The 144,179-nt window shown below is 44.3% G+C and overlaps 5 protein-coding genes across 5 annotated transcripts; 3 read left to right on the plus strand and 2 right to left on the minus strand.

The window, feature by feature from the left end:
- Nucleotides 1-8,496: 8,496 nt before the first annotated feature.
- slc17a9a (solute carrier family 17 member 9a) lies at nucleotides 8,497-60,393 on the minus strand (the record flags this gene model as incomplete). Its single annotated transcript, XM_084333885.1, has 12 exons — nucleotides 8,497-9,518; nucleotides 10,761-10,790; nucleotides 17,248-17,303; nucleotides 20,239-20,354; nucleotides 30,091-30,125; nucleotides 30,338-30,425; nucleotides 31,678-31,774; nucleotides 32,139-32,235; nucleotides 32,974-33,098; nucleotides 34,038-34,137; nucleotides 57,290-57,429; nucleotides 60,221-60,393. The coding sequence occupies 12 exons, from the start codon at nucleotides 60,391-60,393 to the stop codon at nucleotides 9,349-9,351; spliced, it is 1,227 nt and encodes a 408-aa protein (XP_084190011.1). The 3' UTR covers nucleotides 8,497-9,348.
- Nucleotides 60,394-65,344: 4,951 nt separating this feature from the next.
- LOC311243492 (glucose-induced degradation protein 8-B homolog) lies at nucleotides 65,345-76,619 on the minus strand. Its single transcript, XM_084332728.1, has 5 exons — nucleotides 76,472-76,619; nucleotides 76,007-76,137; nucleotides 74,452-74,648; nucleotides 69,618-69,815; nucleotides 65,345-67,019 (listed from the first exon to the last, which is right to left on the minus strand). Exons 2-5 carry the CDS (start codon nucleotides 76,125-76,127, stop codon nucleotides 66,846-66,848), a joined length of 690 nt encoding a protein of 229 aa, XP_084188854.1. The 5' UTR covers nucleotides 76,128-76,137; nucleotides 76,472-76,619; the 3' UTR covers nucleotides 65,345-66,845.
- A 16,399-nt stretch (nucleotides 76,620-93,018) lies between these two features.
- Nucleotides 93,019-98,804, plus strand: dnajc5aa (DnaJ (Hsp40) homolog, subfamily C, member 5aa). The gene is made up of 5 exons (XM_084332599.1): nucleotides 93,019-93,128; nucleotides 94,259-94,391; nucleotides 94,646-94,859; nucleotides 96,799-96,970; nucleotides 98,682-98,804. The coding sequence occupies exons 2-5, from the start codon at nucleotides 94,279-94,281 to the stop codon at nucleotides 98,789-98,791; spliced, it is 609 nt and encodes a 202-aa protein (XP_084188725.1). The 5' UTR covers nucleotides 93,019-93,128; nucleotides 94,259-94,278; the 3' UTR covers nucleotides 98,792-98,804.
- Nucleotides 98,805-105,717: 6,913 nt separating this feature from the next.
- LOC311244156 (tumor protein D54-like) lies at nucleotides 105,718-120,424 on the plus strand (the record flags this gene model as incomplete). Its single annotated transcript, XM_084333564.1, has 8 exons — nucleotides 105,718-105,813; nucleotides 105,944-106,092; nucleotides 106,942-106,989; nucleotides 108,616-108,717; nucleotides 116,697-116,723; nucleotides 117,483-117,509; nucleotides 117,729-117,777; nucleotides 120,332-120,424. 8 exons carry the CDS (start codon nucleotides 105,718-105,720, stop codon nucleotides 120,422-120,424), a joined length of 591 nt encoding a protein of 196 aa, XP_084189690.1.
- A 93-nt stretch (nucleotides 120,425-120,517) lies between these two features.
- On the plus strand, nucleotides 120,518-127,115 carry LOC311244157 (uncharacterized protein; the record flags this gene model as incomplete). The annotated part of the gene is made up of 6 exons (XM_084333565.1): nucleotides 120,518-120,556; nucleotides 123,401-123,582; nucleotides 125,842-125,939; nucleotides 126,316-126,393; nucleotides 126,497-126,587; nucleotides 126,733-127,115. The coding sequence occupies 6 exons, from the start codon at nucleotides 120,518-120,520 to the stop codon at nucleotides 126,797-126,799; spliced, it is 555 nt and encodes a 184-aa protein (XP_084189691.1). The 3' UTR covers nucleotides 126,800-127,115.
- Between the last annotated feature and the right edge of the window lie 17,064 nt (nucleotides 127,116-144,179).

Genomic DNA, 144,179 nt, shown 5'->3' on the forward strand with positions numbered 1-144,179 from the left:
CCTTAACATTTCTTTCCTGCAATAGTGTCAATGAAATTTTTAATATTTGCTATACTGTACCTCAAGTGTGTCAGTGAGAGATTCAGGGAAAAGATGTTGTCTAGAGATCACGTGCTCTCAAAAGATCCTCCCTCTCTTTTAGGATTTATTTTTTGGGATGCAAATGCAAACATACTGTTTTTTTTTTTTTTTTTTTTTTTTTTTAGGTTCTTATCTAAACGAGAGAGAAAAAAGATTACTTTGTTGTCTTGTTTTTCTTTATTTTAAAGCACACGGTAGCTGTTACTTTTTATGTGTTCCCCGCCATTCCAACAAGGATCTCTGTTTATGTAATAATAATAATAATTCTGGGGACAATGTAGCATGTACTGCTTTTTTTTAAATCAAGCCAGGCCTGTCACTCGTTTTCTTTTCTTTTTATTCCTTGTTCTTTCTTAACATAATTAAAACGTCAATATTTTCATCGCTATAACCCTTCCACTTCATCCTCAAGAAGATTTAAGCTTTAATGTACTGGCAACGCTAACTGAGAACGCCTCAAAAAATGTTTAACCTTAAAAAAAGATTAATGTTACTGATTTATTGTCAAGTGTATGAAAAACCCAGAGAATAGTCTATATGGTATCTGTGTGTGACTTTTTCTTTTTGGACCTGCTTGCTGTACTGTGTGTGTCTGTATGCGAGAGTGAAAGACAAAAAGAGGGAGTATGAGGATTATTGAGGAATCAAGATTTATATAATGGTATCGGAAATGATTCATGAGAATATAGGAAATAAAAAAGTTTAAGTCACCCCTGAATTAAATATGCATTGTATCAAAGGTCACTATCACATTCTTAGATTTCATCATGGTCATTATTAAAGGTATACTTATCTGTTGTTTGTTGGGGGTTTTATTTTTATTATTAGTTCGGCTAGAACACTTTATTATACAGAGTTGTTTTTTGTGTCGATAATTAAACCCTTGCACTGAAGAACCATATAAGTCCGTTTTGGACAGCCCATGTATTTGCAGTTGTGAAGTTATTCTAAACCACTTGAGTGTAAATGTGATGCATCACTAGAAACGACTCAACCTCGTCAGTCTTTAACTATGAATGAACACTTAAATAATACATTTTGAAAACATTGTTCCTCTGAAAACCTAAAGGTGCCGTAAGTATTTTCTGGTAAAAGAATATCTCTACATTCCGAGTGTTTGGTCAGTAACTCATGCTTTGCAGTAAACAGTCATCACTGATATAGAGTGTTTGGTCAGTAACATGGGTCTCCCAGTCCCTCATGCTCTGCAGTAAACAAAATGTGTTTTCTGGAATCCAGTTCCTACTTTATTCAGGAGAAAACTCACTGCAAAAATTGTCTTGACAAAAATGAGAAATTAAAACAAGTTCTAAACAAATATGTGCTTGAAACCAGTGCATTAAGCAAATTTGGGTTGGCAAGATTACCTCGTGGAGAAGAAAAAAATAATATATAGTTCTCTCCTGATTGGATGATGTGCGAATGGGATACCAGGAAAGGTATTTTCAGTTTACTGCAGAGGACTGGGAGACCATGTTACTGACCAAACACATGATCAGTGATGGCTGTCGGAACACAACATAGCTACAACCCTTACACTACCACTAGCCTTAAATGGTTAGCACTTATTTAAACCAACAAAAAATCTTTAAAACAGACATGGTTCTTGATCTGAGGTACCCAATTCTGGAACCGCATGAACCTCATAATGTATTGACTCTGCTCTGTCATCGCTGGGCCCTGCAGTATGTATTTACATTCAGATCAATACTAAACTGTCAAGCCTGGTTATCAACGAGAGCGCTGCCCTCCATGTGCCCAGAGAGCACCCTCTGCTTGTGTCCTAGTCAGAGCTACCGTGAAATTAGGCTTCTCGCCCACTAACTATAGTCCATGGCTGCTAGGACTGAGTTTAGAGACTGAAATTAATGCAATTGCTTGCTCATCTAGGGGCCCCAATTCCTGCTTATAGTGCAGTGTGTGTCACCTGCAGATGGAATTCCAGTCCAGGGCGGATACAGCCAATAGACTTCGACATGTCCCTCTTGATCCATGCTCAACCAAGGGGAATGATATTGTAATAGGGCAGAAAAAAGGTGATGTGATAACAATGAACCTTAGTTATCAGCCACCTACCCTACTTGATATCGCTCCTTGGATCAGCCCAGTTATATGGGGACAGACAGGTAGCGCCCGGCAGGGGATGATGATGCCTCAGCCCCATGCAATTGGGTTATTTAAAAATATAACGTTTATCCGACAGCCTAGTTTCTAGTCTGTAGACACAACGCCTAAGGATGTGATGACAAACTCTTTTCCACCGTTATTTAATAATTTTTTTATTCAAACAAAATATTATATAAATATATACAGTACAGCTTTTTATTGTTTTTTTTTACTTAGGCTGCAATAAAATGCCTTCAGGGACGATGCTGCTTTGTTCCCATCAACGCATGCAATTAGTTGAACATGTTATAGTCATTACATTTCGCAAGACAGTTTGAGGATATGTCGCGTGAGAGATTCCCCTCTTGGCATTCACCGCGTGCCTTAATTGTATTGCTATTAAATCAAGGTCCGCCGTGAACACGAGGAGAGGAACCCTGATCCCTGCAGCTTGCGGGCCCAGCCTGGGACGGAATGATGGTGCCGGTCTTCTTTGCTATATGAAAAAGTGCTCAAAATCACTGCAATATGCCTATGCATAATATGATTGGTTACTCAAGTATTTTTTAAATTGAAACTATGACCTGTCCTAGAGAATTAAGTAATTTAGCATAAAATTAGCTTTGATGAGAAGACAATTTCCCAGAGCTTTTCTAATGCCCGGAGAACTGGGACCATCATGCAGAAATGTCCCATTTGATGCAGGCCTAGTAGGCTACTACCGTCCAAAATAAATGCACATACAGTAGGATCAGGACCTTGGCAAAAAGAAAAGGGAGGGGGAAAAGAGACACAATTCGTTTGTCTTTCTATGCAATTGCATGATGCAAGTGAAGATCCTCTTTTGCGCAACAAATAACGCTATAATTCTCCAGTTTCTCGAATCCTGTATGAACAAGAGCAGCACGCACTGCTCTACGAAACAACATCTAATGCTAGTGTAAAGCTGCCCCTCTTCAAATGGTATATAAGCCCTAACTGCCCTTTGTTATAAAGATAATCCATACAGTCGAAACAATGCATTTCATGCAGGCATCAGTGTCTTTCCAGTCGACGGGAGGGAGGCAGGCCTGTCGTCCAGTCCGGTCGTGTGCCAAGAGAGAGAGCTGATTCAATCAAATTAAGCCTGTCGCTGCGTTTACGCCGTTTATTGTATGCATTGGCATCAAGTTTATCGCGCTTGATGACCAATGCTCCTCTATTCTCCCGATAACAAGGTTTTCCCTGAAGCGATAGCAGCCTATCCAGATTTGCGTCTTGCATTTATGCTCCCATCTTCATAGACTGCATTGAGCGAATGCCGCTGACGTCACGAACCGGGTCAATTTTCCGCCATCAAACGCTCCCGGGAGCTTTTGATGGCGGTGGAAAATGTACCCGGTTCGTGACGAAAATGGTCTTGGCTTATGTGGTGAACATTTAGTAGTAGTAATGTGAATCTGTTTGTCTGCACTGTTTCACACGCACCTATATATATCAGAGTGGGGGGAAAGCGTTTAGAATACGTGCGCTGTCCGCGGTGCTGAAATTGGGCGCGCGGGTGAATCCATCCCTTATAGCCTACGAAAGGGTATTATGGCATTTTCAGTTTTACATGACACCGGCCATGGTATAAATCATTTACAATGGTAGTACCATACCAGAGTTATGTACCACCATGGTATTATCCTATTTCATCCGTGATACTGATGGTAATACTAATATCATGGTCTTTCCATCCTATTTTGGTCACTAGTAGTAGTACCATGTATCAATACTAATGAATTTTAGTAAGGGATGCAGAATTGTGCAGCCTTTGGGTTTTCACTCACTAAAATACACATTTAAGCCTCAACTTGAGGAACCGGCCACAGGGAAATTCCTAAATTGACTAGACATGCACCCTTTACAACCAACCAAACTGATTACCACGGAAAATAATTTAGGAATAACGTTGGTGTTAGCCTATCTGTAAAAGTGTCTGCTAGAGTCATTCCCCCATGTTGGTGTTACACCAGGTCACAATGCTAGCTCTAGTGGTGACCATGTTGGTGTTACACAGGTCACAATGCTAGCTCTAGTGGTGACCATGTTGGTGTTACACAGGTCACAATGCTAGCTCTAGTGGTGACCATGTTGGTGTTACACCAGGTCACAGTGCTAGCTCTAGTGGTGACCATGTTGGTGTTACACCAGGTCACAATGCTAGCTCTAGTGGTGACCATGTTGGTGTTACACCAGGTCACAATGCTAGCTCTAGTGGTGACCATGTTGGTGTTACACAGGTCAGGTCACAATGCTAGCTCTAGTGTGACCATGTTGGTGTTACACAGGTCACAATGCTAGCTCTAGTAGTGACCATGTTGGTGTTACACCAGGTCACAATGCTAGCTCTAGTGTGACCATGTTGGTGTTACACCAGGTCACAATGCTAGCTCTAGTGTGACCATGTTGGTGTTACACAGGTCACAGTGCTAGCTCTAGTGGTGACCATGTTGGTGTTACACAGGTCACAGTGCTAGCTCTAGTGTGGTGACCATGTTGGTGTTACACCAGGACAGGTCACAATGCTAGCTCTATAGCTCTATATTGTGCCTTTGTCACTCCCCCAAATCAGACAATCCCCATGTTTTGTATCTATATTGGTGTTTCAGCACCAATAGCCAATAGAAAGGATGCAATTTAGTGTCAGTTATTCAGTTATTTATTCATTAGTCATCTTTTTACAATTCATGATTGTATCCCCACTAAACTCCAACCCATGCATCAGACCAAAACAAAACATGTAAACAAAGTGCAATACCAAGTGGGACTCTTTTGCCTAGAGGTCGCTGTTGACAATCTGGTCTGATGACATTATAGATTCTACCTTTAACCCTTTCACTTTCACCTTGAATGGCCCTTCTAAGGTTTCTCTCCTCCACACTGCCTGTGGAGCTTTTTTCCCTATTGTTAGGTTTTAGTGAGTTTTTCCTTACCTTCGCGTGGGGTATGTCTGGGAGTGCTTGCATTCTTTCATTTATTTGCATTCATCTAAAAATGTTTGGACCTTATGGTGTTCTTGTTCTGTTCTTGACTTATTGTTATGTTTTCTTCTTGACTTGTTTAAAGAAGACCTGTACGGCCCATGGGGACATTAACGTGTGTTGTCGGGCCCTATAAATAAATTTGATTTGATTTGATCACTGCTGCACTACCAAACGGTTAACCCTTTCACTGCGACAATACACAGGTTAACCCTTTCACTGCCACACAACAGCAGGTTAACCCTTTCACTGCCACACTACAGAAGGTTAACCCTTTACTATCACCCTACCGACGGTAACCGTGAAAGTAAAGGGTTAACCTTCTGTAGTGTTTCAAGTTTCTTTATTAGTTGTCATACAGAAGTACAGAATACTTTTATATAAAATGCTTCTTTCTGTTTTGCTCCAGAGATTGTGCTAGATAAAAATAGATAAGTATAAAATAAGTATAGTAAGTATAAAATAGAAGTCAAGTACGTATACAAAAGTGTTCAATATATACATATGATATATACAATGTACAATGCAGATTGTTACATAGTGTTATTGTCATTTAGCATTCTGATGGCCTGAGGATAGAAGCTTCTTCTGAGTCTCTCTGTACTTGCCATGAGACTCCGGTATCGCTTGCCTGACCGCAGCAGTTCAAAGAGGCAGTTGTTTGGGTGGCTGGAGTCTTTGATTATTCTCTTAGCCCAGGGGTGTCAAACTCATTTTCACAGAGGGCCACATCAGCATTATGGTTGCCCTCAAAGGGCCAAAGACCGTATAAATGTTAATGTAATGTAAAATAAATGTAGCTACTCATTTACATATTGTTAAACATGTTGTTTCTGTATTTATTACTTATTCAAGTTATACATATTGCATATGCATTTGCATAGATGTAAAAATATATATTAGCTTATGTTATTTTAACAAATAATTTTAGTTTATCAGAACCCCATATTACTCCATCAATCAATGATCAAACCATTCAAGTAAATAACAAAGAAGAATATCATCAAATACAAGCTATGACATTAAGTTTGTTCAAAACCTTTTTGTCACAGTCAAGAGGGGCAGAACTAACAACTGTGAGCTGCAAAGAACGCGTGGGACAGATGTAGCAGATGTTACAAAAACAAATGGCTGCACACAACCTTGCAGAGGCCATACATCCAACTAATGGAAGATAGTTTAATTAACTTTAAATGGGTACAGTACAGTACAGCTCAATACACACAATTGTTAAGGGGATGCAGACCAGAGAAAGACTTTCGACTTGTTTACATCAGGGTCCCCCATTTTCAATTCGTAATGAAATTGCTATTATGTATCTGCATGAACACACAACTGTAACTGTACTCAAAAATAACAAAATAAGGGTTGTCTCAGTTCACAACTATATTGGTCAAGTTTTGGGTGGGACTTGTTTGCGTCCCTACAGCTTCTTATTCAATTGAGCGAGATGCTCGGTTATGTCACACAGCCAGCTTGCATCTGACAGTTCAGACAATATTTCTTCAACCCTTTGTTACCTATTCCGCCTGGATCTTTTTTGTATTTTGGGCTGTAAAATTGTCAAAGAATGTCTGAGGAGTAAGTGCTTTTGGCTTTTTTCCTTTGTTACTTCATCAATACCTCAGATGTTCAACACACATGTATGTGTAAGAATGTGTAATATAAGGCTGTCAAAGCTTTATTAACGCATTAACCCACAATTATTTTAACGCCGCTATTTTTTAACCCAAGATTAATGTACATTTTTATTTTTATTTTTTACCAGAGCTCTTGGGGGGCCACATCAAATGACGTGGCGGGCCGCATTTGGCCCGCGGGCCATGAGTTTGACACCTAGCCTTACCCATGCAGCGCTTGTTGTAAATGTCTTGGAGAGTGGGAAGCCCACCTCCAATTGTGCGTTCGGCTGAACGGGCTACTCTCTGTAGTCTGCTACGGTCTTGTGCGGTGCTATTCCCAAACCAGGAGGTGATATTTCCAGTCAGGATGCTCTCTATTGTGCACGAGTAGAAGTTCTTAAGGATCTTCTGACTGACTTGGAACTTCCTTAGGCGCCTAAGGAAGTAGAGGCGTTGCCGTGCCTCCTTGATAACACTGTCAATGTGTGTGGTCCATGTCAAGTCCTCGGATATGTGGACTCCGAGGTACTTAAAACTGTTCACTCTCTCGACCGGTGCCCCGTCGATGCTGAGGGGGCTGTAGTCCCTGACCCCCGACTTCCTAAAGTCCACAATCATCTCTTTTGTTTTGCTGACGTTCAGGGAGAGGCAGTTCTCCTGACACCACTGTGACAGAAAGGGTTAAAGTCTTACAAAAATGTAGTTTCTTTGAATTTGAGCTTTTTTACCATGTCCCTCAATGTTGATGCATTTTGGATATGTGTATTCCCTATTAGCATTTGCAAAGAAACCTCACCTTTGCATGTTTAAAATAATTATTTAGAAATAGATGTCAAGCACCAAGGCAACTCTTGCTCCCTGCCCCGATAACCTGTTGGCATAAATTAGCTGTTGAATAAAGGCTTTTAAACTTTTACCATGAAGAGGAGCCTTAGTCCAACCTGTTAAACTGTAGGGTGCTGTTCTCATCAATACAGACCGTATTAATTAATGTTGTGTTTCTTTTTTAAATGTAGCCAAGAGTAAAGACCCTACCCCTATCAAAACAGCAGTCAATGTGTATATTTTCAGCACTACGTTTGTTTACCGATATTTTATTTATTATTTCGAAAATAAGAGTTTATCTGAATAATGTGAAGTCTCTGTGCATTGCATCGGAAAAAACGTGAGGAAATGACTAAATCCAGATTCAACACTGCCACTGGAAAGAGGACATTTGGCCCTATCCATAGATGTATGACTTGGCCATAATAAGATCATTTATAGGTCTGCTATTCTATATTCAAATAAATTATAATTCAAATAGCATGTGTCCGGATGGCAGAATTCAGTACTGTATCTACAAGTTCAAGTTTCTTTATTATTTGTCATACAGAAATACAGAATACTTTGCATGAAATGTTTCTTTCTGTTTCGCTCCTGAGAGTGTGCTAGATAATAATAAGATAGTATAAATAAATATAATAAGTAAAACATAGAAAGTCAAGAAGTCAAGTAAACACAAGTGTAAACAACAATTGTTCAGTATACCTGTCATAATCACAGCACGGGCCTACTTCACTCCCCCTCCTTTTCCCCTCACGTCCTCCACACGCTCCTCTTCATCCCCCTCTCTATCCACTGCGCACTCCTCATCATCCTCTCTTTCTTCAGTCACCCCTTCCTTCACCCTCATTCACCCAGCTGTATTCCATCCCCCTAATTCACACACGGGCAAACACCCCACTCTCCCCAGCTGCACCCTATCCTCCCCTGATGAGGGGACTATATCTGCACCTCGACGCTGACCAGAAGCTGTCGTGGTATTAATTACACTACTGTGTCGTCAGCAAATTTGATGATTGTGTTGTTGTTCCGCTGTGCCACACAGTCAAATACTTCTGTTTAATCATCTTCCCTTTATTCATTTGCTTAGATTTTAGATATTTTGTACACTTGGTCTCAAGAAGGTGCTGAATGAGCTCAGTGAGCGAAATCTGATCATGGTGTTATTCACTGTCAAAGATGCAAAGAAAAATTATAATTTATATTCTCCTTTGTTTCATTACGATTTACTCAAGCAGACACAATATTTCTTACACTGGGAATACATTTCCTGAGGTCCATAGATGTTCCTAGATACCAGGAACATGCAAATTGACCTTGTAGAAGTGGATCAATCTTCCATTTACTTGGGCATGTACTTTTAGGCGGATTTTCAGAAAATAGGGCTGCAGCTTTTAACACTTTTTAATAAAGCCTCTATCCCTTCCCCTGGCAGCATCTTCTTCACTTGTCATGGAAATCCACAGAGGCACTTTTTCTCCACCTTTTTTCTAAACTACTTACTAACTTTCAATAAAAAAAATTCTAAAATGTGTACATGATATTGACAAATGTAATTTCCCATGAGCCAGACATGTCCTTGTTATGACAGAACAGTAAACAACTGGGAAATGTACACTTTCAAAATGTCCAGAGGCGGTTCAAAGGGTAACAATAGTCTCTTGGGCCGCGAGTCAGAGCCTGACCGCCCAGGTGAAGGTCAGCCGGGGTCAAGGGTGAGTCACTCTGCTGTAATCCTCCAGGTCCACGCGGCTGGCACCTCCAAACACAAGGTAACAGCCGAGGCCCGTGACATTGACCGCGGTGACGACGACGAACACTGCGGGCCACGACGAGGTGACCTCTATCAGGTAGCCAGAGAGAGAGACCAACACCAGTCCTGTGCAACACACACACACAAGGGACATTATTGATTTGTTATTATTAGTCCCGATGATAAAAGATAAAGATGAGAAGTTAGTGATGTTAGTGTAGGTGCTCCTTGCTGTACATTTCATATGAAATAGAATAGAATATAATCAAATATTTATTTTCCATGGGAACCTCAAGTGTAGAAACCAGCACACACAAAAAGAAATCAGTACATTTCAGAAATTAGTTAATGTAAGAATAATTATCAATTTGGGAGTGGAAATAGTTCTCACAGTCAGTGGCGGTGTTTTAGTTATTTTGCTCCTTATCCCCATTTGTCTATTGTGCCAATGTATATTTAAAAAAAAAAAATCTAACCCTAACTAACCGTACTGTCATGCACTTGTCCTAATAAACTAACCTACACTGTAGCACTCAACACTTTGATGAACATTGTTGCTCAGCTGATAGAGTTGTGCCCTTCCTGATGGCTTGTCGTACAGAACTTGTAAGTCGCTTTGGATAAAAGCATCAGCTAAATGACTAAATGTAAATGTAAATGTAAATGTATATTTTACACAAGATTAACAAGCATTAAAGTGGCAATCCTTAAAATCAAAATTTTTGGCGACATCTATTGGTGATACATGGTCATTGCTGTTTTGCACTGTATTGACTTGCTTTCCACCTTGAAGATCTTCTATTGATTCCAAACAAACTGCTGTTGCTGCTGGTGATGTAAAACACATCACTTCCTGTGTGACAGATGATTTCCCCGGGGATGTCTTACCAGACACCAGTGTTTAGAACAGCCAAGAACAGCAAATCGTTAGCCTCATACAATAATTGCCTAGGTAATTCTTTGGCCAAATTGAGATTTCTGGCTAACTGTAATCTCCTCACACTGCTGCATCGCCCTGGTGCCTATGTCCTCAGCCAATCAAAACGCGTGTTACATTAAAAAAAATCCTAATCTGCCTAACTCACTCGTGTGATTTGTGCCTTTTAACGTTATATACACAGATGGCGATCGCATGACTTAGGCAAGTATAACAACTGCCTTAGTGTATTGACATGTATGTATGTATGAGGAAAAAATGCCTAAGTCACGACATATTTAGTTTAAAAGTCGCCTTATTTTGTTGTGTTTTTGTATTTTTGTATTTTAATATAATATTATTGTGTTGTATCAGTTGGTGATCGAGAGTGGCTAAATAGACAGTTATATATATGAAAATGTTCAAGATTATTCCTTTAAAATGATACATACCCATGAAAGCACCACACATATTCATGAAACCTGTATGAAAAAGATACACATTTGTTACATATATGTCAAAATGATTGAACCTTTGCAGAATGACAGCCAGCTGTGCCTGTATTAAATAGTTCAGATTTACTACTTACAAATTATGTTGTTGAACAGTAGGGTCCTTTCTCAGCACAATCCATGCTGTTCCTCATACTAGCTCTGGTTAGTTAGTAGTGGGTTAAAGTTAGTGGGGTCAAGCTCCTGTCTGACTGTATTTCAGTTGTCTTCAGTCGACTTGTAGAAACAGGAACTTGACCCCATTCACTTTGCATTGGTTTATGGCTTTGGATCGTGCTGAGAAAGGATTATATCGACCAATTAGTAATTAGTAGATCATCATTAGTAAGTAGTAGATCATTAGTAAGTAGGTAAATGTTTAAAAAGATCAGAACTATCCCTTTAACCCTTTCACTACTACACTATAGAGGGTTAACCCATTTCACTACCACACTGCAAAGGGTTAACCCTTTCACTACCACACTACATACGGTTAACCTTTCACTACCACGCTACAGAAGGTTAACCTTTCACTACCACGCTACAGAAGGTTAACCCTTTCACTACCACTACAGAAGGTTAACCTTCCACTATCACACTACAGAAGGTTAACTTTTCCCTACCACACTACAGAAGGTTAACCTTTCACTACCACTATGACAAGGAAAGATGAAATTACCTACCTGGGTTCCATCCTAGAGGCTAATCTTTCCTGTGACAAAATGGCATCCAATGTAATAAAAAAAGTCAACCAACGAACTCGATTCTTGTACCGGATCTCCTCTCTGGTAAACAAGAATACCCTGAAGACTTTGGCAGGAGCACTCATTCAAGGGTACTACAACTATGCGTGCACCTCATGGTACCAAAGCACCTCAAAGGCGCTAAAAACAAAATTACAAACATCTCAAAACAAACTGGTCAGACTACTGCTTGACCTTACTCCTAGAACCCACCTCACCCCTGCCCACTTTGACAACCTAGGATGGCATAGAGTAGACGACAGAGTACAGCAACTTGCAATGGGCCTGGTCTACAAGATACACTACGCGACCAAGGTACCCATGTACATGTCAAAATACTTCCCAAAGGTCAGTGAATACCACGATCACAACACCAGAGGGAGCTCCACAAATCATGTTAAACCCAGATTCGGCTCAAACAAGGGACTAAACACGTTTAGCAATTATGCCACATCAATGTGGAACGCCCTACCCAAAGCTGTAAAGGAATGTGAATCACTACCCACTTTCAAAAGCACTCTCAAAGAACACCTACGGGAGACTGCAATTCGAAACTGGCCCCTACAAATGTCCTAACCCAGTTGTACAGTAAATAACCAAGTATGGCTTTGTCAGTATTCCAATGTACAGTGTACAGTGTCCCCCCCCCCTACCCAACCCCCCCCCCCCCCCCCACCTCCAATGTACAGCCCCCACCCACCCACCCAACCCCACCCCAACCACCCAACCTCCCCCAATGTACAGTTTCTACGTCAAATGTATATACACTCTTTTTCTGGACACTTTTTGTATCACAAACAGTACTGTATTTGCAAATCTGATATGTCATAAATGTATAGATGTAGCAGTACTGTCTATCTGTATGTCATGTATGTCATATATGTTATGATGAATTGAAAATGGGGGACCCTGATGTAAACAAGACGAAAGTCTTTCTCTGGTCTGCATCCCCTTAACAATTGTATGTATTGAGCTGTACTGTACTGTACCCATTCGGCAATCTGTTAATAAACTTTTCAATCAATCAATCAATCAAAGAAGATTAACCTTTCACTACCACACTACAGAAGGTTAACCTTTCACTACCACAATACAGGTTAACCTTTCCCTACCACACTACAGAAGGTTAACCTTTCACTATCACGCTACAGAAGGTTAACCTTTCCCTACCACACTACAGAAGGTTAACCTTTCCCTAGGCTACCACACTACAGAAGGTTCTGCATCATAGTGGCTCTCGCTCGGCGTCACTCATGCACTGTCCTCGCACACGTGCACGCGCACTGAATAAAATTCCACAATGTACCTTTATCCCAGTATTCGTCTGACCACACCCCTCGTTAGCTTACCTTCATAAGCAGGTGTGTGGTCATCTGCTCTCCTCCTTCTCGCTTTCACCACAAGGAAGTGCCTGGTAGATCCCCACTTGACGTGTTGTTAGTTGAAAAGAGTTGAGACGTGTTTACATTGTGCTTAGTTTTTTCTTCTCTCATAACTATTCAAAAAGAAAAAGCTAAGTCATAATGTCTACTTCGGAGAGTAGACCCACTCTTCACCAGCGGTTCTCCATTCCCGCCTCTGTCGTGCGTGCTGGTGCGGGGCTGCTGCCACTTCGTGGTTGCCGACCCAGCCCAGGAGACAGCCGATGGATAGTTTGCCTCTCCGAGGAGCCGATGCATAGGTGCCGTCGCCCCGGCGGTGGCCTGATCTCGACTCTGGTTCCTCTGGTTCCAGGGAATCGTCCGTTGTTGAGCGGCCGGTTCTTTTGGTTCCGGAGGATTTGCGACGCAAGCTTTTCGTGTCTGCTCGTTCACGTCGCAAGATGGTGGCCTGCAGACGTGAACGGCCTGGGTTTGGGGAATTGCTGGAGACCAGCGAGGATGCGTCGGTCTCTGCATGTCCGATGGAAACTGAGGATTTCATGGAAGAGTCGGACGGATTCTTGTTTGAAGGCCCTGTGGAGGCGAGTATCCCTCCCGTCCAGGAAACACCGGAGGGGGGAGAAATGCCTCCTTGGGGCGCCTTGTTCGAGGATGTCGGGGGAACCACCTCGGCCTCTTCGGCAGGATGCCCTGCTATCAGCCGCATCAGACTGTGGCTCCTCAACCGGTCGAAGCCTGCTGCATGTGAGGGATGCGGGTTCGGTGGAGGAAAGTCAGCAGGGGGAACTGCGGGCTTTGTTTCCCGAGCTCATGGCGGTAGCTGCCGCTGCAAACGGCGTGCCGCTGCCGCAGCCATTGCCTGCTCCTGCCCCCGATGATCTCATAGGTCATCTCTGGCAGCGTCGCCCGGTGAGAGGGGTGGACGTTGTCTACCCATTTTTCCCCTCAATGGGGGCCTATGTTCGTCGGGGCCAGGCGGTGTCTCACATCATGGGACTTACTCCCGCCTACGTACCAGTTACGCGGGTGTCGGGGTTGGTCAAAGGTATGAGAGAGGGTGTGCCACGGCTTGATAGGCCGATGGCCGCTCTCCTCTGTCCGGATGTGGTGTGGGAGCCATTATGCAAGCCGGTTCTCCATGGAAGATCGGCTAGGCGATTGGCATATTGGGGTGACCAGTCATTTATCGCTGGTACACAGTCGCTGGCTGCGGCTTCTAACATCGCGCAGCTGGCTAGATTTGTATCGGGGATAATGACGGGCGGCACGGGTCTGACCGAGGTAAAATGCGATCAGATCACCCAGGCGGCAGGAGCTGTCCTGCATCTTACCCAGGTGCAGGCCATAGCCTCGGGGAAGATGCGCGCCCTGGCCACCCTGACCCAGCGCCACCTTTGGCTGGAGCAGGCTCGAGTGCCAGAGAAGAAGAGAGCCCCTCTTCTGACGGCCGACCTCTCCAATGCTGGATTATTCGGGAAGGCCCTGCAGCTGATGACCTCAACGTGCAGAGAAATGGCTGAGGAGCGGTCCGTGCTCCAGCCCCATTTTCCGCCTCCCGTTCTTGCCGGTGGAGTCAGAAGGCTTCCACGACGTCGAGCTCCCTCCGCCGTGCCTACCACTGCCTCCGCCGCCACTGCTGGCTCCTCCAAGAAGGCCAGGAGGAGAGACGGCGATTTTGCTGCCGCCGGTCCATCCACGACCGGAGGAGACGGTAGGGAACGACGTGACCAGGAGCCGATCCACTACCGTCCCTCCGGGGCTTCTCGGGGTGGCAAAACTCGAGCGGCTCGAGGCGGCAGACGCCGCTAAAGTGACTTTCCCCCTGTGGTCCCCTCTACACCCTCCCCGGCCCCCTCATGATTTTGTGCCGTAAAAATAAATAAAAAGTTCCCTAAAAGGGGACTATATTATTGGCCAAACAGTCCTGACACGACTCCTATTACAAACAGGAGTCGTGTACAGGGTTTCCCCCCGTCATAGCATATACATTGCTATGTTGACGGCTTCCGTGAGTTAAGATCTTTACGTAAGGTTTGTGGTGTTAAAGTGTCGGGTTAGAGCGTAGGGCTTACGGGTCTGCTACGCTCGATTTTATGTGTAAACTTGAGTCAGTTGGTCACGTGACTCACAGTTGACATGTCTTTTTCATAACTACGACTCATGTGGGAAGGCTTCTGGGAAGTTCGGTCTATACTCTTTGACAAAAGGAGTGACTGGATGTAAAAATGTAAACAGTTTTTACTCCCAGTTGTGCAGTTTGGGCTTATACTGTTGATGCTTCTTCTTTATTATTATGAAGAGTTGGAGTTGGTTGCATCTCACCCCTCTTGTCGTTCCCCTGGGCACCTTGGGGATTCAATGAAAGGTCTAAATAGCCTATTTATTGATGTGGATATACCCGACGCACACATAGTGCTAGTTCGGGATGTTCTGTTGGACATTAAGCAACTGACTGGCTGCTTGGGGTTAAAACTGCGTTTTTATAAGGCAACTGGGATGGGGGTTTTCCTCTTCCGACGACCTGTGTGGTTGTCGACGGATTCTCGTTCATATTGGGGGATGATGACGGAATGGATCTGAACATACGTAGAAGGGTTTCACGCCCTGGGGGTGGGCCGCCGGGCGCGGTTCGCAACGAACGTCTGGGTGGCGCCTTCTTTTCATGTTTAAGATCAACACGCATGTCTGCCCCTTCTCCTGGAGTTGGCAGGTCGGCGTGGTTAGGGCACGGGACTGGTTCTGGTCACGCTGGTCCGGATCAGTTGCACCCGTTGTCCGCCGGGGATGCAGATCTGCTGTTCTGGTACCCTGAGGGACTTGGGCTTTTTTCAGGGGGAAAAATGCCTGGTCGGTCCGGGTGTCACAGGGTTAAGCGCTATGGAGCCCTTGTTGGGTACATTGTATTCTACACTGTCGTAATGGCTTACGGCCGTGCCAACCTGTACACGCCCGATCTCGTCAGATCTCGGCCGCCATGCAGGTTGGTCTTGGTTAGTACTTGGTTGGGTGACCGCCTGGGAATACCAAGTACGGGGTGCTTGGGGTTGGTTCTCCATTTCTTTCGCTCTTCTCCAGGCTCGGGTTAACAGCCTGTTGCCTGGTTTTTTCCCCGGTGCGCTGCCTGCTTCCGTGGTAAGCCTTGTTATTACGGCCGTGCTGACTGCCTGTACTACAGGGTCAGTATGCCAGGCGGTGTACTATTGGGGGGACAGGGCCTGCTCGGCTGAGGGGCCTTTGTCCGAATACGCTGGCGATGTGGGGGGCGGGGTCACTAGGTGCCCACCTGGTGGGGTCTTGATGCTGGCATCATGGACTTCTCCGGGCCCCCGTTCCAGGGGGTCCAGTCCCTTTGGTGGGTCTGGGCCTTCCTTTCGCGCTCCGCTGCTACGGCCTTGCCACGGGGTTGGGTTTGCCCTTGACCCCGTGATTCTGGGGGCAGTAACGAGGTTGTTCCCTCCGTTCGTTCCCGGGTGGCATGCGGGTTGTGCGTGTGTGTAGTCGTGGGGTCAGGCCACGGTCTGCTCACCCTGTGCGTTGAGTTGCTTGAGTGCCTCTTCGCACGGTCGGGTCCGTCGCCCTCCCGGGAACCTCCAATAGGGGGGGTGCCCTCCATTAGGGGGGGTCGGGGGGGCTCGGCCCTCCCTGTTCTGATGGTTGTGGGGGGCCTTCAGCGGGGTGTATTTGTCGGCCGGTGGCTCTCGCTCGGCCTCCCTTGTGCATGAGTGACGCCGAGCGAGAGCCACTATGATGCAGAACGTTAGGTTATGAATATAACCAAGTTCTGTTAATAGTGGTGACGCTCGGCGTCCGACGCCGCTGCAGCCCTTGATCTCACCTTGTGGTGAAAGCTTGGGAAGGAGGAGAGCAGATGACCACACACCTGCTTATGAAGGTAAGCAAACGAGAGGTGTGGTCAGATGAATACTGGGATAAAGGTACATTGTGGAATTTTATTCAGTGCGCGTGCACGTGTGCGAGGACAGTGCATGAGTGACGCCGAGCGTCACCACTATTAACAGAACTTGGTTATATTCATAACCTAACGTTAACCTTTCACTATCACACTACAGAAGGTTAACCTTTCACTACCACACTACAGAAGATTAACCCTTCACTACCACACTACAGAAGATTAACCCTTCACTACCACACTACAGAAGGTTAACCCTTCACTACCACACTACAGAAGGTTCACTACCACACTAAGGAAGGTTCACTACCACACTACAGATGGTTAACACTTCACTACCACACTACAGAAGGTTAACCTTCTGTAGTGTGGTAGTGAAAGGGTTAAGGAAACATTGCAGGTTCGAGTCTCACCATATAGGGCTCCAGCACATGACGGGGCAAGATCCTGTACATTCACAGACACACCACTGACACACACATAGGGATGATAAAGTTATAGTTATTGAACCTCATTACATCCTAATACACCCACTAGAGGCCTTGCACGGAATGTTTGTGTTGTTGTCTTTCTTCCAACATGGCTGCCTGTAACTATTGGTAACCATTTTCGAAAGAAAATGCCTAATTTCTATGCAGTGCAGAGTAGAATAAACAATAGAAAGCCATTATATTACGGTTCCACTGTGACTTGTTAACAATGTCCAGTAATACATTTCTATTTTCTTTTCTATATAGTTCTCACACTGAGCAATCACTGTTTTGCACATAGCAACCATCGTCTCTACCAACGTGGAGGAAAAATTGGCATTCTAAACATTCTGTGAAAGGCCTCTATTATAATATGTTCAGCTCTAAATTAATGCACACAAAATGGATGACACATTAAACTATAGATGATTGAATTAAGATTGATTTAAGTGTAACACTAAACAGAACTGGTTGGATGTGTTGGTTTAAGGTACGTTAATGAATGCTCTCTTTCCATTGGCCACGTTGTGGACACATGGCTAACTCTGACTCTGGTGGAGTTGGTGGTGAGTTCTTGGGCCTCGTCCACACTGCAAGCCTTAGTGCTCACTTCTGGTTCATTGCGCAGGTCCGATATCTTTAGTTTGAACCCTTTCACTACCACACGACAAAGGGTTAACCCTTTCACAACCACACTACAGAAGGTTAATCCTTTCACTAAAATATATATATAAATATATAATATATATATATATATATATATATATATATATATATATATATATATATATATTATAGGCAAAAATAGGCAAAAATAAGCTTGTGCTTCAGCCTATTCCTTTTTTGGGTCATTGAGTTTGGATTTTGTGTGTGAGCTTACTTTGAATATGTACATTTGTGTGTTTTTGATTTGTCTGTAAACAAAGACCGAAAATAAACTATTAATTCATTCATTCACTACCACACTACAGAAACCGTCTGTAGTGTGGTAGTGAAGGGGTTAACCTTCTGCAGTGTGGTCAGGTAGTGAAAGGGTTAAATGTGGTTACGCCCATGAACTGACCCGCGTGTGCAGATTAACAATAAAGAAGATGGATGTAAAAAATAATTGTGACGAATGTCAATCTAGACTAGTGACGCAAAAGTCACATGAAAGTCGCATGACTATTCAGTCTTGTTCAGGTTGCATTGCAAAGAAATCTGACCTGTATCTGATTTAGGACCACATATTATGAAAGTGGCCCAAATCAGATTTGAAAAGATCAGATTCCATGTGATGTGTGCTGTTCACACTGTCATGAAAATAACAGATCTGAGTCACATAATGAGCAAAGAAATCAGATTCGGGCCACTGTCGCCTGCAGTGTGAACGTGGCCTTATAAAAAGTGGCTGCCAAGACCAAGTTGACAGGTCAGACGTTGTAGATTAAACTGATTAATCAAGGCTAATTAATCAGTGTCCGATTTGTTGCAGTGGTTATCAATTCTGGGTGTGTATTTTTGAAAACGACAACAGTTGGAGGATGGCTCCCTCTGGTGGCTCCTTGCATGTCAACTCCTTGCGCCATACGATTGATAATAACGTAATTTTCACAGGGCGACGGCTGAAATCCAGACTTCAGTAATATAATGCCCTATTGCTATTTTTAACATTTTCTATTTAGCTATTTTCGACATTTGTACATGTGATTGTAAAAGTGAGTTACAATTGGATATTTAGCATTTGAGCATTTAGCTTTTTTTGATTATATATTAGATTAGATTTAGACTATTGGATTATTAGATTATATATTACATATTTAGCATTCTAGAATTTAGTTTTTTTAGAATATATATTAGATTCGATTTAGATTATTAGATTATATATTGTAACTATATTTATTTTAGGGCAAAATACCTGAGAGGGCATACATACCCTCATCTCGCACCTTGTTGCCCATATGCGCATGTCCAGAGTTAATTATATTGTATATTGTTTACACTACCTTTTTATTAAATTTTCATTTTTACTTCTCCACTGTACTATAATTCTGGACCTGTACCTGTATGTCTTCCTGGGCCTGTACCCCCCCTCCCCCCTCCCCCATGCTGCTATGATACCGAATTTACCCAAGGGGATCAATAAAGGAATACCTTATCTTATTATCTTATCTTGCTGCAACAACATTATTATGTTATCAACTTACATTTTGAATTAGCTGTTAAATTAGTTGCGTGTATGAACAAATGTTATATGTTATGATATAATTATTAATTATGTTGCACGGTCACAATGGAAGACTCCAGGAAGAATAGCTACAGCAATGCTGTAGCTTTAGCTAATTTGGGATCCTAATAAACGAAAACGAAACATAACGAAACAAACCGAAACAAAACGAAATGAAACAAAACTAAACGAAATGAAACAAAACAAAAACAATTATAAATAAATTAAATTAAACTAAACAAAAAATTTACAATTTGTTGTTAAAAACAATATTGATTGGGCCGTCTTAGACCAGAAGAATAACATGACATGGATCCATGGATTCTAGTAAGGCTAAGACCACTTATCGATTTATCAATAATTGTGGCGTCACTTATCGATATTTTTTTCTTTAAAAAAATAATATATATACTATTATTTAACGTTAGTTTGTGTGTGTGATAATAATATATATATTTATTTTTAATAATCTTTTTAAAATATATATTCTTTAATTTATAATAGATATTTATCGATAATTTTGTCCCGATTTATCAATTCTTCTAAATGGCATACCGTTGCAGCCTTGGATTCTAGCCAGTAGGTTACATGGAGCAGGGGATCAAGGAGAACAGGTCCAGGCAGGATTTGATTCTAGGTCAATGGAAGTATGTATAGTTCCAGATGGATGAGAATGAAACCAGTGCAACGTCACCTATAGGCACATAGTGCACATCTTACTGACGCACCTGGTGCTGAAGGTACCCAACCCCATCGAGGCAGATATGCATGTCAGAGCCAGGCGGTATGAGGTGGGTTTACACAAGAACAGGAGAAATACACTCGATCCACCCATGGCAAAGAGCTGAGGATGGGGAGAGAGGGAGAGAAAGAGAGTAACATCTGGAAATATATAACAGTAACACTCATATACACATATTTGCCATCTTCCCCAGAGTCCATTTTGGAGTATTTGGGGAAGTTGTATTACTTAACTTTAGAGGAGCTAGGCTAGCTGCTCCCTACTGCTTCCAGTCCTTGTGCTAAGCTAGGCTAGCTGCTCTCTACTCCAGTCATTGTGCTAAGCTAGGCTAGCTGCTCCCATTGTGAGGATTTGCCTGTCCCTGGACCTTTTTTCCCTGTCTACTCTCCTCAACAGCCCCCACCCTTGCGAGGACTTTTCCCTGTCTCCTACTCTTCACCAGCCCCCACCCTTGCGAGGACTTTTCCCTGTCTCCTACTCTTCACCAGCCCCCACCTTTGGACATTCTTGTTCCTCTACCTTCACGCACCTGTTGGGAGTTTGCGATCAGCTCGGGAGAGTACTTAGGTTGCAGACTCCCCTCCAGTCCTGGTCGGGTCGTTCTGTGTTCTGTTCTGTGTTCTGTACGTCGGTTCTGTACGCTGTACGCGTCTGTACGCTGTACGCTTCTGTACGCTGGTTCTGTACGTTACCATCTACTGCCGTTTCCTGGAGTGGGACATCGTCTTCGCTCTCTATACTTCCACGGGAGGATCCCTTTGTTCTCACTCCAGACGTCGTGCCATCTTGTTGCTACCATCACCTGCCGCGTCTCCGGCGTGAGACGATGTGCCAGCCATCACCACCTGTCGCCGTGTGCCTGGAGTGGGACACCGCCTTCGCTCTCTAATTCTCTACGGGAGGACTCCAGTGTTCCCACTCCAGACGTCAAGCCGGTTCGCCATCGCTCCCTATTCCACGGGGGGATGGCGTGTTCTCCCTCGGACCCCGGCTCGCCATCGCTCCCTATTCCACGGGGGGATGGCGTGTTCTCCCTCGGACCCCGGCTCGCCATCGCTCCCTATTCCACGGGGGGATGGCGTGTTCTCGCCCCGGTCCCCTGGGACCCCCTTTGTTCTGCGCTGCCCGTCTGCAGCATCCGAGGAGGAGGAGGAGGATTCCTTTCTGAGCAGCAGAGCCCTACTCGGTGTAGGGACGGAAGAGGATCCCCGTGCCGGCCTCCGCCGTCGGACCCCTGTCCCCGTGCCCGGCCTCCGCCGTCGGGCCCCTGTCCCGGTGCCCGGCCTCCGCCGTTGGATTCCTGTCCCCGTCCCCAGCCCCTCTCTCCGGGCCTCTGTCCCTGTCTCTAGCCCGCCTCTCCGGGCCTCTGTCCCTGTCCCCCTCTCCAGTGCCCCTGGTCCCTTAGCCTGTTCGCCCGTTAAAGGCACAGTGCCGCAGTTTTCAGATTTCATGGACTCTAGTGTTTTTTGTGTTCTCCCTTAAAGGGACTGTGCTGCTTTTTGTTATATAATAAATATTGCCCTGTTTTGGCTTACTCTTGTGTTGTGCGATTGGGGTCGGTTTCAAACCATAACACCCATACTGCTTCCAGTCCTTGTGTTAAGCTAGGCTAGCTGCTCCCTACTCCTTCCAGTATTTGTGTTAAGATAGACTAGCTGCTCCCTACTGCTTCCAGTCTTTGCGTTAAGATAGACTAGCTGCTCCCTACTGCTTCCAGTCTTTGCGCTAAGCTAGACTAGCTGCTCCCTACTGCTTCCAGTCTTTGCGCTAAGCTAGGCTAGCTGCTCCCGACCCTACTGGTTCCAGTCTTTGCGCTAAGATAGACTAGCTGATCCCTACTGCTTCCAGTCTTTGTGCTAAAATAGACTAGCTGCTCCCTACTGGTTCCAGTCTTTGCGCTAAAATAGACTAGCTGCTCCCTACTAGTTCCAGTCTTTGCGCTAAGAAAGATAGATTAGCTGCTCCCCACTGGTTCCAGTCTTTGCGCTAAGAAAGATAGACTAGCTGCTCCCCACTGGTTCCAGTCTTTGTGCTAAGAAAGATAGACTAGCTGCTCCCTACTAGTTCCAGTATTTGCGCTAAGAAAGATAGACTAGCTGCTCCCTACTGCCTCTAGTCCTTGTGTTAAGCTAGGCTAGCTGCTCCGTACTGCCTCTAGTCCTTGTGTTAAGCTAGGCTAGCTGCTCCGTACTGCCTCCAGTCCTTGTGCTAAGCTAGGCTAGCTGCTCCATGCTACTGCTTCCAGTCCTTGTGTTAAGCTAAACTAGCTGCTCCCTACTACCTCCAGTCCTTGTGCTAAGCTAGGCTAGCTGCTCCCTACTGCTTCCAGTCCTTGTGTTAAGCTAAACTAGCTGCTCCCTACTGCCTCCAGTCCTTGCGTTAAGCTAGGCTAGCTACTCCCTACTGTTTCCAGTCCTTGTGCTAAGCTAGGCTAGCTGCTCCCTACTGCTTCCAGTCCTTGTGCTAAGCTAGACTAGCTGCTCCCTACTGCTTCCAGTCCTTGTGTTAAGCTAGGCTAGGTGCTCCCTACTGCTTCCAGTCCTTGCGTTAAGCTAAGATAGGCTAGCTGCTCCCTACTGCTTCCAGTCCTTGCGTTAAGCTAAGCTAGCTGCTCTGTACTGTCTCCAGTCCTTGCGTTAAGCTAAGCTAGGCTAGCTGCTCCCTACTGCTTCCAGTCCTTGCGTTAAGCTAAGCTAGGCTAGCTGCTCCCTACTGCTTCCAGTCCTTGAGTTAAGCTAAACTCGGCTAGCTGCTCCCTACTGCTTCCAGTCCTTGCGTTAAGCTAGGCTAGCATGCACCTGGACCTCTCTCTGGGGCTACTGGACACACAGAGATGAAATTGATGTCAACCCTCTTGTCTTACTCTGGAGAAGATGGCAAATAAGTTTAGTTCCCAAAATGTTGAACTGCTCCTTTAACAAAGCTATTCCTGGAAATGTAGAAACATCTACACAGGCATACCTACAGAGAAGGGAACAACGATGTGATATGTCTGTACTATATTAGGGTGTTGTCACGTAATTGCATGTTTGGCACAGCTCCGAGCATAACCAGCTAGTCTAGATATACCTCTTTGGTATACTTTCATGATTTGAACCAACCACTGAATATGGTGTTATAGATCGTATAGCTTTACGCTCTGCTCTATTGGAACTATCCCTTTATCCACTCTAATAATGAATAACTTTCTCCACATGCACACACCTATTTACCTCCGCCTGGCCACACCCACATCCGCTCCTATATAAGCAGGGTCGTGGCCACACAATCAGCTCCTTCCCTACTTTCACCACCGAAAGTGTCTGTATACACCACTTTAAGTTTAGTGCCAAAGTAGTTTGTTGGAGAGGAGCTACGTTGACATTGTAGCTTTGTTTTTTCTCTCTCGCTATTTTTCGAAAAAACAAAGAGATAATGTTTTCACCGTCGGAGGGTCTAGACGACTACAACGCTACCCTCCACCAGCGCTTCACTATCGCGGCGTCCTCTGTGCGTCGTGGGGCATCTCTGGTTCCATGGTCGTGGCAGGCAGGTGCGCCTGGGTGGCGCCCGGAGGAGAGTGTGCTTCGCAGAGGGGCCGCTGAGCTCCCATCTCCTGTGAGGTGGCAGAGTTCCGGCCCTGGTTCCCCCGCCAGAGGGCAGTCGGCCGATAGGCAGACAGTTCCTCTGGTGGCCGGGGATTTGCGTCGCAGACTCTTCGCCTCGGCTCGCTCTCGTCGTAAGACGGCGAGCATCGGGGGTGAACGGCCTGGTGGTAGTGTTGTGCTGGAGCCGAGCGAGAGTTCTCTCGCCTCTTCTCCATATCCGATGGAGACTGAGGATTACATGGAGGGGGCGGGGGCTCTCTTGTTCGAAGGCCCAGTGGAGACATGTCACTCTCCCCATCAGGGAGTGGCAGGGAGTGCTACGTGGGGACCCTCGCTACCTGGGGACCCTCGTACTCTGGGACTGGGTTAAAACCTCCACCCCGGAGACGAGATGCCCAGCTATCTGCCGTGTCGGACGATGGCGCCCAGTGCAGCCTCCCGTACACGAGGGATGCGAGTGACGTGGAAGAAGGTATGCAAGGGGAGTTGCTTGCCTTGTTCCCCGAGCTCATGGCGGCTGCCGCAGCCTCCAATGGCGTGGGGTTGCCGCAGCCACTGCCGGCACCTGTTCCCGATGACATGATAGGTCATCTCTGGCAATGTCATCCTGTGAGAGAGACAGGCGTTGTCTGTCCATTCTTCCCAGCAATGGAGGCTTACGTGGCGCGGGGACAGGTAATATCCTGCATCGTTGGCCTTACCCCCGCCTACGTGCCAGTCACACGGGTGGTGGGTTTGGTCAAGGGGCTAAGGGACGGGGTGCCTCGACTTGATAGCCCGATGGCATCCATCCTTTGCCCCGAGATGGTGTGGGAGCCATTAAGAAAGCCAGTTCCCCAGGGGAAGTCGGCTAGGCAGTTGGCTTCATGGAGTGACCAGGTGTACATCGCCTCGACACAGAGCCTGGATGCAACCTCCAACATTGCGCAGGGCAAACAGCGTTCTGCACGCGGCAGGCGACACTAGTGACTCCCCTGTTTGCCCCCCCCCCCCCCCGCCCAAAAATATGATTTTGTTATTAAATAAAGGGTCCCTCCTGGTGAGGGACTGTTTTTTGTTACAAAACGTGTGTTTATTCACTATATATTTGGGGATACGATGTAAACCCTCAACTACTGTTGGGGTTGTGTTCTTGCTTAGGAAGTGGGGCAGTTTTCTCTGAAAATAGTTTTTTGGTCGCTATTATGTATGAGCTTAGCAAGGCCTGTAGCTAGCACTTGGTCGAGGACTTATGTCTTCTCTCGTCATAAAAGACGGCGTCAGACCAGGCTGCAGAAACAAATTAGTGGGGGGGCATAAAATGTTCTCGGGGGGGGCACAATGGTTTTTCAACACAGGTTCCCTTTTATACGTTTCAGCTGGGACAGCGGCACTGTGGCTTGCTTGGCGCTGCCCACGGTGCTGAACTAAACAGCAGAGAGGCAATTGAAAAATCTAATTTCTCTCTATCTTAAGAACTTTCACTTATACAAAAACAGACTGAACGGATATATATAACAGACCTGCTGGGGCAGCGGACTGAGAGCAGGGGACACAAACAGGCTGGATAAGATGGTCAAGAAGGCCAGTAGCGTGGTTGGGGTGGAGCTGGACTCTAGCGAGGGTGGCGGAGAGGAGGAACCTTGCTAAGCTCCAGGCCATCAGGGAAAACCCCTCCCACCCACTATATACAGACTTGGCTGACAGGAGGAGCATGTTATAGGCTCACACTACCTAAATGCAGCACTGAACGGCACAGGAAGTCCTTCATTCCGACAGCCATCAGACTATACAATGCATCACTGTGCCTCACTGCATCACTGAGCACAGAGTGACAGTTACCATCTTCCTGGACTCTTACTTTTTAAACAGCACTGTGCAATATTACACCTGTAGACTTCAGTATATTTTTACTGTATTTATTTACTGTATATTTTATTCTATTTTTATTCTATTTCATTTTATTCTATTCTTAGGCCATTTGTTTTGTTATTCTTATTTGTGACTTGTTCTGTCTAAATGTTTAATGTTGAGTGCTTTGCAGTGTCAAATTTCCCTCAGGATAATACATTTCTATTCTATTCTATTCTATATCTTTGAAAAGTCTCCATTTATTCAACACTTCTGAATTCACTGACAAACTGAACTGAACTGACAAAAATAAGGTGCATAAAAAAGCAAACAAAATTCCTCCACAGGCTACTCACCATCATAAGTATAGAGAGGCAAGCGGTGTTTGGGGACAGAGTGAAATCTTCTTAAAACACTGCCCCTCCACTCATTCCTGAACTTTTTTGTTAAGTCCTTCTCAAATGCCAACTGAATTAAATTGGCCTTAGTTGCGCCGATGAAGCATACTAATTATATGAATTGAAAATGGGGGACCCTGACGGAAACAAGACAAACATCTTTTTCAGGTCTGCATCCCCTTAACAATTGTATGTATTGAGCCGTACTGTATTGTACCCATTCTGCAATCTGTTAAATAAAGTTTTCATTCATTCATGTTCTGTAAAGACGTTCTTGAGGGTAGAAAACAAATTCTCACAGAGTGCCGTGCTAGCTTCAGTAGTGTTGTTGTTGACATCAGTGCCCACTAGGGCTGTCCCCGACTAAGGATTTGGATAGTTGACTTTGATAAAAAAAAAAAAAGAGAAGATTTACCAGGGTGGGCCGCCCATGGCGCCGGGAATGGACGCGTGTAGCTTATTCCCAGCGGAAGAGTGCGTCGCGTGCTTCCGCGTTTTCTCTGATTGGCCATGACGCCCATGTGACCGCGGCAGCGCGAGAGAGCTGCAGCGCGGAAATAGGCCGCTGGGAATAAGCTATAGGCGGAATGGACGGCGTTCTTTTTGCAGTAGTAAGAGTGAACTTTTTCCTTTTTTATTGTATGAAGGGGGTTGTGTGTGTTCATGTTCTACGTTTAAGTAAACGTGGCATTGAGTCCACAACTGGGTTGAGTGTTAGCCTGCAGAAGTGGTTACATAGCTATTGTACCAAGGTCCTTTGGACCCTCTCTTTAAATCTGTTGTTTTTTCTTTACTTTAGGGTAAAGGTATAAAAATGCAGGTGGCAAGTTTTCGCACATGAGCCTAAGCCTTGTATAAAAGCCCATTTCTTACACAAACGAGTTTATCGTCTGTGGCTGGTGTGCAGAATGTAAAGTTATTACCCTAACAGGTATATGCGCTTTCATGTAGCGCGCTAACAACTGGTGTCATGGCGCTGCTTTGTTGTTGCATCGTATCAGGGGTGAGGGGTCATATGGGGTGAACTGATAAACCCCTCCCCCCTTTACTGATTGGCCAGGGGGTTGGGCCTCCTGTCCGTCAGTCTCCCTGTCGGGCTGTGGGGTCAGCGCGTCACAGGGAGGGGGAAGGGGGGGTGGGTTCCCTGGTCCCACTCCATATTAGGATGGGTGGGTCACGGGATTTCCCCGGCCATGGAATACGTCACTAGGCGCGTTTTCTATTGGCCATGAGACATCTGTGAGTTTTTCAGGCTCTGTGCTGCGGACCGCTGTCATTGTCAAAGTTGGATGATGCGATGCATTTGAAAACTGTTTGTTTTCTGCTCTGCTCTCTATTAAAGTGTGTATTGGGCCTTTGGTCACTTGGCCCAATTATTATGTTTTTCAATTGTTACTCACGTAGAGGTCTCTCTGGGGGATTTTCTGTCTTCCCCTCTTGTGTAAAGAGCAGAATTGACAGGGTTTACCCTCAGACGCGTCATATGAGACCCGTATCTGTGTCTTATTGACCGGCTTCCTACTGCTCGTCCCAGACAGCATGGAGGGAACGTTGTCTGGTGTTTCTTATTAGAATTCACCATTGATGTGTTTTGGGTTCTCAACATGCATATAGCGCTGGCCCTGGGTGCTTTCAATGTGGAACCACGTTATGGGATGGCGCGCTTTGGTTGCCCAATTCATAGAAACAGCGTTTTTTATGCGGGTGGCTGGGAAGGAGATTTTATCTCTACCGAGCACCAGTGCACTAGGTTAGACTCGACGGCTCACGTACATCTCCGGGGGGAGATGACGGAGTAGATCAATACATTGGCGGAGGGGTCTCACACCCATGAGGTGGGCCACCAGGAGCAGTGCATTCGTGTACTGACCGTCTTGGTGGCGCCCTCTGTGATGTTTTGGATCGACACGTGTACCTACCCCCCTTTTAGGACTGGGGATGGCGGCATGACTAGGACACAGGACTGGTTCTGGTCGCGCCGGACCAGGTCAGTTAACCCGTTGTCCGCCGGGGCGCAGATCTGCTGTTCTGGTACCCCGAAGGACTTTGTGCTTTTCCGGGGGGAAAATGCCGGGTCGGCCCGGGCGTCGCGGGGATTGATGTCGTGGATGTGTGTGTCATGTGTATGCTACTACAAGTTGCCCTTAACAGTGAAGTGCTTGGTCCATACTGTGTTGTACCTTGCGCTGTGTTAGGGGGCCTGGTCCTTCTCCATTTGTTTCACCCATCCCTCCCCCTGCTGGGCGGGGATGGGAGGGGGCTGTCGAGGAGGTTGCTGTCAACCCCTCTAGGCATCCCTGTGTAGGTCCCGGTCCGCCAGGCCCAGGTCCGAACTCGTTCTCGTCGACCTGTTGGCCTGGGTTAACTCTTTGAAAACTGAAACACTTGTACTGCTTGTATAGCCTGTGTATACGTGCAGTTATGTTTCTGAGTTTTCTTGGTGGGTTAAGGGAACAACCGCCTCCTGTTAAACTAAACATAGGGGGGTGGTTGGTTCTCCAGTGTGTTGGTAGCAGAGTCGACTCTCGGGTTGAGGCCGCGCTTGACCCCGTCCGCCTGAGAGTATGCCCCCGCATCTTTCATGACGTCTGCCAATTGTGTCAGCCTCTTCTTTGAACCTCGACCCTGCTGGATTGGGGGGTCGGGTTTGTGGAGGTTATGACATGGTGCACAGCATACCGAACACCCCCTCCGCCAGGATACTGTTCTCGCAGTAGACCCTTTAGGCGACTGTCTAGTCCGCAGTGCTTCAGGCACGGGTCGAGTTCTGCTCTTGGGGCCTGTTGCCTGGATTGAGGGATCAACCTCCTTGGGGGTTGTCTCCCCGGCACGCCGACTGGCCCCGCAGTGTTGTGGGGGGGTAGCCTCTTGAAGAGTGCTTCAGAGCGGCGTGCCAAGGGGGGAAGGGCCTGCTCTTGATTTGGGCCCTGTCCAATACGCTGGCAATGTGGGGGGTGATGTCACCAGTGACCGTCTGGTGGGGTCCCGATGCTGCGGCCTCATTGGCCTCACCAGGCCCCTTTATTCAGGGGGTCCTAGCCCTCAGGTTGTCCTAGGGCTGGGACCTCCTCCGCGCTCCGCTGCTGCAGCCTTGCCACAGGGTTAGGTTCTTGACCTTCGACCCCGTGATGTTGGGGGCTGTGACGGGGGTGTTTTGCTTCCCGTCCGTTCCCTGGTGGCATGTGGGATGCATGCTCGAGTGGTCGCGGGTCCTTCTGAACGAAGGTAAGTCCCACGGTCTGCTCACCCTGTGCGTTTGAGGTGCTAAACACTCTTCGCACAGTCGGATCCGATTTCCCTCCCGTCCTCCACTAGGGAGGACCGGGGGGCTCGGGTCCTCCCCGGTTCTGATGGTTGTAGGCGGTACATCTGTCGAGCTTTTCGCTCTGCTCAGCTCCTGTGTTCCAATAGAGCAGAGCGTAAAGCTATACGACCTATAACGTAAGGTTATCCTATAACCCTAGTTATATGAGTATAGCGAGCGCCCTGCTCTGACTCACTGAGGACCCCATGGTCCTTGACTTGGGAAGGAGCTGATTGTGTGGCCACGACCCCGCTTATATAGGAGCGTATGTGGGTGTGGCCAGGCGGAGGTAAATAGATGTGTGCATGTGGAGAAAGTTATTCATTATTAGAGTGGATAAAGGGATAGTTCCAATAGAGCAGAGCGCTCGCTATACTCATATAACTAGGGTTATAGGATAACCTTACGTTCAGGTGGCATACAGTTGTACTATTGTTTAACCATCGTATGTCTTTTTACTATTATGTACTTTGTTACTAAGGAATCTACCTTGCCTATATTACTAACTACTACACACACTAATGTCTATACTACTATGCACTCAAGACTGTAGCACTCAAGTTCAACACTGTTTGACGAACAATGTTACTTCTCAGAGTTGTACCCTTCCTGCTGACTTGTTGTACAGAACTTGTGAGTCACTTTCGATAAAAGCGTCAGCTAAATGTAAATGTGAATGTAAATGTAAATGTGTGTGAATGTGAATGTGATATGCTTACCTGCATTATCTTCCTAACAGATGCTACAGCATATCCTAGAGCAAACAAACATAGACACATGCACTTTAACACTTTCGGGGCCATTCGTATATATACGCTATTGGGCGCCAACGGTTAACGGCCAAAAACGTGATCACAGCCTTGAGGTTGAAAATTGGCAAAGTGGCTCTTTAATTATGCTTCACTTACTGAATACTTGATACTGAAAGTTACACAGAAATATATGGCATATGATTAAATCTCATACCTTGTTTGATGAGGAGATCTGAAGTGTAGCCTCCAAAGAGTGTAGATGGAATTGCAACTAACCACGGAATCACATTATACACCCATCCCTGGAACCACAAGGTGAGTGGAAGAGTTTCAGTATGCAAATGGTCAAATGTTTGCCATTTTAGTGAAACGTGGTGCCTTTCATGGGTTTAGGAGGTGGTGTTTACAGTAAGACACATTTTCAGACACCCTTGACGCCAATGGCAGTGGTGAATAGGCAGAAAATAACAACAATAACAATACACATTTTCAGTAACGGTCGAAGAATATGAAAAAAGAGGAAAGCTTTTTGGATCAAGGCTGATCATGACTTGGAACCCACATGTCAAAAAGACTGGTATGGTCCATTAAAACTTTCACTACCACACTACCAAAGGGTTAACCCTTTCACTGCCACATGACAAAGGGTTAAATCTAACTCTAAAGGAAGGAATCTCTGCATGTCTGACTGGCATATCTTGTGAACCGTTCATCCGATCCACTTCACACTGGGGATATTGCTGAGGGAGCTCCAAAGGGAGTGCAGTGTTGAATGTGGTGTCAATTGGCGAGATGGTGGCGCTATTGCAACATACTTTATGCTTATCTAGAGAACCGTTCATCCAGTCAACTTCACACTTGGCGGGTGTATTTCTGAGGACCCAAGGGAGTGCAGTGCAGAACGTGGTGTCATTGTGCCAGATGGTGGCGCTATAAAAATTAACTATAAATGTAACTCAAGGGAAAGGGTTGTTTTGTGAATGGGAACAGGGAAGAAAGTATAGTTTTAGAGTGATCCTGTCTAATCCCAGAAAACGACGATATGCAGCAAAACGTGAATTTCACTAAAAGCGTGTCGTGTCGCCAACATAATCCACCACAACAGATGCATCGGGGGCATTTGGCGCTTCTCAATGAGATTGGGATACCCGCTCGACTCGCCTGACAAAGAAAAGTGCGCCCGGAGACATTTGAACATTGCACAGGCCAAGATATAAGGTTTCAAAGGGTGCTCGATACTGCCACCTGGGAGGATGCGGCCGGTATTGCACTTTGGCATTCTCAGGATGATTCCCCATGCTAACCCAGAGTCTGTGTGCCTGTAATGAATGGAAATATCAAATAAAAGAAATAACAATGAAAACCTGACTATCGGGTCTGACGCTGAACGGTCGGCGAGATAACCCGACTATCCTCGGGTCTGGCGCTGATTGAGTTAATGCCGCACCAAAAATGACCAAATCAAATTCCTTGTATGTGTAAACTACTTGGCAATAAAGACCTTTCTGGTTGTCTTTTGGATAAAAAGCAGAAAATGGTTGAAAAAGTTATAACCTTAGCATGTGGAAATGAGTCTTTGAAGAATGTTGGTAACCATGACAACATGGTATAATGGGTGCTGGCGAAACACATGTGTGCAAAGACCATGGACCTGAGGAGACAGATACAAGTGGGACAGGGCAAAAGAAGGTTACAGACATCAGCTCAGACAAACAGTGACCACATTCACACAGCACTGGGATTCCTTTCCACCCTGTTCCATATTCACACGCCAGCCATTTTTCTCTCATGTCATGCTCAGGATGGGATTCCTTTCAAAATGGCCGCCATGTGGATATAGCATATCGTCGGGCAAAACCACTGTATCTCCAATTTCGGTGTGATTGGCCAAAAAACAATCATGTATAACTTGTGTATAAATTAGGTTGTTTTACTAATTCCTGAAAGGTTTTACCCTTTTGGTGATTACAAAGTTATTCGTTATGTAGTAAAAGGGTAAAATATATTAGTTGTACCACACAGACGGCCGTTTGAGATATTTCAGCCAGCTTATTCTTGATAGACTCCCAAGGGAACGATGACTGGACAGCATCTGTTTTGGGGTAACTTCACCTGTACCACACAATGGACATTAAATTACATTAAACATACAGGATTGCCAGAGCAAATAGAAGATAACATTACATTTGGGATATCTGCCAAAACAGACATAATGTCATATAACAACACAGCCTGGTTTTGTGTTTCACCCTCTCCTTAACCCTTTCACTACCGCACTACGTCTGTAGTGTGGTAGTGAAAGGGTTAACCTTCTGTGGTGTGGTTGTGAAAGGGTTAACCCTTTGCCGTGTGGCAGTGAAAGGGTTAACCTTCTGTATTGTCGCAGTGAAAGGGTTAACCATTTGGTAGTGTGGCAGTGCAAGGGTTAACGTGTGCTCAGCTCTGCCCCTGGTGCCACCAGCAAGCACACATGACCAATCAACAGCAACGTACAGGTACAATATTCAGATTAATTTTGTATTGCCTATATGTATTGTAACTCATAATATAACAAATAGGGCATTCCTCATCTGCACCTTTGTTTCCAATGTTTATTTCTCTCGTATTTTTATATTCAGAGTTAATTATATTGTTTACACTGTTTATATTTGGTCATATATTTATATTCAGATCAAATTGCATTGCCTATATTTATGTATTTCTATTATTACCCTGTCCATACCTGTACCTCCCATCCCCCATGCTGCTGTGACGCCTGCATTTCCCCAAGGAATATATTCCTCAATAAAGGATTATCTTATCTTACCGTATCTTATTAAAGGTGCCAGATGAAGTAAATTATGGTTGTACCTTTACGTAAACACTGCCATACAGTGAGAGCCCAGAGGCCTGACAGGACCCCGGTGCCATAGAAGAAGCTCTCCCAGCCGTACCACTCCAACATGAGGGACCCCAGACCACCGGCCAACAGGGATCTGAAATAGCAGAGAGGAACGTCACCATAGAAAGGAAGAGTGTGTGTGTGTGTGTGTGTGTGTGTGTGTGTGTGTGTGTGTGTGTGTGTGTGTGTGTGTGTGTGTGTGTGTGTGTGTGTGTGTGTGTGTGTGTGTGTGTGTGTGTGTGTGGAAGAGAAGGATTTTTTTTGTATCCACAGATCATACCTAATGTCCTAAATACATATTGAACATCTGTAACATTTGAATCCTATGTTTAAGTTTCAAGTTCAAGTTTTGTTTCATTTGTCACATATAAGGTACATTACAGTGAAATGCTTGGTTCTGTATGAGCCCCCTGAGATTGTGCTTCATACAGTAAAAATAAAGTTAAAAGAATAAAGACCAGGGGGTGGCTGGGTAGCGCAGTGGACTAAGCACTCGCCTACCACCGCAGAGACTCTGGGATCCAATCCAGCTGTCAGCGGTACCTCCGGCTTGGTCAGTCGTCCCTACTAACACAATTGGCAGTGTTAGCGAGTGGGAAGCCGGTAGGGTATGTGTCCTGGTCGTTGTAAACTGCGACTCCTACTGGTCAGTCGGGGCGTCTGTTCAGCAGGGAGGGGATCTGGGGGGAAAGAGCGTGAACCCCTGCACGCGTTACGTTCCCCCAGTGAAACTCCTCATTGTCAGGTGAAAAGAAGTGGCTGGCAACTCCACATGTATCAGAGGAGGCATGTGGTAGTTCTACACCCTCCCCAGGGCGACAGTGGGGCAATGCACGGTAACGACCAGGAAGGGAATTGGCATAACGACTAAATTGGGCTGGGTGAAAAATACAGAAAGCCCAAAAATAATTAGAATCAATTTATTTTTTATTAATAAAGACCAATGCAAACATTAGGTAGAGTTGTTGATCTGCAGATTCAAATAAAGCATGTAGGTGTGTGTCTTTGTATGTGTGTGTGTTTTGTAACATACCCAAGATAGCCACCACAGCTCATGACGCTGTACAGAAAACCTCTCTCCCCTTCAACTACGCGCTGTGAGCAAAGACTGGCCAGAGCGGGGTAATGCACACCTGCAAGACAGCGTTAATCACTACATTACATTACATTGTAGATCTGGTATCTCATAAATGTCTAGATGTAACAGTACTGTCTATCTGTATGTCATATATCCCGCTTGGGGACCATGTTTCCATGATGCCAGTTACCCAGGTGGGGTATCTCCCAGGCCTTTCTGTGTGGAGTTTGCATGTTCTCCCCGTGCTCGCAAGGGTTTCCCCCCCGATAAGATAAACCCAATGGAAAAACATGCACAACAATAGATCGCTAACGCTGTGGCGTCCTTGACAAAGACGGACAGGAGCACTTGGATTGGTCCCCTGGCGCGGCTCACGTTGACGCCTGTCTGCTCCCGGCTGCCCTTGGGGGGGAAGGACGACGGGATGGGTTAATTGCAGATACGAATTGCATGCATGCATCGCATGTGTGCCGATTGATGACCTCTGAGCAGGTCCTAAATTATTAAAATTATTATATATATATGTCATGTTATGATGAATTGAAAATGGGGGACCCTGATGTAAACAAGACGAAAGTCTTTCTCTGGTCTGCATCCCCTTAACAATTGTGTGTATTGAGCTGTTCTGTATTGTACCCATTCTGCAATCTGTTAATCAAATGTTCAATCAATCAATCAATCAATTACTGTCTCTGTAGAGTGTAGACTAGAGGGTCATATACAGTTCAAGTGAATTCAAGGTTAAGTGTGTGAAAATTCACCCAACAGAATTTCCTGGATTTTGGACATCTCAGTGATAAGTCAACATGAACAACTTTGCCCCAATGAAGGGCTTACATGCTGTGTTTGATTATATAAATTAGTACAGTACAACAAAAAGAAGCTTGGCATCCAAACCAGAGTGCAAGTGTAACAGTAAAGTGCAATAGTAATATACAACATGTGATTAAACTGGGTATAAAATATCAAAATTATTTGTTTGTGTCACTTCCCATTAAACGTATTTGTGAGGGTCCGCCTGTCCCTGGACCTTTTTCCCCTGGCGTCTATACTTTCCGTAGCCGCATTTCTGGCAGACGTTTCTGGTCATGTGACATGTGCGCCCAATAGCGTGACGAGCTGTGTCTTTGCCCATTTCCACGTCAAACAGCCTGCAAACTACCTGGCGTTCTATCGCCATGCTCTAAGACAAACTCTAACCTTAACCAACTTCGAAAGAGTGCCTAAGCTTAACCGTCGAAAGAACTTGCCTAACCTTAACCAACTTCGAAGATTGCCTAAGCTTAACCAGTGTAGAAACTGGCGTCGTCCAATCAGAGAGTGTCTGCCAGAAATGCGGCTACGGAAAGTATACAGGCGTCTCCTCTCCTCAACAGCCCCCACCCTTGCAAGGACTTTTCTCCTATACTCCTCACCAGCCCCCACCTTTGGACGTTCTTTTACTCTTGGTGTTTGTATTGTCTCCCATGTGTTTTAACCTTGTCTTATCTTTAGTCTTGTTCCCTTTGTAATTGTTTTATTTGTCCCTTGTATGGTGTTTACTCTGTCTAGTGTTGAGTCTTTTCTTGTGTGGTTAGTTTGTTTGTTTCCCTGTTATTTCCCCAGAGTGTTTGGTCTTGTGTTCTCCCCATGTGTGCCTCGTTGATAATTAGCGTCCCATGTCTTAATTAGGTGCTTGTTACACACAGTGTTTTTGTGCTCGTTTTTATACGTTTGATGTCCCTATTACATAGAAATGCCGTTTTTGCCGGATACGTTGTGGCCCTACTGAAAACGCTAAATTGTGTTTTCCGTTTTGGAGTAGCGCCAAAACTCGCCGACAACATGTCGTGTAATCTGCGCGGAGCCGTTGTTGCCAAAACGCCCATGCGCAGTAGATACCATCTGCGTGCCCTTCCGGTGACAACAAAGCTGTCCCAAATAGCTGCAGCTACCATGTGTTGTCAAGTTATTGTTATAAGGACCCCAGTCCAAGCTACAACAGTCTGCATTCCCTTAACAATTGTTTGTATTGAGCCGTATTGTATTGTACCCATTATGCAATATGTTAAATAAAGTTTACATCCATTCATTCTGCTAGCATTACCGATTGCATGAGCACTGCCGCTGGCTAACGTGAGCTAGCGTTAGCTATCAGACCCTGTTAGCTCAAGCTCCTCTTTCAATCTTAACAAGCATTAAACAAAATGGCCCAGTAATCTATTCACCTTTGTTTAATACACACGGCGTTGTCTCTAATGTTATCTAGCTACTGATAGCTCCCGATATCATCAGTTTGGTGCTGGGTGGTTAACGTGAGCTAGCGTTAGCTTCTAGCCACAATGCTATACTGTTATACTGGCATATTCCAGTCACGTTAGCATGTAGCTAACAATGTAGCTAACAACATTGCCGATCCTTTTTGAGACTAAACTATCCGCTCTTGGTGGTCACTTGTGTTGATGTTAGTTTTGTTTCATCAACAAATGAGAGGCAGAACACACAGTGTGTAACTGAGGGGTACAATTCCCTGACTGTATTACTAGATATGATACTTACTACCACTACCTTTGTACTTAATATTCGGCCACCCAGTACACGGCATAAATATATTATCATGAACACTCTCACGTAGATGAAACGGATCCAACACAAATGTACGAATTAGAAACAAGTCTTTATTGCCTACACAGCGATGGTGTGTAGACCAAACACTTAATCACTTAATTACATTTATGAATTGAAATAGTATGCACTTTTATGGCAAGGAGTATTCGTCGGTATATCAATAGATAATGTCCAATCTCTGAAGGCGCAGGTGGTAAATATACGACCTGGAATAGTTAAGGAATAACAGCAATGATACTTTAATGATTATAGGCTGGATACACTAGAGGGGGTTAATCCGGTCGCTTGTAAGCCGACAGGAGTAGGAGGGGGGGGGGGGTAGAATCCAGCTGCCTCGTCCGGCCAAGGGTATCCCAGGAGAACCCACTGTAGTGCTGTTCAATGCGCCGGCGATCCTTGGACCACAGATGAAAGCAGGTGGACTCTTTGTGGGCCGGCTCTCTCCGGTCCACGGGGGAGAGATGTGGAGAGACCTCGTCTTGCAGAGCGTCTCCTCACCTTGTGTCCTCTCCAGGGGGGGGGGTTCCAACACACGGTAGTGTCGGGGGTCTTTATCCATAGAATAATCAAAGTATCCAAAGCATAATCCGTGCCTGGGAAGGCGGGCTGTCGTCGGTAGAATAATCCGGTATACAGGTCCACTCGCTCGTCGGCTCTGGGGCTCCTCGGGTGCAGCTTCACATAGGGTCAACCACCCTGGGTAAGCAGCCAGTTCTCTGCCCGAAACGATGGGGTACTGACTACGGTAGTATTCTCACCGCACGAAGCACTATATATTAACAGACTATTATTAGTTTAATAGACTACGTCCAACTCGACGATATAGTGCCAAATATGACTATTCAAATATTAATATACACGATGTCTCAATACCGATGGTAGGCGAACTTGGCCTTACTCCCACACGTGGCATCGCGGGGAGGCTTTACGTCTGTGACTCTATTGGAGGGTAAGAAACTGGACTGAAAAGAAAGTCCTACTTTAGTAGCGCAGTATATATACGCACTATGAACAAATAGTCCCATTAGTGGTGCGGTAGCCAAATTCCTACGCGGAACTAGGACTTGTTCGTACATGTCGAGCGGTACGTTTGAACTGGGTCTGAGGGGTATGGCAGCCTGGCACCAAGGTCTCGACCAATAGTAGAATGGAGACTATTATGGGATGTTCAGTAGGCTAGAATGGATATTCAATGCATATTGTACAAGGAATATACAAGGGATATCAGGGAATATTAGAGAATATACAAATACAATTAAATATATATATATAAATAAATATATATATTCGGTTTAATCTGGCCCTTCACAACAGCCACCCCCTGAATAGGTCCCAGACCTAATCAGTTAAACGGAGACAGATTAATCGCGTTGTCTATTTACACATAAGGGTTTGCTGTAGGGGTCAGTCAACTTCACAAAGTCATAGGGTTGTAGGGTCATGGTCATCATCGATTGTATCTGGGAGTCGAGGCAGTTCTATGAGCCTTGCCACGGGACGGGTGTAAGTGCGACCCTGGACGAGCACTTCAGCTGCTCGGACCTTGCCGTCGGCACCGGTGATCACTTTGCTTACGCGGCCGGCCGGCCACATAGCTCTGGGCAGTGATTGATCAATAATCATGACGACTGTTCCTTCTGTCAAATTGTCTCTCTCCTTTACCCACTTCTGGCGGGTCTGTAGAGACGGTAGGTAGTGCAGTAGGAAACTGTTCCAAAACTTGTCGGCTAATACTTGGCTGTACCTCCACATTCGTCGGCCGTTCGCTTCTTCAGGCCGGTACATTGTCTGGGGTAATGTGGGATCTAGCCGCCCCATCAGGAGTGTGTTGGGGGTAACTGGGTCGATATCCGCCACATCACTGGAGACATATCCGAGGGGCTTCGAGTTAAGTACTCCCTCAATCTCCGTGAGGACTGTCATTAGGACTTCTTCCGCCACAGTCTGGGCCCCAAGTACTGCGTACAGGGCTGTCTTTATGGAGTGCACTTCTCGTTCCCAAGTGCCACCGAAGTGGGGTGCGTTTGGGGGGTTGAATTGGAAATCAACCTGTGCTGGAGCGAGGTGGGTCTTAAGTTCTGGGCCCATAGCTTGGAAGCTCTCTCTCAGCTCTCTTTCGCCGCCTTTAAAGTTTGTCCCATGATCGGACAATAGGGTAGACGGTCTTCCTTTCCGTGATATGAATCTACGGAAGGCCATAAGGAATGAGTCTGTGCTCATGGTCGGGAGAAGCTCGATGTGTATCGCTCTGGTGGTCATGCATTTGAATACAATACCCCACCGCTTCTCGGTTCCTCTTCCTTTCTTTATGTGCAGCGGGCCAAAGCAGTCCATACCCGTTGAGTGGAATGGCTTGTCACCGATTCGGAGGCGACATGGAGGAAGGTCAGCCATCCTTGGTATGCTGGGCTGCGCGCGCCACTTGCGGCAGTCTAGACATGTTCGTTGGAAGCGTCGTACCGCCTCTCTTCCTTGTAGGATCCAGTAACGACGTCTGATTTCCGCGAAGACTCTTTCTGCTCCTGCGTGATGTACATCCTCATCGTATTTCTTTATAATCAGCTCTGTGACCTTGTGTCGGCTGTTCAATACGATCGGGTATTTAATGTCATCCGGTAGATTGGGGGCTCTGCGTAGGCGACCACCCACTCTGATGAGGGTGTGAGCGTCGCTCTCGGGGGCCAGGTGAATTAATCTGCTGTCGGATGGGACGGGCTTTCCTCCCTGTAGACAGGCCAATTCATCGGGGAACGAGTCTCTCTGGGCTCGCTGCAGTAGAAGCAATTCTGCTTCCTCGTAGTTAGCTGCTGACATATCAGCGGGGGACTTGCACTCCGGGTGGTACCGCAGGAATGTTCTTTGTTGTGCACTCTCTATGGACGTGCAATGGTTTATGTTAGGGTCGGTGGAGGCTACGGTGCTCAATCCACAGAACACAGACTTCTTAATTTCCACCTCCTCTGGACTGGCTTCCCTCGGGATAGGCATGGGCCACTGTCCTTCCGGGAGTCTTAGGAATGCGGGGCCGTCACTGTAGACATTGCGACGGGTGAGGTCATCCAGGGGCATCCCCCGGGTGATGACGTCAGCTGGGTTCTGTTTTGTATCAACGTAGCGCCACTCTGTTTCTCCGGTTAACTCTTCGGTTAAGTCTTGAATCTCGGTGACTCTGACTCCCACGAAGACTTTGTACTTGCATGAGTCCGATTTGATCCAGGCGAGTACTGTCGTGGAATCTGACCACAGGATTGTTCTAGACACCGGTATGGTGAGCTCACGTTGGATGAGCGTGGCTAGGTGCGCTCCGGCTAGGGCTGCGCAGAGCTCTAGACGTGGGATAGATTGTTGCTTGCGTGGGGCTATTCTCGAGCGGGCGAGGACAAATGCTGTGTAGATCTCTCCCCCTTGGTCTTGGGCCCGCAAGTAGGCTACTGATCCGTATGCGACCTCTGAGGCGTCACTGAAGACGTGTAAGTCCATTTTACATGTCTCTGGCCTCACCGTGGGTGGGAAGTAGCTTCGGCGCATATTAACGCCTGGGAGTGAGTGGAGCTCCATCTCCCACTCTCTCCAGGTGGATGCAAGGTGTGCGGGAATGGGGTCGTCCCAGCCCTGGTCCTTGTCCCACAATGCTCGTACAATCATTTTTGCCCTGGTGGTGTACGGTAGAATACATCCTAGCGGGTCATATTGTCGGGCGAGTGTTGTGTACACACTCCGTCTGGTGGTCGGCGCCGCCGCCGGCCTTCCCTGCTCCGTAGTCAGGGGCTTGTGTCTGTAGTGAAGCGAATCTGTTTTGAATCGCCACACCAATCCCAGGGTCATCTCCTGGGCTTCTCCCGGAATTGTAGCCATCCAGGTCTCGCTGCTGGCTGCCTTGTCCTCGGAGGAGAGGCTGCGCAGTACTTGCGGATCGCTGCTGGCCCACTGCCTGAGATCAAAGCCGCCTTTGATCAATGAGGCGCGGAGTTTAATCAGGAGAGCCTCGGCTTCTTCCTGGGTTGAAAGGCTTTGTAGACAGTTGTCTACGTAGAAGCTGTTCTTTACGCTGTGTCGGACCTCTTCGTCCGCTGCTGGGTCCTCTGCTACATGTTTCTGTAGTGCAAATGTCGCACAGCAGGGGCTGCACGTCGTTCCGAAGGGGAGGACTTCCCATTGGTAGATGGCTGGGTGCTCATCTCCTGGCTTCTCTCTCCATAGGAACCGTAACAGGGGCTTGTCCGCCTCTACTAATCTCACCTGCAGGAACATTCCTTTAATGTCCCCGCTGATGGCCACCTTTTCCTGGCGGAAGCGGAGTAGAACGCCGAGTAGAGAGGGGCCGAGTGTGGGACCGGGCAGTAACTCTTTATTCAGATTTTGGGATCCGATCTGGTAGCTGCAGTTAAATACTATGCGGTCTTTACCGTTGTGATGGACCTTGTGGTGGGGCACGTACCACGATTCAGTGGTCTGGTCAGCCTCTTTAATGTCCATCTTTGTGACGTGTCCCGCTGTGATGAGCTTCTCAATCTCAGCGCGGTATACACTCTCTTGGGCGGGGTTCTTGGCTAAGCGCCGCTCCGTGTTCAGCAGGTACCGTTCTATGGCGTCTGTCTTGCCGTGGAAAGTAGGCATTCCTTCTCGCCGCAGGAGTGGCGTGGCGTATCTCAACACGCCGTTGACCGGGACTCTCTTGGTCCCTGTCTCGAGGAGGTGAATGGCGTAAATGTCATCTTTAGAGCGAATGTCTTTCTTTCCATTCTTAAAGGGCATTTGTTCCAAGCTCCATAGCCGCTCTACGTGTTGCAGGAGTGCGGTTTCTCCCTCTGTGACTCGGGAGTGGAGACATCTAGTGGCTGTACTTCGGTTGAGAGATTTGGCGAGCGGGCCTTGGAGAGTCCATCCCAAACGGGTCTCGACTGCTGCAGGACAGCCTCGGGGTCCGGTATGAACCCGGTCTATCGGGACAATGAGGTCTGCATGGTCGGAGCCTATCAACAGGGTCGGCATAGCATTGTCTATGAGCGGGATCGGTAACTTGCGCAGATGTGCATATTTCTCCATCAGCTTGGCGACGGGGTATGTGTACCGCGACAGTCCTATTTCTTGGCTGGTGAAAGCGTCTGCAATCTGGTACCGTCGCTCAGGCTGGCCGCTTGCTGCGATAGAGAATGAGACATTCTCGCCCTTTATCGTCTTCAAATCTCGTCTTATTGTCCGAATTGTCATTTGGGTTTCGCTTCCCCGCAGCCCTAGCTGGGCCGCAGCGGAGGCGAGCAGCAGGGTCTTCTCTGACCCGTCATCGAGGACGGCGTAAGTGTCCAGGACTTTATTCTGGTAGCTTAGTGTCACACGCACTACTTTTAGGAGTACTCGGGCTCCACTGCTGCTGGCGGGATCGATGTACATGACGCTCGCTTTGCGGCTGGATGGTGCAGGTGAAGGGCGCCATCTGTTACTGTCGTGAAGTATGTCCAGATGGGCTCCATCGCACTTGGTGCACCTTTTCTTTAAGCGGCATTCGGCTGCCATGTGTGAGCGCGCACAGCGAAAACAGCGCTTGTTGGACTTTATCCATTGACCTGCTTCCTCCGCGTTCAGCTTGGGGAAGGAGTCACATTGCGCTAGCCAGTGTTCTTTCTCACAGTAGGGGCACACTATCTTCCACTTCTCCGTTCTGGAGGGGGTACTGTGGCTCCTGCTGCTCGGTACTGACTCCGATTGGTGCATCACAGTCACCGATCTTCTTCCATCATTTAGTCGTCTGGTTCCTTCTCTGGAGCCAGGGGTGCTCCGTCCGAATGTATCTAGCCGTAGGCTGCTGACTTCTCTCGCCAGGAAGTCTGCTAGATCGAGGAGGTTCGGTTCGGGGCCATTCGGGTCTCTGTGGTCCCTCTGCCGCCTAAAGCGCTCCTGACGAGCGGGCGGCAGCTTCTCCAGGATCCTTTCCACATTTGAGTTGGCGTAAAGTTCATACTTCCCCTTCTCTCTTTGCGCTCCCAACATCCCTACCAGGGACTGCACTCTGATGGACAGGTCGTCCAGTGCTCGATTGTCTATTGCTGGGGGTAAGCGGTCGATGTGTCGGATCTCCTGGATCACGTAATCCCATATGCGCCCATACCTCTGGTCCAGTGCTACCAGCGCTGCTGTGTATGGGGTGGTGGAAGTCGCGTAGGCGAGCGCTATATTATGTGCGCGGGGCACCTTTAAGTGCTGCAGTAGGATGGCGTATTTGTGGCGTTCATCCAATACATCCACCAACATGGTCTCCAGACACATGCGGAGTTCTGTATACTGGGCCCGGTTCTCTTGGGTGAAGTCGGGTACCATAGGCGTGCCAATGTATGACGCTGACTGTGGATACATCGGCGAGCGTTGGGGGAGAGGCCTCCTAGGCGAGTCTCCTCCCGCTCCTTGGTATGGGCTGGTACCGGCAGTGTACCATGGCCCGCTTGTCCAGGTGCTGTTCCTCGGTGCGGGTCGTGCGTCTTGCTCACCCGTGTATAGAGTCGGGGGTCTGTAGCGCAGCTCCGCGGGAGTATAGCCTGGGCTGTACCGGACCTCCTGGTCCGGTAGAGTACTGTGCTGTCTTCGGGCGCGGTTCTCCTCCTCTTCCTCTTCGTCTTCAGTTAGGTCATCCAGTGCTTGTAGTCTCTGGTTTAGCCTCTCCACAGGATATGCTGCTCCTTCCCGGTTGCTAGGTCTCGCTTGGACCGGTGGGGGGAGGTGGTCTGTGGGGGGTATAGACCTCGTCTGTTGGTCAAGTTCAGGGTTGTTTACTCGGCTAGGGGATGCCGCCCTGGAGGTGTGTCTAGACGAGTTCCTGGAGCCTCTGGCGGAGGGAGAGGGTGTTGTCCGTCTGATCAGCTGTTCTATTAGTTGCGCTCGCTGTCTGTCGCGCGCTGCGTCCCGTTGAGCACCGGCTCGTTCTCGGGCCACATTCTCTTCCATCTGAATGCGTCTTATTTCCAGGCGTATGTGCTCTTCTTCGCTCCGTTGCTGTAGCTGCAATCGATCGCGTTCACCCTGGAGTCTATCGCGTTCAGTAGAGGCTTTCAGGCTGACGAGGAATGCCTGCTGTAGGGTCCTCTCTGCCTCGCTGGGAGAAGGCGGTTGTATAGGGGAGCCTTCCCTCGGGGTACTCCTTGCGGAGCCTTGGAGCTCTATCTCCACGGTGCTCTCCCCGTCTTCTTCCGTGCCGAGTTCTCTCTCGGTAGCGTTGTATTCCTCCCGGGACTCATCGGGGACTACTTCTTCAGTACTGGCGGGGTGTGAAGTCATGTCTGGTTCCCACTGGTCCCCACCGTGAACTTGGTCAGTTACATTAGAGCCCGTAGGGGCCTCTATGGTCGGGGTAGTCTGGGCGTTGGGGTTAGACATACTTTTACTTTCTAGTTTTACCGCGTTTACTGTTAGTAGAAGACTAGGTTGTTGACTGACAGCGTAAGCCTCTAAGTACTGAGGGAGCCGTCGTTCGCGCTGCGGGCGTTGGTTAGGAGGATCGTTTCGTGGAGTGTTCATCATAGGCCATTTCAATATTAATAACACTATATTAATATTACACTAATTACCATCCGGCTCGAAGGACCAATTGTAACTGAGGGGTACAATTCCCTGACTGTATTACTAGATATGATACTTACTACCACTACCTTTGTACTTAATATTCGGCCACCCAGTACACGGCATAAATATATTATCATGAACACTCTCACGTAGATGAAACGGATCCAACACAAATGTACGAATTAGAAACAAGTCTTTATTGCCTACACAGCGATGGTGTGTAGACCAAACACTTAATCACTTAATTACATTTATGAATTGAAATAGTATGCACTTTTATGGCAAGGAGTATTCGTCGGTATATCAATAGATAATGTCCAATCTCTGAAGGCGCAGGTGGTAAATATACGACCTGGAATAGTTAAGGAATAACAGCAATGATACTTTAATGATTATAGGCTGGATACACTAGAGGGGGTTAATCCGGTCGCTTGTAAGCCGACAGGAGTAGGAGGGGGGGGGGGGTAGAATCCAGCTGCCTCGTCCGGCCAAGGGTATCCCAGGAGAACCCACTGTAGTGCTGTTCAATGCGCCGGCGATCCTTGGACCACAGATGAAAGCAGGTGGACTCTTTGTGGGCCGGCTCTCTCCGGTCCACGGGGGAGAGATGTGGAGAGACCTCGTCTTGCAGAGCGTCTCCTCACCTTGTGTCCTCTCCAGGGGGGTTCCAACACACGGTAGTGTCGGGGGTCTTTATCCATAGAATAATCAAAGTATCCAAAGCATAATCCGTGCCTGGGAAGGCGGGCTGTCGTCGGTAGAATAATCCGGTATACAGGTCCACTCGCTCGTCGGCTCTGGGGCTCCTCGGGTGCAGCTTCACATAGGGTCAACCACCCTGGGTAAGCAGCCAGTTCTCTGCCCGAAACGATGGGGTACTGACTACGGTAGTATTCTCACCGCACGAAGCACTATATATTAACAGACTATTATTAGTTTAATAGACTACGTCCAACTCGACGATATAGTGCCAAATATGACTATTCAAATATTAATATACACGATGTCTCAATACCGATGGTAGGCGAACTTGGCCTTACTCCCACACGTGGCATCGCGGGGAGGCTTTACGTCTGTGACTCTATTGGAGGGTAAGAAACTGGACTGAAAAGAAAGTCCTACTTTAGTAGCGCAGTATATATACGCACTATGAACAAATAGTCCCATTAGTGGTGCGGTAGCCAAATTCCTACGCGGAACTAGGACTTGTTCGTACATGTCGAGCGGTACGTTTGAACTGGGTCTGAGGGGTATGGCAGCCTGGCACCAAGGTCTCGACCAATAGTAGAATGGAGACTATTATGGGATGTTCAGTAGGCTAGAATGGATATGCAATGCATATTGTACAAGGAATATACAAGGGATATCAGGGAATATTAGAGAATATACAAATACAATTAAATATATATATATAAATAAATATATATATTCGGTTTAATCTGGCCCTTCACAACACAGTGAATGTATCCGTTTTGTTTATTGCACTTTTATTACACTTTGCTGAAAAAGAAGTGCTGCATTGGGTAAATAGGCAAAGATGGCGGTGCCCGCCTTGTTGACATTTTCTTTGCAGGAAGTGTATTGGCACATTCAAGTTCTGATTAGTTGAAAATTGCCTTCATGTTCGCCACCTACTGCCACCTACTGCTTTGGCAGTGTACTACATCACTGTGCTCAGGTGACAAAACGAAAGTGTGACTCGCCTCCCGCTACGTTGCGACCTGGAAAAGCGAAACTCATCTGAAAACGAAACGAAAGTCCGCAGCCTTAGTCTCCCTACTTGAACTTGAACTTGAACCTATATCTGGTGTGTGTTCCCTACCTTCAGTGTCGGTTCATTATTGGAGTTCACTGTTTGTTATCCACATCCTTGTTCTCCTGTTTCATAGTAAGTTCCCTGCAGTACTTTGTTTTGTGTTTTTTGGACTTGCTCTCTTTATGAGATTATTATTTGTTTTTGTATTTTGCCAGTCTTCAGCTGTGCTATTCTTTGTTTTTGTATTTTGTTGCTGCCTTTGGAAGTATTTTTTGTGAAGATCTTTGTTGCTGCCCTTTTTTGAGTAAAGACATTTGTTGATATAATTCACCTCTGGCTCCACGTCTCGTCTGCCTGTTCTCCCCTCGTTCTGTTCCGCGATTGGGTCCTCAGACAACACAATCCTTAACAGTATTGGCCTGTACGATGAACATTCAGTTGGAGGTTTATTTGGCTTCAGTATTTTCAGGTTATTATAGCTAATCTTAATGAGTCTGGAAGCGTTCCTTTAGTAAATTATTCCTCATACATGGTCGCAACTAGTTTGTTTCTAAATGTTTTATAGAACTCTGTTGGCAACCCGTCCGGTCCAGGTGCTTTACCACTATTGATATCCCCTATAACGTTGTGTAGTTATTCCGTTGTCAACGGGCTGTCGAGTGTCGATTTTTCATTGTCTGATATAGTTCTAAATTGCAATTGGTTGAGAAATATATTCTGCGCTTCTTTATTTTCTGTACATTCTGATTCATATATCATTTTTATAAAAGTCTCTACAATTATTATTTATCTCCAATGGGTCTATAATCAAATGACCAGATGTTGACTTTATACTGTTAATTGTTCTTTCAGACTGCATTTTCTTTACTCTCCAGGCCAGTAATTTGCCCGCTTTTTCCCCTTGATTATAATATGTTTGTTTAGTCCACATTAAACTTCTAGCCACTTTGTTCAAGTTCAAGTTCAAGTTTCTTTAATAGTTGTCATACAGAAGTACAGAATACTTTTATACAAAACTGTTACACTCCAGAGACTGTGCAAGACAAGATAAGATAAGTATGAAATAAAATAACATAGTATAGTATGTAAATTAGAAGTAAAAAAATGAGGTCACAGTGTTCAGTATAGACATATGTACAATGTTCGATGCAGAATAGACGTAACTGAGTTACCATATAATATACAATACTATGCAGTGAACTAATATACAGTACTATATAGTGCAAGGCAGAAATGGGATGAGGTGCAATTTAGGTACAATTTACAGTAGGTGTACGAGTTGTAGTGCAAATCCTTTATCAATAAATATAAAGTGTGTTTGTGTGATCTAAAGTGTGGAGAGTGGGTGCTGCAGTGTGTTGTTTGTTTAAGTGAGTGTGTGCGTGTGGGTGTGTGTGCTGTGTGCATTTGATGGTTGTTGCATAGTGTTTATTGTTCGTTTAGCAGCCTGATGGCCTGGGGATAGAAGCTTCTTCTGAGTCTTTCTGTGCTCGCCTTAAGACTCCGGTATCGCTTGCCTGACCGCAGCAGTTCAAAGAGGCAGTTGTTCGGGTGGCTCGAGTCCTTAATAATTCTCTTAGCCTTCCCCCTGCACCGCTTGTTATAAATGTTCTGGAGGGTGGGAAGCCCCCCTCCAATTGTGCGTTCGGCTGAACGTGTCACTCTTTGTAGTCTGCTACGGTCTTGTGCAGTGCTATTCCCAAACCAGGAGGTGATGTTGCCAGTCAGGATGCTCTCTATTGTACATGAGTAGAAGTTCCTAAGGATCTTCTGACTGACTTGGAACTTCCTTAGGCACCTGAGGAAGTAGAGGCGTTGTCGTGCCTTCTTCACAACACTGTCAATGTGTGTGGTCCATGTCAAGTCCTCGGATATGTGGGCTCCAAGGTACTTGAAACTGTTCACTCTCTCAACCGGTGCCCCGTCGATGCTGAGGGGGCTGTAGTCATTGACCCCCGACCTCCTGAAGTCCACAATCATCTCTTTTGTTTTGCTGACGCTCAGGGAGAGGTAGTTCTCCTGACACCACTGTGACAGATTTTCTACCTCTTCCAGGTAGGCCCTCTCGTCGTTGGCAGAGATCAGGCCCACCACTACTGTGTCATCAGCAAATTTGATGATTGTGTTGTTGTTCCGCTGTGCCACGCAGTCATGTGTGTACAGGGAGTAGAGGAGGGGGCTCAGAACACAGCCCTGGGGGGCCCCTATGTTGAGGGTGATGGATGAGGAGGTGCAGTTGCCTGCTCTTACCACCTGGGGTCTGCCCGTCAGGAAGTCCAAGACCCACTGGCAGAGGTCATAGTTCAAGCCCAGGTCCCTGAGCTTGGCTATGAGTTTGGAGGGGACTATGGTATTGAATGCTGAGCTGTAGTCGATGAACAGCATTCTCACATAGTTACCCTGCCTCTTGTCCAGGTGTGATGCTGCTGTGTGCAGCACATGGGCTATGGCGTCCTCCGTGGACCTGTTGGGGCGATATGCAAATTGCAGGGGGTCCAGGTTGATGGGGAGGGAGGAACAGATGTAGCCCTTCACTAGCTTCTCAAAGCACTTCATCGCTATGGAGGTGAGGGCTACAGGGCGGTAGTCGTTGAGGCAAGCGGGCGTAGATTTTTTGGGTACAGGGATGATGGTGGACTTCTTCAGACAGGTGGGGATGACAGCCTGTTCCAAGGACAGGTTGAAGATGTCAGTGAATACCGGGGCCAGTTGGTCGGCACAGACTTTTAGGACGCGGCCGGGGATGCCGTCCGGTCCTGCTGCCTTCCTGATATTCACTTTTTTAAAGATCCGTCTCACCTCATGCTCTGTTACCCTGAACACTGAGTCTCCATCAGCAGACCCCCCCCCATTGCCGTGGTTTGTAGGCTGGTGTTGTTATTCACAGCCTCAAACCTCGCATAGAAGGAGTTGAGTCAGTTTGTCAATTTATTATAATTAGCTCTCAGGATGGAACTCCTGAACTATGCATGTGCAGATTGATGAACCTACTCCGTGGGCAATCTGCGCATGCTTAGTTCGGGAGTAGGTGCGGAAAAGTGACTATAGCTTGGCCGAGAAAGTGCTGATCGACTTGGGATTGGTCTCTCCGTGTTCAGGAGACTCATGCGTATAAAAGTCTATTCGATCATGTCTCCAGCACGCCCACAGCCGTAGCTACAACCACTTAATATCAAGGCTCTCATCCACATTCATTCATTTTCTCCCTCACTCTCTCTCCCATGATTTCAGAATACCGGAAGTGTTGCGGTTGTCTATCAAGATTCAAGATTCAAGATTGTTTATTGTCATGTGCACAGTTAAACAGACAGTTTGCCATACAATGAAAATCTTACTTTGCTAGTCCGCCCTTCACACAATACTTAACTAAAACATATTTAAATACAAGCGAGTGTCTCAAACGTTCGCACCTGTGATATCTGCGTCCCTGTTCAGGCATTTGCATACCAAACAACGCCTCCAGAGCTCCTTATAAGGCAACTAATGACGCAGCTGTGTGAAAATGGATGCGGAAGTGCCTTGCGAGTCTTGCGACCCATCGAAATGAGATTAGATTAATGTATTGTCATCATATAGTACAGCTCGTGGTACACCTGCCGCAGAGCGCGCGCGCACACACACGCACGCGCAGTATACTGTAGCCTACGGCGTAATGAATGAACGCAGTATAGGCTTATTATTCCATTAATGCCTACGGCGTAATGAATGGACGCAGTATAGGCTTAGTGTTGTGAAGGGCCAGATTAAAGCTGAGAATCTACGTTTATTGTTTTATATACCTTGTATATTATTTATATATATAAGCTATATCCCTTTAAGCCTGCGTTTGAATCCTAGTAATATTCACTTTCCTCATTGGATAATGCCCTTGACGTTCTCGGCGCCAGGCAACGCGCCCCTGAAGTCAGGTTCAAAGGCGAGTCTGGGCATGTTGGAACATGCCTGGTGCCGGCGCATTGATTCGAGACGAGAGCTGAGGCTTGGCACTAGAAAGCCACTTAAGTATATATATCGTGGAAGGCGCAGCAGCAGTAGTGTGATTCTAATGTAGTGTGAAGCAGTTAGTCTAAACAGAGTGTTGTGAACCTAACGTGCGAAGTGAATAGAAAAAGTGTCAGAGTTAATGCAGTAACGTCAAGTTCGACTTAGCTTAATGTGAAGTAAAGAGTCGTCATTTAGTGTGAATCGTGTTACAGCAGTTCGTTCGGTATGTAGCATTACCCAGCAGTTTGTTTAGTAACTAGGTAAAACCTTAGCAAGTGTGCGTGGACTTAGTAGTTAGTGCCAGTACACGAGGAGGGCCTAGTCGTGGACCTACTGGACATGTGCATATTGGAACCTACGGCGGCGATTGCAGAACCAGTATTGGTTGGATTATAGTGATTGTGGAACGTACTACCGTGGAGAAGAGCCGCGTTAATACCCACTGTCGTTTGGATTTAACAACCTTGAAGATCTTACCTCGGGCTAGCTTCGAGGACCGAAGCTAGCTGGCTATCATCATTGCTATCGAGCAATTGGATTACAGCTATTGCTTTGCTGCTGAGCATTTGGATTATAAGGACTGGATTCCGTACGAGAACCCCCTTTCTTCAAGTGAACAGACTGAGTATCCGAACATTCTTCCTTCCTCCAGAGCTTACATCTCTGGGAGGACACCCCCTGTCTCCAGCGGTACCATCGTTTGCCCACTATAGTGCCATCCACGCCAGGCGGCGTTTAATCTAGTATCCCAGCGTAGGAATTATTCATTCCAACTGACTTTGCTACTGACTGACTTTATTCATATTCTTCGCCATACAAGCGTGACCCTTAATTCCCATTCTGTACAATTGCTGCATAATAATAAATACTCCAAATGATATTTCTTTGTCACCGTGCCGTATTATTCTGAGTGTCTGCCATATTATAACTGTACTTTCTGGCAAGTAATAATAATAATAATTAGCAGTGGTTTAATCTATCACAATCTTTAATACAGTCAGGGTTTTGTAACCCCTCAGTTACAATTGGTCCTTCGAGCCGGAGGGTATCAGTAATCTTAATCATATTAATAGTGATATGGCCAGCGGCGGACACTCTCCAAACGGCTCTCCCAAACTAGAGCGCCCTAAGCGCCAACGTCAGCCCCCTCCACACTTGGAGGACTATGCTGTCGTTCTACCTCCTAGCTTATCTAAAAAGACGTTAAGCACGGATAAAACTAATAGTTTAAGCATGCCCAATCCTATCGACTTGTCGGCCCCACTAGTGGAGACCCCAGCGGGTCCGAACGAAACTGACTTAGCTCACGGGGGGGACAAGCGGGACATGACGTGACTATGCCCAAAGACCACAGCGCCACCGAGATGGACCTCGGAGCGCCAGAGGATAAAGACAGCGCCACCGAGATGGACCTCGGAACGCAAGAGGATAAAGAGCGCGCACCAGAGATAGACCTCGGCGCGCACCAAAGAGAAGAGTACCGTGTCTCAGATATGGACCTCGGAGCGCGGGAGAAGATAAGAAGCAGCGCCCTCGAGATGGACCTCGGTGCGCGTAAAGAGAACAGGTCAACGCCAAGTCCTGTCAACGCCAGATCACCCTCATCAGCGTCATCCCCAAGCGAGGCCGACCAGAGACTAGCGCAAGCCCTGATCGCCACGCTGACAGCTTCAACCGAAAGAGACCGCCTCCAGGGTGAGCGCGACCGTCTACAAGCGCAACAACAGAGTGAGCGCGAACATTTTGCAGTGGAAAGAGAACGTCTCCAAGCGCAACAACAGAGTGAGCGAGAACATTCTGCAGTGGAAAGAGAACGTCTCCAAGCGCAACAACAGAACGAGCGCGAACGCATCCGACTGGAAGAGAGTCGCCTCCAGGCTGACGCAGCGATGACCATCAGACTGGAAGAGAGGCGCCTCCAGGCTGAAGAAAACATTCAGCGAGACCGCACCAATGCGCAACGCGATGCACAGCGCGACGCCGCCAATGCACAGCGTGAAGCGGAGCGGGACCGCCTGCAGGCGCAGATGATGGAGCAATTGCTCCAGAGGGCGACCCCCCACTCCTCCACCCGGAGCTCCCGGAGATCATCATGACACGGGTCGAGGGCACCTTCCCCTCCCCGATCAGTCTATACGGGACCCAGCCAACAGGAAGAACCTGCTTACGTTGCTGAGCCCCCTCCCCGACCAGTCTATACGGGACCCAGCCAACAGGAAGAACCTGCTTACGTCGCCGAGCCCCCTCCCCGACCAGTCTATACGGGACCCAGCCAACGGGAAGATCCCACCTACGTCGCAGAGAAACTAACTAAGAGACTTCAAGACCTAGCGGAGGACGAGGGAGGACATCAAGCCCACACGCACGAACCCATCTCGGACCAGGAGGAACAGTACAGCCCCGACCTCAGCCCCGAGACGCTGCGTTACGAACCCCCGACCCAACCCAGGGGTGAGTTTAACCAACAGTCAGCACCGAGGAGCAGTACCTGGGGGCCCGGCCTCTGGTTCCCACCCAGCACTAACCCACGACCCCACGTACGGGGAGACTCGCCAAGGAGGCCTCTCCCCCTACGCGCATCGGTGTCCCAGCCATCCATGGCCTCTTACATTGGGACACCCACATTCCCAGACTTTACGCGTGAGGACAGAGCACAGTATACTGAACTACGCATGTGTTTAGAGACTATTATGTCCGAGGTACATGACGAGTCCTATAAATATGCCATCCTCCTCAAGCACCTTAAAGTACCCAGAGCGCATAACATAGCGCTGGCATATTCGAACTCAAGAACCCCCATTCTGATGCTCTGGTGGCCCTCGACGCGCGCTATGGGCGCGTATGGGACTACGTAATTCAAGAAATACGGGAGATCGACCGCCTCCCCCCAGCTAAAGACAATAGAGCCCTAGATGACCTATCTATACAAGTACAATCCCTGGTAGGGATGCTCGGGTCACAAGGAGAGAAGGGGATACATGAACTATATGCCAATTCCAACGTGGAGCGGATACTGGAGAAGCTCCCCCCAGCCCGTCAAGAACGTTTTCGGCGGCAGAGAGACCACCGTGACCCCCACGGCCCAGAACCATCCCTCCTAGACCTTGCTGACTTCCTAGCCAGGGAGGTCAGCAGTCTACGAATAGACACATTCGCGTGGGGTGGCTCTAACCCTAAAGATGGACCGAGAAGGTTCAACGACAACCGCCGGCCCGTCACCGTGATGCACCAGGCCGAGGCTGTGTCACGGCAGACGAGCCACAACCCCCACGCTAAGGAGAAGTGGAAGGCTGTCTGTCAGTACTGTGACAGTGAACACCAGCTGTCACAGTGCGACGCCTTCAAAGACCTAACTACAGCCGAAATAGGTCAGTGGCTTAAGGAGAAACGCAGCTGCTTCCGCTGCGCACGCGGCCACATGGCAGCCGAGTGCCGCCTCAAGAAAAGGTGCGGCAAGTGTGACGGCGCCCACCTAGAAGTCCTGCATGAGAGCAACAAACGCCCACCAGGAAACCAAAGTAGGCCCATCACGGTGATGTACCAGGCCGAGTCGGTGTCACCACAGGCCAGCCTCAACCCCCCCGCCAAAGAGGAATGGGAGATCACCTGTTTTTACTGCCACGGCGGACACTGGCTGTCACAGTGCGACGACCACAAGACACTGACCCCCGCTGAAATGGATCAGCGGCTTAAGGCTAACACGCATGACTCCGCTTACTGCGATACACTGCGCAAGGTCCACAAGAGAAGACTAGCCCTACAAGGCAACTCACCAACAGGAGTGCTCCACATCGACCCCACGTATAATGGGAGCCCCCGAGTACTCATCAAGGTGGTCAGAGAGCTCCTGAACTACGAGGACAAGGTCCTGGACACTTACGCCGTCCTCGACGACGGGTCAGAAAAGACTCTCCTCCTCGCTTCCGCCGCAGCCCAGTTGGGCCTGCGGGGTACCGAAGAAACAATGACAATCCGTACTATTCGATAGAAGCGATGCCTGTGAGAGAACCGTGGGCTCAAGAAGAGGGAGTTCCGAACTCCACCCCCCTCAGCTACGCTCCAAGCGACGTAGCTGACCTCGAACCCAGCACCCCAAACTACCTCTTGATGGGGCGGCCGGACCCGGCCCCCCCTCAGACGGTGTACAGACAGGACGACAGGAACGGACGGAGGATGTGGAGACAGAAGTCATAGTCCAAGGGCAGACTTACACCCGACCTGTGGCGAAGCTGATAGAGTTGCCGGAGCTCCCTGACTCCCCTGATGACGACCATGACCCACTGACTTTGTAGATTGACCTACTCCTCACAACAAGTATGGAGCAATTAATCTGTCTCCCTTAACTAATTAGGTGCGGACTAATTAGGAGGCGGCTGTTGTGAAGGGCCAGATTAAAGCTGAGAATCTACGTTTATTGTTTTATATACCTTGTATATTATTTATATATATAAGCTATATCCCTTTAAGCCTGCGTTTGAATCCTAGTAATATTCACTTTCCTCATTGGATAATGCCCTTGACGTTCTCGGCGCCAGGCAACGCGCCCCTGAAGTCAGGTTCAAAGGCGAGTCTGGGCATGTTGGAACATGCCTGGTGCCGGCGCATTGATTCGAGACGAGAGCTGAGGCTTGGCACTAGAAAGCCACTTAAGTTTATATATCGTGGAAGGCGCAGCAGCAGTAGTGTGATTCTAATGTAGTGTGAAGCAGTTCGTCTAAACAGAGTGTTGTGAACTTAACGTGCGAAGTGAATAGTAAAAGTGTCAGAGTTAATGCAGTAACGTCAAGTTCGACTTAGCTTAATGTGAAGTAAAGAGTCGTCATTTAGTGTGAATCGTGTTACAGCTGTTCGTTCGGTATGTAGCATTACCCAGCAGTTTGTTCGTTTAGTAACTAGGTAAAACCTTAGCAAGTGTGCGTGGACTTAGTAGTTAGTGCCAGTACACGAGGAGGGCCTAGTCGTGGACCTACTGGACATGTGCATATTGGAACCTACGGCGGCGATTGCAGAACCAGTATTGGTTGGATTATAGTGATTGTGGAACGTACTACCGTGGAGAAGAGCCTCGTTAATACCCACTGTCGTTTGGATTTAACCACCTTGAAGATCTTACCTCGGGCTAGCTTCGAGGACCGAAGCTAGCTGGCTATCATCATTGCTATCGAGCAATTGGATTACAGCTATTGCTTTGCTGCTGGGGCATTTGGATTATAAGGACTGGATTCCGTACAAGAACCCCCTTTCTTCAAGTGAACAGACTGAGTATCCGAACATTCTTCCTTCCTCCAGAGCTTACATCTCTGGGAGGACACCCCCTGTCTCCAGCGGTACCATCGTTTGCCCACTATAGTGCCATCCACGCCAGGCGGCGTTTAATCTAGTATCCCAGCGTAGGAATTATTCATTCCAACTGACTTTGCTACTGACTGACTTTATTCATATTATTCGCCATACAAGCGCGACCCTTAATTCCCATTCTGTACAATTGCTGCACAATAATAAATACTCCAAATGATATTTCTTTGTCACCGTGCCGTATTATTCTAAGTGTCTGCCATATTATAACTGTACTTTCTGGCAAGTAATAATAATAATAATTAGCAGTGGTTTAATCTATCACAATCTTTAATACAGTCAGGGTTTTGTAACCCCTCAGTTACACTTAGTATTCCATTAATGACTTGTTGCATTATACAGTCTGTATACAGACTGTACTTATACTGTACGTAGGGCAGAGCATATATATAGTATCTACTAAATCCTAATGAAACAAGTAACTAGAATATATTAAGCCTATACTTCATTAGACACGTAGGCCATACTGGCGCACACAAGACTTGTTATGGAATATTAATGCAGTCTATTTCCATGCGATTAGCTTTAGTTCTTATTTATTTATCCACTGTCATTTCAGTGTTGGTGTATAGGCTATATAGTGTATTTCAATATAAGTTTAATTGATTAATGATATATTCGAAGGAATGCAGGTTTATAGCTATATCAAACAAAGGTCTGTCCCATTGTATACCAATCAATGGGATATATTGCATGTTGACCTGCATTCCTTCAAATGTATATAATTAATCATTAAAACAGATGTGTAACAAATAAGAAATACAAATTCTACAGAAGGCATTAAATAATTATTATTTTCAATCATTTCACAATAATTGCATAATTGTGTTTGAATATCTGAGTAATTAAAGTAATTATACATTTGTCCAAAATAGCTGGTTCAGATATGGTTAATCCAGCTGCCCTGTGATCAGATTAATCCAATGTATTTATTTTTCCGACATCAAATGCGTAATTTCTTATCGTACAAATATTGTCATATTTATTTTAATTACGATTAAGTAATTAATTCCAAGGAGGCCTGTAGCGTTGACATGAAGGAATCACTATGAGAACACAAGTCTGTCAAGTTAATAAAATGTTCAATTAGTCAATCAATCATAAGTGTGCTCCTCAGCACTCTCAAATCTGCTCCCAGGAAAATGTGGGGAATCGCGCTACCAGCCCTAATATGTCTTAAATGGGCAGAAATCTGCCTAAGAGGAAATTTTTTGTCGTAAATCCATTTGGGAATGAGACTGTCTTTACGTGATTCATAGTTTGGGATAGGGTGACAGTGTGGTCACAGCAGCAGTTAGTCAGGTCAGAGTGTCTGCCTGGCACAAAAGCGAGGTATCCAGCTAGGGCTGGGCGATATGGCCTCTAAATGATATCACGATATGTTTTTACTCCATCACGATACACAATATATACTGCGATATTTTGATATTTCCTCTAAAGCACTTAAAAATGCTTGATTTAACCCTTTGATGGATACAGTCACGCCAATATGATGATTATATAAACCTATGTTGTCAAGCCTCGTCAATATAACCCCCCCCCCCCCCCTTTTCTCACTAATAGAACTGGTGTTGTGGATCACTCCCCTGTGAGCGTTTCCAGGGTTAGCGGCTAACGTTAGCTTAGCTTAGTTAACGGCTAACTTAGTTACCACCTCTCTAGGCGTGTGTGCGTGTATGTGCGTGTACGTGACGTAAATTGGGCGAGTGTGTGTGTCTGTGTGAGGGAGAGAGGAAAGTGCTGCGCTAAAGTAAGTCTCATCTCAGCCACGGAGGCTTAGAAACAAAACAAAACATCACGATGTCCACTATATGTTTAAAAAGTGTATCGTTAATGAATTGTACCCGATATTTATTTAATATCGTCATATTGCCCACCCCTATATCCAGCCCATGCTTTAGCGCTGCAGTACTGTCCTCCCTTACTAACCTGTAACAGGTACAGTACTACTCACCCTGTAACAGACCCATGAGGAATCTGGCTGCGGTCATGACAGCGAGGGGATGAGTGCCCACTTGTGCCAGAAGAGGAGTAGCGGCTGTAATGGCCGCCCAGCAGGCTGCAGCTAGGGACATGACCCTCTCTCCACCCATCCTGGTCATACATGCAGAGAGAGAGAGTACTGCAAAACTGTACGACGTACAAGTACTTCAACTCAATTTGACTCAAATTAGAGTAAGAGTAGTTCAGAACACCTAATGTATAATAATGTAATATAATATTACTTACTTACTCATAGTATATATATTTAGATTCTAGTGTAGATACAATAGATTCCATATTTATTGTAATGTATAATATAACTGATAGGGCATACAGACCCTCATCTGCACCTTGATTAAACTGCCATATGCGTATATTCAGAGTTAATTATATTGTTTACACTGCCTATTTTTACTTTCTACTGTACTATAATTTGATTGCCTGTATTATGTATTCTACTATTACCCTGCCCATACCTGTACCTCCCCCCTCCCCCATGCTGCTATGATGCCTGAATTTCCCCAAGGGGATCAATAAAGGAATATCTTAATGTAATAAATACTATTGTAACTAATATAACCGATGGGCTGGGCGATAAAACGCTAACGATAACTATCGCGATACATTTTTTCCTCGAAATAAACATGAAACGTGGTCGCAAAGTTTCGATATATCGATTTTCCAAGCTTGGATATGAGCACACGCACTAACAACCAATCAGTGAAGGAGATGGCCGACAGCGGAAGGAGACATAGAGAGGTATGACTCAAGTAGTAAACAAGGCTGGCTAGGATAATTAGCTTGCACAGCGCTATTTTATAGTTTACCTGCCGAGTTGGTGTGTGTTTTGAATTCTGAGGGTAACGGTTATAGTAGTGTGGGGTATACGGTGGACGTCGTTGCAATGTATTGGGGCGGAACAGAGTATTTTATGGTCATATTTAGTACATTGTCATGGGATACACCGCTTGGAAACAAGGCTGGCTAGGATAATTAGCTTGCACAGCGCTATTTTATAGTTTACCTGCCGAGTTGGTGTGTGTTTTGAATTCTGAGGGTAACTGTTATAGTAGTGTGGGGCAGTGGCGAATCCTTATGGAAGCCAACGGAAGCCATGCCTCCCTAATATTAAAATATGAATTAATATCAAATATGAAATATGAAAAAAAAAATATATATATATATAGTTTACATTCTTTTTCATCTGTTATAATTTTTTTTTTTTTTTTTTAAATGTCTCCCTCTTCTCCTTCTTACTCCCTCTAACACACTGTCAGACTCACTGTGCTCACTGCAGCTAGTATAGGAGAGAGGCAGGAGGTAGGTCTCTTTCTCCAGGCTTCCAGCATTATAGAGTCCAAATCCGATCCTAGCCAATCAGATTCGAGCTGACTGCCACACCCTAAAAGTTTAAAACGGGGCTGAGAGGAATATTTTCCATATATTTTCCCCTCTGCACTCTGAACATTGTATTAACCCGTAACTGTTCCCACGGGCCGAATATTGCCCCGATCCTCGAGAGATTAAATCCACGGGGACCTCTCGGCGTGCCGAAGCTTTTCCTAAATCACTTCCATCATCGAAGACGAGGGGAAAAGGTCGGCTCGCGACCCTGAAAATGTTGCGTGATTTTAAAAACGCTGTATTAAGTGAGCCTATTATGGAATCCACGCGAGCTTTCTATCGTGGAAACATCTGGGCGTCCCGCAACTATTACTCATTCACATGTAGCCCCTAAAATGCTTAGAAAAGGAAAACAGAAAGCGTGGAATAAACTCACTGAAACGGAAAAGTGTCCCACGGGCGCGCCGTGATTCCGATCCGCGTGAAAATATTCACGGCCATAGAGGAGACCGTGGGACACCTTTTTGCAACCGAATATGTGTCTCGAATTTGCTTCCACGCGCCGCGCAAAATCGTGCAAGGAAAAATCGGACCAAAAATGAACCAATGCTCCAGCAGTATTAATGACCCTGATGTAAACAAGACAAACGTCTTTCTCTGGTCTGCATCCCCTTATACAATTGTGTGTATTGAGCCGTACTGTATTGTACCCATTCTGCAATCTGTTAAATAAATAAAAAGAAAGTTTGACTGGCCGCCGAGCCATACTGTAGTGTACATGGTGACTGCTTGACAAAAAAATAAAATAAAATAAAAAATATTAATAAAAATATTTAATACATTTTTTTTTTATAATTTTTTTTTGGCTTCCCCTGTTATTTTACCCACGCGACGCCACTGGTGTGGGGTATACGGTGGACGTCGTTGCAATGTATTGGGGCGGAACAGAGTATTTTATGGTCATATTTAGTACATTGTCATGGGATACACCGCTTGGAAACGAGGCTGGCTAGGATAATTAGCTTGCACGGCGCTATTTTATAGTTTACCTGCCGAGTTGGTGTGTGTTTTGAATTCTGAGGGTAACGGTTATAGTAGTGTGGGGTATATACGGTGGACGTCGTTGCAATGTATTGGGGCGGAACAGAGTATTTTAGGGTCATATTTAGTACATTGTCATGGGATACACCGCTTGCTCTAGCTAACTGCTAACGTGCGCGGACTGATGACGACATCAACTCGAGACATTCGCAGCAGCAAAACAAGTCTATTAATAGCCCGTCCATCGGCGCCGGGCATAAGAAGTTAATTAAACTTGACAGACTATAATTATCGATATCGAGTTATATGAAAATAATTTTATAATTTTATCGCGATAACGTTTTTGGCCATATCGCCCAGCCCATAAAGACCATCATATGTACCTTTGTTTATTTTTCTTATATTTCTTATATGTTCAGAGTTAATTATATTGTTTACACAGTTTTTTTCCCCCTATTTTATTTGATTGCCTATATTTATGTATTTCTATTATTACCCTGCAAATTAAATACAGTACCTGTCACTGGCATGTCCTCCCAGGATCTGTGTGAAACAATAACCCCAAAAGAATCCACCCAGCACCACCCCTGACTCGACCTTGCTCCAGTGAAAGGTGGTTGCCATTGTGACCACGCAGATCGGCGTAGCCATCCTGGCACAGAAGAGGAGGCAGGAGCCCAAGAGAAGCATCGCGGTCCATGCTCGAACCTGTGATCTGTGAAAGAAAGAGTTTTCGCTCGACGTCATGGAACTTGATCTGAGAGTTTCAACCAATAGGCGACCATGAACCATGAGGACACACTGCATGTCCGCAAAGACGACTTCAAACTAGAAATGGTAACAACCGATGAGGTAGTCAAAAAACTGAGCGCCCTCCAACCTAACAAGGCCACTGGCCATGACAACATCCCCTCCAAATTCCTCAGAGACTCAGCAGCCACCATCACCCCAGTCATCACACACATAATAAACCTCTCCATAAAACAGGGACACGTCCCCAAGGACTTCAAAATTGCGAGAGTGACCCCTCTGCACAAAAAGGGCAGCAAATTAGACCCAGGCAACTACCGCCCTGTTTCTATTCTTTTTTTTTTAAACTTAAATTTTTATTTTCATTTTTTCAACAACATACATAGACAACATTCATAGACAATACACAGTACATAAATTAAAACAAATAGACAAAAAATGGGTAAAGAAAAAGTGTGACATGGGTCCTTCGGTCCCTTCTACATTTGCATTATTTATTTACATTTTTATTAATTTCCTTGTATCCTTTTCAAACCTCTGTGATGTTGTTACTTCCCCTCCTGTATTCTTCCCATTTTCCCCATTTCCATTCAAACTTTTCTTCTTGCAGCCTCAGCAGATGTGTGATTCTCTCCATTTCCTGTATCCCCTCTACCAACTCTATCCATTGATCCTTTGTCGGCACTTCTACCTTGTACCACAGTTTAGTTAAAGCTTTCTTGGCTGCCACTATCAATATCTTAATCAAATATTTGTCTTCCCCTTGGATTCCTTCCTGTGACAGATTCCCCAAATACAACACTTGGCCTCCCTGGGGTATTTCGTATCCTATTATTTCATTTATTATCCCTCCTATCTCTTCCCAGTAGTGCCTTATCTTCTGACATCCCCAGAATATGTGTGTATGGTTCGCCCCTTCCTGTCCACACTCCCTCCAACATGTTTTCTTTGCTAGTGTGTAATTGCCCTGTATTTCTGGTGTTATAAAGTATCTAATTATATTTTTCCACCCAAACTCCCTCCATATCCTTGATCCTGTGGTTGTTTGTTGTGTCTTACATGTGTCATACCATTCCTCCTCTGTTATCTCTATTTCCAACTCTCTTTCCCACTTTTCTTTCACATACAATGTTGTATTTCCCTTACTGTCCATTATTGCCTGATATAGTGCTGATATCACCCTCCCCTTCCGTCCTTCGTATGACTTTACCATTATCTTAATTACCCCATTCTGTTCTTTGTCTCTATCTTGCTTTATTTCTTCTGTTTCTATTCTTACCTCCATCTCGAAAGTCATGGAGAAAATTGTATACGAACAGGTCGAAAAGTACCTCTACGAATTCCAATCTGGCTTCAGAACATCCCACTTCACTGACACATGCCTCCTCTATTTGAACGACCACATCAAACAAGAGGTGGACGCGGGCAAATACTGCGGCATGGTCATGCTGGACCTACAAAAGGCCTTCGACACTGTCAATCACTCCATTCTGATTGACAAGCTAAAAGCAATTGGTTTTGATAGTTTATCAGTGAGCTGGATGCAATCCTACCTGGAGGGGAGAGAAAAGATGGTGGAGGTAAACGGTACGCGTGTATGCTTTTACCAACGCGTTCGTGTTTCCGGGATCCCGTTTTGCGCTCTGATTGGCCACTGACCTACGTGCGTACGCCCCCCTCGCTATGAGCGGCTATGTCTGTGCGCTATTGTTTATTATTATCCGGCCACAGTGTGGGTTCCCTGGTCGGTGATGATGAGCTCAAATAGGTTATTATAATAAACACTGAATGGAGCAATATAGCCTTGTTGTTAGTTAGACAGCAGGCTATACGGTCTTCTTCAGTTGAGTTACACTTTGAAACATTTATAGCGAGTCTTGCTCTAGCGATGCATCATCACAACAACACGGGCGGCTCTACAACAACAATGGCTTATTTATCTATAAAGAAGACAATCCCATCGCTGACAACAAGTACTATAGTCACACACAGACAGGCCTGCCGTGTTTTATGAATGAAGTAGATTTTCATTTAATCGCCTTTGGGGACATGAGGTTATTATAGGATGATGCACGTCTGGTCTATTCTCCTGGTCACAATTCACTGAATTGAAAATGGGGGACCCTGATGTAAACAAGACAAAAGTCTTTCTCTGGTCTGCATCCCCTTAACAATTGTGTGTATTGTATTGTACCCATTCTGCAATCTGTTAAATAAAGTTTTCATTCATTCATTCTCCTCCCGATGTGTTCGTTCAACTCGCGTCTCTGCGACCAGCCGCTCTATCGGAGATAGGATCACATTGTGTCATGTTTTGCTAGATGTGTTTATTATTCCGAATAGATCTACACAGGCTTATAGCCTATAATACGTGACATTTGAAGCAGGCACCACTGCTGTTGTAATTGTCTGATAATAGCTGTTTCGAGTGTTTATTATTGGGTTGTTGTCGCAGACATTACGATGAATTGGAAATGGGGGACCCTGGTGGAAACAAGACGAAAGTCTTTCTCTGGTCTGCATCCCCTTAACAATTGTATGTATTGAGCTGTACTGCACTGTACCCATTCTGCAATCTGTTAATAAAGTTTTCATTCATTCATTCATTCACTCACTGCATGTTCAATTTGCGGCTCATATGGTACTTCCTTCCTATACCCAGTTAAATCTGTCTTCATATCTCACGCCCCAAAGGCGATTAAATGAAAATCGACTTTATTCATAAAACACGGCAGGCCTGTCTGTGTGTGACTATAGTACTTGTAGTCAGCGATGGGATTGTCTTCTTTATAGATAAATAAGCCATTGTTGTTGTAGAGCCGCCCGTGTTGTTGTGATGATGCATCACTAGAGCAAGACTCGCTATAAATGTTTCAAAGTGTAACTCAACTGAAGAAGACCGTATAGCCTGCTGTCTAACTAACAACAAGGCTATATTGCTCCATTCAGTGTTTATTATAATAACCTATTTGAGCTCATCATCACCGACCAGGGAACCCACACTGTGGCCGGATAATAATAAACAATAGCGCACAGACACAGCCGCTCATAGCGAGGGGGGCGTACGCACGTAGGTCAGTGGCCAATCAGAGCGCAAAGCGGGAACCCGGAAACACGAACGCGTTGGTAAAAGCATACACGCAAACGGTACTCTATCCCCCCCCCTCACAGTGAGCTGTGGTGTTCCACAAGGAAGCATACTAGGACCGCTACTGTTCCTAATTTATGCAAATGACATGTCGTCAGCTTGTGACTGCAACTTGTTCCTGTTTGCGGACGACTCAGCCCTGCTGGTCTCTTGAAGAACAAGTTGCAGGTTGAAAAAACCCTAGGAACTAGGCAAAATCTGCATATGGCTCGCTGATACAAACCCACCCCCTCGAAATGTACAGTCTCCTCCCCACCGTATGTATATTTCTCTCCCACCCACCCACCCCCTCGAAATGTACAGTCTCCTCACCACCGTATGTATATTTCTCTCCCACCCACCCACCACCTCCAAATGTACAGTCTCCTCCCCGCCGTATGTATATTTCTCTCCCACCCACCCACCACCTCCAAATGTGTACAGTCTCCTCCCCGCCGTATGTATATTTCTCTCCCACCCACCCCCTCCAAATGTAGTCACCTCACCACCGTATGTATATTTCTCTCCCACCCACCCACCCCCTCCTAATGTACAGTCCCCTCCCCATCATATGTACTCTGTCAGGATCTATGGGTAACAGTACTGTATATTTGAATACCGTATATGTCACAAATGTAGCAGTACTGTATACCTGTATGTCATGTATGTCCCTATGCCATAAATGTCATGTATGTTGAGTATGTCATAAATGTCAATATGAATTGAAAATGGGGGACCCTGATGTAAACAAGACAATTACGTCTTTCTCTGGTCTGCATCCCCTTAACAATTGTGTGTATTGAGCCGTACTGTATTGTACCCATTCTGCAATCTGTTAAATAAAGTTTTCATTCATTCATGTTACAACAACTCACTTACATTTTTACCATGAATTCTTATGAAACCGAAATAAGACAGCTGGCTGTGTTAAGATATGAACGCCACGCCAGGGTGAACATAATCTAACCATGTTCAAATGAAATAAAGAATGGAAACAAACTGGGATTTAGCACGTATATCAACTAATCGTTCAGGATGAAAAACGCTTAATTATTCATGTGACGTTAACCAAGTAACTAAGAGGCCGGTGATCCTAATGTGAAAAACGTTTAGCTGCAATTCGTGTATGAAAGGTGCTATTAATACAAATAGTTTATTATATTATTATTAACTAACTAACTATGCCCTTTGACGGATAGGCCTATGCCACTGTTTATTGGTCAAAATCGAACAATGAGTCAATAGGAGTCTAGACGCTGAATTAATATAGCAGTGCTTTACTCAGCTCGGCATTCTCTCTCACCTGGGCCAAAGACGCTGTCCTTCAATCTGCCTTGTTGTACCATTTGATAGGAAATCCTCAGGATTGTAAACCGTACTGTCAAACTTGCTTCTAGGGTCTCCGGGTGTGCGTCCGTCTGTCATGATTGATTCATACACTTTCCATGCACCTTTACATCTCTGCATCCTTTTATTTGGATCCTTGTTGTTTGTAAGTATCATTATCGGGCTAAACTAGCTCTACAGGTCTAACGTGTGTGTAGAGAATCTCCTCACATAGGTGTCAGTACATATAGACTGAAAGTGCGGTTTCGAAGGTAGGGCCTATTCACGGTGGTTTTCAAAGTAACGACAGACAGGGTATGATGACTATGCAGTATGCACACATAATAATAATAATAATAATAATAATAATAATAATAATAATAATAATAATAATAATAATAATAATAAAATAAAAAACGATGAAAAGTCATATGGTTCTCAAAAGTTTTGTTTATTTCAATAATTGCAAATTTGATCTTAAAAACGTTCAATAATAAAAGGGATGGGAGCTCTCTGTATTGTCAATATGCATAATCTGTAAAGACAATAATATATTGTATGAAATGGAGGATGGACACCTAGCAGCAAGATAAAAAAATAGTAAACAAAATAAACAATCGTTCATTCAGGATTTTTTTTTTACATTTAGAAAACATTTACATGCGACAGAAATTAAAATACCAACTGTTTTTAAAGTCATATGGCAAAATGGACAGTGATCTCTGATTTATATAATCTATAGACTTGATGCCACTTGAGATCGAATGCCCATTCAGATTCAGAATGTCTATGTTGATCATTTACTGAACACTAGAATGAAAAGGAAGAATTTATCTTTGAATGAAGATTTAATGCATTTTAAAATAGGAACAGGCTGAGTCTGGTGTTTTATACAGTCTTGAGACCATAGAGATTTGTCTTATAGTTCACAAACTCTTAGACGTCCATACTTTACACCCCACCCCACCCCCCTCTCTCACTCGCACACACACGCACGCGCACACACTCTCTCTCTTTAAAAAAATAATAATAAAAAGGCAGAGTCTCAGCTACTGTATATCTTTCAAAGACAGAGGGGAATGCAAAGATTGGACTGTAAATGCACAAATTGCCAAGCATGTAAAAGGCATGTGTTCAATTATTTAGCAAATCCAGAAACTTTGAACTTATAGTAAATTTTTATCAAATAAAATCACAAAACTAAAAAAGTATTAGATAATAAAAAAAAGCTTATGTCAATATTTGCATTCACAGTCATCAAAAATAAATAGCACATTTTAATTACTGTGTATAAGATTCAGACTTCAAAAGTGCTTCTGACCCAACATGAGATGGACCCCACCCAGACCCCGTGGGGTTCTGACCCAACATGAGATGGACCCCAGACCCCGTGGGGTGGGGTGCTCCGCAGATCTGACCGCTATGAGAAAGAAAGAGGAACCGCATGTTCGCTGATCCCGATTTTGAATCATTATAGTTATAGTTCCCTCCATCCTGAGGAGCATAAGTTGTGGCTCAACACATTCCATGTGATGATAATAATAATAATAATTAATAGCTTACACTCTCAATACAGCAAAGTAATGACATGGACATTTTTCTTCTATTTCTTTCTTTTTTATAAATCAGACATGACTGTGATGTTTAAGAAAAGTGATCAATAATACTTCTGAGTCACGCCTACTTCTCAGGAAGACAAATATAAACCCGACAATTCAAACTGCTGTCTCCAAGAAGTGACTATAAATCCAGAATGAATGCTTAAGCTGAATCACTGCCGTTGCGTCAAAAACAACAGCAGGTTTTACAGCTCCCACAATGAAAGTCTCATCTCTCGTAAAATGCAACATGAAAAAAAAAGACAAGTGTTATCTGGTTATCATCACAGCCGCTGACTCGTTATAAATAAAGGGGAACAGGGAGAGTGGACGTCCATCGTTCACTTGGGCTCCTCGATGGTGCCCTTGCTTAGGTCAGTCATTTTAGGATATTTTACTTTCTTCTGGTCCAGCTCGTTCTGGGCCCACAGGAGCAGCTTCAGCAGCTTGGCCAGCTTGGGCGTCGACTCCCGGTTCTCATAGTCCAGCACGGCCTGGTTCACTTCACTCCACACCTGTGTGTATATCAACAAGAACGTTGTTGCAGTCAAACTATTAAGTCTATTAAAGGCCCACTTGCAGGTTAAACCCTACTCTTCAATTATGGGTAGTTTACATGATTGGTATCTATTTTCATTATTTATTTTTTTCCATTTGACGCCGGAAATTCCACTCAGAAAGGGTTAAAAATGTCCATGCACGAATAACATGTATGGAGCCAATCAAAAAGCTTATCAGACGCTATCAGTGCCGTGACGTCACTGCAGGTAACTTTCCCCTACTTCTGATCCACTACAATTGAGTTTGACGAGTGCAGAAAGCTATTTCCTTGATCCAAATGGACGCCTTACGCAAATGGGTTTAATCGTCGAAGAGACTTTGATGGACCAGCTACAACTGCATCTTTGGTTGAAACAAGGTAGTTATAAGGTTTTTAATGTCGTAAAAAAAAGAACTACATGTACCACTAGGCAGCCTGTTGTTCAGTACAGCAGCACTATTGGTCTGTCGCCTTATGCCTTATCCCCGTCCGGGTCGCGTGTATGCTTTTACCAACGCATTTGTGTTTCCGGGTTCCCGTTTTGCGCTCTGATTGGCCACTGACCTACGCACGTACGCGCCCCTTGCTATGAGCAGCGGCTGTGTCTGCAAGTACTATATTCACACACAGGCCTGCCGTGTTTTATGAATGAAGTAGATTTTCATTTAATCGCCTTTGGGGCGTGAGATATGAAGACAGATTTAACTGGGTATAGGAAGGAAGTACCATACGAGCTGCAAATTGAACATGCAGTGAGTCTGCGACAAAAACCCAATAATAAACACTCGAAACAGCTATTACCAGACAATTACAACAGCAGTGGTGCCTGCTTCAAATGTCACGTATTATAGGCTATAAGCCCGTGTAGAACTATTCGGAATAATAAACATATACACCCTCTAGCAAAACATGACACAATGTGATCCTATCTCCGATAGAGCGGCTGGTCGCAGAGACGTGAGTTGAACGAACACATCGGGAGGAGAATGAATGAATGAATGAATGAAAATTTTATTTAACAGATTGCAGAATGGGTACAATACAGTACGGCTCAATACACACAATTGTTAAGGGGATGCAGACCAGAAGACTTTTGTCTTGTTTACATCAGGGTCCCCCATTTTCAATTCAGTGAATTGTGACCAGGAGAATAGACCAGACGTGCATCATCCTATAATAACCTCATGTCCCCAAAGGCGATTAAATGAAAATCTACTTCATTCATAAAACACGGCAGGCCTGTGTGACTATAGTACTTGTTGTCAGCGATGTGATTGTCTTCTTTATAGATAAATAAGCCATTGTTGTTGTAGAGCCGCCCGTGTTGTTGTGATGACGCTAGAGCAAGACTCGCTATAAATGTTTCAAAGTGTAACTCAACTGAAGACCGTATAGCCTGCTGTCTAACTAACAACAAGGCTATATTGCTCCATTCAGTGTTTATTATAATAACCTATTTGAGCTCATCATCACGACCAGGGAACCCACACTGTGGCCGGATAATAATAAACAATAGCGCGCAGACACAGCCGCCGCTCATAGCGAGGGGGGCGTACGCTCGTAGGTCAGTGGCCAATCAGAGCGCAAAACGGGAACCTGGAAACACAAATGCGTTGGTAAAAGTATACACGCGTCCGGGTCATAGTACCAAGCTGGCTATATGGCTCTGGCTAACGTTAACGTTACCCCGCTAACGTTAGCATTATGTCTACTGTCGTGAACCATTTTAAATCGGGGCATGTAGAAGAGTTTGGGGAACGAGTAAAATGTGCAGGTCCTCTTCTCAGACCTGTGGGGCAAAGCACTGCACACGCATCATGCCAGCTAGCAAGCTACACGTCACGGCATGTTGATACGATAGTAGCCCCTCGGATAGCACTCGGTGCATCACAGTCACAAAAGGGGCTACCACGATAGCTAACTAACGTTAACGTTACAAGCTCGAACACTAGTGTTAGGTGAAACGGAGACTAGCTCCTCGGCTAGTAATAACAAGAAGGCTCCTTGCTTCCTGCCACTACCTGCGTGTGATTCTCAGGCCCCCTGCTGCCCTGTACCTGCTGTGACGTCATCATTAAGATGACACGCGCACGTTATGAACCATGGATTAAAATATCCACATGCGTGGTGGTTGTGGTTGGGAGGACAAAATGTTTGATAAAAACGCTAAAACTGGGTCAATTTAGATTATCCCCCCCCCCCCCCTCTTCATGAAAGTCACCGTTGGCCTAGTCACATTGTTTATTGAACAAAAATACAACATGCAAGTGGGCCTTTAAGTCACCAAGTCATTTTCTGGAGGGTAGAGTCATTCATTCATTTGTTTAAGTCATTTAGTAAAACTCTCTCTCTCTCTCTCTCTCTCTTTCTCTCTCTCTCTCTCTCTCATGCAGCCACACATTACCACTGTGAAGCACTTAGGGCTGCAATTCTTGTATGAAAAGGTTGCTCGACAAATAAAGTCTATTATTATCATCATCATCATTATTATTGATACCAAGCCGTCATTCTCCCAATTCCCCAACATATAAAAGCCAACATTGTGTCTGAGGAAGAGGACTGAGCGCAGAACCTTCTGTCGCTGCATCATGTTGAGCAGGTCCCCGAACGGCGACTCCTCCGGGTTGTCGAAGGCCAGGAGAGCCAGCGTCCTCTCCATCTCCGTCAGACACTCCCGGCTCTCCTCGCCTTGCTCTGCCAACTGCGTCTGGGCGAACTCCAGCGCTGACTCAGTCTCTCTCAGCCTGATCAACTCAATCAAGTGTTGTTGCTGCGTCGAGAGAGTGAGAGAGAGAGAGAGAGAGAGAGAGAGAGAGAGAGAGAGAGAGAGAGAGAGGGAAAACGAGCGGAGAGATGGAAACAAAATGGTTTCCGTTAAGTGATTGATATTGTGAAGTGATGAAGGGATGATTTGGGGCAGAGCATCATAATGTTTTTTTTTTTTTCATCCCCCCATTTCATCAGTCAAGTTGGCTAAGAAGAATGTATTTTAATTAGCAGTAGTGACCTGGGGAGGCGGATGACTGCAGCCGGTGAGTAGGGCTGGGTACCGAACTCGCTATTTCTAAGGGTACAGACTGAATTACATCGGTTCACCGATTCACGCTAAAATCGAGTGAAGATGCACATTCACAACTGCTCCCCTAGCTTTTACAAGTTATCACTTTTAATGCCCTCACTGGTCTTTTTTTTCTTTCTTTTATTTAATGTTTTCCGCAGTATAATACTTTTTATCACAAAACATGGCAGGCAAACAGACAAGTAAGTGTGGTGCTTCGTCCACAATAGCCGACAAGGGACAACCTCAGACACAGACTACGCTGGAACCTGGCGGCTATCAATAAGCTTCTCGAGGTGCACTTTGAAGCCTACAGCGTGGCGGTGTCAGCCGAAATAAGAGCAGCCGTGGAGAACCCGGACAAAAAGGTAGAAAAGCTCCACACCAAAATCATGGACAATACCAATGAGATCGCCTCGCTAACGAGGGAGGCTAGCCAGCAGGACCAACGTTTGCAACGTGTCGAGTTGGACCTGGCTACCAAGCTAGCCGAGCTAGCCAAGATTCAAGCTAGTGTGAGGGAAATCACCCCGATCAATGATTGTAGAGACAGTCAGGCAGACTTGATAAACACAGGTTTAATATACCAGAATGGGTACAGGTCAATCAAAAGAGTTTACAGCGGATGACTCAGAGTGGACACTGGCCGGGTGTATTCAAAGTGAGCTCCTGATAAACAAAGTTGTTCACATTATATAGGACCCCTCCAAACCGGCCACAAACTTACTTAAGATAATTGACGAATTTGGTGAACTATCAGGCTTCAAAATCAACTGGCCCAAATCTGCTCGTCTACCCCTTAACACTTTCAGTGCCACGGACGACATACTCGTTTTATTAGGCCCCCCACTGAGTGCCCACGACGACAAATATCGTTTTATTAGCGATCTGAAATCATATTTCATCAACCGAGTCTCCCGTTGGTACAGCAGTCCCTACAGGAGCTCAGAATGGAAAAAAGCGCCCCCTATCGTCTATCCCTGTGTAACTGCAGGTCAGTAGATATGTAGGGGCGGAGCCAGCTGGTTCCTTGTGCTGGTAAACTGTCTCAAGAGGGATCTGCTCGCGGCACGGGAATCAGCCTGGAATATATATTTACAGCAGCCAATACTCAATCAATAAGCGTGATCGATATTTGGAATGGCGATCAGGAATTGGAATGATCTTTTTGGAGAACATCTGATCTGAGGTAAGGAATCTATTTGACCAGTCTTGGGATAATCAGAGTTGTATTCGCTGAGATCTCAGCGTTTGCCCTATGTGTGATGTGTCTGTTTGTGCGCGATCGCTGATGAGGAAATAAGAGAATAGATTTTTCAGCTTGCGTCTCTAGCGTGCATACGTACACATACTATCGATAATCTAGCGTTTATTTGAAAACGATTCATAAATAGGCCGAAAAATGACAACGTTTTTGTGTATTCTAGAATATTCCAGTAAATGTCTTTTATCACGGAATCTTTATATTTTCCTTGAAAACGAGGGCTTTTCAAAATGCTATAAAACGAAAATGAACCGATAAAAAAACAATCCGCTTCGACAATGTTGACTGGAAAAATGAGTCATTGATAAGCGACGGGCAGATTAGACACATAGCCATAATTTAAAACATAGATTAGGTGTTTTTAGCGCTAACATTGAAGTGGATGGTGGGCATTCAATGGGTAATTCATGGTTAAGCAAGGGCTCTGAAAGTGTTAATGAGTTGGCCAGAGCTGTGGACCTCCCGGCGGACATCCCCATAGTTGAACATTTAGAATACCATCGAGATTTTCCCCACCCTGAGTCAGACTGTTAGATACAATTATACAGGCATGTACAACTAAATACTTCAGGATCTCAATAGATGGTTGAGCCTCCCCAACTCGCTACAAGCCCGAGCATCGATTATCAAAATGAACGTATTACCCAGAATAAACTTTGTTAGCTCAATGCTCCCCGGGCCCTGCCCCCCCCCCCCCCCCCCCCCCCCAATCGACTACTGGCGTAAAATACAATCTACAATATCTAAATTCATTTGGAACAACAAGCGGCCGAGAATCAAAAGAACAACCACTCAGCATAGGAAACAGGACGAGGGTTTAGCAATCCCGGATTTTTTATTATATTTCTGGTCCTTCTCACTGAGGCCCCTGATTAACTGGTTTGATCCCGAGGTTGCTGTGTCGTGGCGCGCCTTGGAGGAGGCAACAGTCTATCCACAAAGACTACAAGATGTAATATATTCCAACACCTCGATTAGAAAATGCCAATTACGATTTGGTCCCATCATCTCCCATGTGATTCAGACATGGCGTAACGCACAGAGGTCTTGTACCATCACATTACCATGGCACCTCGACTCCCCAATATTTCATAACCAACTATTGGGCATAAACCCATTAACAACCCACAGGGGGAAAGGAAAGGAGTCCACACTCTGAGGGATGTTTATATGTTTTCAAGAACTGAGAGATTTTTATGACGTTCTCGGCGCATCCTTTTTCTTTTATTTACAACTAAGAGCGGTGCTCAGGGCACATGGGGTCCCGTGGGGTCAGCCACTACATCCACACCCTTTTTTTTTTTTAACTCATCGGAGACAGAACAACCTCAAGGGGCTTCGTTTCAGACTTTTACACGCTCTTACTCAAATCCACATACAAGAACCTCCCATTAGATACAATTTGGAGGGAAGACATTCCAGAACTGGACCCTGAGTTTGATTGGGGTGATGTCTGGACTAATATTACACTGGCTTCCCGTAACCCCATCAGCAACAAGTACACTTTAACTACGGTATATTCATAGAACATATCTCACCCCTAGGAAACTGTGTATGATGGGCCTTGTGGCTGAATTCCGGTGCACCCTGTGCACTCTGGGGGCCACTGGCACCTATATGCACATGTTGTGGGAATGCCCACCAGTCGCTCAATTTTGGAGGGCCATAACTGCTAAGCTTTCAGACATATGTGATTTGACAATACCACTATTAACAACGACACTACTACTAAATGATATCTCTCAGCTGCCGGCTCCTATACAGCAAAAAAGACTTGTTCTAGCGGGACTTTATAAAATGTATAGCCATGAGATGGAAACAACCTGACAAACTTACAATAATTAATTGGGCTTCAACATTCTTAGATGTCATTTATTTAGAGATCTCCACAGCTTGGGTAATTGGAGTCAGATAATCTAATATTGTGTTGTGGACATCGGCAGCTGAGAGAGTAAAACCCACAATCTAGCAGCAGGCGAGGTTGGGGCGCTCGGTCCCGAGAGGTCCTGGGGTGGGGGGTGGGATTGGGGAAAGATATGTCTTTTAGCACTATAATTTATTATTATAATTTTATTTTTATATATTCCCCCTGTCTTGTGTTCCCAATGTTACTGTTTTAAATGTATTTTACTATAATTTATCTGATTTAATTGATCACAAAAAAAGGTGTAATATACTAGACAAGAGGGAGCCTTTTCCACAAATATGTATATATTACAGTCCCATCTCATGGGTCTTTAGAAAGACCAGACGAGGTCAGAGGAGTTTACAGAGGATGACCAGATGTTGATATTTAAACATTTAAAAACATAATACGATTTATTTTGTGTGGTGTGTTATAACAATACATAACAATGTTTGCAAGGGTTTCAGATGACCACCCCGGACTCCCGATGCTCCAGACCTGCCAAGCATCCGCTGATGGCGAAAATTATTGGTCAGAGTTGTAGCCAATGAGTGTACCTTTCCAATGATACCCCACGTGGGGGGGGGTGCGAATCGGTGAAAGGCGACGAGCGAAAACCAGAAGTCAATCACACTTCAGAATGAACTGCCGTGGATGAGGAAATGGATTTTGGAGAGCTTTTTTTGTTGTTGCACGGTTTACCCGGATCTCTCTCAAAGACCCATTTCTGAACAGATTTTTATAAAATGTTGACCTGTACTACGTAAGACTTCAGGCTATGGATCCGCTGTGTTTTCCAGCCTATACCTAATTTATTTATTTTTTTATATTGCAACCACTACAGAAAGATTTTAGTACACAAGTTCAAGTTCAACTTAAGTTCAGACCTCTGTTACTCTATTTCATTAGCATTAGTAACTTCAGAATGTTATCTTTCAAAAGAGACCAGGTTCATGCATGTGCTATAAGTATAAAGTATAAAGCTATGCTTTGCAAAGAAAAGTATGCAGTCCTCAAGTTCAAGTAAAAAATTGCCACTTTTCTGCTAGGTTAATCTGCATGACAATTAAAGACTTCTTCTTCATTCTGCCACTAACTTGATGACCAATTTTGTTTTCAGATCAAAAGATGGCGAACTCAGCTACTGAGGTCTATATACTGGTACAGAACCAAACTACCTGCAGATGGAAGTACAGGTAGCGATTGGTGTCGAGCAGCTCTGGGTGCAAGCTGTTGATGAGCGCGATGGCCTCCTGTATCTGCCCCTTCAGGATCATCTCCCTGATGCGTATCCTCTCGTCTAGAGAGTCCAGGTCCACACTGGGCTCGATACCAGACTCCATACGAAACTTCTCCGCAGCCTCCTTAAACCCTTCTAGAAACACAAGATACAAAGAATAGAATCACTACAAATAGAAAACACTACACTATATTATCTATTTATTACAAAAGATTTGCACTACATCCATACCTAATTTTTTCACCACATTGTTTGCATTGTGTACTTTAGTTTGTATATTGTATATTTTGTATAGTGTTTTGACTTTATTCTTTTGTTTGTGTATGAAGCACGTTCTCAGGAGGCTCATACAGAACCAAGCATTTCACTGTAATATTTACTTTATATGTGACAGATAAAGCAAAACTTGAAACTTTTTGAATCAGCTTTTTGTGACTAAAGAATTTAAGTACATTATAGTTAAAGGTGCTGTAAGTGGTATTGTTTTTGTTATAAATAAGTGTTAAATAGCTCTACATTCCGACAGCCATCGCTGAGTGTTTGGTCAGTAACATCATCATGGGTCTCCCAGTCCCTCCAATCTGCAGTAAACAGGTATCCTGTTGCCACTTTATACAATCAGGAGAGAGAACCCTAGATATGTTTACTTATTTCAAGAAATCTTGCCAAGCCATATTTGCTGACAGATTATTGTACTTGTTTCAAGCGCATATTTGTTTTTATTTCATATTTTTGTCATACCATTTTTGCAGTGTGGAGTTCTCTCTCCTGATTGGATACAGTGGGAACAGGATACCAGCAAATGTATTTTGTGTTTACTGCAGAGTGGAGGGACTCCCATGTTACTGACCAAACACTCTATTATTAGTGATGACTGTCGGAATGTAGAGCTATTATTTTAACATCTAGACCACTTATTTTAACAAAGAAAATACCACTTACAGCTCCTTTAAAGTCCCCATCTCAGAAGACGGTCTCAAATGCTAGCTATAACAAGATTACAACCCAAAATGTAGATGGTATACAGTCAAATAAGCACTAATGCTGATTCAAACTATAGTTATGTACAGTCCCCTCCCCATCATATGTATATACTCTGTCAGGATCTATGGGTAACAGTACTGTATATTGTGTGTATGTCATATGTTGTGTATGTCATAAATGTCGCTATGAATTGAAAATGGGGGACCCTGATGTAAACAAGACAAACGTCTTTCTCTGGTCTGCATCCCCTTAACAAGTGTGTGTATTGAGCCGTACTGTATTGTACCCATTCTGCAATCTGTTAAATAACGTTTTCATTCATTAATTCATTTACATTCAGTGATGCATATGATGAATTGAAAATGGGGGACCCTGATGTAAACAAGACGAAAGTCTTTCTCTGGTCTGCATCCCCTTAACAATTGTATGTATTGAGCTGTACTGTACTGTACCCATTCTGCAATCTGTTAATAAACTTTTCAATCAATCAATCAATCAATGCAACATACCTGTCACCAGATAATTCATTATCAGTCGATTCATGTCAGCCCGCTGTATGTGAACATTATTCAATTTATCCATCCACTCGTCTTTCGTGATGTCTTCTGTCTTTTCAGCATAACTCGTCATAGTTGGGATCCTACATTGGAAAGTTTGTAAGTTTGGAAAATAGAACGTCAAGCAAGACCGACGCGGCATGGTCACATTTCGCACTTACATACACCGGTGCATAGACAAACCAACTACAATATAATATAATTGATACATTTACTATAGAGCTATTCAAACAGATAACTAAACAGCCCATGTAATTGGAATACGTTAGTCTATCCATGTTACTTCATATATGGCTAACGTTAACATTTGCTATAGCAATTTTCTGATATACCCAAAACAAACCATTTCACTACACTAGTGAAGCACCCGCTTGCTGCTATTATGTTAGCTGGTGCTGTTGTCAGTGCAGAACCCACCGTGTAAATCCAGAATCCAACGAGTATTACTTTTTACAGAGCGAGAGGTCAACTGAACAGTAATGCGCGGTTGGTTTAAATGTTTAAAAAGAGAAAATGTAGAAATATGTAGATAGCTTTTTCGCTCTAGCTAGCTAGCCTAGCTAATGTCGTGTTCTCGCGATAGACGAGCGTGAGTGTTCAGAGCTACTCGATTGGTTACAGCAATGATGTCATGGTTGCCAAGGAACAGTTCCAGAATGACACTCTAAAATGTAGAGTACACTGAAATTCTGTGTGTGTACAAAATAAAACATTTGAGAACTGGACATTCTAATGATGATGTAACGCTGTCTATTGGTCAAATTATATAATTCTAGAATTCAAAATATAATTATCATGACTTGAGTAATAAGGAGACCCATGAGACTTCTGGCTCATTGTGGGTATCCAGGAATTCCTGTACAGCACCAACACCACACACCACCCTAAATACATGACATTGCATTTATCCATAGCGTACTCTTAACATACTATTGTGAGCAGTATACAACGTGGAGTAAGGGACCCATAGCATCTGGCCTAGACCAATATAGCTTAAGTTCAAGTTCTCAAGTTCTTTAATAGTTGTCATACAGAAGTACAGAATACTTTCATACAAAATGCTTCTTACTGTTACGCTCCAGAGACTGTGCTAGACAAGATAGTATCAAATAACATAATAACATAATATAGCATGAATTTAGAAGAAGAAAATGAGGTCACAGTGTTCGGTATAGACATATGTACAATGTTCTGAGTTACCATATAATATACAATACACAATACTATGCAGTGTACTAATGTACAGTACTATCTAGTGCAAAGCAGAAATGGGATGAGGTACAATTTTAGGTACAATTTACAGTAAGGTGTACGAGTTGTAGTGCAATCCTTCATCCATAAATATAAAGTGTGGGGAGTGGGTGCTACAGTGTGTTTGTTTAAAGTGGGTGTGTGCTATAAGTGTGTGGAGTGGGTGCTACAGTGTGTTTGTTTAAAGTGAGTGTGTGCGTGTGGATGTGTGTGCTATGTGCGTTTGGTGGTTGTTGTTGTGTAGTGTTCATTCATTGTTCGTTTAGCAGCCTGATGGCCTGGGGATAGAAGCTTAGTTATCTTAGTTATCAGACTTATTTTACATTGAATATGTGCCTTGCTCAAGGGCTCTTGCGTAGCAGAGTGCAACGTAGGGCCTAGATGTGGATGTCCCTGGCAATTCTAACCTCATATAAAGCAGACTACTGTTGCTCCAAACCCGCATTAAAGATAAGATAAGATATTCCTTTATTGATCCCCTTGGGGGAAATTCAGGTGTCATAGCAGCATGGGGAGGGGGGGGGGGGGTACAGGTATGGCCATGGTAATAGTAGAAGACATAAATATAGGCAATAAAATTATAGTACAGTACAAATTATTTTAAAAGTGTATAGTGTAGAACTATATAACTTTTCACATTTAGGTGATGAGCAGGTCGGTACCTTGCATGGTTGCTTCTGCTTCGGTGTGCAAATGTGTGAGTGAATGGGTCCGTGTCAAGACGAAGACGACCACTTTAGATAGACCTATCACTAAGGTCTGTATTCTCCAAGAAGCTGCATGAGGCGGTGGTAAAGACCGTCCTCCTACGGGGTGCCATGTACTAGTGACCTCTGGCACCAGGTATTGGTTATCCAGCAGCAGAGACACTTATCAGTTAAAATAGTGTTTGGTTTAGCTCCTTGTTTTTTAGTTGTTAGTAATTGTCTCTAGATTAGAAGTACAATTAGGGGCCGGTATATAGAAGCCAAAGCACTCATGAGTTATACCTTATTTCTATTGGCTTAGTTGCCTACACTGTTAAAGTCTACATTTCAGAATACAATGGGGCTTAGCTGTATATTTAGGTTATTGTATTATATGAATGTTTATATGTTTATTTTTATAACCTTACATTGAAACAGCATTAGGAATATTGATTGGATTTAGATAAAGTCATTGAACCGTCTTATTTGTCATAAATAGACATTCTAGAACATTTGTGATGTCACAGTATGATGTCATAATCAAACATTCTAGAACATTTGTGATGTCACAGTATTATGTCATAATCAAACATTCGAGAACATTTGTGTATCTATTATAGTCAACAATTCTCTCAGAAGAGTTCATTGTGCATCTTGAAACAGTGCTGAGCAGTACTGAACAGATAAGACTAAACAACATAGAGTGAAGCCTGCATCACTGTGTTGTACAATATGTTGCTATGGGCCGCCCCATTTAGTTTGATCCTCCTTTTGTTTAATATAACACTTTGAATTTAACACTGTTCCAGTACTCTCATTATTTATTGCTGAACAGGTTTGTTTATTATTTCAAGCTTGTTACAGAAATGGCAACCACAAAGGGACTAATACAAAAAAAAAAAAAGTGAAAAAAATGTTCTATTGTTGTTGTTAGGAGCTTTTGTTAGTTTAGGATTGCTATACCATGGCTACATGCATTCTCCTATTCAAGGGAGTATTGTTGGAGAAGAGGTTTCCTCAGACCAGGGAGAGGGAGAACTTGCTGAGGCTCTTATAGACTTCACAGCTGGCCCTTTTGTGACAAGAAGAGATCCTGTACAGGATCAGCTGAGACTCTTGATGACTTGTATGTGAATGATGACGGCTCTGGGGGTAGTGAGGAACGGCAACCTGAGGTCACTGTTATCCATTCTGGCGCATTATCTACCTCTGGGATGGGGGAAGCCGAAGTAGCTACTGACATTACACAGCTTCAGTCACGTTTGAGTGCTGTGGAAAGAGAGATCCAAGCTTTCCATATAAATACAACTAGACAAGATGACATTCTCAGGTATTACATTGACCGTAAATGTCAACGACTACAACAGACTTTTCAGAGCGATATTAATAACCTCCAACAGTCAATGGTGTAGTGTTTGAAAAGACGAGACAAACAGCTTAATGCTCAACCACAAACCCCCATCAGGAGGGCTAGCACTCCTGTACGGGATGATGCACCATCTGTTCACTTTTCAGTTTTCAACTCTAGGAGCGAGCCTGCTGAGTTCAGAGGGAGCTCTGGGAGAGAAATGGGAGCACCTGTTCACAGCTACAAACTGCAGGTGAAAGTCCAGTCTCCTTGCTTTGGTGGTCCAGAGGACGACATTGATCCGCTGTCATATATAGAGAAGTGTGAGGAGTTCCTGGCCCTTCATCAGCTGACCCATGAAGGTATTTTGGCAACACTAAATACTGTGCTAAAGGACACCGCCAAAGATTGGTGGCGGGTGGAAAGGTCAAGGGTCAAGACATGGGCACAGTTTAAATCAGCATTTCTCAGGTCATTCCTCTCAGAAGACTATGAGGCGGAAGGAGAGAAGAGGCTTCGGGACCGGATTCAAGGCCAAAAAGAGAGTATTCGAGACTTTGCATTCCAGTATAGAGCGTTGTGTATGCGTTGGAGGCCAGGTTACAGTGAAAAGGAGATAGTCAATCTCATTTTGCGCAACTGCAATCCCAAATTAGCTAGTAGTGTTAGAGGAACCGCCCAGACAGTTGATGAGCTGGTGAGAATCGGGACTCTCATTGAAGCTGACTGGTCTAGTCAGTCTTCCTATTGGGATAAAGTCAATGCTAATGCAAGTAGAGAGTGGGGAAAGAGACCCAAACCGAGCCAAAGGAGAGCTACAGGGGAACAGGACCAGGGTATGTGAGCACACTCCTGCCTGACTCCACTAGTGACTCCAGCATTCAAGGACACCAGAGTAAGATTGTAGTTCCAATATTGGTTCGTGGAGTGAGGTGCAATGCATTGCTGGACACAGGAGCTACATACACCCTGCTGCAAGAGCCTCTCTGGACACACATAAAGAAACCTCAGGAATTCTTGACATCAAGTCCAGAGCAATCATTCCTCCTGGCAGATGGAAAAGTTCATCCTGCTTGGGGACGGGCTAAACTTTGTTTTGAGTTGCATGAGGACTTATGGCTGATGGATGCCTACGTTATGAGCAAAGAACACTTGGCCTTCCCAGTTGTTTTAGGGCTTGACTTCCTGTTTAAGACGGGAATCCAACTTGATTTTAAGTCGGGGGCATATGGGATTAGGCATGAAGGGAAACTCCAGTTCCATCGCTTTCTTCAAGAGGAGGTAGGATGGGAGGGTCACTGGGATGAAAGGAGGAAGCCCTTGGTGGGGCTGTACTTAGCAGCGCCCCCTATAGCCCAGCAAGAAGTCAATCTCCAAGTACTTGTCAGCAAGGCTAACGTGGATCAGTCCACCAAGGAAAAGCCCTACATCACCTTCTACTCCAGTGTCCAAAGGTCTGTTCAGAGCAGCTTGGGCAAACAGAGGTGGTGACACACACCATCCAAACGACAGATGAGCAGCCAGTTAGAAAAAAAGCATATCGGGTCTCACCGAAGAAAAAGGCTGTTGTGGATAGGGAAGTGAAGTCCATGCTTGAAAAAGGAATTATCCAACCTTCCAAGTCTCCCTGGGCTGCTCCCATGGTAATCGTTAAGAAAAAGGATGGAGGTGTGGACTATAGGGGTCTCAACTCCAAGACCCATCTTGACGCCTACCCTATGCCAAACATTCATGAAATCTTGGAATCGCTAAATGGTGCAAAGGTGTTCAGCACCTTAGACCTCAAAAGGGGCTACTGGCAGGTGAGGATGGATCCAGCCAGTCAGCAGAAAACTGCCTTTGTGACCCATGCTGGACTCTTTGAATTTAGAGTCATGCCTTTTGGCTTGAAGAATGCTGCTGCTACATTTCAGCGCTTAATGGAAGTGGTGCTAGTTGATCTTAAGGGAGTCAAGTGCTTTGTTTACATAGATGACATTATAGTCTATTCAAAATCTGAAGCACAGCACCTTCAGGATCTGGCTGATGTTTTTCTCCGCCTGCAGAAGGCAAACCTCATCTTGAACCTCAAGAAGTGCAACTTAATGCAACACCGCTTGCAGTTCCTTGGACACATTGTGACTACTGAAGGAATTGTCACTGACAACCAAAAGGTTGAGGCAATCCAGGCCTTTCCTACTCCCAGGGCACTACCGGAGGTCGCACGTTTTCTTGGAATGGTGGGCTGGTACCATAGGTTCATTCCTAGGTTTGCAGAATGGTCTGCAGCCCTTAATGCCCTGAAAAAGAAAGATGTAAAATGGCAATGGACACCAGAGTGCCAAGGCGCATTCGAGAACCTCAAGGCAGCACTCCAGTCAGCTCCTATCTTGCAACAGCCAGACTACAGCCTTCCATTCACACTGCAGACCGATGCTAGTGGGATAGGCGTAGGAGCCGTACTGACCCAGCAGAGAGACGGACAGGACCATGTTCTTGCTTTTGCCTCAAGATTGTTGAAGCCAGCTGAAATCAACTATTCTGTCGCAGAGAAAGAATGTCTTGCTGTTGTATGGGCTGTGGAGAAGTGGCAGGCCTTGATCAAGGGTCAACGGTTTGAAGTAATTACCGACCACGCTGCCCTTGTTTGGGCTTTCAACAACCCCAAACCCACATCAAGGCTCATCAGGTGGACCATTCGGCTTCAGGATTTTGATTTCCAGGTGGTATATCGGAAGGGAAAATTGAACATGGTACCTGATGCTTTGTCACGGCCCGGGCATTCACAACCCCAGACTCCATTGCTGCAGCCTGTGTGACCAATCAGGACAAAAGTGATACTTTGGGATGCGATCTACCAGCTGATTGGGCAGAGATTGCTGATGCCCAAGCTTCTGACGTAGAATCCAAGCTTTGATGGAGGAGGTAGAAAAAGGAAATCCAAAAGCAGGTCGGATAGTCTATGTTCTTGAAAATGGAATCCTGTTCAGACAAATACCTGGTCAAACTCTAGGCCACAAGTTACAGCTTTTCGTGCCTAGATCACTAAGGGAGTCCTTTCTGAAGTATTATCATGACAACCCTCTTAGTGGTCACATGGGAAGGCTGAAGACACTGTTGCGACTGCTGGAGGTAGCCTACTGGCCTCAAGTCAGGAATGATGTGTGGGCCTATACAAATAACTGTCTCATATGCCAGCAGTACAAACCTGGGTGTCAGAAACCGGCTGGTTTCCTTCAATCCACCACGGTCAGCAAACCAGGGGAGATAATAATAATAATAACTTTATTTGATGTTGGGGATTGACTTGATGGGTCCTTTCCCCAGAAGTAAGAAGGGGAATCAGTATCTTCTGGTTATAGTAGACTACTGTTCTAAGTGGGTGGAACACTTCCCTTTACGAGACTCTAAAACACCAAAGATAATACATATCCTCAGACAGGAGATCTTCCTTCGCTGGGGAACCCCAAAGTACCTCTTATCTGACAGGGGCTCACAGTTCACCAGCCAACTCTTAAAAGAACTCTGTCGCCAGTGGGGTGTAGTCAAAAAACTGACCACAAGCTACCACCCCCAAACTAACTTGATCGAGAGAGTCAACAGAAACCTGAAGACCATGGTGGCCTCTTAGGTCAAAGATCATCATCAGGATTGGGATCTGTGGTTGGGCGAGTTCCGCTTTGCCATCAACACCGCCTACCATGAGAGTACTAGGTTCACTCCCGCAGAGATTGCGCTGGGAAGAAAATTGAAAGGACCCCTGGAGCGACTTCTATATCAGCCTCCCAAGCCGGACCAAAATGCCTACTCCATGTTAGAAAGGCAACAGCAAATCCTGCAACAAGTTCAGCTAAATGTGGCTCAAGCCCAGGAGCGTCAAGCTCGAGGCTACAATAGAAGGAGGTTTCCTGTCACATACCAAGTAGGAGAGAAGGTATGGGTTAAGTTGCACCCACTGCCAAGGCCATGTTTATGGCAAAACTTGCTCCAAGAGGGATTTTTCAGGCCTCCTAAAATATTCTCCATAAACCGAGGACAGTTCAGCTGCAGTCGTGCTTCCCAGTGGATTACTTTTATTCTTTTCCTTTTTGAAGATGTGGATTAACCCAGGATTTATCACCTTTTGGACACTCAAAGGTTTGAGTGTTGTTGGTTGGACACTACTACAGTAGTTCTACCATGCAGGGCTGCATGGTCTGGTAGGCCTGAACATTTATGTTGGTGCTAATGGACTGTAAAGCTGACAGGACTGTTCTTATTGGTTTGATATGATTTTGTTGTACAATATGTTGCTATGGGATGCCCCATTTAGTTTGATCCTCCTTTTGTTTAATATAACACTTTGAATTTAACACTGTTCCAGTACTCTCATTCTTTATTGCTGAACAGGTTTGTTTATTATTTCAAGCTTGTTACAACGCGTGGGAGGCTCACACTGCCCCAGATACTTCCTGACTGCTGTACAGGCATCACCAAACCGACCTGTAGGAGTCGCTGTCCACAACGTCCAATCCCCACCCATCGACTTTCCACCCGCTACCTCTGCCAATTGAGATAGTATGACGACTGGTCCAAGCCGCAGGCAATGCTGACTCCGGGAGTCGAGACCGCAGCCTCTTGCATTGGTGACGAGCGCAATCTCCGCTACGCCACCCAGCCACCTAGGAATATTATTCTAAAGCATGTGTGCAGTCAAACAAGAGACAAAGGTAGTTTAGTTTAGTATTGGCCAAGCTCTCAAGAAATGCACACACACTGCTACAGAGCCACGGTCACTGAGGGAAGTCTAGTCTTCATGCTGGTGTTTCGATGACCAGGCGGACCCATATGTCTATGTTTGTTTACTCTAACACTGACATAAACAAACCTTTTACATTATTTGACATGTAGCTGTTGTTATATCAACACAGACTCAATCAGTTTGAACTATTGACTACTGTCATAGGGCATACAGACCCTCACCTGCATATCTTCTCATATCTTCAAAGAACTTCTCATATCTTTATTCAGATCAAATTGTATTTCCTATATTTATGTCTTTCTACTATTACCCTGCCCATACCTGTACCTCCCCTCCCCCCTCCCCCATGCTGCAATGAATGCTGCTCAAATGTCCCCAAGGGGATCAATAAAGGAATATCTTATCTTATGAAATGTGAAATGGGAATAGTGTCAATAATATTTGATCCACTAGAAGTTAGAACAATGAGAGAGAAGATATGAGTGATTATTCATTTTCAATCTCTTCACTCCCACCACCATGGAATTCTGGAACAAATTCATGGAACAAATATCTTCTCAGATGGGGGTACCTGGCACAAACCCTTATCAAATGGGGGTCCATGACTTATTATGTATCTGTGGTAATATTGCCTTTGAATTCCATAACTAAAATGTGTGAATAATTAGGAAACCATAACATTATGCCTTGTATACTGTTTAGCAGAATGGGCTGCAGGGCTAAATGAGGAACGAGACTAGAGTTGTTCCGATACCGATACCAGTATCGGAAATGCCGCCGATACTGCCTAAAATGCTGGTATCGGTATCGGCGAGTACCCTCTAATGTTGCGCTCCGATACCATATGACGTAATTTATCAACAACACTGCGGACGTTGGGCTCTGTAGATATACCCTACTCGCTGAGTGAGCATTATAAAACAAACGTGTGCTTAATCGACCGTGAATTAAAGTGTCAATTGTCATTTTAACAGCAGAGCAGATACTTTCTTAAAATGCCATCGTCCCGGCAGAGCGCTGTTGACGGGGAGCTCTGATGTTATTAGCATTAGCTGAACAGCTAACCGAAAGCTAGCATTAACTAACGTTAAAGGTTTAGCCATAACGTTACCTTGGCTAAAGTTGGGGCTATTCATAATCCAGCAATAATGGCTGCAGACCTGCAAGCAAAGTACAGCAAGTTGGCAAAGGAGTATTCCAAGTTAAATCACAATGTCACCAGTAAAGTTAGTTTTTCCATATACCGGTAGCTCTGATGCTAGCTAACCTAGCTCACGGTAACGTCGTCATTGCACAATTGCACGTCGCGTACACAATTAATGACATGTTGCGGACAGCCATATCGGCGACAATGTTTAGCTTTTAGTGCCAAATGATAAGAGTCTGAGGCGGAGTCTCAAAAGAGAATGTTGAATATTTATTGTGCAAAAATCACAACAACAGAGCCTCTGCTACTAAACGGATCCTTCTTGTGGAAGCAAGTGCAGCAACGAATAATGTCCGTGTGGAACTAATGTGCCAACAACCTTTCCGTGGGTGAACTCATTGAGATAGTTTTCAATTACTGATACTAATACTAATCTATACAATCACCTGTTGTTGAATAAAACGTTATAGTTATTACTAAAAAAAAACAGTATATAAACAGTAGCTGTATTAAAAAAAAAAAAAAAAATTTATAATTTATAATATTTTTTTTATTTTCTTATTTTTTTAATGTATGCACTGGTATCGGATAAGTATCGGTATCGGCCGATACCCAAAGCTTAGGTATCGGAATCGGATCGGAAAGAAAAAAATGGTATCGGAACATCTCTAAACGAGACTAGAGACACTAGAACAGACAAAGGTCACACCTACTGTGACCAGATTACAACCACACCTACGGGGGCCACTAGCAAAACCCCGCTGTACTCAGCAAAAGACCACACCAAGGAGGGGGGCCATCAAGACCCCCCCTTCTGTTCACTGAGGGAAGACGACACCAACCCCCACCCACGGACAAGAATCTGTTGGGGACAGACCCAACAGGAAGACAAAGACGGGGGCCACTAGCGGCCCCCTCTGGGTATTGAGTCAAGATCCACACAGGAGATCAAGGAGGTGGGGGCAGCCGCCCCCCCCCCCCAGAGAAACCCAGAGGTGGGGGCTGCCAGCCCCCACCGGAGACCGCCCACAGAAGACGCCTGATTGGACCAACTGTATTAGTAAAATGTGCTATTATTGGCCAGAAATTATAGTATATAAGAGCGAACATATTGGTAGTTCAGGAGCCCAGACCACCCCAACCCCAGGGTCTGCGGCTCCACCCCTCCCCACCAGAGAGACTGTGCTGTTTTTGATGTAAGTAAGCCGGATGGAACCATTATGTTTGGTTAGAATAGAATGTAACTTAGCTTAGAAACCAGGCTTACTTATATGCAAAAAGGGCTTACAGTATTGTGTGTTCAAATTATGTTAACGAATGACTGTTGTATGTACCTATGTTGGGGTTTGAGATGCAAACCTTGTTGATTCCTGTACACAGCAGACATGTTAATGTTTTCTGATAATCCTTGTATGTGAAAGGCAACCTTTTATTCACTCTTGGCCCTGGGTCAAATAAATCAGTTGAGTTGAACTAGAGTTCTGGTTGTCTGGCTTACACGTTTATTTCTCATCTGCTTAAGTCAGATGAGGAGACCAACCATTCTATCACTTATGATCCTTTCTCCTTCCAGATAGCAATCTCATTGTACTGTACAATAACCTTAGATTATTGTAAGATTCTATAGGAATATACTACATATCAATTGAGGGTCCTTGACAAAATGTTTGAGAACCACTGCAATAAAAACCACACAGAGGTGATTTATTGTCTGTCTGTAATGACTGTCTTCATCACAAACTGTAAAACAGATTGTGGAGGTTATAGGTTATACTATAAAAGATTATAGGGGGGCGCCAGGGTGGCGCACCAAGCAACGCACTGTAGTGCAACACGGCCGTCCGGGGTTCGAATACTTTCGGCAACCAACATGCCCTTCCGCGTTGCTCTGATTGGCCAGCGATAATGCGCATGCGCGCGTTACCGGCGTAGGGAAAAGTCACATGAAACACTGCAGACCACTGATTGGTCAGAAGAGAGACACGTCACTCGTTGGAGGCTCTCCACAAAAACAGAAAGCCGCCATCTTTAATGTCTCGCATAGGATTTCATTTGCAGCAGGAACAAGTGCAATAAACAAAAAAGGATACAGTCACTGTGTATTCTGCCTCATTTATTGATGAAACTAAACCGACATCAACACAATTTGCCACCGAGCCGAGAGTTTTGTCTCACAAAAAGATCGCTGACTTGTTAAGCTTGTTGTTAGGTTAGGTGCTAATGTTGTGCTAGCATTTTAGCATGGCTATCATACATAGCGTGATCAATATAACTCGCTATTGATTGTTTGTACTAGTAACTAATGGTTAATGCTAGTAGAATAGACACAATGTGAGGTAATCACCATCCATTTTAAACCGGTTATTACAATGCTAACGTTAGCAGATAGACGCGAGACTGGTGCCGTTACAGCTTGTTAGCCTAATGCTAATGCTAACGTTAACGTTAGCAGATAGACATAGACACGAGAGCCTAGGTAACGTTAAAGCAATGAGAGGTAGCGTTAGCAGAATAGACACAACAAGAGTCTCGTTAATGTTATTATTGATTGATTGATTGATTGAAAACTGTGTTTTACTCTGGCTTGCGCCTAGCTCGTGGACATAGCTATGCTGGAGCTCTCAGCTGTACACCAGCAGCCCCCGCCTCCCCACAGGGAGACAAGTACGAAATGCGCATGCGCGCGTTACCGGCGTAGGGGGAAAACGAGCGTAGAGGGCTTGCCGATCGCTGGCCAATCGCAGCAACGCGGAAGGGCATGTTGGTTGCCGAAAGTATTCACGCGACCTGGTGACCCTTGCCGCATGTCTTCCCCCATATCTCTCCTCCCATCCTTCCTCTCTGCCGGACTTGTGCAATAAACTAACACAAATCTACCAAAAACATAATAATAATAATAATAATAATAATAATAATAATAATAATAATAATAATAATAATAATAATAATAATAATAATAATAATAATAATAATAATAATAATAATAATAATAATAATAATAATAATAATAATAATAATAATAATAATAAAATATTATAGGTAGTCTTGTGATTGATGCCTACATTCAATTAATTCCGGGGAAAAGCAGGACACATAATGATGATAAAATTATGTCATATGAAGGCCAAAACATGATGTTGTGTAACCCAACTTCATCAGGAGCAACACTATAACCCATCCATCTACATTCATTGCACACACATCCACATTGCACACACTCACTTTAAACACTCACCTTTAACATTCACTTCAGACACTTTAAACCAGGGGTAGGCAACCCTAGGCACGCGTGCCTGCATAGGCACGCGGGGGCATTTTCATAGGCACAGGGGGCAGCATTAATTTTTTTTTATATATATATATATATATATATTTTTTTTGCTTTGAAATATTATAGTGAAATATTTTGCACTGTTGTCGCATTTATCTTGTTGAAATCCTCCCACAGGTTATTTTTACTACCACATGTTTAATTGAGACCCTTTATTTGTTTATTATTTCAATTTAGCTGGAAATACATTGCTACATCATTCAGTAACATTTGCAGAGCCTTATAACAAAAACATTATTACGGTAACCATTGTGACCAGTGGGATTAATCAACACATTTTATTATTTATTTTTCTATTTCATTGAACATTGCACATGTTAAAAGCAATTTTTTTACTCAAAATGTGAGTATTACCAAGTCAACGTGTGTTATAAAACAATGACAATAAACATAGTTTTATTAGGTTGAAATAATGTGGTTGTGTACTTATTTTTCTGTTAACTTATTATGGATTGAAAACTGAAAACCTTAATGCAGTAACTGAACTCAATATTTTAAAGTTCTGGTAACTTATTATTATTTATTTTTTTACAGTGTAGTCTTGCGATCAATCAAAACTTATTTACACGATATACCTCACATTCACCCTCCATTCACATCCTGGTGTTCTCCATTAGGCCTGTAGGTGGAGCTATGACAGCACACGTACAGTACACACGCCGATGGTGTGTGATGTGTCCAAAAATGAATGGGCAAATGTGAGTGAAATGGTCGCACTGTATGCAGCTGTTTGTCTGCATTGCACCCCCCCCCCCCCCCCCCAACTCAGATTTAGGGTTGATACAACCATCATAATAATATTGTTAATAATAACAATAACAATAATGATGTAATTATTAATAATGAGTAAATTATCATTAAAAAGACCTGATTATGAGAAAAAATATTTACGATGCATGGAATATTGTTGAGGCACACTAGTTACAACTATATTTCAAACAGGCACTCCATGTCAAAAAGGTTGCTGACCCCTGCTTTAAACACTACACCACATTTTTACATCTATTTATTACAAAATGATTTGCACTACATCCATACCTCATTTTAGCATTTTTAAAACTTTCATTTTGTACCTCATTGTTTACATTTTGTACTTAATTTTGTACTTTAGTTTGTATATTGTATATTTTGGATAGTTTTTGTACTTTTTTTTTTACTGTATGAAACACATTATCAGGGGGCTTCTACATTATATACATGATGTACTTATATGTGCCAAATAAAACAAAACTTGAGCATTTGGATCTTCGAATCGAAGGAATTTGTATACAGCTTTCGAGAAGCTGCGTGGCTTTGCATCTTCATCCCATAGAACTGACCGCTATGAAAGCCAGAGACAAAAAATGCTCGGAGTTTCGTAAAAGTCAGTCAAAGCTTACCAAAAGCACGAGCAGTGAACTCCAAGCCCACGTGACTGAACTCAAACTAGAAAGAAACAGACTAAGAAATGATGTAAACTCCATGATAAAAACTGTTAACAAAAATTTCATCAATGACAAAACTGAGGAAAACAAAAATAAACCATGTGAACTTTGGAAATTACTCAATAATCAACTATAGGCTGCAGTAAAAAACTCAACCAGGTTCTCAGACATAAACATAAAGACGGACAACACGCTCATCACAGACAAACTGGATGTAGCCAATTACTTTTTTTTTTTTTTTATCCACTTTTTCTCCCATTTTCTATATTTTCTCCCATCCCAATTTCATATCATCCAATTCAACCCTCCCCTGTCACAAACGCTGTTTCTTGCCTCCCACAAGCCGGCTGCAATGTGAACTAAGTCATACATAGCACAAGTCCCCTCCGGTACTTGAGGTAACAGCAGTCGCATCTTTTCACCTACGCAGCTCGATCTCTCAGTGGCGAGGAGTAACGCGTGGGAGGCTCACGCTGCCCCCGACACTTCCTGATTCTACTGCGCAGGCGCACCAACCGACCTGTAGGAGTCGCTGTCCACAACGCCCGATCCCCACCCATCAGTTTCCCACCCCCTAATACGGCCAATGTGTATTAGTATGAACGACCAGCTAAACTGAAAGCAATGTGGAGCGCTGGGCTGGGCTCGAACAGGCGAGCCCAGCGTCTCCGCATTCGTGGCGAGCGCCTTGCCCACTACGCCACGTAGCCGCCCCATGTAGCCAATTACTTAAACACTTTCTTCACAAACATAGCCACAACACTGGTAAACAAACTACCCTCCCACTCAGGGCAGTATGGGGTAGAACACATAGTAGCATACTACAAGAACCTAGGCGTCCACAAAGACGATTTCAAACTGGAAATGGTAACTACAGATGAGGTACTCAAAAAACTGAGCGCCCTCCAACCGAACAAGGCCACTGGCCATGACAACATCCCCTCCAAATTCCTCAGAGACGCAGCAGCCGCCATCACCCCAGTCATCACACACATAATAAACCTCTCCATAAAACAGGGACACGTCCCCAAGGACTTCAAAATTGCGAGAGTAACACCCCTGCACAAAAAGGGCAGCAAATTAGACCCAGGCAACTACCGCCCTGTTTCTATCCTTACATCTAAACCTCGAAAGTCATGGAAAAAATAGTATACGAACAGGTCGAAAAGTACCTGCCTTCTCTATTTGAACGACCACATCAAGCAAGAGGTGGACGCGGGCAAATACTGCGGCATGGTCATGCTATACCTACAAAAGGCCTTCGACACTGTCAATCACACCATTCTGATTGACAAGCTAAAAGCAATTGGTTTTGATAGTTTATCAGTGAGCTGGATACAATCCTACCTGGAGGGGAGAGAACAGATGGTGGAGGTAAACGGTACCCTATCCCCTCCCCTCACAGTGAACTGTGGTGTTCCACAAGGAAGCATACTAGGACCGCTACTGTTCCTAATTTATGCAAATGACATGTCGTCAGCTTGTGACTGCAACTTGTTCCTGTTTGCGGACGACTCAGCCCTGCTGGTCTCTGACAAGAACAAGTTACAGGTTGAAAAAACCCTCAGCTCGGAACTAGGCTAAATCTGCATATGGCTCGCCGACAACAAACTATCATTACACATGGGCAAAACAGAGTCCATTCTCTTCGGTTCAAATAACAAACTCAGCAAGACCGACGGCTTCTCAGTTACAGTGGGTGACAATATTGTCACAAGGAAAGATGAAATTACCTACCTGGGTTCCATCCTAGAGGCTAATCTTTCCTGTGACAAAATGGCATCCAATGTAATAAAAAAGGTCAACCAACGAACTCGATTCTTGTACCGGATCTCCTCTCTGGTAAACAAGAATACCCTGAAGACTCTGGCAGGAGCACTCATTCAAGGGTACTACGACTATGCTTGCACCTCATGGTACCAAAGCACCTCAAAGGCACTAAAAACCAAATTACAAACATCTCAAAACAAACTAGTCAGACTACTGCTTGACCTGACTCCTAGAACCCACCTCACCCCTGCCCACTTTGCCAACCTAGGATGGCTTAGAGTAGACGACAGAGTACAGCAACTTGCAATGGGCCTGATCTACAAGATACACTACACGACCAAGGTACCCATGTACATGTCAAAATACTTCCCAAAGGTCAGTGAATACCACGATCACAACACCAGAGGGAGCTCCACAAATCATGTAAAACCCAGATTCGGCTCAAACAAGGGACTAAACACGTTTTGCAATTATGCCACATCAATGTGGAACGCCCTACCCAAAGCTGTAAAGGAATGTGAATCACTACCCACTTTCAAAAACACTCTCAAAGAACACCTACGGGAGACTGCAATTCGAAACTGGCCCCTACAAATGTCCTAACCCAGTTGTACAGTAAAGACCAAGTATGGCCTTGTCAGTATTCCAATGTACAGTGCCCCCCCCCGTACCCAAACCCCCCCCCCCCCCACCTCCAATGTACAGCCCCACCCAACCCCACCCCACCTACCCCACCTCCTCCAATGTACAGTTTCTATGTCAAATGTATGTCAGTATTCCAATGTACAGTGTCCCCCCCCCCCCCCACCTCCAATGTACAGCCCCACCCCACCCACCCAACCTCCTCCAATGTACAGTTTATATGTCAAATGTATACTCTTTTTCTGGATTTTTTTTAGTATCACAAACAGTACTGTATTTGCAAATCTGGTATGTCATAAATAGATGTAGCAGTACTGTCTATCTGTATGTCGTGTGTGTCATATGATGAATTGAAAATGGGGGACCCTGATGTAAACAAGACGAAAGTCTTTCTCTGGTCTGCATCCCCTTAACAATTGTATGTATTGAGCTGTACTGTACTGTACCCATTCTGCAATCTGTTAATAAACTTTTCAATCAATCAATCAATCAATCAATCAAGAATAGACCCCCCCCCCCCCCCCCACCGTCCCAATCTTGTAGAGTGCGCGCGGCGCGTCGGGTCGCCATGGGGTGGTCGGGGGCGGGGCGAGTGTTGCTGCAGCTGTCCATGGTTGTGCTGCTGGGTGATGATGCGTACAGTGGGCTGGGGTGCGTGCAGGATGCAACCATAGTCAGATCACACCATCTGAAATTACAACCCGCCGGGACGTTTGTTGTTTTTTTTGTTGCTACGTATCAAAGCCGACTGAAAGGTGAGCGTCCGCATGTATTTGGATGATTTTTCTCTCTCTCGAGATATTGCCCCCCCTGCCCTTGAAAACGACTGCCGACGATCCTGGTCCTATTCTATTTCGCATCAAGAGAAGGCCAGGAAAAGCAAACCAACATGGATGCTGTGCGCTAAAGAAGCAGTGCTGTTGATGATGCTGGCACAGATTATGCTCAAAGCAGCATCGTATACACTCAAGAGTCTAATCCTGCATATTGACAGATGACTTGGGGCGGATCGCGGATTGTGCTAAAGGTGGCAGTTTGCAGCGTTGTCAGTGCGCAATAGCTAACGTTTAACGGGTGAAACGGCCCAAAATGAATCAGCATTGGTAACGTTAATTCAATTGTGTCAAGATGGCATTTTAGTAGCAGCTGTATTCTTGGAAATAGCCGTACACCTTTTTACGACTAGTGCGTCATTTCCATAAATCCTTCTTTTTTTGCAGCATATGCTGTGCTCTTTGGGTGTCACTTGCACCAGTATGAGCATTCAGTACTGCTAGCTGGATGTCAGAATATTATCAGTTGTACAGATAAATATGGGCACCATTTACAATATCCAAATAGAGAGAGAGACAAATTAAAATCTACCCCCTGGCAAGCATTTTCCTCTTCACTGCTCAGGGTCTCATTGATGCCAATTCCATTGATTGCTTGGTTCTTTTTCACAGTCTGTGGGCCAACATTAAGATCATTTGTCATTCTTATAATGCAGGTTGCAGGAAACATTTCACCAGTTGCTACATGATTCAGATGTGTTCAGAGCACTGAATAGCATGATATCATCTCTGTGTATCATTCATTTTCCATTTTGTTTCAATAGTGTCAAGGCCCCGCACCGCCCCACAAACGTCCCCTCTTCAGCAATTACGTATTCACGTTGAATAGGAGTGACTCCACGTTTAATCTGGAGCTTGCTAGTAGTATTACTGAGAGTAGCTATACATTATTCATAAAAAAATATAGCATACTCCTATTTGAGCACACTATGCCTGGGCCTGTAGGCTTGTTACATGTCCGTGTAGATGACAGGAGATCATGTATAAAGAGGCTAGTAGTTACACACAGACCCAGTTGCATTTGCTCATGTTTTCCCCCCCCTGTGTTTTAGATTTGGGGACGTGAGACATAATGGCGTCTGAACATCAGAGGCAGCGCTCTCTGTCCACCGCTGGTGAATCTCTCTACCTGGTGCTGGGAGTCGACAAGGTGGCCACACCGGACGATATTAAGAAGTCTTACAGGTCAGTAGGGCAGCCTAACTCACGTAACCACCATCGCAGGTCGTTGCTAATATACTCACAATATTCCACATTCATATTTCTACCGGATCCCATTGTTGTTTATTTCTGTATGTACACTTGACGTGAGACTGTAAGTGAGGGACACTTTGCCCTTTTGAGTTTAAATAATGGTTTGAAAATGAAATGGAAAGAAATCCCCCTCATATATGCAATAATGTATTTTCCGATTGTCGATTTTGTGCACTTTTCTACAGGAAACTGGCATTGAAGTTCCACCCTGATAAGAATCCCGATAACCCGGAGGCAGCTGACAAATTCAAGGAGATAAACAGTGCCCATGCCATATTGAACGACCCCACCAAGCGTAATATCTATGACAAGTACGGCTCTCTGGGCCTGTATGTGGCCGAGCAGTTTGGAGAGGAGAATGTTAACACGTACTTTGTCCTGTCAAGCTGGTGGGCAAAGGTAAGATCAGAAGGAGGCAGGGATCAATTATTCTTCCCTATAGTCGTGTCTACTTTCTGTAACATAAAGGCAACATGGTTCCTATATTACTCACTACTTTTTAGGATTCTATCGCAGAGTTGTTTACACACACACACCTGCAACTGTCACCCAGCCATTTAACTGTAATTTGTCTGTTCTGCTTCATGTATTACATACCTTTTGTCGTTGTATTTGGTTGTTTGATTGGTGCATGTTTTAATTATTTCCCTTACCTCTGTAATGTATCGCCTGTTTTTTTTTTTTATTATTATATTTTGTCCCCTTTCCCTGTTACTCTTTGAGGGGCCCTTTTGTCCTCTCGCCAGGCCGTCATTGTGAATAGGAATTTGTTCTTAATTGACCTGTCTGGTTAAATAAAGGTTAAATAAACAAAAATAAATTAAAATATATAAAATACGCCATTGAAACACCTGGAAAAATTATGGAATTTTGAAACTATTGAAGCTACTAAGAAAGGTTGTGAAACATTATTCATAATACATTTTTCAGTCAGGCATTTCATATTTATTATCAGTTGGGTATTTCATGTCAGGCTTCGCTGCTGGTACAGTAGATATAGTAGGTACCTTTTGAAGGAATAATAACCCAAATAACAAATGTCCTCTTTGCCTCTTTTCCTATTTAATCTTGGGATATTTAAATCAACCCTTAAACAAAAAGTGACATGGATAGACAATGACAAATATTGGCCATGGAAATTGTGCTTATTTGTGATAGAATAGTCAGGGAAAAGTCCCAGAGTTTGACGTCCCCGAGGTAATGTCCCTTGAACCGAAGAGATTGGAAGGAAAGAGTTACAAATAGTTAATTAACAATAGCTGTAACTGCATTGAAATGCATTGGAGAAAAGGTTCATGAGGTTGCAATTGGGCACTCGCGGATGCTGCTTACACCTAAAGAATAAACCAAACTTAGTCAACCCATTTTAGTAATTTTTATCCTTGTTCTTAAATAACAAATTTCTCCGCAATATGTGATAGATTGAGTAAGTATCATGCAGCAGTTTTGGAAGAAAATTGGCAACAACCTCATTGACCAAGAAGGTCAATTAAGAACAAATTCTTATTCACAATGACGGCCTGGTGAGAGGACAAAAGGGCCTCAAAGGGTCAAGTCAAGACAAGTCAAGAGTTTTAATTGTCACGGCATACAGGTATACAATGAAATGCGGCTGGTCTTGCCCGCGACGATGTGCAATACAGTGGTACAACATATAATAGAGTCCAATAAAATACAGTGGTACAACATATAATAGAATCCAATAAAAAACAACAGTGCAATAAACAGGTACATGGTGTGCCATCTCGGTATCTGTACATAGTATTTACAGAGCATATAGGACATGCTAGGTAGCTTTAGTAGTGCAATACACTGTTCCTGTTGTTTTACTAATTTAAGTGGCCTTTCCTCTGGCCATAAGTAACGGGGAAGGGGACAAACGAATGTAATTAAATAAAATAGAAAAGAGACTGACGATACATACATCACAGAGGTAAGGGGAATAATTAAAACACATATCAAACAAACAACCAAATAAAATCATAAGGTATGTAAAACATGAAGTAGAACAGTCAAATTACAGTTAAAAGGCTGGGTGACAGTTGATTGGAGTCTTTTGCATCTCGTTCCAACTGCTGGGTACAGCAAATTGGAAGGAGGGTCGACCAATCAGTGTATATATATATATATCTGCCTGCTTCAACACATCACAGTCTCTTCCTTCTCCTTTTCTCACATCTGTCTACCTGTGTCTCACCTCTATCGCTCTCTCTCTTTCCTTCTCTCTCCCTCTTTTGCCTTCTCTCTCTCTCTTCCCCTCTCTTTCCTTCTCTCTCTCTCTCCTTTCTCCCTTTCCTGCTCTCTCCCTTTCCTAATCTCTCTCTCCACCACCCTGCAGGCTCTGTTTGTGTTCTGCGGCCTGGCCACTGGCTGTTACTTCTGCTGCTGCCTGTGCTGCTGCTGTAACTGCTGCTGTGGAAAGTGTAAACCGCGGCCCCCAGAGGCCCACGAGCCAGATCTCTACGTGTCCCCCGAGGACCTGGAGGCCCAGCTGCAATCTGACGAGAGAGGTGAGGGGAACGGTCGCCTGGTTAGAACCGGAACTCTTACTTTGGAATTGTTTACTAGCGTTGACAGATATAGATAGGTCCATTACAAGCGCTGGGACAGTAGAGCACACAACAGTAGGTACGCACACATCCAGGTTGAGGCTGGACACTGCAACACTCAAATGCACCTTTATTTTGTCAGATGAAAGGACAATGTTTTAGCCTATCATACTCTGTTTGATAGCATGTACAATAATGCAATATGTACAATAATGTTCTTACTGCATATATATACCTCATACTATAGTTGACTCTACCATATAGCTCTATGATAGATAGTGCAATGTGCTGTATATACTGTGTATATATATATATATTCCTACCATATATATATATATTCCTACCATATATATATATTTATCTATATATAACCACATTTGTCTGTATATACCTGCATATAATCCTTTTTACATATCTGTAGATTCTATATCTGTACATATCCCTTACCTACTCTTATTAGTTACGCTGCTGGCCAGTATGACTTACTACCATAGTGTCCTTATACCTGTATCACTGTATACATTAATACTACAACTCTACATATATCTGATTTAGCACTATACTCAGTAGGATCTGTGAATATGGAAGGTGAAGTGTTCTGGCTCTGTGGGGGGGGGGGAGTTAGGATCTGTGAATATGGAAAATGAAGTGTTCTCTGGCTCTGTGGGGGGGGGGGGGGGGGGGGGAGTTAGGATCTGTGAATATGGAAGGTGAAGTGTTTTGGCTCCGTGGGGGGGGGGGGGGGGGGGGGGGGGGGGGGGGGGGGTCTGTGAAGGGGGGGGGGGGTGAAGTGTTTGAGAAGATGAGGAACACAATGGAGGGTGGGGTGTCTTTGGTTTTCTTTGTTGACGGGAGGAGCGACGAGTCTGTTTCTCTCACCGATGCCAAACTTATTTTGTTGTACTGTACTTGTGCTGTATAATGACAATAGATTGGAATCTAATCTAATTCAACATTAGGGCTAAAACATTGTTCTACAATGTAGGTCATTAAACTAGGTATAAAATATATAATTTAGTTTCAAGTTTCAAGTTTCTTTAATAGTTGTCATACAGAAGTACAGAATACTTTTATACAAAATGCTTCTTTCTGTTACGCTCCAGAGACTGTGCTAGACAAAAGATAAGTATGAAATAAAATAGTATAGCATGTAAAAATAGAAGTAAAAATAGAAGTCATGTACGTAGACACAGTGTTCAGTATGTACATATGTACAATGCAGTATGGTAACTGAGTTACCATACAATATACTATGCAATATACAATATACTATATAGTGCAAAGCAGAAATGGGATGAGGTACAATTTAGGTACAATTTCAGTAAGGTGTACTGAGGTATGGGTTGTAGTGCAAATCCTTTACCAATAAATATAAAGTGTGTTTAGGTGTTCTAAAGTGTGGAGAGTGGGTGCTGCAGTGTGTTGTTTGTTTAGTACTACTGAGTCTAGTGCTAATCGGATCAAGTTTCAAGTTCAGTTTGTTTATTATGTACTTTACGGTGAAATGCTTGGCTCTGAGTTGTAGTATTAATATGTACAGTGACGCGGGTATAAGAACACTATGGCAGTACTCACACTGGCCAAAAGGTGGAGCCGTGAATGTATATCGGAGCACAGTGCTGCGAGTCCAGGTCAACACAAGCACTGACCGCGTGTCCCGTTTCCCACGCAGACGCCGGCGGGGACCCCATCGTGCTGCAGCCATCAGCGACAGAGACGACCCAGCTAACGTCGGACGCCGGCCACCATTCCACTTACCACACTGACACCGGCTTCAACTAACCCTCCACCCCCCCCCCCCCCCCCTCCTCCCTCCCTCCTCCGCCCTCCTCCTCCTCTGTGTCCTGGCCTGCGGCCCTGCCTGCTTCCCCGCTCCACCGTAACGAGATGAACGAGAGGGTGGCGATCTGTTTCAGTTTCCCAGCGACGGCCGTCTAACCCGGAGAGAGGGGGCGAGCGAGCGAGCGTGGTCCACGAAAAGGAACCAATGTGAAGACCAGCCCCTTCCCTTCCCTTCCCTCCCTCTCCCTTCCACCCTCCCAGAGTGGTCCACCCCCCACGCACGAAGAAGACGAGAAGGAAAGAGATGGTCTCCCTTTCGTGTCTCCTCCTGTAATCTCTTGGCCTTTAACCTCACCGTTCGCCGACCCCCACTGTTCCCTCTCTCTCTCCGCGTTTGGCGTCATGGCGTAGCATGCACTGTTGAAAAAGAGTTGTCATTGTTTCCCCACATTTTCTTTCCTCTCTTTTGTGACTTTTTTTCCCCGAGGAGTTTTCCCGATGTTTGGTGCATAGCGTACGTGCAATATGTCCATGATATGAGTGTCGTCGACCTGGGGGTACAGTTTACTTTGTGTTTTCTTCGTCAAAGGGATGAGAGAGGCGTGTGGCTCAGGGAGGCGTGGGTTAGTGAGGTGCGGTGACGTTGTCTTCGGCGGTCGTGTCACCTTTACACCTTCGAGGACGGGAGCTGTCACGTTAGATGGGACCTTTTCTCAGTTCCGGATCGCTGTCGACAATTGCATTAGTTTGAAATGCCAGCTCCGTTCCTTAGACCTTTTTCTTTTTTCCTTTTTTTTTTTAAGACCTATTGCGTTTAACACTGTGTTTGTTCTCCCTGTGTCCCCCGAGTGTCTTGATCGTGACGTATGGCGTTTATGAGGCACAGGAGCTCTGTTTAAAAGGACAATTTTATCATAAAAGGCTGCTGTTTTGACTTAGTTATTGAACATAATACTTTTAACTTGGGTTTTCCTTCCCGGTGTTGCTGAACAGGTTATCGTGATGACTTAGTATCAGGAGATCATGTTTTTCTTTTTATTGATTTGCACATATTTAAGCCATTGGTCTGATGAGGTATGTTTCACCCCTGAGTAGTAATGGTTGGAGTCTTTTTAATTTAATTTTTTTTGGTGAAATCGCTTTATGTTCAGTGAAACATAGCGTATTTCTTAAATTGAATTGAATCATCTTTTATTTCATTTCAGCAGTTCGTTCTTCATCCTTGTGAAAACACACTTCACAAAGACAAAACAAGCTTTCGAAGGTAGTCTCAAATGTATTATATGATAACATGTGATTTATAGTGTTGTTATGGTTGCTAGTTTTCCATCAAAGATTGAGGTTAAACTCTTTACTACTTTTCCTCGATAAAGTATCTTGGCTGAAGGAGAACTTGAGACGGTGAGTATAAAATGTTAGGTCTAAAGTGGCAAAACTAAATCAGCGAGATAACTCCACGAGAGGCTGAAGGACATCCATTGGTTCCTCTTCATGTTCGTGTGAGTGTTATTGATGTAGGCCCTTGTTACCAGTACCTTCTTTTCACGTGGGAAATTATATTGCTAAAGCCAAGGACCCGACGGACCCTCGCCAGTCCAGAGTAGAGCTGTAGATAGACACAGTAGATCTCTATCAGTAATACTTCTGGTTCAGAGGGTAACCTGGTTCTAATTCTGAGCCGTCTTCAATATATAATTAGTGGATATGAGTTGGTGGGGGAGGGGAAAAAACCATTTCATACTTTTCTTTCCATGTATAGGCTGCCTACAGAATATCTGTGTAAAATGGTGATAAAGGGGCTGTTCTTTCAAAATTCAAACCCTTACCCGGAGTGTTATCTATCCATCCAGATTGTCTAGGATGAGACATTGCTTTTGAGTTTTTCCAAATACATCTTTTGGTGCTTTTAAGAGCCACAAATTGAGTGCCAGTTTGTAGTGGACTGACGGTAGACATCTCTATGGCAGATCCTCTCCAGAACTATAGCACTGAAACATTCTGGATCGATAAGACGCCACTCCGGGTTTAAGGGGGGAAATATGTATTTTAGAATTTTGGGTGAATTTCCCCTTTTAAATCATTTGAAGAATATTATCATCTTTTTTTATTTGTATAGTGTTAAAAAGAAAGTCAGATGACTATGACCTTTTTGTCCAATCCTGTGATTGTTTACCAATGTTGAACTTTAATAATCTCTATAGAAGCATTCGCTCACAGTGCACTACATGTGTGAGATGGCACTACAGGCAGCTCAGAAATGAACTACAGTACATTCTCTCCATACCACTGATGACGCATATGTCACCACAAATTCGGGAATTGCCATAACCCATAACAATCTTCACCATTTTGTTGGATACATAACTGCTAATAATAATGTGTTTCAATGGTTTACAATGGGGTGAGCTCCTATTGGCTGCCCTCTGCTATTAATGGTCTGGGTGTTGACCTCTGTGTGACCCTTTTATGATGTTTCATGTAACCCCTGATAAAAAAAAAACATAGATGTACCTGTTATGGCTTTTTCATTGAGATACTGAAACAATGCTACTGTAAATGTTCTGAGTTGAATGCAATATGTGTTGAGAAAAAATATATATAGATCAATGATCAGGAAATGGCTCCATAAAAATATCTCGAGACAACATAGTATATAGTGTAACTATAGTTAAATGGTTATATGATGCATTTTTTTAATAGTATTTATTTCATATTTTGTCATTTTTCCAAACGATGATCGACTATATGATTTTAAATGGTATGGTGTGATATGGCCATTAAATTTTTGCAACGCATGGTTTAATGGTTAAGGTCGCTTGTAAATACACTTGGCCTATATGAAGTATACATCTTTATGTTGTAGCATGGTAATCGTGTGTCTGACAGAAAACAAGTGGATCATTGATCTGATTTGCTGTTGTTGAATAAATATTCCTGAACATTTTGGCTTGGTCCCCTGGCAGTTATGATTTAATGTCATCCCTGCATGTCCTACATTCAAGAGCACTGGAAGCAGAATGATTGGAAAACATTGTCAGCTTGAATTGTGTAATTATTAGTCTGCATTAGACACAAGCTCAGATTAACTATTCATATTTGATACATTTAGGAAATAAATGTTTAGGCACAAAAGTAATTATTTGATGCATTTTATATTTTGGCTGATATGTGGCCTGTGTTTTAGCAAAAGTCATGAAACACACATCATATTAAGCACCAGCATTTATTTGGCACACCTTGTCAAAGGTAATTTCACAGTATCGGGTATGGGAACTATACACCCATTTTCAGAATTCAAACATGTTATTTATATGGTCTACGAGCTGTCCAAAAATGTTAGTGAACATGAACAACTCTCTTCCAAATACCAAAACAAAGAGTGTGTAGAGACAGTCACAGGCAGACTTGGTAAACACAGGTTTAATATACCGGAAGGGGTACAGGTAAATCAAAAGAGTTGCAGCTGGATGACTCAGAGTGGACACTGGCCTGGCCAGGTGTATCCAAAGTGAGCTCCTGATAAACAAAGTTGTTCACATTATATACACAAGGGAGAGTACAGTAGGTGTGTCCACTCCAGTGTTTGAGGTTTCTTCACTGGAGATGTGAGACGTCTGTGTCCGGTAGGGGAGAGGGGGGGGGGGGGGGGGGTTAGGATCTGTGAATATTATATGAAATGAAGTGTTCTGGCTCCGTAGGGGGAAGTTAGGATCTGTGAATATGGAAAGTGAGGTGTTTTGGCTTCGTGGGGGGGGGGGGGGGGGGGGTCTGTGAAGGGGGGTGAAGTGTTTGAGAAGACGAGGAACACAATGGAGGGTGGGTCTTTGGTTTTCTTTGTTTCATATAATATTCACAAGAATACCCTGAAGACTCTAGCAGGAGCACTCATTCAAGGGTACTACGACTATGCTTGCACCTCATGGTACCAAAGCACCTCAAAGGCGCTAAAAACAAAATTACAAACATCTCAAAACAAACTGGTCAGACTACTGCTTGACCTTACTCCTAGAACCCACCTCACCCCTGCCCACTTTGACAACCTAGGATGGCTTAGAGTAGACGACAGAGTACAGCAACTTGCAATGGGCCTGGTCTACAAGATACACTACACGACCAAGGTACCCATGTACATGACTAAATACTTCCCAAAGGTCAGTGAATACCACGATCACAACACCAGAGGGAGCTCCACAATCATGTTAAACCCAGATTCGGCTCAAACAAGGGACTAAACACGTTTCGCAATTATGCCACATCAATGTGGAACGCCCTACCCAAAGCTGTAAAGGAATGTGAATCACTACCCACTTTCAAAAACACTCTCAAAAACACCTAAGGGAGACTGCAACTCGAAACTGGCCCCTGTAAATGTCCGAACACAACCCCCGCCAATGTACAGTAAATTACCAAGTATGGTCTTGTCAATAATCCAATGTACAGTGTTGTTTGTACAGTTGTACAGTGTCCCCCACCCACCCCTCCTACCCACCCCCCCCCCCACCCACCCAACCACCTCCAATGTACAGTCCAATGTACAGTCCCATAATCCAATGTACAGTGTTGTTTGTACAGTTATACAGTGTCCCCCACCCACCCCTCCTACCCAACCCCCCCCCCCCCCCCCCACTCCTACCCCCCCCCCCCCCACTCCTACCCCCCCCCCCCCAACCACCTCCAGTCCCACCCCCACCTACCCAATCCAATGTACAGTTTCTACGCCTAATGTATATACTCTTTTCTTTCTGGACTCTTTTTGTATCACAAATACAGTACTGTAATTGCAAATCTGGTATGTCATAAATGTATAGATGTAGCAGTACTGTCTATCTGTATGTCATGTATGTCATATATGTTACGATGAATTGGAAATGGGGGACCCTGGTGGAAACAAGACGAAAGTCTTTCTCTGGTCTGCATCCCCTTAACAATTGTATGTATTGAGCTGTACTGCACTGTACCCATTCTGCAATCTGTTAATAAAGTTTTCATTCATTCATTCATTCAGACAGGAGGAGACAACGGGTCTCTAAAACTAAAAAAGTGCTAACGCTCATATTTGTGATGTCATCAAGTATAAAGTCTGAAGCTGAGGCACAATGGTGGTACATCACAGTCCGTGACTTGTCCTCTGCAGAGAAGCACACCGGGCATTCTGTGCAGAATACTCAAGGCTCTGATAAAAAAAAAATGGACAAAGAGTAAAAACTAGCACAACCTCCTTTAATTTTAATCTTAAAACCTAATTTTCAAATTCCTCTTATGTTGAAAATACCTTCTTGGTGTGCTGCAGTATTGTTGATTACCCATGTAGTCGGTTACAAATGTTCCTGGGGATAGGTGTTTTGTCAAATCTTTAATTACTAAAAAAAAAGAAAAGCTTTTTGTGTGCACATTCTTAGAAAGCTGTGATATCTGCTAGTGTACTGCATTCCTTGACCAGCAGATGGAGACAATTCCTTTGGAAATCACCAAGATAGTATCGTCTGCCCTGTGATAAAAGGTTATCCAAATCCAATTAGAATCAGGCAAAATAAATTCAATTCAAGAAATAACGTCATCATCACTTTTATTTTCTGGTCTTAATTGTTGGGAACCAAAGGGTGTTTCTTGTTTGTGCATTTAAAATGAAATATCCAATATTATAATACTTTTGCATGAATATATCCGTTGTTCTCTTTGTTGTAGAATACTTTCAAGTCAAGTCAAGAGTTTTATTTGTCACGGCATACAAGCATACAGTGAAATGCCGGGGGGTCATGCCCGCAACGATTGTGCAATAATACAAGTAATAAGAAGGAATGAGAATAAGACATTTGTGCAATAATACAACAATAATTCAAGTAATAAGAATAGACATAACAGGTATAATGTAGATAAAGTTTACAAGAAGCATGGTAAGACATGCTAAGGTCCTGCTGCGATAGTGCAATACAATGTTAGAGGCACTGGGTCTTATGTACACTATACTGTACAATGCTATACTATACAATCGTACAGTTATACTATGTGTCCTTATGCTAACTTGTTATATCCATCTATTTACTATACAAGAACCGCTCCCGTTCTTTATAACTTTATATACATAATATGGTTATTATTATTATTATTATTATTATTATTATTATTATTATTATTATTATTATTATTATTATTATTATTATTATTATTATTATTATTATTATCATCATCATCATCATCATCATCATCATCATCATCAGGTGTAGGAACGTCGTTCAACTCTCTGGGAGGGAGTGTGAGCAGTGAGCACTGATCACTGAGCAGGGATTGGATACAGCTAGATAGAGAGAACAGCTATAGCAACTTTAGCCGCTAGCTCTGTTTACACCTGTAGAGGCTGTCTGGTGAAAGTGGCAAGAATGAACAGGCAAGGTAAGATAATAGCTTTAACTGGTTGGTAGTTTCACAAGTCACAACTAATAATACACCGTTGTTTGAATAACATAACCATGTAGCAAAAACGCGACTGTTCTACTTGCAGCTGTAGACGGTTTTTAGAAATACAACACGGTTGATGAGGCTGATTTGCTGTGTGCAACAGGTAGCTAGTTAGCCAAGATGGAGAATTCAGCACCAAGGACAGCGTCACGTCGAAGCCCTGACCTCGGCTCGAGGTGTACTCGTCGTCATCCTGTGCTATTGACATTATCATTATGCCACTTCTACCACTTATTAACTAGCACTACCACCACCTCTGGTGCTAAACTGAATCGACTTTCACAATGTTGCACTTCTAGTCGATAACGTTTGAAAACAAATGTGCGTACTTCCCGAATTATTATGCATATATCCTATCCTTTCAACATAATTATATAACGTGTTCCCGTTCTTACTGGTTTTTACATTGCATGGCTGCCTAGAATAACTGTCTCACTGCGTCCTTGAAAGGTTTCGGTGGGGATTCATCCATGGACTTTTCCACGGGGATCACCGTAGTAAATGGAAACTCGCCCGCAGAGCTTACAGAGGAGGATATGGATGAGTTGAGGTTTGAGTTAACAAAGGTATTACATCACTTGTGTATTCATCATTATTGTTTTATAAACGAATAAGTGGTACGTGAATAATGAGGTGACTATATGTAATAACATTGGTTTGGAATTCTCTATACCTATTTAATTTATGACTGGACAGGTGGAGGATGAAATTCAGACTTTGAGGCAGGTACTTTTGGCCAAAGAGAAATATGCAATGGATATCAAGAGACAACTGGGCGTGAGTCCTCTCTGCCACATCAAACAGAACCTGGCGAAGGGCTGGCAAGACGTCCAAACCTCCTCCCCGTAAGTGGTTCCTCATAAACATCATCAGTCACATTTAGACCAGTTTCAGCACAGTTTAGCTTAAAGGTATAATCTGTAATGCTGTCAAACAGCGACCTCTAGGCAAAACAGTCCTAGGTATTGCACTTTGTCGATCAGATCACGGAGAACCATTGTGTAGCCTACTTTTTAGTATAGTGTAAGAAAGGCTGACACTATACTAAGTACACCACGGTTCTCCATGATCTGACCAAATAGTCAGAGAGGAAAATCCCCCGAACTCTCATTCCCTCTACAGTCATACATAGCAACCCTATAATACCCCCTATCTAATCACTGGTGAAACATTTCAGAGCCAGAATCAGAAAGGTCTTTATTGCCAAGTAGTTTTCACGTACAAGAAATGTGCTTTGGACGTTATCGGGGCGACATTAGCAGACAGACATTAACAGACAGATAATACAATAAAGAGGTGGAGTAAAATAAAATGAAATATGATCTAAGTTAAGCACAACAGAATGATATTATGAAATAAAATATAGGCCAGGGCTGCACAACTGTAAATAAGAGGTTGAATAAAATGATATGGGATATAAACTAAATTAAATATAGCACAATAGAATATAGTACAATTATAAGTAAAAATAGGAATTATATACACTAATTAGAATGAAGTAACAATACAGTGGGCAAGTGGGGGGGGGGGGGGGGGGGGGGGGGGGGTGTCAGTGAGGTTTACAGCACACTGTCCGAGCCATGTGTGAGGATTACATAACCTAAAACTGCCCACTCACTACTGTCATCGTCGCGTCCTGAGATGCGGCGTTAACACTAATCCGACACTCTGTGCATGTTTTCCCGTCATTTCAGATACCTCACGGCCTCCGCGACATTGGACGACATCAGCCACTCCACCCCGTGAGTGTCGGTTTACACCTTGTTTACGCCTCATTATGCCAACAACATTATGCTCTGCGGCCAGATTGGGTTTCCCCCCAAAAGTTGTTGTTCACCACAAGCAGGAATTCTTCTTCGGCACAGCTGATGGGATTTCCCCAGTCAAATGGGATCAGGGTCCTGTTAATAGCCCAATAGCCTGTATTAGCACGGCGTGCAGCAGTATTAGCAGGCAGAGCTCGCCTGCTTCATTAGTTGAAAACAAACTGGGCAAGGGATGCTCTGTACACATGGATAATAGCTAATGACGTGTGTGTCTGTGTGTGTGTGTGTGTGTGTGTGTGTGTCTCTCTCTCTCTATCTCATGCCTTGTGTGTCAGTTCACACCTACATCTTCTCTGCGTGTGTTCCTTCTGACCAATCACCAAGGGTCATGACTGTAGCTTAGTGATCTCCCCCTTTGTTGAGTAGGGTATATCTGCAGAGCCACAGAGCCCAACGTCTGGGCGGGGCTTCGTGGCGTCGACGTGGCTTGTGGCATGGACCTGGCTTTGCACTACTGCCGATGAGGGGGGGGGGGGGGGGGGGCGCCAAACATCCTGCAAACTACCTGGCGTTCTATCGCCCTGCTCTAAGACAAACTCTAACCTTAACCAACTTCAAAGAGTGCCTAAGCTTAACCAGTGTAGAAACAGGCGTCGGCCAATCAGAGAGCGTCTCCGAGAAATGCGGCTTGGTTTGGTATTCACGCGAGCGAGAGAGCCCCCCCCCCCCCCCTCATCCGCATGGGCAGTAGTGCAAAGCCAGGTCCATGCCACAAGCCACGTCCACGCCACAAAACCCTGGCCCAGACGTTGGGCTCTGTGGCTCTGCAGATAATGCTATTGCCTTTGTTCAGAATCTGAATCTACTGTAGTCACCAGCTACGTGAACAATAGACTGGGATGTATTTATACGTCACTGTTTCTAACTCTCAGATTAGTCAATGTTAAACCTCCCCTCCTTTATAATAATCCACAAGAATCTGTCAAATGTTATATTCTGGGTAGTGTAGAGGTCTAAGCACTCGCCTACCACCACAGAGATTCGGAGGGGTTCGATTCCCGCCGTCAGCGGTACTTCTTCTGGCTCGGTCAGTCGTCTCTACGAACACGAGTGGCAGTGTTCATGGGTGGGAAGCCGTGGGGTATGAGTCCTGGTCAGTGAAACTCGCTGTCAGGTGAAAAGAAGCGGCTGGCGACTCCACATGTATCGGAAGAGTGGCGTGTGGTAGTTCTACACCCTCCGCAGACTGACAGTATAGAACGACTAAAATTGTGGGATGGGGGAAAAGATAGAACACAAAATACACCACATACAACATTTGTTTTAATAAAAATTATGATCATGAATGTTTACACTGTATTTATTATTATTATTATTATTATTATTATTATTATTATTATTATTATTATTATTATTATTATTATTATTATTATTATTATTATTATTATTATTATTATTATTATTATTATTATTATTATTATTATTATTATTATCATTATTATTCTTATTCTTATTATATTCTTCTTCTTTGTCTTCTTATAATTATCATGGGTGGGAGTGTGTATTTTACAACACTGTGTTTTTCTTCCTGGCGGGCTGCAGATATAAAAGGACCCAGGAGAGTCTTTCCCACGCAGGCCAGGTGACCTCCGCTGCACTGTCCAGTGTGGGCGTGGCCATCACCAGGAGGCTCGGAGAGATGAGGTACCCTTCAGAGTGGCCTAGTATGCTCCCTAACCCCTTTCAAGTATACATGTCCACATTTCATCTTATATTAATTACATAGATGCGCCGTGCGAAGGATTGTAATTGTTTGCCAATTACAATCACAGGTAAATCAAATGTATTGGGCCCAAGTTAATGGACAGGTTTCAGTGAAATAATGGGTTTTATTGTTCGGCAACATGACTTGTTTCAGTGAGTGGATAAGATATTACAGTCATGCCATACTTGGAAACTCCACCAAAGCAGGATCGGACTAAAGGAGTTTAATTTGTGGTTTCTATTAGCTTTTTACCCCTCACACACACATACACATATATATACACACACACACACACACACACACACACACACACACACACACACACACACACACACACACACACACACACACACACACACACACACACACACACACACACACACACACACACACACATACACAACAACAAACTATTGCACACTTGAAAATGTAAGTGATTGAAGTGTAATATATGATGGGAAATATGAAAATAAGCCAATTGTAACTGTTAAAACCAAGTTATGCATGTGAATTCTGTGAGTATCAACAGTTGTTTATTTAACCTAATGTGTGAAGAATTACTGTTAAAGCCGCTACATTTCCTCTTAAATTCCATCTCAATTTGATTATAACCCACTAAAGTCAATTATAAGTTGAACTTAATCACCTCGTCGTCTGAAAGAGTTGTCATGCTGAAACGAGGGACCATACAGCCAATGTAAACAATATCTTTGTCTTTATCTAACCACATTTAACCCTTTCACTACCACACTACAGGTTAACTGTCTGTAGTGTGGTAGTGAAAGGTTAACCTTCTGTAGTGTGGTTGTGAAAGGGGTAACCCTTTGTCGTGTGGCAGTGAAGGGGTTAACCTTCTGAATTGTGCATTGTCGCAGTGAAAGGGTTAACCCGTTGGTAGTGTGGTAGTGAAAGGGTAAAAATAAAAAATGATCTACTGATGTTGTGTTGTGTTGTGTTCTATTCTGTTCACCATCTATCTACCTTTGCAACCCGATCTCACACCCAGTGCATGAAACCCGCCTCCCGGTCCACTACAGGATAGCGTGTCACTGTCGGTGTCATGAAACCACACCCACAATGGGGCTCAAACCAGCGGCTGCTGCGACAGAGGGCGAGGGCTTTCACCTCTACATTACTGTGGTGGAAACCGGACTCATCGATTATATATCGTAGACACCGGAGCTTCTGATCAAAATAGGTTTAACCCTTTCACTACCACATTACCAAAATGGTTAACCCTTCCACTGCGACAATACAGAAGGTTAACCCTTTCACTGCCACACGACAAAGGGTTATAACCCTTTGACTACCACACTGAAGAAGGTTAACCCTTTCACTAGTGTGAAAGGGTTAACCTTATGTAATGTGGTAGTGAAAGGGTTAATAGTAAAAACAATTGATACAAAATACATATGGGTTAAATGGGCTTTGGCTTTGTGTTCTCCCTCCTGGCCAGCTAGGAGACACACTGAAGAATGGGCGGTGAGAACAGGGAATACCAGAACATGTATTTTGTGTTTACTGCAGAGTGGAGGGACTGGGAGACTCATGTTACTGACCTAACCCTCTATATCAGTGATGGCTGTCGGAATGTAGAGCTACTATTTTAACATGTAGACCACTTATTTCTACAGAAAACAACAACAGCACTTACAGCACCTTTAAGATCCCTTATCTGTTTTCTTAATCCAATGAATGGATAATTTATCCCTCTTAATCCACTCATCTTAATCCTTATAGCTGACCTGCGCTGACCTATGCAATGTAATAGAACTATGACGATGGATGAGAGCACAACTCAAACCTCAAACTCAACTATCCTACCCCCATGCTGCTATGCCACCTACATTTCCCCAATGGGATTAATTAATAACGGAACACTTGATTTAAATGTATAATCTTGAATTGAACTAGTACAGTATAGAAGCAGAAAAAGATACCTGTGCTCTTGGATGATATAGTTCTGTCACTCCAGCGCGCGGGGAGCAGAGGTACGAGCACACGACCTTCATCAGCGTTTATTACGAGCGCAATAACTTTTAACGTCATCTGTAATGGAGATCCGAGGGTCATTTTTAAGCAACTTAAAATACTATCAATCTTTGATATTAATGTATACCAGATATGTATTTTTATGTTTAACTGCACTTTTAATTTAGATTTATTTCCTATTGTTTTCCATAATCTTTTCTTTTCATATCAAACTCCAGTATTCATTCATATCCAACAAGGCAATCAAACAATATTCATCGTAATTTCTTCCCCACAACATTAGGTTAGTTCAGTATAAGATTTAGAGGTCCTACTATTTGGAATTCAAAACCCTCCATAATAAAAATGTGCTCTTCTTTTTCATCACTCAAATCGATAGGTTATAACTATAACCAAGTTCTGTTAGTATTGGTGACGCTCAGCGTCACTTTCTGCACTGTACCTCGCACGTGCACGCGCACTGAATAAAGACCACAATGTACCTTTATATCCCAATATTCGTCTGACCACACCCCTATCAGCTTACCTACATAAGCAGGGGTGGGGCCACATACTCGCCTCCTTCCCAAGCTTTCACCACAAGGTGAGATCAAGGGCTGCAGCGGCGTCGGACGCCGAGCGTCACCAATACTAACAGAACTTGGTTATAGTTATAACCTATAGTTCTGTATCGTATGGCTCTCGCTCGGCGTCACTCTCTGCACAAGGGAGGCCGAGCGAGAGCCATCGGCCGACAAATACACCCCGCTGAGGCCCCCCACAACCATCAGATCAGGGAGGACCGAGCCCCCCGACCCCCCCTAATGGAGGGCACCCCCCCTATTGGAGGTTCCCGGGCGGGCGACGGACCCGACCGTGCGAAGAGGCACTCAAGCAACTCAACGCACAGGGTGAGCAGACCGTGGCCTGACCCCACGACTACACACACGCACAACCCGCATGCCACTCGGGAACGAACGGAGGGAACAACCTCGTTACTGCCCCCAGAATCACGGGGTCAAGAGAAAACCCAACCCCGTGGCAAGGCCTAGCAGCGGAGCGCGAAGGAAGACCCAGACCCACTGAAGGGACTGGATCCCCTGGAAAACGGGGGCCCGGAGAGGTCAATGACGCCAGGCATCAAGACCCCACCAGGCGGTCACTTAGTGACACCGCCCCCCACATCGCCAGCGAATTCGGATAAGGCCCCTCCAAGAGCGGGCCCTTTCCCCCCAATAGCACACCGCCTGGCACACTGACCCTGCAGAACAGGCAGTCAGCATGGCCGTAAGCACACAAAAAAGGTTAACCAACGGAAGCAGGCAGCGCACCGGGGAAAACCAGGCAACAGGCTGTAACCTGAGCCTGGAGCACTGCGGACGAGACAGGCGCCAAAGGAGTTAGCTGAGAACAGCCCCCCCGGCAGAAGGGGCGTATGGTGGCGTTGTTGCATGACCAAGCCTCCATTTAAAAAAAACCCACCCAGAGGGGTTGAGGCAGAGAAGGCTGACATGATTGGCAGACGTCATGAACGTGCAGGGGCACCCTCAACCGGGTAACCCGGGAGTTGACACTGCTCCAACACACCAGGGAATCAACCACCTTGTCGTTACCCAATGCGGTGGTTGTTCCTATAACCCCTCAAGAAAAAACTCCAAAACTTGCGCTTAACCCTGTGACACCCGGACCGACCTGGCATTTTTCCCCCTGAAAAAAGCCCAAGTCCCTCAGGGTACCAGAACAGCAGATCTGCATCCCCGGCGGACAACAGGTTTAACTGATCCGGACCAGCGTGACCAGAACCAGTCCCGTGCCCTAACCACGCCGACATGCCTACTCCAGTAGAAGGGGCAGATACGCGTGTTGATCTTAAACATGAAAAGAAGGCGCCACCCAGACGTTCGGTGTGAACCGCGCCCGGTGGCCCACCCCCAGGGCGTGAGACCCCTCTACATATGTTCAGATCCATTCCGTCATCATCCCCCAGATATGAACGAGAATCTGTCGACAACCAACACAGGTCGTCGGAAGAGGAAAAACCTCCATCCCAGTTGCTTTATAAAAACGCTGTTTTAACCTCAAGCAACCAAGGCGTGCCAGTCATTCGCCTGATCTTCAACAGAACACTCCGAGCTAGCACTATGCTTGCGTCGGGACACAACCACATCAATGAACAGGCTATTTAGACCTGTCATTGAATCCCCAAGGCGCCCATGGGAACGACAAGAGGGGTGTGATGCTTCCTAACTCCAACTCTTTTTAATAGAAAAGTAGGAAGCACCAACAGCATGTATCCCAGTCTACACAGCCGGGGGTAAAAATTGTTTACATTTTTACATCCCACCACCCTCCCATAGGGAGGAGACGGAAATCCCCAGAGAGACTTCCCACGCGAGCTGTACAGATTGAAAAGAATATATTGCAACCTTGAGCCATGTAAAATTTTGGTTTTAGGGCTCTCCGGGGAGGAGGCCCTGAACCCATACACACTCAATAATCGAATTGAATCGAATACACACACAATAGAGCAGGACTCCTTTTTGAAGTTCTACTCACCTTGACAATCTGAGGAGGAGGCTCTGCACTCTGAGGAGGCTCCCTCACAGAAGGCCCGAATAGGAGCTTCGTGAGGAGGAGCCCTGACCACTCCCCGAAACAGATCCATCATATGGACCCGAACAGCTCACGGAAGTCCTACCAACAGAGACGCACACAGTGACGTACTCTATGGCGGGGGAATTTCTGCGGTGCACACGCCCAATATTCCAGGGCGTGGGACCAGGAAACTCCCTCCCCCTCTTACCCTGTAACGTGCCGAACAGCAACGTGACAGGAACCTTGAAGGACAGGAGGTTTTAACCCCTGCCCATCAAAGAAGGGGAGAAAAGGATTACCAGTTCACCCCTTTACGACCCCACACCCATGATACGATGTAATGACAAAAAAGAGTATGACACAGTCATAGTCAGCTCCATGAAGCATCTAACAGCTTCACACAGCGCATGTGCTAACCTGCTATCTGATTTTTACTAAGGAAAAAACACAGAATAGAGAGGGCCCCCTTAAGAGCCCCGGTACCAGACTTACACATGTGCTTCTGTGGCCAACCCAACCCAGTTGTAGGTCCCACGACACACACAACCCATTATCACCTACAAAAAATGGCAAAAACACTCTACAGAGGAACGCCGTTTTTCATAATTAGAGAATACATAATTCTCGATTAGTATCGGCCACAGGCCTTGCTAAGCACACACGAAAAGTGACCAAACAATCTTTTCTTTTAGGAAAATACAGTTCCTCAAGCAGTTCTAGCACAACCCCAGCAATCAAGCTAAGGGTTACATCGTATCCCACCACACAGTGACACAATATATTGTAACAACATGTCTGAGAGGAGGGTGAAGGAGTCCCCAGGGAACCGGGGGGAGAACACCCCTCCTACTTTACCCTTAATACGGCCAGTTAAACAGGTAAACCTGTTAATATGTGAACACACTGTTCATTGTCATTACAGGCTGAGAAAATAATTCATCCTTTACTCATATGTCACCAAGCATAGCTTTATAGGTTAGTTTAACCCCCTTAGTTGTGAGTACACGGTACATGAACACACATGATGTTTTCTCAACACAACAAACCAGATCATTTTCACATCTGTAACAAACAACCCGATTTGCATGGAGACCAGTGACAAGACAATTCACACATAACTCGCGTCGTATCCTAAATGTAGTGCAGCAACACTCGTTTTGGAAAACATCGTTATTTACAAAACATTTAGAAGGGAAAGAAAGAAGAAGTGTTCAAGGTCTGGTCAAGACCCTTCCTACCGTGAGCGCAGATCAAGCGAAACTGCAGTCTCTAACAAGGCACCGGTAGTAACACAGCATTCCTGTGTTGTCGACATGGGCAGCGTCGCCGCTCCATCCCGCCGCTACGGTCCCCCTTGTTGACGCAGTCCTCGCCGGCCGGCCTCAGGGTAGGTTCGACTAACATCCTCTGTCAAAGATGACGTCGTAGTCAGAGTGTTTAAAGCATGTTATAGTCTCAGAACGTTCAACAGTGTAGCATTAAGCTAACGGCCGCTCTCGGCCGATAGCAGCAAGCTAACGTCACCTAGCCTAGTGACACAACAGGCTAGCGCCTGCAGCTAACAGCTGACTGGCTAACAGGTAGGCCACAACTAGTACGCAAGCTAAGCAGCTATCACCTGAACGTGTACACAACGATATAACAAGCCACACTCAGACAGGCCGCCGTTCTGAAACCCTCCTCACCTTTTAAGAGAGAAGAGAAATGAGATGTTAACACAGTTTTACAACGGTGATTTTACCATACATCCGGCGGAGCCAGCACAAGTCCCATCTGGGCTGTAGCCGACTTGAACATGGATTTTCCGATAACGATCATCCATGCCCACATTTCCTCGTTTAGGGTATACTCTCATTTGCATATGAAAGACGGGGCCTATACGGTGACAGAGAAGCATCCACTCGTCCAGAGAATCCTGGGATCACCAGTTCTACTGGTCGTGGCCCACTAGTTGCTATAATGGGCTTCAAACCAAGATCCTCCGCCGTCGCCTAAAAAGGCTGAACAAAGGACCCTAATCTGGGGCCGGTTTTCGTAAACATTGTCAGCTAGCCCCCATAGCACTAACAGACAAGTGGTGCTCGCAAGCAAACATTACTCACCAAACCTGGAACCCACCGCTTCTCACAACAGCGGTGCGTCCTACAGTCCAGCTGTGTCGCTGGAGGGTTTCACCCCATCCAGCCGCAGCAATGAGGACTGCAGTTGGGAGGCATGTAGCGGCGTGAACTCCCAATACGAAAAAACCGGCGGAGGTGTAGAATGATCATCATCTTCCAGACACTCCAGTACGAAGACAATATTGCCGTATTTTCTCGAATATAGTGAGAGAGAAAATAAAGATATGATGTCAACGTATCTCTTGTTTTCCAACTTTCTCCTACTAACAACCTCGTCAAGTGGGGATCTACCGAAGACACTTCCTTGTGGTGAAAGCGAAGAAGGAGGCGAGTATGTGGCCCCACCCCTGCTTATGTAGGTAAGCTGATAGGGGTGTGGTCAGACGAATATTGGGATATAAAGGTACATTGTGGTCTTTATTCAGTGCGCGTGCACGTGCAAGGTACAGTGCAGAGAGTGACGCCGAGCTAGAGCCATACGATACAGAACCAAGCTTAAATATACATTGTTAAATGAATAGCTTCAATCTCATAAAACCATTAATGTCACTTTGTTTTACAGTTTCATGTTAATTTGTTTAGACTAATTATTAATGTTGTTTTTGTTATTATTATTATTACTTTGATTATTATTGTTATTATTATTATCTTAATATTATGAAAATTGTTTTATGAACTTATTTCACTTTACTTTTGTTTTTGTGTGTCTTTTTTTTATCCAATGATTTAATGAGTTGAGGCCCCGTATAGGCCCATCTGGGTCTCTTGCCTCTACTCAGCACCTTTATACACTTTCTGTCATGGTCAATGTTTTTACTGTTTTGCTGAAATGGTGTGAAATAAAGAAATAAAAAATAGGTCTCTCACGTTTTGAACCACAAAGGGACACGAGATGACTTTGAGACGAAAACATGTGTCTCCAAATTCGGCCCTCGCATAACAATGTACTCCAAATGTACCCCTCACATTTCCAGAGGGGTAGTGGTCATGTGTAACCCTTCACCACACATTCTTCTCAAGGTTGAGGCCTCCTTCCCAGTGGCGTTGTTTAGCCGGTAAACAATAGGCGTAATCCAATCACTCCAGTAAATCCACTGTAGCCCACTGCTCTCAGAATGTTGTGTGACTGTTTTCTTTTTGATACTGTGTGTTGCTGCCGTAAGTTGGATTGTTACATTGACTCTGTTCTCAACCTACTATCTGTCTTCACCTTAACGCTGCTGAATCAACAGAGCCCTCCCTCTACCAGGCCCTGCTCGGTAAGAACTCCTGGCTACTTCGGCTACGTTCACACTGCAAGCTTTAGTGCTCAATTCTGATTCATTGCTCAGATTTTTCTGTTCACATTCATTTTTTTAAATAATCTTTATTTTTTTTATGTGGCCAATATCAGTTTCCAGTGTAAACTGGTCACACATACGCAAATGAACAATAATGATGATGGGCATAAAACATGGAGGACACTGAAGTCACAGTTTATGGTTTAATTTATAAGTTGAATGCAGTGGAGGCCAGCTAATTAAGACCTGTATCTGATTTAGGAACACATATGAAAGTAGCCCAAATCTGAATTGAAAAGTTAGTTATGTCAAATGTATCAATGAAGTGTGAGAGATTTATCTGAGCCAAACCACAAAACTGTGGTGATGTTAAACCTACATTTGATGGTCTTGACTATTTCTGTAGCACTTGATATACGACTGATAGCTTGATAGCACTTGATACTACTGATAGTTTGATAGCTTGATAGCACTCGATACTACTGATAGTTTGATTGCTTGATAGCACTTGATACTACTGATAGCTTGATTGCTTGATAGCACTTGATACTACTGATAGCTTGATTGCTTGATAGCACTTGATATTACTAATAGCTTGATAGCACTTGATATTACTGATAGCTTGATAGCACTTGATACTACTGATAGCTTAGTATCTATTGCTGTCTGACCCCTGCACACCATAATGCTCTTACCCCCCCCCTCTCTCTCCCACCTTGACCCCTGACCCTGTACCAGCCACTCCATGAGCGTACCTACTATGAGGTAAACCAGCAAGCCTGTTCAGTTCTGATGTACATTCTCCCTCTTGTACTTGTGTTTTCATGTTGTGTACCCGACCTTAGAAGGCATGCCTGACTTTACTCTGTTGTCCACATTGATTGATTTCTTAAATGTTAAGGTATAATTACATTTTGAGGACATTAAATTAGCATGACCTGTCAAGTGAATATGACCATAATTTATGTTCATCTTTCCCTCTAGACATTCCCCTACATTCAAGTCTTTTGAGGATATGGTCGGAAATGTCAAGGTGAGATAGCTAGAAGATCAGGGCTGTTATAGTATATAATATAAATATATTATAGTACGGCTATATGAAAACATTGTTATAGTTTACAAGTTAGTATAAATATATTTAAATGTTATTGTAGTGTACAAGATGTTATGTATAACTATAACTATATAAACACCAAGTTGTTACATGTCTACATGTAATTATACTATAAATATGTAAACAAGATGAGATAAGATATTCCTTTATTGATCCCCTTTGGGAAATTCAGCCATCCTAGAAGCATGGGGGAGGAAGGGGGGGAGGTACAGGTATGGACAGGGTAATAGTATAAAGACATAAATATAGGACCAAGAACCAACCTTTTTATAAAGGACACAGTATCATATTTGTCACCAGTAATACATCTGAGGGCAGAATGATAGACAAAGTCCAGTGGTTTAAGAGTTGAAGCCGCAGCATGTCTATAAATCACATCACCATAGTCCAAAATGTATGAGAAAACAGCTTCAACAATCCTCTTTCTACTAATCATGGGGAATCTGGACCTATTTCTGTACAGGAAGCCAATATCAATTTCCCTCGATAACATCACCAGCTTCAGTGCATTCTCCTCATGTCATGTATGTCATATATGTCCTGATGAATTGAAAATGGGGGACCCTGATGTAAACAAGACGAAAGTCTTTCTCTGGTCTGCATCCCCTTAACAATTGTGTGTATTGAGCTGTACTGTATTGTACCCATTCTGCAATCTGTTAATAGAGTTTTCAATCAATCAATCAATCAATCAATCAATCAATCAATCAATCAATCCTTGTGCGGGATGGAACACAATTGCATCAGCTCCTTTCATGCTCTTGAAAAAAGGCTAGTTTACAAAAATATAATGTTCCTGTAAGGCAGTGGTTCTCAATTGGTCTAGCCTCGAGACCCAACAAGTCGCAACCCAAATTTTTTAACGACTGATTTTTGCAGTAATACACAATCTTTCATGCACTGTTAAAAACATGAAATAAACACAAAAAGTGCAACAAAAGTGCAACTAGGGCTAAAAACCCAATGAAATAAAATAATAATAAATAATATATGCTTCTTAGCAGATTTCTTAGCTTAACATAACAGACCTAAGTTTGGGGGAACTAATGGGATAACTGGGGTTGCAACAAAAGTGCAACTAGGGCTAAAAACCCAATGAAATAAAATAATAATAATAATAATAATAAATAATTATGCTTCTTAGCAGACTTCTTAGCTTAACATAACAGACCTACAGTAAGTTTTGGGGGAACTAATGGGATAACTGGGGTTGCAACAAAAGTACAACTAGGGCTAAAAACACAATGAAATAAAATAATAATAATAATAAATAATATATCCTTCTTAGCAGACTTCTTAGCTTAACTAATGGTATAACTGGGGATGTTGTTTGCTCAAAGTCTGGGGTGATGGTAGACAAAGCAACTCTGAGGTCATGCTCAATGTCCAATATGTTCCTCTGCTTTGTCTTCAGCTGGACCAGAGCTGAGAAGCCACTTTCACAAAGATAGCTAGTGCATAATTATAATTTTTTTTAATAAAAATGTAAAATGTAAAATTACTAAAACATTGCACACATCCGCGACCCACTCAAAATGGCCCCGCGACCCACTTTTGGGTCGCGACCCACCAGTTGAGAAACACCTGCCACTCCAAACGCACTGGAAACACTGTTCCTTTTCACCACAGGCAGGGAAAAACAGAGGAGCGTTATGCTTTTGTGTGTGTGTGTGTGTGTGTGTGTGTGTGTGTGTGTGTGTGTGTGTGTGTGTGTGTGTGTGTGTGTGTGTGTGTGTGTGTGTGTGTGTGTGTGTGTGTGTGTGTGTGTGTGTGTGTGTGTGTGTGTGTGTGTGTGTGTGTGTGTGTGTGTGTGTGTGCGTGCGTGCGTGCGTGTGTGTGTGTGTGTGACTGTGTGTGTGTGTGTGTGCGTGTGTGTGTGTGTGTGTGTGACTGTGTGTGTGTGTGTTTTCTTCAAAATGACGACAAAACCTGAGAGGTTATTATAGTATATATATGAATAAGATAAGATAAGATATTCCTTTATTGATCCCCTTGAGGAAATTCAGGCATCATAGCATCATGGGGGAGGGGCGGTACAGGTATGGGCAGGGTAATAGTAGAAGACATACATACAGGCAATACAATTATAGTACAGTAGAAAAGTAAAAATAGGTAGTGTAAACAATATAATTAACTCTTATACGTTATATATCTGAGCTAGTAGGCAGTGTAATCAAAGGTGCAGATGAGGGTCTGTATGCCCTATCAGTTATATTATACATTACAATAAATATGGTTACAATAAACACTAGAATCTAAAGATATACTATGAGTAAGCAAAGTATACAGTACACACAGGTGCTGTATACATAAGATACCTTAACTGGTGTGATATACGTAATCCGTTATGCGTTGCAGTCCGTGCAGTTTAGGTGGGAGTCAGACACTCATTGATCAGACATTCCTAGTAGTAAGAATAACTAGAAATAGAATAACTACTGCTGGTATCCTCACCACTGTCCCTCACCCTCAGGAGAAGGTGGTTGGAAGTCGAGCAGGTGATGGAAACACCTCTGGGTTTGAGAACAGGTCTTCACGTCGTGGTTCACGGGACGGACCCTTCTAAAAGACACCACTCTTCCACAACCGGTGACGTCCCCTGATGGCGTTTCCCAAGAGCCGGTCAGCGGGGTCACCGGTCCATCCGATTGTGTTGATAATGATAACAACAACACATGAGCGATATGAGAAGCAAAAGGTTTGTTATGCAAAAGATGAACACGGTTGTTCTATAAGTATTCCTGCATGTTGTTGAATTTGCATTTTAAAGATGCTGTAAGTGGTATTTTCTTTTTGGTAAAATAAGTGTTAAATAGCTCTACATTCTGACAGCCATCACTGATATAGAGTGTTTAGTTTAGTTTAGTTTATTTGGATCCCCATTAGGGTCTCCCAGTTCCTCCTCTCTGCAGTAAACAGAAAATACATTTTCTGGTATCCCTTCCCACTTTATCCAATCAGGAGAGAGCACCCTAGATATTTTTTTATTTGCCAAGCCAAATTTGCTGGCAGATACTTTTACTTGTTTCAAGCACATGTTTGTTTTTATTTCTTATTTTTGCAGTGTGCAGTTCTCTCTCCTGATTTGATAAAGTAAGTAAGTAAGTAAGTAAGTAAGTAAATTTATTTTCTGTTTACTGCAGAGCAGATGGACTGGAAGACCCATGTTACTGACCAATCAGTAACTAATCAGTGATGGCTATCAGAATGTAAAGATATTATTTTAACAAAGAAAATACCACTTTATTTTGAAAAAATCTGTTCAATAAACCCTTCCACTGCTTTGTAATCATCTCGGTTACATAAAATGTATCCATCGAAAACTGTGAAATACTTAGTATAATTCTTTCTTTTTTTTTCAAGTGGGAAAACTTTCACCAATGAAAAGTATTTTTGTACTTTCAGATTTTGCAATTAAAATCAATGGAATTGTTTTAGTTTCGTGTCACTTCTTAAAGGGCTGTGAATTTCTCTACATATACAATTCATCACGATTGGAAAAGTTATATTCATCGCTCGCTCCGTCTTTCATTCAACCCAACCTGTCTTTAACTTGATAGGCTATACTGCCCTGCAGAAGCTAACTGCAGAAAAGAAAATGTATGAATGAATGAATGAATGAATGAATGAATGAATGAAAACTTTATTAACAGATTGCAGAATGGGTACAGTACAGTACAGCTCAATACATACAATTGTTAAGGGGATGCAGACCAGAGAAATACTTTCGTCTTGTTTACATCAGGGTCCCCCATTTTCAATTCATCGTAACATATATGACATACATGACATACAGATAGACAGTACTGCTCCATCTATACATTTATGACATACCAGATTTGCAATTACAGTACTGTTTGTGATACAAAAAGAGTCCAGAAAGAAAAGAGTATATACATTAGGCGTGGAAACTGTACATTGGATTGGGTAGGTGGGGGGGGACTGTACATTGGAGGTGGTTGGGTGGGTGGGGGGGGGGGGGGGGGGTTGGTTAGGAGTGGGGGGGGGGGGGGGGGGGGGGGTTCGTTAGGAGTGGGGGGGGGGGGTTGGGTAGGGGGGGGGGTTGGGTAGGAGGGGTGGGTGGGGGACACTGTACAACTGTACAAACAACACTGTACATTGGATTATTGACAAGACCATACTTGGTAATTTACTGTACATTGGAGGGGGTTGTGTTCGGACATTTACAGGGGCCAGTTTCGGGTTGCAGTCTCCCTTAGGTGTTTTTTGAGAGTGTTTTTGAAAGTGGGTAGTGATTCACATTCCTTTACAGCTTTGGGTAGGGCGTTCCACATCAATATCTGTTTTATCTTGTGACAAAGTTCCAGAGTTCAATCCTGCTCTGTTCTATGATAAAGGGATATAAAGAATTGCAGTAACTACAAAATCACTGGATAGTAAAAGAACTTTAGAACCATTTCTCTCAGTTTCACTGTTTGCATAGTTACTGCGGTTAGCTTCTGCAGGGAAGCATATAGCACACCACACAACTGTAATGGGAAAATGTCTCTTTTGGGCCAAATACGGGGAATTTAACTTAAGGCTGAGACCACTTATCGATTTATCGATAATTATGGATAACTGCGTGAAATCGATAAGGGGCGTCACTTATCGATTTTTTTGCATATGTAAAAATATATATATATATATATATTTTTTTTTAAATACTTTATACTATACTAAAATACTAGGTATTGTGGAATGTTTTAGTTAAAACATCCCCATTTCATGCAAATTCACGTAAAATTAACTAATTAATCTCACAATTTTCTGTAATTAATCTAGATTAAAAATAGCATTTTTCTACTTACTCTATACCAAAGCTTGTAACAGATATTTACTTGAGTAAAATCATGGAATTAATGTAAAATCAACACAAAGAAAGTATATTTAGATTCAAAGACTGTTTTAATAGCTTTCTTTGAATACAGTTTCTCTCCTGTGAAATACAAATGTTCAACAAAACCATCAACATTGACTCAGCTAGACCTCTTTCTTATATCCGGGAGAATATACTGCTGAAAGTTCAGAACGTTGAAGACTTTTCACTCCATAGATTAATCTAGATTAATTTATTGCTTTAAATTATTTAAATTAATTTCCAAAATTAAAAGCATTAACTTTGACAGCCCTAATATATATATTAAAAATAATAATAATTAAAGAAAATCGATATTTATCGATAATTTTGTCCGATTTATCGATTCTTCCAAATGGCATATCATCTCAGCCTTAATTGAACTTGACCTCATCTCAAACGCCACCCTATTCCCTGTCGCCTTTCGAGGAAAATCAACAAGTTGTGATTGAGTAGGATCAAGAAAAGAGGCCGGAGTTTGAGAGACGGCTCAATTGCTATACCGACATCCACCAGCAGGGAGGAGTGGCGGGTCGACTGACCCCAAAAAAGCCTGTGAGCTGAGGTCATGAGAGGGCTGTACTGGCAGCACTGTACATCGACACGTTTCCTCAAGCTGCTCCCCTGCCCACAACCCCCCCTCCCCTCTCACACGTGCATGTCCCAGCGGATATAAAGCCGCAGATTGTCCTGCCGACACCAGAACTGGATTCAGAACCCCAGAGGAACAGCCACGACGTGTCTCCCCAGACTCCACAGACCTACACCCACAAATGGGCCATAATAGTAATTAACACTTTGCAGCATCAAGCCTTGTCAGCCTTAACCGCCGGTGGTGTTTCCAGCATCATACAACCAACTAAAAGGTAAGCACATTAAAACATTTTTCTATATAAATATAGGCTTTTGTTTTGATTCCCTAACAATGATACAAAAAATTAATACCAAAAATAAAAGAATGGGAGAAAACTGCTTATCTGACATCTGCAGAAGTTGTTAGAAGTTAGTAACACACTACAGGGGTTGGTCTCTACAGTGTGGTCTCTCTCTCTCTCTCTCTCTCTCTCTCTCTCTCTCTCTCTCTCTCTCTCTCTCTCTCTCTCTCTCTCTCTCTCTCTCTCTCTCTCTCTCTCAGTGTTGTTTAATTCTTTTGAGCACCAACCCGCATCAGAGATTTAAATATTATTGCGTTGAACTATATGTAGTTACTTAGAGATGAGCCTCCGGGATGTGTGGCTCAGTGTTTTGACACAGGAGAACATTCAGACAGACCTGCAACACTGCAGGAGCTCCTAATATCTTTCTCCCTTTCATCACATTTATAAAAAACACACTTCTTCAATCAATATCTGAAATGAAAGAAAGAAAAACGACTTACTGTCTTCTACTATCATGCACTCTTCCACCAATTAATCTTCCTTGTCTATTATTACTACATACTATATACTAATATGTCTCTACTACTATGCACTCAACACTGCAGCGCCCAAGTTTCATCACTGTTTGATGACCATTGTTACTCAGGCCGTAAGAGTTGTACCCTTCCTGCTGGCTTTGGATATAAAAGCACTCAGCTAAATGACTAAATGTAAATGTTATGAAGACCTACTTGACGAAAGCCATAAGGGCTTGAAATATCTTTTCTTTTTTATGCAATACAGTGAGAAAGATATTGGAAGTTACTACAAGTCTTTTAGAATTGGCATGGATCCACCTTTTTAGACTCTGCACCTGGAGAGTAAAAAAGGATATGCCTGTGTGTGTGTACTCTGACCACTAAGGTACAGAACATCATCATTTTACATTTGAATACCATGCTAATTTTGAATTATGTATATATGCAGCATATTAGAGCTGTCCTAGATTAAATACATTCTTGTATGTGTAAAAATAAGAATAGTTTCTGTAAAATCTTAATTCTCCACGTGCAATAACGCAGAAGGAGAGAGACGTGCTTCTCGTCTTTTAGGACATTCAACTCATTCGGCATGGAGAAATAAAACAAACGTAAAACCCACCAATCGACTTAACAAAGTCTTGGTCGACTAAGGCTAAACCGACTGATGGAATGGACTAATACACCCTGAGGCTACGCCAAGTGGTGAAACCCTCCCTGCCCCAGACGTCCCATCATGTGCCCCCAGGCAGTGGTGTGTTGAGTCAGTCTGACCGTGGCCTTGATCATGTACCCAGCACATTGCACCTCTGGTGCGGCAGCTCCAGTTATCTGAGCCGGTGGAAACCAGCAGGTGGGTGGCCGTGTGAATGGAATGGTACACAGCTTTCCCTGGAGCGCGTCCATCATGGTGACCATCTCCATGAATCTACTATCATGGTCCACCAGATGTCTCCATGTGCAATGCAGGCTCAAGCACCATTGATAATAATAATAATAATAATAATAATAATAATAATAATAATAATAATAATAATAATAATAATAATAATAATAATAATAATAATAATAATAATAATAATAATACACTTTATTTGTAAAGCACCTTTCATACAAGAATTGCAACCCAAAGCCCATAGCAGTAATGTAGACATAATGAACATAAAATAGGGATAAAATGAACATAAAATTTGCATAAATATAGACAGGCATAGAATGAGCAGAGAATTGACATAAAATGAGCATAGAATTTACTAAATAAAAGCAAAGCATAAGTGCAGACAAGTATAAAATACACAATAATCATAAAATAGACACCATGCATTCATCTTTTTCCACCCTCTTCCCACCCGGGAAAGGAATCCCATCCTGAGCATGACGGGAGAGCAAAAATGGCCACCCTGTGGACATGGTCATGCTTTCGTATGCAGGGGGTTTCGCAAAACGTTTGTTTTAAAACGAGAATAGTTGGCACACAGTGTTATATATGTGTTATATATGTGTTGTTATTATTTATAAACCTTCGCAGCATCTTATCTTTCTTGACTTTAAAAAAAGAAAAAATTTAAGATTCTGTACAACATTGAGGTGATACAATATGATTGATAAAAAATTATAACACAAATAAATAAACAGAACCCTCGCAACACTTCTTTCTCCGACTTCTGCTCTTTACATCACATTTTCGTGTGACCTCATCATAACAAGGCCTTTCTTCTCAACCCCCCAGGTTACCATTCCCATCATCTAGCAACACAGAGGTCGGAAAAGAAAATGGCATCGATTCATCCACCGGCTCCCTCATCGCCACCCACGACTACTACAGAAGTGAGTGCTGGTAGATGTTGCCGTTGCCCAGGATGGGATTTCTTTCCACCCTGCTGGAAAGGAATCCATCCTGAGTGTGGCGTAAGAGCACAATGTGCCGTTGTGTGAATGGCCTCTATAGACGTAGTGGACACCTCACACTACATTTCAAACCCATGACATAATATCTACAATGATACAGGTATTAAAGACACTATACACTATATGATGCTTGCATTAGCCAGGCTATACCTACACAGCATAAATCAACAACACATTATAGATTCACACAACTGACACAAGACACAACTGACACAAGAACAAACTAAATATCAATCAACGTCCAATGTATTCTTCTACCACTCACTCAAATTACATTCTTATGTTTTGTTTTCAGGGCGTTTGGGTTCCAACTCCAGCAACAGCTCTTGTGGCAGTTCTGAGTACACAGGGGAGCTCGTTCCACACCACCCTGGTGAGTGAAGAGACCCTAAACAGGGATATCCTTCTAAAAATGATTGATCTTTAATGTCCTTGTGTCCCCCTGAGCCTGACACACTGTCTCTGTCTCCCTGCAGGACTGCCCAGACAGGACTCTGGACACTGGTGGTCCGCTTTCTTCTTTGGAAAGACCCCGCCTGGCGCACAGAATGGATTCGAGTCTCAAAAGTGAGCGTTTGTCTCTCTCTCTCTCTCTCTCTCTCTCTCTCTCTCTCTCTCTCTCTCTCTCTCTCTCTCTCTCTCTCTCTCTCTCTCTCTTTCCTGGTTCTCCTGAGTTCACGACTAAACTCTATAATGCCTTGCTGTGTTGCAGGAATGGAACCTACACAGTGTCCAACGGTGAAGTGACCTGTGTTGCCAGGGAATGGTTCGGAAGCTAAGCAGCAGGTGATTTCGGAAAGTTCGACACGACATCGATCCCCCCCACACCTTCGGCCTAAATTCCACCCACTCCTACTCCCTCACCCCCCTCCTCCCCATATATCCCTGCCTACCTTCCCCCCCGAACCCACCCCCACAGACACCCACCTGTTCAGTATTTCAGATGAAGATGGAGCTTTTTATACTTGTAGTGATTAGACGTTATGTTTCCTTTGTGTTTTAATGTATACTATCTTTTTTCATGACCAAAAGAAGAACAAAAAGTTCAAGTTCAAGTTAAAGTTTCTTTATTAGTTGTCATACAGAAGTACAGAATACTTTATACAAAATGCTCTTTCTGTTTCGCTCCGAAACACATTTATTGTCACTTATTTCTGCCATGATGCTTTTTGCTGTTAAATAAAGTGCTTGCTGACAGTACCTATACGTGTTCTTGTTTTTTATATTTTAATAATGCCCACGCTTGGCCTCCATATGAAACAGCATTTATTTGTGTAGTTTCTTTGCTACAAAATCCTTTTAGATTAAGATGTGTAATGATGTTATTGAAAGATTATTTTACAATATGTGTAATATTGCTATCCTGCATTATTTAGATAGGAAAACGATAATGTTTCATTATTGAAGACGTTTTGGCTCTTTGCAGTGATCCAATACAATACAATATAGTACAGCTACTCAAATGTCTTTCTATGTAATTCCTTAGAAATAGTTACACAGTGAAAATAATTGTATAACATTAATGTAGCCTACTTGCTAAATTGGTTTCAATATGATTAGTTCAGTTCAGTTCAGTTATTTTTTATTTCGGGTTTTGGACACAACAATTTATTGGGCCTCATTCAACAATACTCTTATTATTTTTCTTATATTCTTGCTTACCTGTCTGTTAAGAGAACAATAAGAAAAGCCACCGCCACATTCATCAAGCCGTTCTTAACGTTGAAATATGTGCGTACCCAGGAGATTTTCATAATGAATCCCACTCATTCTTAAACTCAAAAGCGTGTTCGCGCTAAATGCATTTGCATAGAGACACGCCTACAATCTCCTTATAAGGCGAATGAGGCGGGTGTAAAACAGCCGAGTTTCGCCATCTGATCCCTGTCTGATATATTCAACAGGAAGCGCTTTGCGATCTCAAAATGACACACACACACGTCTCACGACTTTCTCACTCTGCACGCTGCACGCTGAGGAGGCCGTGCAAACTGCAATGGAATATGAGGCATCTCTCTCTCTTTACCCAATATTTTGATTCTATCCTGACATTTTTTCAGTTGGAAGGGCAGTATATATGCGTAACGGTTAAAAAATAATAACATATTTTTTTCATTTTTTTTTTCCAAAAAGGGCACTTTTTTTATGAGGCTCAAAAAGGCAGGTGCTCAAGCACCCCTTGGGCTCTATGTGTGCACGTGCCTGTGTGTGTGTGTGTTAATCTAATGACAAATAAAGACGTATATTTGTACTTATACGTATACATACTGTATAGTGCGAAATAAATCGGTCAAAAGTAGGCTTTGTCATATTACTGAACGACTGGCTGCACGCTTGTCAAGAACCAATCGCGGCGCGCAGTATACTGATATGCCGCTGATATTATGCTCTCTCCTTTCAGAGAGAGATGTCATCTCTCTCTGAAATGTCCGTGGAGAGATGTCATCTCTCTCTGAAATGTCCCTGGAGAGATGTCATCTCTCTCTGAAATGTCCCTGGAGAGATGTCATCTCTCTCTGAAATGTCCCTGGCTAAAACTCAGAGTGCGCTCAGAACTTTAGGTGTGGAGCAGAGTTTTGATTGATTGATTGAACATTTTATTAACAGATTGCAGAATTGGTACAATACAGTACAGCTCAATACACACAATTGTTAAGGGGATGCAGACCAGAGAAAGACTTTCGTCTTGTTTACATCAGGGTCCCCCATTTTCAATTCATCAGGACATATGATGACATACAGATAGACAGTACTGCTATACATCTTCATCTATACAGAGAGAGAAGAGAGGAGAGGAGAGGAGAGGAGAGGAGAGGAGAGGAGAGGAGAGGAGAGGAGAGGAGAGGAGAGGAGAGGAGAGGAGAGGAGAGGAGAGGAGAGGAGAGGAGAGGAGAGGAGAGGTTGTAAATATGCGTTATATGCGTACGGCCTGGGCAGCCAGCATCTAACTGTTCTAACAGCAATATATAATCCATTTCAGAAGCAGAACGTATGCAATAAGTTATAATAATAATAATAATTATTGAAAAGTTCTGCATGGGTTTATAAAGTCATATTTGGGGGTACTGTATTTGGGGGCAATTGACCAATGGTTTGCTTTCAACCTATGAACTCCTTCCTCTCTCACCATTTTATATATTTTTTTTTATTTTATCTACTAAAACTGTATTGTATTATATTGTTTGTTTTGTAAAGTGTCTTTGAGAATTAGGAAAAGCGCTATATAAATCTTATGTATTATTATTATCATTATTATGAATGGTAGGCTTTTTTAAATGTTTCTCATCTGGGTAAGAATTTCTTATTTCGGTAAGAGTGCTCTCGACCACTCTTATAATTTGTTCTTGCCTGAGAAAAAAGCAACAATAAGAAAACTTTGCTGAATCCCAGGTAAGAACAAAGTAAGAGGAAATGCTAGTTAAGAACAAAATCTGTTCTTATATCGCTTCATGCATGAGGCCCAATGGTCATTCCATAAATCGCCAAAGTTTTACCAGCTGCTATTGCAGAATTGTCCAATTGTCCGAAAAGGGCTAGGGAGAAGCACTAGGCTTGTCGGGCCCTACCCCTGAAGACTTACGTTTTGTTTTAAAATATATATATTTTATTTACATACATACATGGTACATACATATAGTCAGTGATGCAGTGGTGGTCCCACGCGGTACCACGCCGTCCTAGCAGTTTTCTGAGCAGAAGTACACAAAAATGCGCTCCACTCATTCGTTGTGCGCTAAGTACCCACCGTCTTACATAACAATAGCGCAGGTCGTCAGGTGTCTTCAACTACACTACACAGCACTTATCTATCACCTAGACTTTGCATAATAATATGATACCAATAACATAACAAAGAACGAGAAGTGCAAAACACAAACTCGATTCTTGTACCGGATCTCCTCTCTGGTAAACAAGAATACCCTGAAGACTCTGGCAGGAGCACTCATTCAAGGGTACTACGACTATGCTTGCACCTCATGGTACCAAAGCACATCAAAGGCACTAAAAAACAAATTACAAACATCTCAAAACAAGCTAGTCAGACTACTGCTTGACCTGACTCCTAGAACCCACCTCACCCCTGCCCACTTTGACAACCTAGGATGGCTTAGAGTAGACGACAGAGTACAGCAACTTGCAATGGGCCTGGTCTACAAGATACACTACGCGACCAAGGTACCCATGTACATGTCAAAATACTTCCCAAAGGTCAGTGAATACCACGATCACAACACCAGAGGGAGCTCCACAAATCATGTTAAACCCAGATTCGGCTCAAACAAGGGACTAAACACGTTTCGCAATTATGCCACATCAATGTGGAACGCCCTACCCAAAGCTGTAAAAGAATGTGAATCACTACCCACTTTCAAAAACACTCTCAAAGAACACCTACGGGAGACTGCAATTCGAAACTGGCCCCTACAAATGTCCTAACCCAGTTGTACAGTAAATGACCAAGTATGGCTTTGTCAGTATTCCAATGTACAGTGTACAGTGTCCCCCCCCTACCCAACCCCCCCCCTACCCAACCCCCCCCCCCCCTGATATGTCATAAATGTATAGATGTAGCAGTACTGTCTATCTGTATGTCATGTATGTCATATATGTTATGATGAATTTAAAATGGGGGACCCTGATGTAAACAAGACGAAAGTCTTTCTCTGGTCTGCATCCCCTTAACAATTGTATATATTGAGCTGTACTGTACTGTACCCATTCTGCAATCTGTTAATAAACTTTTCAATCAATCAATCAATCAATCAATGCTTGATCTGTGGAGCTCTCACTATGTGACAAATGGTCCCGACTGGAAGGATGAGGCATTAAGTTGTGCTTCAGAAGGAAACTGTCCTTCTATAAACTGTAAGTTACATTGTTAATTTAGTTTGTATTTACTTTTCTAGTTTAAGTTAATTCAATTAAAGAAATTGTAACTACAATATTGTATCTACAATTACATTTAAAACATTGTTTGTTTTTCAACCATATCTGTTGACAATATAATTTCTTTATATATTGATATCGGACATCCCTAGTTGCGACCCAAATTAGGGTCGCGGGTAGCCGGGTAGGTGACAGCGCATTGGTAAGTAAAAAAAAAAAGTATATATAAAAACAATGAAAAGGTAATTTACTGTTCTGGCAACATATTTTGGCTAAATATGCCTCGTTCTATAAATGTGTATTACATAGTGCTTTTATTTTTATATTCCTTAATTCCTTCCTTATTCCTTAATAATTCCTTAATTATTCCTTAATTCCACGTTTGAAACTACATCCTAAATAAAATGGGGTTGTGTTATGAAAAAGTTTGAGAATCCCTGGTGTAGGTTATCCTTACAGTCAGGCATTCAAGAATTTTGCTTAGTGCTGTTCTATACCCTGTTGAGCAGCCAGACATTCTCTGTAGCTGTTGTTTGAGGCTACTGGCTTCATTTATCACTTTGTTTTTGAGAAGCTGTTTTGAGCGTTTGATTGTAGTGTGTTTCTTTTCATGACAGTTTCCTCTTGTTTTGGAGGTTTATTGTTTTAGTTTGACATATCTTTATATAAAATTACCATTAGGTTTATGTGGCTTATTTCAGTTTTTCTATAATACCTTGTTGTTACTTCTAAGGCGGCACAGTGGTGTAGTGGTTAACACTGTCGCCTCACAGCTAGAAGGTTGTGGGTTCGATTCCCACTTGGGGACCAGGTTGCCGTGTTGCCAGTTACCCAGGTGGGGGATCTCCCGGGCCTTTCTGTGTGGAGTTTGCATGTTCTCCGCGTGCTCGCAAGGGTTTCCCCTCCCGATAAGATGAACCCAATTGCGTCCCTGACGAAGACAGACAGGAGCACTTGGATTGGTCCCCGGCTGCCCTTGGGGGGAAGGACGATGGGATGGGAGGTGCAGAGAACATTTCGTCAGCGACTCAGTGCATGTGTGTGTGTGTGTGTTCCTGTGGGTCGCCCATCGCATGGTGTGTGTGTTAATCTAATGACAAATAAAGACTTATACTTATACTATATTCTTGTTGTTTATTTATCAACTCCTCTTATTTTTAGTCAGTCCACCTGTAAAGGTTTTTAGTTGTTTATTTCCCCCCATCTCCTTCTGCATAAGCAGTTTAGTGGTTAGAGGAGTCCCTGTTATCTGCTAGTGGCCCAAACACCCGCAGCCCTCACAAGCCTGGCAGACTATGACGAAATTAAGTAAATACTCTAGTGTGCCTAACACAGGACATGATATCATTTGAACAAACTGAACACGATAAGACAAAAGTACAGTACATTGGAACATGCAGTGTCATTGGAATCTTTATTTTATTTTCGTCCCCTTCATTCTGAGTGATCCACGGAAAAGTTCTGATTTCCCTACTGAATCAGCTGAATATTGAGAACAATTACTGAGGAAATGTTTTTAATAAAATTAAAATAACTGGAAAAACCCCACTGTAGAGCCACTTCATGACAGCAGGTCACGTGCCAATTGCCCAGCCAAGGACTTGAGCACCGGGCAAAACAACAGGCTGTTAAGCTAAATAGCTTCAAACAGATAATCCCAAAAGAACTACACTGCTGGAAATACAGTTGGTCATTGACTGCTTATAGCTATTTCATCTGCAGTAGTCCTCAACGACACACTTTAATGGTCACATGACTCTCTTGAGTCATTGTTTTGAGACTTATAGGCTACAAGGAGAGGGGATGATCTTCCCTGCCAACTGCTCAGTGCACACTTAAAACAGATGAAATAGCCAACACAAGGTGTGTTGTGTCCGTAACACATACACACATACTGTACAGGTGTGTTGAAAAATTGCAATTGCAACACAACTTTAGGCCGGGTTGTGTTATACAGGGGTGTAAAAAGTACCCAGAAATACTTAAGTGAACGTATGGGTACCGTCTCAAAATCGTACTCAAGTACAAGTCAGAGTATCTGGCTAAAACACACTTGAGTAAAAGTAAAAAAGTTTCTACTTTTAAATGTACTTAAGTACTAAAAAGTAAAAGTCAAAACTTTTTTTCTGACTGTCCTTCTGATAGCAGGTGTTTAATCAAAGATCCCCACTTTCTAGTCTTTCACAAGGACCAATCAGCATGGGTATGAGTGGGTTAATTTTCCATTGATGGGGATTTGATTGGCTGTTTTTAAATAAAAGTGCGGCCGCAGGATTAATACCGTTAACGTTAGTTCGGCCAGAGAAACAAATATACTGATTAAAATGGTTGGACCTGCGAGATTTGTACTTTGTAGGTCTGCATTATAAATGTATGGAGTAAAAATTATGTTTTTTTTTCTCTGAAATGTAATTGAGTAAAAGTACAAGTATACAAACCTAATAATACTCGAGCAAAGTACAAATCCCCAAAAACAGTACTTAAGTATTGTAACGAAGTACTTTACACCCCTATGTGTATATATATATAGTAGCCAGTAGCTATCACGCTCCAGAACCGTGGGCAAGGACTGACTTGGCCAACGGCTGGAGAACATGAGAAGTGTGTGAACTGTTTGACTCTTAACTTGTGAACCCTGCACAGACTCTGGTGCACAAGGACTCACCCTCATTCATTTACCTTAGATCTTATTTGTATATGCATTATTTTATATTTATTGATAATCTGCTTAATCTGTTTACTTAGACCAGGTTAGACTAAGACTCAATTCCTCTGCATTGGCGCTGCACTGTCGGCTGCCTCGTGTGAGGGAGACCTCCCCCACCCAGGACTTGGCTTGTGCACTCCCCCCCACCTTCCCCCCCCCTCCCACTCCCCCCCCCCCCCCCTACAGCCCTGTAACAACCCCAACCCACTCCCCCCTCCTTCCGTAAATGGCGCTGCCTATGACGGCTGCCAGTCTGTTTGCGGTGGTGAATATGCATATGTTTGTCTCAAGGCTCTGTACCATTATTACTATCTAAAATGTAATAATTGTGGAATATTACTGTAATGAGCTGTATGTGTATGATCCAAGCGTCCTATGATCCTCATAGGAGCATAACAGAAAAAAGCATTCCATGTGAAGGTATTCTGTATCTTTGCATGTCAACTAATACAGAAACTTGAACTTGAATTGTACAGGCTTAGTTAGCTATATATATTTGTACATGGGGTTGTACATGGGGTTGTTGTTATTATCCATAGAGTATATATATGTCTCACCTGTCCAGCAGATCAGACCCTTGTTCTTTAATAACTTTTATTCTCATATATTTGTATTGTGATTTATATTATCCTGTACCTCCCCTCCCCCTCCCATGTGCTGCTATGACCCCTGAATTTCACCATAATGTATGTGTATATGATAATGATATATATTGTGGCAGATATCAACCCCCCTCTCATAGATATGTGAAGGATGGGAGATATTACTGCCACGGAAGGAGTGGAAACAATTAGGTAGCTGATTAGTACTGATAGAACACACCTCTGCATCATTAGTTCACCCACATCTCACACGCACACACCCCAGACACACACTACAAATACACTAGGATAGAGAGTGTTGAGTGGAGTGGAGGTGAGGTGAGGTTGGAGTTATTGTAGTGAGAGAGAGATTGTTGTTGTACAGAGTTTTGCGAGGTGAGAGGTAGTGAGAGGAGAGGTGAAGGCGAGAAGGTGTTCATTGTGTACTGGACCCTAGACTGGCTGAGAAACACCCTTGTGTACTGACTACTCTGAGTATTGAACAATCACTTTTTTGTACGAGAGCCTGTTTTTGTGTTTTGACCATCGGACTGTATTACAACCATTCTATTTGCCCATCGTACTATTATTCTGCCTGTAAATCAATAAATATTCTTATTGATTGATATTGCACTTGTGTGGACATTTGAATTTGTTTGTTTTTGAACCGTGACGAGTCTGAACACCACCAGGCTTGTCACAATATATATATATATATATATATATATATATATATATATATATATATATATATATATAATGTATAACACTATACATATGTGAAAAGGGGTTTGTGTGTAGAGTAAAGTGTGTACATCAGTAGATTGCACAAATAGAATAGGAGAAAGGAATTAAATATGAGAGAATGGAATGAGATGAATAACGATTTCTGTGAACAAAGTGATGAGTGTATACGACAGTATTGCACGTTGGTGTGTAGCAGTCCAGGTTCTATAGCAGCAGGTGAGAAGCCTGGTGGTAAAAACGGTCTGCTACTGTACGTTCAGACTGGAGGGAAAAGTGGCCCAAATCAGATATTTATTTTGCTCACTCAGGTGGGTTTTTTCTTCAGTGTTGAATGTTCACCATAAATCACATGGAATCTGATCTTTTCTATTCTGATTTGGGCCACTTTCATATTTGCTCCTAAAGCAGATACCGTTGATATGTTTACTTCCATCTTCGTTACCGCATGCAGGGCAGTTAAGGAGCATGTGACCGGTTCACACTGGACTCTGATCTTGGCCACGTTTAAAAAATAATGTGAACAGCCAAAGAAAAAAAATCTGATCTGAGCAATAAATCAGATTTGAGCACTAAGGCCTGTGAGTTTGATGGGTACATGGAGCTACGCTCCTGTATGCCAGACAGTAACAAGGAGACCAGTCTGATGTGCACACCAAGGAACTTGAAGCTGCTGGCTCACATTCAGCTATCATACTTAATCAGAGTTGATGGAGCAGCTGCATGCTGCCGGAACCAGAGCGACACAAATGTTACAAATGCTTCTATGAATATCATGCATCATGCATATCAAGGACTTTTTCCATACAGTTGCAGTTTTGATGTTCTATATATAATATGAAATGCAATGGAGATGAGACAAAACCGCTAATCCGAACAGGTTCCCGGTTCGATTCCCACTCCTCCTGTGTCCTTGAGCAAGACACCTAACCCCTAATTGCTCCCGATGAGCAGGTTGGCACCTTGCACGGTTGCCTCCGCCGTCGGTGTGTGAATGTGTGAGTGAATGGGTGAGTGAATGGGTCAAATGTGAGGAACAAATTGTAAAGGGCTTTGGATAAAAGCGCTATATAAATGCACCATTTACCATTTTACCTTTTACAAAACCGAGCTTATGACCATCTTTCTATTCAAATATGTAAGTGTACCAGCGTCAGTGTGTGTGTGTGTAACAACAATAGCAAAGTAGCTCCAAATGCGGGAAACTTTGCCCTTTTCTCTATTTCTGGACCTTCCTAAAATCATTAAATTCTGGTCAACTCTGGTCCAGAGCTTGGAGCAACGTGCCCTTTGAATACATGATCCCTCTCCTCATTGACTGTTCCACTCGCTAATGCTAGCCCCCTTCCAAAGCCGCCCTATTCCTGGCACCGCACGAGAGGTTGTCCTGGTTTAAAATAGTCCATCCAAAGTACATCCAGTTCACTCATATGGGAGTGGCCCAATGACTGTGCAATGTGTGGCTTATCTTTTCTTGGTGGGGATATTTGAGGTTACTCTGTTCAAAGGTGAGAGAGAGAGAGAGAGAGAGAGAGAGAGAGAGAGAGAGAGAGAGAGAGAGAGAGAGAGAGAGAGAGAGAGAGAGAGAGAGAGAGAGAGAGAGAGAGAGAGAGAGAAAGAGAGAGAGAGAGCTAAATGAAGGGGAAACAGGGCTGAGTTGAGGGCTAGTAGAATAACATTGGAATAAGCAACAATATCGAAGACTAAGATAAGATATTCCTTTATTGATCCCCTTGGGGAACTTCGGGTGTCATAGCAGCATGAAAAAATAAACAATGTAAACAATACACTGTTTGAATATAAAAAATATGAAAAACATAAACTGTGTAAACAAAGGTGCAGACGGGGCGCCCCAGTGGCAAACCACATAACGCGCTGAGTCGCGGCACGGCCGACCCGGGTTCGATTCCCGAACCCGTCGTTATTTGTCGAATGTCTTCCCCCCACTCTGTCTCCCGTTTCACCTCTCTCTCTCTCTCTCTCTCTCTCTACTGGACTGCTCAGTAGAATAAAGCGATAAACGCTAAAAAAATAAATCATACAAATAAAAAATAAAAATAATAGATAGATTGTATAGCTACCGCTCTGCGTCCTTCTGGAACACAGGAGCTGAGCAGAGCGGAAGCTCGACAAATGTACCCGCTGAGGCCCCCCACAACCATCAGAACCGGGGAGGACCCGAGCCCCCGGACCCCCCTAGTGGAGGACGGGAGGGAATCGGATCCGACTGTGCGAAGAGGGGTTTAGCAACTCAAACGCACAGGGTGAGCAGACCGTGGGACTTACCTTCCCACAGAAGAACCCACGACTACACAAACGCGCAACCCACATGCCACTAGGGAACGAACGGGAAGAAATAAAAACCCCATTACAACCCCTAACATCACAGGGTCAAGGGCAAAAACCCAACCCCGTGGCAAGGCCGTAGCAGCGGAGCGCGAAGGAGGACCCAGCCCCAGGAAGGGACTGGACCCCCCGGAAAAGGGGGCCTGGTGAGGCCAATGACGCCGCAGCATCAAGACCCCACCAGGCAGTCACTAGTGACACCACCCCCCACATCGCCAGCGTATTCGGACAGGGCCCATCCAAGAGCAGGCCCTTCCCCCCACAGCACGCCGCCCCGAAGCACTCAAGAGGCTACACCCACAGCGGGACCAGGCAGCGCACCGGGGAGACAACCCTCAAAGTGGGCGATCCCTCAATCCAGGCAACAGGCCACTCGACCTGAGCCTGGAGCACTACGGACTAGACAGGCGCCAAAGGGGTCTGCTGAAAACAGCACCCCGGCGGAAGGGGCGTATGCTGGTATGCTGTGCACCATGTCGCAGCCTCCACAAAAAAAACCTGATCCTCTAGAGGGGCCGAGGCAGAGAAGGCTGACATGATTGGCAGACGTCATGAAAAGGTGCAGGGCACACTCACAGGCAGACGGGGCCAAGCCCGGCCTACCCCATGAGTTGACTCCACTACCAACACACCAGGAAACCAACCACCACCTTGGTTCTAACATGAGGCGGTTGTTCCTATAACCCCCCAAGAAAAAAATCCAAAACACAACTGCGGGTATACACTGGCTATACAGCAGTACAAGTGTTTCAGTTTTCAAGAAGGGGTTAACCCAGGCCAACAGGTTGACGAAAACAAATTTGGACCTGGGCTTGGCGGACCGGGATGTACACAGGGATGCCAGAGGGGTTCTACAAGAACCACCTCGACAGCCCCCTCCCAGCCCCGCCAAGCAGGAGAAGAGAGGGGCGAAAAAGAATGGAGAAGGACCAGGCTCCTTTAGCACAGCGCAAGGTACAACACAATATGGACCAAGCAACAGTGAGGGATAACATGCAGTAACATAACCACGAACACCTCCATAACATCAAACCCTGCAACGCCCGGGCCGACCCGGCATTTTCCCCCCGAAAAAGCACAAGCCCCTCAGGGTACCAGAACAGCAGATCTGCGCCCCGGCAGACAACGGGTTAACTGACCTGGTCCGGCACGACCAGAACCAGTCCCGTGCCCTAATCACGCCGCCATCCCCAGTCCCAGGAGGGGGGTAGGTACGTGTGTCGATCCAAAACATTATAGAGGGCGCCACCCAGACGGTCAGAACACAAAGCACCTCGCCCGGTGGCCCACCCCAAGGGCGTGAGACCCCTCTACCAATGCTTCGATCTATTCTGTTAACATCCCCCAGAGATGAACGAGAATTCGTCGAGACAAGCCTAGTACACTGGCGCTCGGAAGAGACAAACTCCATCCCAGTTGCCCCATAAAAACCGCAGTTTCAATGATGAGCAACCAAGGCGTACAAGCCCATGCATGGTTCCTATCAGAAACACCCAGGGCCAGCACTACGTACTACTATGTCGAGACCCAAAACATATCAATGGTAATTCTAACAAGAACCCAGATACCGTTCCTCCAAGCCACCTGGGAGAACGACAAGAATACGGACATGGGTCCCATATGACGCGGCTGAGGGAAAACAACACCCCGTCAACCTGCTCCATAATAGAGGGGACGGGGAACCCCCAGAGAGACTTCCCACGTGAGCAACAAATTGAAAAGTTTATGTAACATTGAGCCACGTGACCAAAAGCTCAAGACACATATATACAGAGCGCAGCAGAACTCTTGAGTTCCCATGCACCGTAACACCAACTTGACAACAACAGAGGTCCACATATGGAGCCTGTAAAGAACTCACTGAAGTCGGCAACCAATAGAAACGCGCCCAGTGACGTACTCTATGGCGGGGGGAATCCCATGACTCAACCGACCATTACAGGCGAGGAGTCAGGGAACTCCCTACCCCCCCCCCCCCTTCTCCCGTGCCGTGCTGACCAGTCAGTGCGGCAGGGAACCTGCAGGATAGAAGGCCCAACCCCCTGACCAATCAGAAAAGAGGGAAGGAGGGGTTTATCAGTTCACCCCCTCATGACCCCACACCCCGGATACGATAGAAAACAAGCCATTTAGAGATGATACTTATGTAGCCAGCATGCTAATGGAGAAGCGTATATCCTATCAGGATAAGCTGCTAACCCAACGCACGCTAGTCACAGACGACAACTTGTCTGCGAACAGGGTTTATAAACAAGGCCGAAGGCTTATGTGTGAACACGACACCCGTGTTTCATGTTTCAAGAAAAAACACAGAAGGTTGAGAGAGGGTCAATAAGACCTCGGTACAAGCTATACACACGAGCACTTCTTGTAGGCTAACACTCCAAAGCTGTGGACTCAATGCCATTGTTTACCAATGTAACAGAACACACCCCTCAGACAACGGTAAAAATGTACCACTATAAGAAGAAACATATTTATTCAGGGTGAGGAAAGAAAAGCCTTTCGACCGAGTGCTAGCTACAGGCCTTGCTAAGCACATATATATGTAGCGACCAGAAGGACTAAAAGTCCTGCTCTCCTAACAACCCCACAACTAGGCGAGAGTTCACACATCGTATCCCCAACATATACAGTGAATAAACACACAGTTTGTAACAAAAAATAGTCCCTCACTCAGGAGGGACCCTTTATTTAATGTGAACAAAAAATATGGTTGGGGCGGGGAAGGGAACAGGGGTAACAGGGGGAAAGTCACTTAGCGGCGCCTGCCGCGTGCAGCCCGGTGCTTGCCCCCACGGGGAGCGGGCCCGGAGGGACGGTTCAGGGGTGCCTGGACACGACGATCCCTACCGTCACCTCCGGGCGTGGGTCGGCTGGCTGCCGCAGACGAGGCACCATCTTCGCTCCTGGCCTTCTTGGCCGAGGGCCCAGCAGCGGCGGCGGTGGTGGCGGTGGCGACGGTCGCGGATCCCTGACGACGTGGCCTCCGTCGAACAGCACCGGCAGCGTCGGGTGGGGGAAAATGGGGCTGGAGCACAGCGCGCTCCTCCTCCATGTCCCTGCATGCAGCTGTCAGTTGCTGCATGGCATACCCGAACAGCCCAGCTTCGGAGAGGGGGGCCGTGAGCAGGGGAAGCCTCTTCTGCTCCGGCACCCTTGCTTGCTCCAGCCAAAGGTGGCGCTGGGACAGAGTGGCCATGGCGCGGATCTTCCCGGCGGCGATTCCCTGCAGCTGTATCAGGTGCAGGATGGCTCCAGCCGCCTGGGCGTGTATGACTTGATGGTGCTCGTCCAACACCGACCTGCCCGTCATCATCCCCGACATGTTTGACGTCGCAGCCAGGCTCTGCGTCGCGGCGATGAATGACTGGTCACTCCAGTTGGCCAACTGCCTAGCCGATTTCCCTTGGGGAACCGGCTTCCGCAACGGCTCCCACACCACCTCGGGACAAAGGATAGACGCCATCGGGCTATCAAGCCGAGGCACCCCTTCCTTCAATCCCTGGACCAAACCCGCCACCCGCGTGACTGGCACTTAAGCGGGGGTAAGGCCAGCGATGCGGGAGATTACCTGTCCCTGACGCACGTAGGCCTCCATTGAGGGAGAAAATGGGCAGACAACGTCCGTCTCCCTCACAGGACGACGTTGCCAGAGATGACCTGTCAAGTCATCAGGGACTGCAGGCAGTGGCTGCGGCAACGCCACGCCATTAGCGGCTGCCGCCATGAGCTCCGGGAACAAGACACGTAATTCCCCATGCGTACCTCCCTCCGCGCAGCCTGCGTCCCTCACGTACGGGAGGCGGCCACTCTGTGTAGCGCCACCATCCAACGAGGTTGATAGCAGGGCATCCCGTCTCCGAGTCGGCGGTTTTAACCCAACACCGGATGACGAGGGACCCCAAGGAGACATATCATACCCTGCCACACCCTGAGGGGGAGAATGATATGTCTCCACCGGGGCATCAAACAAGAGCGCTCCCGCTCCCTCCATAAAATCCTCCGTATCCATCGGACAAGGAGACCGAACAGGAGCACCCTCGTCTGGCTCCAGCAACTCCCCAAAGCCATGCCGTTCGCCCCTGCAGCTCACCATCTTACGACGGGAGCGAGCAGAGGCAAAGAGCTTGCGTCTCAGATCCTCCGCCCCCAGAGGAGCCGTCGGCCTATCGGCCGACTGTCCACTAGAGGGGGAACCAGGGCTGGAACTAGGCCATCTCACAGGAGACGGCCTTGGCTCAACAGCCCCCCAAAGAGGCAGACTCTCCACCCGACGCCGCTCAGGTGCGTCTGATTGCCACAACCGTGGAGTCAGAGCAGCCCCACGACACACGGCGGAGGTGGCAATAGAGAATCGCTGGTGAAGGGTGATGTTGCCAACGCTCGAACCCTCCGATGAAGACATTATAGCTTAGCCTTTTCTCTAAACTTGTGAGAGAGAGAAAAATAATAATGTAATAATGCAATAATAAGTGACTGCTCCAGCCTCGTGAGCTCAGATTTTTTCATTCTTAGACTGCAGACATCATTATGACAAAGAGAGTTTTTGCTATGCTAAGAGAGAGATGTTTTTTGTTTTATACTCACTTTTACTAAATTGGACATTTCCAATGCAGTCTCTTTTGTAACTTGCTTTTTCTAATTAAAATAACTTTGTTATAATACCTATTGAATTCGTGGACTGCCGTTCTATCACATTGTGCCGCGACGCTGGCCTCGCCCTGCTCTCGTCTGAGGTAACGATATAGCTACACTCTGGAAGCCATGCAGATTGAATCAATTGCTGGTTACTGCTTTTCAGCTAAAGTTATATAGAGGATATTATATATATATATATATATATATATATATATATATATATATATATATATATATGGCACTGTTTGTTGTTTGCGGGCGCCGGTATCTCTGTGTTCGACGGGCTCCATCAGATTTGTGGGAAACTGAGAGTCTGGCCACTGCAGGGCCGGACGATCGGTACCACGGATCGATGGATCTGTCGAATTGATAAGGGGTACTGGGGCTTGCAAATGATTATTAAGTGTTATTGCGCTAATATAATTACTATTGTTGTAGGCAAAGTAATATCATCAGGCTTTCAAATGAGTAGCATTACAGGCCTTTCCTCACAAATGAGGATAGTGGCGGTGACGGCGAAGTAATATCATCAGGCTTTCAAATGAGTAGCATTACAGGCCTTTCCTCACAAATGAGGATAGTGGCGGTGACGGCAAAGTAATATCATCAGGCTTTCAAATGAGTAGCATTACAGGCCCTTTCGTAAAATGATGATAATAATGATGATAATGATAATAATATTATTGTTATTATATGAAATAAGAGTTCTCCCAGACATACATTCGGTTTATTACAAACAAAGAAGAGGTTTACAACTCTTCTATGCTTATATTTCATATCAACTGGATATAACTAACTAGTGACTATGAAGTAAGCGTGATTAGGAAATAGTAATTGACCCGAGAACTTAGCGAGTTTAGCACCTCGCTGGGGGATATCGGGCGGCCACAGGGTTCTATCTCGAGTAGGTGATCTGAGATAGATAAGAGACAACCCATCGGCATTCAACATAATGTCTAACAGCTCCAATCTTCAACACTTTACACTAAACTCGAGTGGTGTACACAGACACTCGCCATGGTGAAAGTAAGGAAGGAGCTGATAGTATGGCCACACCCCTGCTTATGTAGAGGAGCGGATGGGGGTGTGGCCAGGTGAATGGGTGTATAAAGGTGCATGTGGAGATTTTATTCAGTATTATACTGGCGTAAGGATGTGTTTCAGAAGGACGCAGAGCGGTAGCTATACGATCTATAACTACCTACCTCATACTATAGTCTACCATATAACTTGTATGATAGCATGTACAATAGTGCTGTATATATACATTTATATATTCATATTTACAGCATATATATATATATCCACATGTCTGAATATACCTGCATATACAACCCATATAACTCTGTATGATAACATGTACAATAATGCTGTATATACCGTATATATATATATTTATTCTTACAGGTATATATTATATATATCCACATCTGTCTGTACATACCTGCATATAATCCTTTTTACATATCTGTAGATACTACATCTATATTTGTACATATCCCTGACCTACTCTTACTAGTTATGCTGCCGGCCAGTACGACTTACTACCATAGTGTCTTTATACCTGTATCACTGTAAATATAGTAATGTAAATGTAACCCAGGTTTCAGATTCATAACTATTTAGTTATAGGAACATAAATAGTTAATGCCATTGAATAAGAACATAGTTAATGCTATTGTGTAAGAACTTAAATAGTTCTGTATCGTATAGCTCTCGCTCGGCGTCACTCTCTGCACTGTCCTCGCACACGTGCACACGCACTGAATAAAGACCACAATGTACCTTTAATCCCAATATTTGTCTGACCACACCCCTATCAGCTTACCCATATAAGCAGGGGTGGGGCCACCCACTCGCCTCCTTCTCGCTTTCACCACAAGGAAGTGCCTCGGTAGATCCCCACACTTGAAGTGATGTGATGGTAGGAGAAGAGTTGGAAAGCAAGGATACGTTGACATCATATCTTTATTTTCTCTCTCACTATTTTCGAGAAAATACGGCGATATTGTCTTTGTACTGGAGTGTCTGGAAGATGATGATCATTCTAAAAATCCTCCACCGGTTTTCGTATTGGGAGTTCGCGCCGCTACATGCTTTTCCAACTGCAGTCCTTGCTGTGTGCTGGTTGCGGTAAAGGCACAGCTGGGCTGTAGGACGCGCCGCTGTTGTGAGAAGCGGTGGGTTCCAGGTTTGGTGAGTTATGTTTTTGCTGGCAGGCTCCACTTGTCTGTTAGTGCTATGGGGGCTAAT

The sequence above is a fragment of the Notolepis coatsorum genome, assembly GCF_963971535.1.
Source record: "Notolepis coatsorum genome assembly, chromosome: 17".
Lineage (NCBI taxonomy): Eukaryota > Metazoa > Chordata > Actinopteri > Aulopiformes > Paralepididae > Notolepis > Notolepis coatsorum.

Bases quoted from the DNA above. Each gene is read 5' to 3' on its own strand.
- LOC311243492 (XM_084332728.1), bottom strand. From the start codon at position 76,127: ATGACGAGTTATGCTGAAAAGACAGAAGACATCACGAAAGACGAGTGG. The intron at 74,649-76,006 runs GTATGTTGCATT...TTGTGTTTCTAG, and splicing joins AATGAATTATCTGGTGACAG to AAGGGTTTAAGGAGGCTGCG. The intron at 69,816-74,451 runs GTAGTTTGGTTC...CTCTCGACGCAG, and splicing joins ACCTGTACTTCCATCTGCAG to CAACAACACTTGATTGAGTT.
- dnajc5aa (XM_084332599.1), top strand. From the start codon at position 94,279: ATGGCGTCTGAACATCAGAGGCAGCGCTCTCTGTCCACCGCTGGTGAA. The intron at 94,860-96,798 runs GTAAGATCAGAA...ACCACCCTGCAG, and splicing joins TGTCAAGCTGGTGGGCAAAG to GCTCTGTTTGTGTTCTGCGG. The intron at 96,971-98,681 runs GTGAGGGGAACG...TTTCCCACGCAG, and splicing joins GCTGCAATCTGACGAGAGAG to ACGCCGGCGGGGACCCCATC.